The 140654-nt window shown below is 36.3% G+C and overlaps 16 protein-coding genes and 1 pseudogene across 23 annotated transcripts; 9 read left to right on the forward strand and 8 right to left on the reverse strand.

The window, feature by feature from the left end:
- Positions 1-2561: 2561 nt before the first annotated feature.
- On the forward strand, positions 2562-5598 carry LOC103945155 (annotated as a pseudogene).
- Positions 5599-9131: 3533 nt separating this feature from the next.
- LOC103945152 (heavy metal-associated isoprenylated plant protein 47) lies at positions 9132-10964 on the forward strand. Its single transcript, XM_018646917.2, has 3 exons — positions 9132-9265; positions 9424-9499; positions 10621-10964. Exons 1-3 carry the CDS (start codon positions 9164-9166, stop codon positions 10758-10760), a joined length of 318 nt encoding a protein of 105 aa, XP_018502433.2. The 5' UTR covers positions 9132-9163; the 3' UTR covers positions 10761-10964.
- An 893-nt stretch (positions 10965-11857) lies between these two features.
- On the forward strand, positions 11858-14308 carry LOC103965085 (glutathionyl-hydroquinone reductase YqjG). The gene is given in 8 exon segments (XM_009378103.3): positions 11858-11983; positions 12685-12923; positions 13027-13054; positions 13057-13202; positions 13290-13514; positions 13634-13762; positions 13892-13959; positions 13961-14308. Coding segments are annotated over 7 exon segments (972 nt in total). The 5' UTR covers positions 11858-11983; positions 12685-12710; the 3' UTR covers positions 14124-14308.
- Positions 14309-16205: 1897 nt separating this feature from the next.
- On the forward strand, positions 16206-18875 carry LOC103965083 (glutathionyl-hydroquinone reductase YqjG). The gene is made up of 6 exons (XM_009378101.3): positions 16206-16360; positions 17253-17491; positions 17595-17771; positions 17858-18082; positions 18203-18331; positions 18460-18875. Exons 2-6 carry the CDS (start codon positions 17279-17281, stop codon positions 18691-18693), a joined length of 978 nt encoding a protein of 325 aa, XP_009376376.2. The 5' UTR covers positions 16206-16360; positions 17253-17278; the 3' UTR covers positions 18694-18875.
- Positions 18876-22658: 3783 nt separating this feature from the next.
- On the forward strand, positions 22659-28407 carry LOC103965087 (protein NARROW LEAF 1). Of its 2 annotated transcripts, none has more exons than XM_009378106.3 (7): positions 22659-22817; positions 22921-23114; positions 24039-24551; positions 24857-25000; positions 25976-26216; positions 26738-27238; positions 27420-28407. In XM_009378106.3, the coding sequence occupies exons 3-7, from the start codon at positions 24051-24053 to the stop codon at positions 27851-27853; spliced, it is 1821 nt and encodes a 606-aa protein (XP_009376381.2). In that variant the 5' UTR covers positions 22659-22817; positions 22921-23114; positions 24039-24050; the 3' UTR covers positions 27854-28407. The 2 variants fall into 2 exon arrangements, with proteins under 2 accessions (XP_009376381.2, XP_009376380.2); XM_009378105.3 differs by having other exon boundaries at positions 22921-23093.
- A 2203-nt stretch (positions 28408-30610) lies between these two features.
- On the forward strand, positions 30611-35926 carry LOC103965091. Of its 2 annotated transcripts, none has more exons than XR_007254303.1 (3): positions 30611-31581; positions 31758-31922; positions 32082-35926. XR_007254303.1 is itself a non-coding variant. In XM_009378111.3 (3 exons), exons 1-3 carry the CDS (start codon positions 31549-31551, stop codon positions 32341-32343), a joined length of 438 nt encoding a protein of 145 aa, XP_009376386.3. In that variant the 5' UTR covers positions 30611-31548; the 3' UTR covers positions 32344-35926. The 2 variants fall into 2 exon arrangements, 1 of the variants encoding a protein (XP_009376386.3); XM_009378111.3 differs by having other exon boundaries at positions 32104-35926.
- A 7171-nt stretch (positions 35927-43097) lies between these two features.
- LOC103945146 (cytochrome c6, chloroplastic-like) lies at positions 43098-45799 on the reverse strand. Its single transcript, XM_009355673.3, is given in 6 exon segments — positions 43098-43505; positions 43598-43661; positions 43995-44026; positions 44099-44196; positions 44588-44714; positions 44794-45799. Coding segments are annotated over 6 exon segments (528 nt in total). The 5' UTR covers positions 44851-45799; the 3' UTR covers positions 43098-43355.
- Positions 45800-46034: 235 nt separating this feature from the next.
- LOC103945147 (lecithin-cholesterol acyltransferase-like 4) lies at positions 46035-50647 on the forward strand. Its single transcript, XM_009355674.3, has 11 exons — positions 46035-46450; positions 47009-47100; positions 47554-47672; positions 47841-47976; positions 48207-48258; positions 48516-48616; positions 48967-49149; positions 49386-49543; positions 49698-49752; positions 49848-49901; positions 50012-50647. The coding sequence occupies exons 1-11, from the start codon at positions 46210-46212 to the stop codon at positions 50423-50425; spliced, it is 1605 nt and encodes a 534-aa protein (XP_009353949.1). The 5' UTR covers positions 46035-46209; the 3' UTR covers positions 50426-50647.
- Positions 50648-51537: 890 nt separating this feature from the next.
- Positions 51538-52592, reverse strand: LOC103965088 (protein CYSTEINE-RICH TRANSMEMBRANE MODULE 10). Its single transcript, XM_009378107.3, has 3 exons — positions 52426-52592; positions 51957-52308; positions 51538-51851 (listed from the first exon to the last, which is right to left on the reverse strand). Exons 1-3 carry the CDS (start codon positions 52457-52459, stop codon positions 51788-51790), a joined length of 450 nt encoding a protein of 149 aa, XP_009376382.2. The 5' UTR covers positions 52460-52592; the 3' UTR covers positions 51538-51787.
- A 2000-nt stretch (positions 52593-54592) lies between these two features.
- LOC103965092 (phosphatase IMPL1, chloroplastic) lies at positions 54593-58896 on the forward strand. Its single transcript, XM_009378112.3, has 10 exons — positions 54593-55021; positions 55514-55581; positions 55771-55904; positions 56303-56391; positions 56711-56768; positions 56868-56920; positions 57063-57161; positions 57334-57447; positions 58060-58161; positions 58506-58896. Exons 1-10 carry the CDS (start codon positions 54716-54718, stop codon positions 58602-58604), a joined length of 1122 nt encoding a protein of 373 aa, XP_009376387.1. The 5' UTR covers positions 54593-54715; the 3' UTR covers positions 58605-58896.
- A 2955-nt stretch (positions 58897-61851) lies between these two features.
- LOC103965094 (protein PHLOEM PROTEIN 2-LIKE A9) lies at positions 61852-63607 on the reverse strand. 2 transcript variants are annotated; one of them, XM_048574163.1, is made up of 4 exons: positions 63438-63607; positions 63238-63317; positions 62445-62870; positions 61852-62245 (listed from the first exon to the last, which is right to left on the reverse strand). In XM_048574163.1, the coding sequence occupies exons 1-3, from the start codon at positions 63492-63494 to the stop codon at positions 62465-62467; spliced, it is 543 nt and encodes a 180-aa protein (XP_048430120.1). In that variant the 5' UTR covers positions 63495-63607; the 3' UTR covers positions 61852-62245; positions 62445-62464. The 2 variants fall into 2 exon arrangements, with proteins under 2 accessions (XP_048430120.1, XP_009376388.1); XM_009378113.3 differs by lacking the exon at positions 61852-62245 and having other exon boundaries at positions 62342-62870.
- Positions 63608-65302: 1695 nt separating this feature from the next.
- On the reverse strand, positions 65303-67783 carry LOC103945142 (ribonuclease H2 subunit C). Of its 3 annotated transcripts, XR_007254291.1 has the most exons (5): positions 67536-67775; positions 67365-67457; positions 66934-67115; positions 66571-66694; positions 65303-65481 (listed from the first exon to the last, which is right to left on the reverse strand). XR_007254291.1 is itself a non-coding variant. In XM_009355666.3 (4 exons), the coding sequence occupies exons 1-4, from the start codon at positions 67705-67707 to the stop codon at positions 66634-66636; spliced, it is 528 nt and encodes a 175-aa protein (XP_009353941.1). In that variant the 5' UTR covers positions 67708-67783; the 3' UTR covers positions 66393-66633. The 3 variants fall into 3 exon arrangements, 2 of the variants coding, with proteins under 2 accessions (XP_009353941.1, XP_009353944.1); XM_009355666.3 differs by lacking the exon at positions 65303-65481 and having other exon boundaries at positions 66393-66714; positions 67536-67783; XM_009355669.3 differs by lacking the exon at positions 65303-65481 and having other exon boundaries at positions 66393-66694.
- Positions 67784-68805: 1022 nt separating this feature from the next.
- LOC103945141 (probable RNA 3'-terminal phosphate cyclase-like protein) lies at positions 68806-71800 on the reverse strand. Its single transcript, XM_048573720.1, has 6 exons — positions 71504-71800; positions 71220-71369; positions 70549-70727; positions 70280-70452; positions 69908-70124; positions 68806-69311 (listed from the first exon to the last, which is right to left on the reverse strand). The coding sequence occupies exons 1-6, from the start codon at positions 71706-71708 to the stop codon at positions 69102-69104; spliced, it is 1134 nt and encodes a 377-aa protein (XP_048429677.1). The 5' UTR covers positions 71709-71800; the 3' UTR covers positions 68806-69101.
- Positions 71801-72295: 495 nt separating this feature from the next.
- Positions 72296-78347, reverse strand: LOC103945139 (exocyst complex component EXO84C). 3 transcript variants are annotated; one of them, XM_048573718.1, is made up of 8 exons: positions 78096-78347; positions 77211-77271; positions 76936-77030; positions 74630-75659; positions 73457-73981; positions 73114-73302; positions 72810-72946; positions 72296-72723 (listed from the first exon to the last, which is right to left on the reverse strand). In XM_048573718.1, the coding sequence occupies exons 1-8, from the start codon at positions 78317-78319 to the stop codon at positions 72489-72491; spliced, it is 2496 nt and encodes an 831-aa protein (XP_048429675.1). In that variant the 5' UTR covers positions 78320-78347; the 3' UTR covers positions 72296-72488. The 3 variants fall into 3 exon arrangements, with proteins under 3 accessions (XP_048429675.1, XP_048429676.1, XP_009353938.2); XM_048573719.1 differs by having other exon boundaries at positions 77211-77294; positions 78096-78202; XM_009355663.3 differs by lacking the exon at positions 77211-77271 and having other exon boundaries at positions 78096-78287.
- A 2187-nt stretch (positions 78348-80534) lies between these two features.
- On the reverse strand, positions 80535-87163 carry LOC103945138 (zinc finger protein ZPR1). The gene is made up of 16 exons (XM_009355662.3): positions 86788-87163; positions 86656-86700; positions 86527-86567; positions 86357-86438; positions 85930-85974; positions 85098-85154; positions 84402-84461; positions 84192-84319; positions 83701-83938; positions 83532-83598; positions 83197-83267; positions 83035-83124; positions 82318-82426; positions 82037-82128; positions 81611-81716; positions 80535-80942 (listed from the first exon to the last, which is right to left on the reverse strand). Exons 1-16 carry the CDS (start codon positions 86938-86940, stop codon positions 80818-80820), a joined length of 1509 nt encoding a protein of 502 aa, XP_009353937.2. The 5' UTR covers positions 86941-87163; the 3' UTR covers positions 80535-80817.
- Positions 87164-93786: 6623 nt separating this feature from the next.
- LOC103945137 (vesicle-associated membrane protein 721) lies at positions 93787-96532 on the forward strand. Its single transcript, XM_018646940.2, is given in 6 exon segments — positions 93787-94290; positions 94815-94924; positions 94926-94957; positions 95048-95168; positions 95904-95966; positions 96161-96532. Coding segments are annotated over 6 exon segments (666 nt in total). The 5' UTR covers positions 93787-94100; the 3' UTR covers positions 96311-96532.
- Positions 96533-98796: 2264 nt separating this feature from the next.
- Positions 98797-99537, reverse strand: LOC103945229 (transcription initiation factor TFIID subunit 8-like). Its single transcript, XM_009355769.2, has one exon. It carries the CDS (start codon positions 99535-99537, stop codon positions 98797-98799), a length of 741 nt encoding a protein of 246 aa, XP_009354044.2.
- Positions 99538-140654: the final 41117 nt, after the last annotated feature.

The raw sequence follows: 140654 nt of genomic DNA on the forward strand, positions 1-140654 counted from the left end.
TTTTGCCGTCAATTTGCCTACTTTCGATTGAGAATCCGACCGAGCAGCTGTGTCCGCTGTCCACCTCAAGAGCGAATCGTCGCTCATTTAGTTGAAGGTGTGTGGAACTAGGACTTTGAAGGTTAATTGGTGATAATTTTTCAGTTTTGTTTTGGGTATTTTAATGTTGTTTGTCGCCTGCTTCTGATTTTACTTGTTATAATCCCTCACGTAGGCTTGGTTTGCTCCACTAGCCACCTTTGACCTCTAGTGTTTGGCCTTATGTGGAGGATTTTCTTTTTAGGTTGAAATCCTTTCATGTTTTTTCATTTATGTAATATTTCGTATTTGCTGTAGAAGAACCATTACTCATGTTTAGTTAGCGTAAGTGGCGTTTTCTTTCTGTATGCCGGTCCTTTCTAGAGCTATAAAAGTTATAATTCGTCTGTTTGACTTCTTTTTATGAATGCTTCTCTACCATTGACAAAGAAAAACTGTGATTAGGGTTTTGGATAAAGGTGTCACAGGAAAGAAGAAGAAGCAAAATGATGAGGGTCAAAACCAAGTGTAAGACAATGAATGATGGGTGTGGTAGAAAGCAAAGCATGTGATGCCTTTCCATAATTTTCTCCCTTTTCGACTACAGTCTACACCCCTTCCCTTTTCATGATCATTGACCTATCTATGTTCTTCCTTTTTTTTCATTAGTTAATACATCAAATGCATGGAATAGTGCCTTCTTATGAAATTTTCTGACCAAATTGTTTTCTCTCTCAACAAGTTAATTAGTGTAAACCACTAATAATAATTAATAACAGCGAAAAACATTTCAAGAATTAAATTACACATAAAAATATTTCACGTATCAATATATAATAAATGGTGTAATGCAAGTTTTTTTCCTTTCCAAAACAGTATTTTAAGTGTTTTTAACTGTAAAATAGAGTTTTGAAGAGTTGATTTGTGAATATATATATATATATATATATATATAGGTAACTTGAATTGATGGTATTTCATAGTCTAGAGATTGACAATAGGTGGGAGCATAGCACATATTCAACTCTCATCGGCCCTTAAAATTAGGGATTCTTAAGGGCAAAGCTTAAAAGAAGGGAACTATGAGAATTGCTGGCCTGCTACCACCTAATCATCGTAAAGGTCTTCCCTTCCAATTGAGTGTCAAATACCCGAATGCTTTTCAGCTACCCTTCAGAGTGGCACTCTACTGCTAGTACTTCCTAAAGTTCTAAATCCGCTTTTAAATAACTAAAAACACTTGTAACAATTTGTACGTAAAGAGCTTCTTTCAACACTGGTTGAAAAACCTTGAAGACTTTTTTTGTAATAATCACATGTTACGTGTGCTTTCATAGAAAGCAAGCAATTATAATAGAAATGTTTATAAGCAGAATTGACTCATATAGGAGCAGTCTTCACGGACCTTAGAAGTATATTATAAAAATAATTGGATAATAATTTTTTTTATTGTGCTTCTCTAGTAAGTGCTTCTAATAAAAAGCACTCCTATACAAACATCAAAACCTATTTACCATATTAAGGGGAGCAGAAGAAAAATAAGAATCTAGTGCACTACAATCTGAGGCTATATATGTTCATGACAGCATCATAAAGTGCACCCCAAGAGAATAATTGCAATGGATTATGCTTAGTTCTTTTGTCTTTTTCAGTATATCTAGAGATGGTGGTTAGAAGGATATTCGAAGATCTTTATTTTCTTGTAAGTAAGTAATCCTATCACATTACCAATTAACTATGTGATTTAGTTAATGTGTCATTACAATTACTTAAAAAACGATTCATAATTGCTATGAAAATTGCAGTGTACCTTGAAAAATTTGGAAGTTCACATGCAAGTTAAATAATAAAGTTAGGTGTATACTTATAGGAGGCGAGCTTTGGCGCAATGGACATGTTGCTCTTTTGTGACTGAAATGTCACATGTTCGAGTTGTGAAAACAGCTTTTTTGCAAAGTAAGGGTAAGATAGGCATTCCCTCCTAACCCTCGCAACCTTTTTGCAAGACAAGGGTAAGAGACTGTGTACGATAGATGTTCTCCCTAACCCTCGAAAGCAAGGAACCTTGTTAGCTTGGGATCACCCTTAGGTATATACTCAATAATAAAACAAAACCAATATTTTTGTACGTGTGAGTTCAGGTTCTGAATCCAATCACTTCTTTTCTTCCATACGAATTTACTTTATACTTTCACTTTGTATGTATTAATGTCGGACACGGTATGTAGAATGTATTATACTAGAATTAGAATAATTAATGTGATCTGAATGCAGTGAACGTAAATATGCTAATATTTAAGATAAAGTAAGTGTAATGCTTTTGAAATATCAAAAATCAAATTTAAATTTGAAGGCCGTTTCAAATTTGATATCTTTTTGTCTATGTAAGCTTAGTTTTCTTTTCTATATTATCTTTGACATCTCAATTAGAGTAAATGATATCTCATTTGTTATTGTTATAAATTTATTTCATCTATTACCGTTATAAGTCTACGTTAACATTTCGAACGTCATTTGTTACCGTTATAAATCCATACCATTTGTTGCCGTTATAAATCTATCTCAGATGGGCCATGGTTTCTCCGCGAATTCTGATAACCCATGAACTCCAACAGCAACAGAAGCTATTATCCCCTGCTCCAACACCCAGTTATCTATTCTGCACCCTCTTCTCTCTCAGAGCACTCTCTTCCTACACTCACTATGACGCCCCAAACTCCACCGCCGTCGCTTCTTCCCAATCGCAGTCACTGGTCAGTTCAGTCTGCTCATTGGTATTCCAATCGTATTCCCCACAAACCCATCTGAGATCTTCACCACCCAAGCTCAATCTCGACTTAAATCCTGAATCTTTGACCCACGAGCAGGCCATTTCCGTCGTCGCTTCACTGTCTGAGGAGGCAGGTGCCATGGTGGCGCTGCGTTTCTTTTACTGGGCAATTGGGTTTCCCAAGTTTCGATATTTCATGCGGCTTTACATATTCTGCGCAATGTCGATACTTGACGATGGGAATTTGGAGAAAGCTGAAGTGGTCCATTGTATGGTGATGAAATTAGCTGAGATCGAGAGGTTGAAGGAGGCTGCTGATATGGTGTTTGAGATTCAGAATCAGGGTCTTGCCTTGAGCACTCGGACGTTGAATTGCGTTCTCGGGATTGCCTGTGATCTGGGTTTGGGTGAGTATGCAGAGAATCTGTTCGAGGAAATGTGTGAGAGCGGTGTGTCTCCTGATTCCTTGAGCTATAAGTCTATGGTTGTTGGGTTTTGTAGGAGCGGGAGAGTTTCGGAGGCGGATAGGTGGTTAAGTAAGATGCTCGAGGGAGGTTCTGTATTGGATAATTCATCGTTTACTTTGATCATAAACATGTTTTGCGAGAAGGGTCTTGTAGGTCGAGCGTCGTGGTGTTTTGAAAAGATGATTCGGATGGGTGTGAAGCCGAATTTGATTAATTTCACGACGATGATTAATGGGTTGTGCAAGAGGGGTAGCATTAAACAAGCATTTGAAATGCTGGAGGAAATGGTGAGGAAAGGTTGGAAGCCTAATGTGTATACACACACAGCATTGATTGATGGGCTCTGCAAGAAAGGTTGGACTGAAAGGGCGTTTAGACTGTTTCTTAAGCTGGTCCGGAGCGATAATCACAAGCCAAATGTGCATACGTATACTGCTATGATCAGTGGATATTGCCGCGAGGACAAAATGAGCTTCGCAGAGATGTTGTTGAGCAGGATGAAGGAACAAGGATTAGTTCCTAACACCAATACGTATATTACTCTCATTTCGGGGAATTGTAGAGCTGGGAACTTTGAAAAAGCATATGAGCTCATCGATATAATGGCTAAAGAAGGATTCCCTCCTAATGTCTGTACATACAATGCAGTAGTTGACAGTCTCTGTAAAAAGGGGAGGATTGAAGAAGCAAATCAACTGATTAGGAGAGGCTTTCGCCAACAATTGGCAGCTGATGGGATCACGTATACCATTTTCATATCCGAGCACTGCAAACGGACTGATATTAATAGGACCCTGGTGTTTTTTACTAAGATGGTGAAGGTTGGGTTGCAGTCGGATATACATTTGTATACAACTTTGATTGCTGCCTTCTGCAGGCAAAAGAAAATGAAAGAAGTGAAGGTTGGATTGCAGTCGGATATACATTTGTATACAACTTTGATTGCTGCCTTCTGCAGGCAAAAGAAAATGAAAGAAAGTGAGAAACTTTTGAGTTTGCTGTGAGGGCTGGCTTGATTCCCACCGAGGAAACCTATACGTCCATGATTTGGGAGCATTGTCGGGATGGAAACATTGCTTCAGCTGTTACGTATTTCCAAAGGATGGGCGACCATGGTTGTGCACCGGATAGTATTACTTACGGTGCTCTGATGAGCGGGCCTTGCAATGATGAGAAATTGGAAGAGGCTCGTAGGTTATATGATACCATGATGGACAAAGGGCTGTCGCCTTGTGAAGTCTCTAGGTTGACATTAGCGTACAAGTACTGCATGAAAGATGACTCTGCCGCTGCCATTGTTATGTTGGAAAGGCTAGAAAAGAAGCTCTGGATCCACACAGTGAATACATTGGTCAGGAAGCTTTGTAGTGAGAAGAAAGTAGGGATAGCAGCATTGTTCTTTCATAAATTAGTGGACAAGGACCAGAACGTGGATCGCGTGACATTGGCAGCATTTATGACCGCATGCTATGAGAGCAACAAGTATGCTCTTGTTTCGGATTTGACTGGGAGGATCACTAAAGGAATTGGGTAGCAGCTGAAATATACGAAAAACTGGCTCGACTTACTGGCTACCAAAATCTGGTGTTCTTCAGAAGTTGAACTGCTGCAGCAGGTCTCCCTTGTAAGAGTAAACAAGTATTCAATATAACCACCAGGAACACAAGGATTGATCAAGTAAATCACAAATCTTGAACTACATAAACAAGAAGCAAATAAGATACAAAACATGTTGATCGAAGCATACCTGCAGACATGTTTGTGGATGTAGAGGCCATATGTAATCCGCATACAACCTTCTTCTCTCTGCAAAGCACAATACTCTCCAACTTATAGGCTATTGGAACAATATGAGCGATACCTTTGTGAGAGCAGGGATTGTGATTTTATACTACAAGTTCCGGACTACCTATGACAATCCTACAAGGAATATGAAACTAAATCCTTGTATAATCATGTGTACTAAACTCATGTCCCAAACAGAGCTCTAATCCAAAACCAAATAGGATTCGCTCTCATAAACATATTGAGACTTCTTTACGTTAATCCACAATAACTTAACCGTGTGAAAACATACTCACATTCCTACATCCCTTTCATCGGTGATGGCACTGTAGCCGTCTCCATTTGTAACTGAAAGGGTCGAAGCGCAACCAGCATGCTAAGCCGATGATTCTTCTTGCTTGTGCTTTGGGAGCTCTGTAACTCAAAACTGCAATTGATATCGACTACTCTTCTCCTAATGACAGAGATAGGTTTTCTACGTTGTTTGTGTACACTGCAGCCTGCAGACCAAACTAGATGTTTATTATACACTTAAATATGATCAATTAAGGCCTTCAATTTTCAAAACAAGTTGTAATTACTTTAGTCTAAAGTAAGGTTTTCAAATGCGCTGTTCAAATGAACAGCGTTCGAATTTTTGTTTGTGCAAATATTTTTGAAGCCCAAGTGATTCAAATTTCAAATTTATGTGTTAATTGATAAGTGTGGGTGTAGACACCCAATATGGCTTTTACATGGTGTTGCTATCTGGTTTTTGACAGAATTATATTGGGGACTGTCCAAATTTTGGTTTAGCTGCAGATTAAGCAAGATCAAAAGGTTATAAATTAGAGGTATAATTTAATTTTTATATGGGAAGCGTTATTGGCACTTCAAAAATCTCATTCTACACTCCTTGTAAGTGTATAATATAGAAAGTTTGGAGTGTAGAATGAGATTTTTGGAGTGCTAATAACAATTCCCTTTTTATATTTGATGCATTGTTAGATTAATGAATATAGTAGGAACATTGACTTGACGTATGTGTTTTCGTTCATTTTTTTAGAATGGAAAACTGAATTTTGTGTGCTTATAAGTGTGTATATACTCAGTACTTATTTTAATTACAATGGAAGTGATTGAAAATTATTGAGAATTAGTACAAGTTTACACACCAAAAGAAATATATCGAAAATAGCATTATTTAGTAGTAAGGAAAATTAGGGCAAACACTAACTCGAGCAGTTGTCGATGTTTGTTTTGTTTTGGTTTTGATCCACATCGATATTTCTGTGATCATAGTTAATGTCACATCCCGGCCCGGGGCGGATCACTTCCCGGGCCCGCTCCACCACCTAGAACGATATTGTCCGCTTTGGGCCCCGACCACGCCCTCACGGTTTTTGTTTTTGGGAACTCACACGAGAACTTCCCGATGGGTCACCCATCCTGGGAATGCTCTCGCACGCTACTCGCTTAACTTCGGAGTTCCCATGGAACTCGAAGCCAGTGAGCTCCCAAAAGGCCTCGTGCTAGGTAGGGATGGGAATATACATATAAGGATCACTCCCCTGGGCGATGTGGGATGTTACAATCCACCCCCCTTAGGGGCCCGACGTCCTCGTCGGCACACCACGGCCAGGGTTAGGCTCTGATACCAAATTGTCACATCCCGGCCCGGGGGGGACCACTTCCCGGGCCCGCTCCACCACCGTAGCACGATATTGTCCGCTTTGGGCCCCGACCACGCCCTCACGGTTTTTGTTTTTTGGGAACTCACACGAGAACTTCCCGATGGGTCACCCATCCTGGGAATGCTCTCGCGCGCTACTCGCTTAACTTCGGAGTTCCCATGAAACTCGAAGCCAGTGAGCTCCCAAAAGGCCTCGTGCTAGGTAGAGATGGGAATATACATATAAGGATCACTCCCCTGGGCGATGTGGGATGTTACAGTTAAGCTACGTCAACATTTTATATTAATTTTTTTATAAAAATAATAAGACAAAAAATAATGAGAATATAAAATATTGACGTAACTTAACCGTGACCACTTTCGCATAATGGGGGTGGCGGCCGATTTGAGCTGCTGGACATGACAAATGTGCAACCAAGGTGCACTGAATTGTCCATGCATTTAGTTTTATAAAATATGACAAGTTGATATACATGTTTTCTCTGTTTTTTGACCTATACGAATGAAATTAAATGTGATTTTGCAAGGTGCTTTGATTGCTGCCAATTTGATTATGAAAAGCAATTTACACCGTTGTCTTGCATATGATCTTAAATGCTAACTTCGTAACTACGAATGTGCTATAATTGCTGTTAACGTGATTCTTAAATCATCTGTGTTAATTGTACAATGTCTTTTCATGTCAGCAAAGTTGAATGTATATAAAAGTTAAGTTGCTTATCTTACCAACTTCATTCACTCATCTATCCCTGTGTTCATTCATGATTGTGTTGAATTTATTTAGGTTGAATATGTCTTATTCATGCGGTTGAGGTTAATACATTCAATTCTCGCAGCAAAGCGTAGACATATTTTCTAGTTAATTAGAAAAGTCATCCAAACTTTTTCGTTAAAAAATTCCTTGCACAATCCAATGTAAGTACTTTTATGGGCCAAACTTATTATCTTATATATCTTTCAAGGTCTTTATAAATCATTTTACAAATGGATAAATTTATAATTAAAAATTTTATTAAAAAGTGCGTGAAGACATGAGATACTGGGGTTAAGAATAGCTCTAATTTAAAATGAGTAACTCAACTTTGAGAGGGCTCCGACTCGAACTCCAACATTACAAACCTCAAAAATACAACTTTCATGACACGAGTACACTATCATGTAATATCTCGTATCAATAAAACAATGATATGTGAACAAAAACTTAAACATGTCTTTATGTTATTAAAACGAAACGCCACCGTGGTGGTTTTAAGCCCATACAATATAGTTATAAAATTATGTTTTCAATTAAGTGTTCTATCCTGTACCACGTCAATGATGAGGTATTGTCTTTTTATTTTGAACGTCGTCTTCATCGCCTCACCTGTACGTGCGTCTAACTGCAATTGAGAGAACATACATATTTGAGTCTCCACTAGTTCGAAACTTGCTTGACTTGTTTGTTATGAGTTTCTGAAAAAAATGCTATCAAAGTGAGGCTTTTTCTGGTTGGTAAACTCAGTTCAGCTTTTTCCGTTTTGGATGAAAATAAGAGCGCTGCAAACCAGCTGAAAACTTCAAACTAAAAGTTACAAACTTAATCTCTTTTTTTTGTTTTTCAAAGCACTACAAACAAATTACCAAACACTCTGTGCTTATTTCATCTTATTCTCAAGCACAGCATAACGATTTTTTCACCTTAGTTGAGCCTAATCAATAGGTTCTTCCCCCCCTGAAAAATAAATACGCTGGTTGGAGCTGAATGAAAAAAGTCAAATATTGTAATAAGAAAAATTGTTGTTAACCATACCATCAAGTCGTCTTGCATAGCATATATGCAATATGGAGATAGCAAAGCGCACAGCCATCGGGCATATTTCTGGTATGTGCATGCCTTGTTGAAACAGTTTGATTAATTTGTGTGAGACTGTCAAGGCTAAAAGGCTAAAGAACAGCCATTATTGGCCTAGAGTGTGTCGCAAAGCTAGCTAGCGTATATAAAATAGATAGTTAATTCGACAAACGTAAGCTTAGGGCTTAGCTTACCATACAAGTTCATTTTCGATGACGCGGTTGTACCTGCACTGCAGGAAATTTTCCAGAAAAAACTAAGTGGGAGTGGGGTAGTCATAAGTCATGACGCGGCGTCAATGAGTCTTTGAGTTGGAGTCTTTGAGTTGGACTCACAACAGTTTCTTTCAACACAAGTTAATCTTCACGGAAAATATCATAGGAATCCTGAAGATTTCGTGATCTATCTGGTCATTGTACATCGTGCGGTCAGAATCATTTCAAAATTTAAAATTTAAAATTAAATATAAATAGTACTTAACGAAAACTTGACCGACGATAGTACAATGAATGGATGAGATCACGAGATTCCTAAAAAAAGGATCCGACGAGAATCTTCTCCAATCTTCACACCAAACTACTGCTGACATCTATTCTATTAATTTATAGCTATAAAAATACATGCATGAACGTAATATTATTGTCTCTGTCAAATTTGGCCTTGGCTCTTGCAGATCGCCGAGTATCGGTGTAAGTCTGGGCAAAGACTCGAGCAAAATGAAGGTCTATAGATTAATCATCACCGTCACTTAATTTAAAGAAGAGTTTCTTCCTATAATATATAAATTACATTTATAGCTATATATATACATAAATTATATCTCAGCGGCCTTCCCTCCCCCAATTACATAACCCAATCGATTTGTTTTTGTTTTTTGCAGAAGATTGTGATGAAGGTATCGATGAATTGCCGGAAATGCCAAACGAAGGCGCTCAAAATTGCTGCTACAGTAGATGGTATTTATGTTTGCTCCGGCAGCTCATCACTTTCATTTACTGATTATATTAATTATATGCGGTTTTACTAAATTAGCTGAAGAACATCCGGTTTCATAGGATATTAAATTGTGAAATTAATTAACTGAGGTTATATTAATTTATGGAGAAATTAGGTTCTCATCCTTCCTTTTGCTATTCCATTAATTAAAATCCTATTTCTTTTCATTTTTTGATCAAGGTCCTTGGGTATTACTAACTTATTATTATTTCAATAATAAAATATTTTTTTATTTCTAATATAATCATTTAATGTTAAAAATGTTGCAATTAGTATATTTATATTTATGACTAAATTTTTCATATTTTTAGTTTTAGTTTGTACCCAGTTTTAATTTGTAATTCTTTTTTAATTTGTACCAATTTTCTTTTCAGTTTTAATTTGTACCCATATATTAATTTATTTTTGTGCCCTATTTTTTAAAGTTTATTAGTATGTACCTATATTTTTTTTTATTTGTACTTTTTATTGCTAAATGTACCCATGCTAATTATATGACCCTTCATGAAAACTTTATTTTGTTATATGTAAAATTTACCCTTTTTTTTTATATAAAATCTATTCAATTTTTTTAATCCATTTTAAAACTTATATGGGTACATTCTTTTTTCTTTGATTTTAAATGTATCCATGTCAAGTTTAATCGAAGAAATTTACTATGTTATTAAGCCTAATATCTTTTATTTTTTTTTATTTTATTTTGAAGAATGTACCCATGTTTTGATACATAATTTTTTGGTTAATTTTGATGAATGTACCCATGTTTATACATATATAAACACACACAATAGTATATTTATATTTTAATATTTTTAATCCCACAAATTAGTTTTTTATTTAAAATCTCATTTATATAACAACTAAAAATTTCTAATTTTTAATTTAAAAATATAGTAACGTACATAGAAATATTATCACATTGATTCAGGGGACCTTGATCAAAAATTAAAAACCAACAAGGTTTCAATCAAAGAATATTCATAGCTAAGAACCGCATCCAAAGTTTTCCTTAATTTATTGTGATTAATAATACTATTATTGACATGGCATGGGATTGATCATGGATACATGCAATATGCAGGTGTGAGTTCTGTGGCGTTGGGAGAGGAAGAAGACAGAGTGGTGGTGATTGGGGAGACAGTGGACGCCTTTAAGTTGGCCAAGAACTTACGGAAGAAATTCAAGGCCGCCGACATTCTCACCGTCGCAGAAGTCAAGTGAATAAGTGATCATCCAAGATTGCCTACCTAGGACGTCCCATCTCGCTGCAAATTAATTAAGCTACCTGATGATGATCAATTAATATCCATATACATTATATATTACTCGTTAATTAATTAAGTACTTTATACATGTGGTATGATACTGAGATGTATTTTATATGCGATCGAGATTCTATATATTAATTAAACATGTTTAACTAGATATCATGATTGAAATATATTTTATATGCGATTGAAAATCTAAGATGTATTTGGCAGTCGGTGTTATTGAATTGAATCTTACAAGAGAGAAGATGATGAGTAGTGAGTACTAGTTTATTATAGAAAGTTGAAAATTCCCTGCCTTGTCCTGTTTTGGAGAATGTTGGGTCTTCTAGTTAAGACTAAAATAATACATAATTCATTTGGTTCAGTCTTCACTTTGTTAAGGAGCTCTTGAATTCAAATATTATGAGCGACAAATGTTAATAAGAAGAATGACTTAACTCGATACAAGTAATTCAAAATTGAAATTTCATAAAAGATAAAAGGTAGTTGGACTGTAACTAAATTTGAACAAGAATATGATCACAACCACAATTACTTTTTGGTAAACGGCTAATTAAGGGCTTATTTATAGGTGCTTTTAAAATTATTGAAAACGTTTTTTATGTAATTAATTTTGGATTCTAAAAGCACATAAGTGATTTTTGAAAGAAACATCAGATATGTTCTTCTGCATGAAGTACTTAATGTAAGATCCCACATGGGAGTGGATCATGTAAGCTTATATGTATATTCTCATCTTTACCTAGCACAAAGCCTTTTAGGAGCTCACTAACTTCAGGTTCATAGAAACTCCGAAGTTAAGTGAGTCCGCGCCAGAGCAATCCCAGGATAGGTGAAAGTTCTTGTGTGAAGTCGAGCCAAGCTTGTGGTGGAGGCTTGGGCCGAGATGTGACACTTAAAGTGTTTTTTCAAGATCCACTTAAATTTTTACTAATGATTCGTTTTAAAAACATTTTTATCAAAACCGTTTTCAGTCATTTTAGAAGCACTTTCAAATAAATCGTGATCTCGATCACTCTTCATCCAAACAAGATGACGTAACTGATGATGATCTTTTCCTCGTTTTCAAGCTCACCAACAGCACTACACCAACTCTCTCTCTCTCTCTCTCTTTCTCGCTTTCTCGCTCTCTCTCTCCGAGTCTCTCCCACAGATCCCCTTCAAGCCTTCAAGGTAATAATTTAATCTAAGTTTTCATTTAGTTTGCTCTGTTTTCAATTTTCGCATACAAAGCTGCTGAATTTTCCTTTAAAAGTTTTAATTTTGTTATTCTGCTGCCTTTGCAATTCATATTTCCTTTTGCTTCTGCTGGATTAATTCATATTGTCTTCGTTTTAATTGCTAGTTTGATGATTGATTATTACTCTTAAGTTTTCTTGTTCTTCTCTTAATTTGATGCATTGGTGGTTGTGAATTTTTGAATCACACTGCAGTGGAAAACAATGAATTGGGGTGGTTGGGGAAAACAGTCTAGAGAACTTTCCAAAAACAGTAATCCATTTAGTAAGAATCTAAAAAATGTCGAATTGATTAGTTAACTACCCAGAAAAAAGATTGTCCATTTAGTTTCATCCAACTAACTGCCCATTACTCAGATTTAGCAAAAAATTTCGTGTCAGTTGTAATCAAGGGTTTGATATTTCTAGGTGTATCTGGTTCTAGCTGAATTGCAGATAATGATGTAAAGTTTCTTTGAACAGAAATCTTTTCAATCCATTCAGGTTTCCTTTGATTTCGAATCCAATCCCGCGGGTTTGTTTGCGTGTGGCTGTATGAAGCTTTAATATTTGCATTATCATCTTAATGTACACAACGTTTCTTAGATGTGCTACTTCAACAATTGGATAAAATCTTAGATGTGCCAATTTCTGCAGGTATTCATTCTTCAGCACGCAATCAAATGGCTCGATCTGCACTAGACGAGACCTCACTATCAGGTGCATTTGTGAGAACTGCTTCTGTATTTCGTAACTTCATTTCGCAGGACCCGAATTCGCAATTTCCGGCAGAAGCTGGAAGATATCATCTGTATGTATCGTATGCTTGCCCTTGGGCTTCCAGGTGCCTTGCATACTTGAACATAAAAGGACTCGATAAAGCCATCAGCTTTACGGTATAGTACTGTATATTAAATCGTTACTTACTAGATTCACTTTCTAAGTGCCAAATTAATCTTATCTGTTTGTTTGATTGTTTGCTTGTTTTGCGTCACTTAGTCAGTCAAACCGATATGGGAAAGGACAAAAAAAGTGATGAACATATAGGGTGGGTTTTTCCTGCTTCTGAAACAGAGCTAGCTGGAGCTGAACCTGACCCTTTGAATGGAGCAAAAAGCATTAGAGAACTTTACGAGCTTGCAAGCACACAGTATACTGGAAAGTACACAGTTCCAGTGTGTTCACTCATATTAAGTGGCCTTTTCCTTTTTTTTTTCGTTGACTATCTGATACCAAATGACTGATCATTTTACTTTTGATAGGTTCTATGGGATAAAAAACTCAAAACAATTGTGAGTAATGAGAGCGGGGAGATTATTCGCATGTTCAATACTGAATTCAACGATATAGCTGAAAATGCATCCTTGGACTTATATCCTCCTCACTTGCAATCCCAAATTGATCAGACAAATGAGTGGATATATGACAAGATAAACAACGGTGTCTATAAATGCGGGTTTGCAAGGAAGCAAGAGCCTTATGATGAGATATGTTTTTGAAGCTGTAATTAGTTTCGACTGTGTAGGTTCTGGAGTTTACGTTCTCTTTAAGGACCATTTGTGCTATCTCAAACACATTGGTTAATCTTTCTCTTCCACTTTCTCAGGCTGTGAAACAATTGTACGAAGCTTTGGATAAATGTGAGGAGATCCTTGGCAAGCAACGATACCTGTGCGGGAACACATTGTCTGAAGCAGATATTCGGTTGTTTGTCACTCTTATAAGATTCGACGAGGTACTGTTTTTTGACTCCTCAAGCAAGATTTGTTTTTTGTCAGAAAATTCCGCCTATTTAATGTTTTTCGATCTATAATATGAAGAGAACCAAGAGCCATGCTAGTTTTTTTTTTGTCATTGATGACAGGTTTACGTAGTCCACTTCAAGTGCAACAAGAAAGTACTACGAGAATACCCGAATTTGTTCAACTACACCAGACATTTTCCAGGTTCCGGGGAGGAGCAGCACAGTCAACATGGATCACATAAAGCGGCACTACTACGGAAGCCATCCGTCTATCAATCCATTCGGAATAATTCCTAGCGGGCCAGATTTCGACTACTCTTCTCCTCGTGACAGAAACAGGTTTTCGACGTAGGTTTTACACACTACCGATCATAAATCGAACGACGTATAATTTGCGAATTGAGTTTGTGCGTCTTTGTTGTGTCTGTAAAGCTCATTTATCAGACCGTCTATCGTCGTCGTGTGACATGTTATGTTGTTAAACTATTACTCAGATCTTTGAGATCAGCTGGTGCTTTGAAAGAGTGTTATTTATCATGCGATGGCCACGAGTGATAAGTCCATGTAATCACTTAGTTAATAATCCTCTCCTAAGTTAATGACGTCAGCGTTTCAAACCGATCAAAAGTTAAGGTTTGGAATACTATCACCTTAAATGTTTCCCTTTCGTATAATTCTTCTGGTATTATTGACTTCTCTGATTTATGACTTATCTCGTTTTAAGTAAAAAAAATAAGACGAGACTGGTAGCAAAAATATGTTGATTGTATCGTCATTAGTAAAGTTCGATGTGAAGAACGTCTTCCTTCAAAACGGCGCACACAAAAAAAAAGCTTAATCCCAGAAAATTACATATTTTCTCTTTTTCTAATTAGCATTCTAATTACAAACCAATAATTAATTAAACATTATTGTATTGATCAACGTTTGAGCTGAGGCGGTGTTGGTGCGATGAGAGGCAGACCGAGAGCGACAGCTGAGCCTCCTGGCACTGACTCCGCTTCAGCCCTGTTCCGCCACTCCCGCACAGGCTCCGAACCGCTTCCCACTCGTCCTGGCACGCCACCGACACGAAGCTCTCCTCAAATCCCCTGTTCAGGTGTCAGCACGCCGCCTCCCGACCCCGACCCGGCCCGATCCGCTTGTGGAAATCCGATAACGCGCTCTGCAGCCCATCGCACTCGCCCAATTTCGCCGTCGTTGTCGGCAGCTGCGGTTCTGACATCGTTCGTTAAATTCGTTTTTCGCTCGTCCTCTCCCCTTATGCCTCCTGCGTTTTGAGCTGAGCCTACGGAAAATCATGCCACGTCAGCAATTCGAATGGTGAATTTGGCCCGGTGGGCTGTTTGTTTTAATCTCTTCCAAGTTGTGCTTGGGCCAAACTGGAAACAAAACCCAATTTACAAACAGAATTATTAGCAACCTTTCGTACTAAACTTTGCATTTGGACTTTTTTATTTTTTCTTAAACAATACGTGTTATTTTCTTACATTTTTCCTTAGTAATTCTTAACCAAAAACATTAAACGTTTTGTTTTATAATAAAAAATGATAGGTGTCATTTTTTTAATTAATGATATTATTTACATTAATAGAGTGAAGGAGTAGTTAGCTACAATTTGAACTCTTTTTACGATAATCAAATTTAAAATCTCTCACTTACAAATGAAGTAGAATACCCATATAGTTTATATGCGATTGAGATTCTATATATTAATTAAACATGTTTAACTATATATCATGATTGAAATGTATTTTATATGCGATTGAGAATCTAAGATGTATTTGGGCTGACGTTTTTACTGAATTGAACCTTAGAAGTGAGAAGATGATAAATGGTGAGTACTAGTTTATTATAGAAAGTTGAAAATTCCCTGCCTTGTCCCTGTTTTTGATAATGTGGGGTCTTCTAGTAAAACTAAAATAATACATAATTCATTTGGTTCAGCTGCATTCAGTCTTTGTTAAGGAGGTCTTGAATTCAAATATTATGAGTGACAATTGTTAATAAGAAGAATCACTTAACTCGATACAAGTAACTCAAAACTGAAATTTCATAAAAGACAAAAGGTATTCAGATCGGACTATAACTAAATTTGAACAAGAATATGATCCACAACCACAATTACTTTTGGATAAACTGCTAATTAATGGCTCGTTTGGAGATACTTTTAAAATGATTGAAAACGTTTTTAATGTAATTGATTTTGGTTTCTAAAAGCACTTAAGTGCTTTTTGAAATAAGCATCAGATATGTTCTTCTTGCATAAAGTACTTAAAATGTTTTTTCAAGATCCATTTAGATTTTTACTAAGGATTGATTTTAAAAACATTTTTACTAAAACCGTTTTCAGTCATTTTAGAAACACTTTCAAACGATGCATAATACCCCACACGATCACTATTCATCCAAACAAGATGACGTAACTGATGATGATCTTTTCCTCGTTTTCAGACTTTTCTTTTTCTATTTGTTTATTGTTACCATTCAGATCTGGTTGGTCGGACGCAGAGATCACCTCTCTCTCTCTCTCTCTCTCTGGCTCTCTCTCTCCGATTCTCTCCCTCAGATCCCCTTCAAGCCTTCAAGGTAACAATTTAATTTAAGTTTTCATTTAGTTTGCTCTGTTTTCAATTTTCGCATACAAAGCTGCTGAATTTTCCTTTAAAAGTTTTAATTTTGTTGTTCTGCTGCCTTTGCAATTCATATTTCCTTTTGCTTCTGCTGGATTAATTCATATTATCTTCGTTTTAATTGCTAGTTTGATGATTGATTATTACTCTTACTCTTAAGTTGTCTTGTTCTTCTCTTAATTCGATGCATTTGGTGGTTGTGAATTTTTGAATAACACTGCAGTGGAAAACAATGAATTGGGTAGTTAGTTGGAGAACTTTTCAAAAACTGTCCGGAGAATTTAAAAAAAAAAAAAAAAAAAAAGTAATCCATTTGGTAAGAATCTAAAAAATGTCGAATCGATTATCGGTTAACTACCCAGAAAAAAAGAGGGGTGTGCTATCCACACACCCTTTTTTACTTTTCACACACCTCTTATTAATTTATGTCCTTTGATCTTATTCAATTCATCCGATCCAACTGCCGAAAATTAAAAAGGTGTGTGAGAAGTAAAAAAGGGTGTGTGAATATCACACCCCAAAAAAGATCGTCCATTTAGTTTCATCCAACTAACTGCCCATTACTCAGATTTTAGCGAAAATTTTCGTGTCAGTTGTAATCAAGGGTTTGATATTTCTAGGTGTATCTGGTTCTAGCTGAATTGCAGATAATGATGCAAAGTTTCTTTGAACAGAAATCATTTCAATCAATTCAGGTTTCCTTTGATTTCGAATCCAATCCCGCGGGTTTGTTTGCGTGTGGCTGTATGAAGCTTCAATATTTACATTATCATCTTAATATACTCAAGGTTTCTTAGATGTGCTACTTCAACAATTGGATAAAATCATAGATGTGCTAATTTCTGCAGGTATTCATTCTTCAGCACACAATAAAATGGCTCGATCTGCACTAGACGAGACCTCACTATCAGGTGCATTTGTGAGGACTGCTTCTGTATTTCGTAACTTCATTTCGCGGGACCCGAATTCTCAATTTCCGGCAGAAGCTGGAAGATATCATCTGTATGTATCATATGCTTGCCCTTGGGCTTCCAGGTGCCTTGCATACTTGAACATAAAAGGACTCGATAAAGCCATCAGCTTTACGGTATAGTACTGTATATTAGATCTTTACTTACTAGATTCACTTTCTAAGTGCCAAATTAATCTTATCTGTTTGTTTGATTGTTTGATTGTTTTGCGTCACTTAGTCAGTCAAACCGATATGGGAAAGGACAAAAGAAAGTGATGAACATATGGGGTGGGTTTTTCCTGCTTCCGAAACAGAGCTAGCGGGAGCTGAACCTGACCCTTTGAATGGAGCAAAAAGCATTAGAGAACTTTACGAGCTTGCAAGCACACAGTATACTGGAAAGTACACAGTTCCGGTATGTTCACTCATATTAAGTGGCCTTTTCATTTTTCTTTCGTTGACTATCTGATACCAAATGACTGATCATTTTACTTTTGATAGGTTCTATGGGATAAAAAACTCAAAACAATTGTGAGTAATGAGAGCGGGGAGATTATTCGCATGTTCAATACTGAATTCAACGATATAGCTGAAAATGCGTCTTTGGACTTATATCCTCCTCACTTGCAATCCCAAATTGATCAGACAAATGAGTGGATATATGACAAGATAAACAACGGTGTCTATAAATGCGGGTTTGCGAGGAAGCAAGAGCCTTATGATGAGGTATGTTTTTGAAGCTGTAATTAGTTTTGACTGTGTAGGTTCTGGAGTTTACGTTCTCTTTAAGGACCATTTGTGCTATCTCAAACACATTGGTTAATCTTTCTCTTCGCACTTTCTCAGGCTGTGAAACAATTGTACGAAGCTTTGGATAAATGTGAGGAGATACTTAGCAAGCAACGATACCTGTGCGGGAACACATTATCTGAAGCAGATATTCGGTTGTTTGTCACTCTTATAAGATTCGACGAGGTACTGTTTTTTGACTCCTCAAGCAAGATTTGTTTTTTTGTCAGAAAATTCCGCCAATTTAATGGTTTTCGATCTATAATATGAAGAGAACCAAGAACCATGCTAGTTTTTTTTATCGTTGATGACAGGTTTACGTAGTCCACTTCAAGTGCAACAAGAAAGTAGTACGAGAATACCCGAATTTGTTCAACTACACCAAAGACATTTTCCAGGTTCCGGGGATGAGCAGCACAGTCAACATGGATCACATAAAGCGGCACTACTACGGAAGCCATCCGTCTATCAATCCATTCGGAATAATTCCTAGCGGGCCAGATATCGACTACTCTTCTCCTCATGACAGAAACAGGTTTTCGACTTAGGTTTTACACACTACCGATCATAAATCAAACGACGTATAATTTGCGAATTGAGTTTGTGCGTCTTTGTTGTGTCTGTAAACCTCGGTTATCAGATCATCTATTGTCGTGTGACATGTTATGTTGTTAAACTATTACTCAGATCTTTGAGATCAGCTGGTACTTTGAAAGAGTGTTGTTTATCATGCGATGGCCACGAGTGGTAAGTCCATGTAATCACTTAGTTAATAATTCTCTCCAAAGTTAATGACGTTGGCGTTTCAAACTGATCATGCAACATTAAAAAGCTAAGAACACGTAGTGAGGTATGATAGGTTTGGAATACTATCACTTTACATGTTTCCCGTTCTATAATTCTTCTCGTATTATTGATTTATCTGATTTATGATTTTTCTCGTTTTAAGTAAAAAAAAAAAAAAAAAAAAAAAAAGACGAGACTGGTAGCAAAAAATATATTGATTGTATAATCATTACAAAAGTTTGATGTGAAGAACGTCTTCCGCTTAATCCAACAAAATTACATATTTTCTCTTTTTCTAATTAGCATTCTAATTACAAACGAATAATTAATTAAACATTATTCATTGATCAGCATTTGAGTTGAGGCGGTGTTGGTGCGATGAGAGGCAGATCAAGAGCAACAGCTGAGCCTCCTGGCACTGACTCCGCTTCAACCCCGTTCCGCCACTCCCGCACAGGCTTCGAACCGCTTCCCACTCGTCCGGGCACGCCACCGACACCAAGCACTCCGCCAATCCCCGGTTCAGGTGTCGGCACGCCGCCTCCCGACCCCGAGCCGGGCTGATCCGCTTGTGGCAATCCGTTAGCGCGCTCTGCAGCCGATTGCACTCGCCCAAATTTGCCATCGTTGTCGGCAGCTGCGGTTCTGACATCGTTCGTTAAATTCGTTTTTCGGTCGTCTTCTCCCCTTTCTGCCTCCTGCGTTTTGAGCTGAGCTTACGGAAGTTGTGCCACGTCAGCGATTCGAATGTTGAATTTGGCCCAGTGGGCTGTTTGTTTTAATCTCTTCCAAGTTGTGTTTGGGCCAAACTGGAAACAAAACCCAAATTACAAATAGAATTATTAGCAACCTTTACACTAAACTTTGTATTTCGATTTTTTTATTTTTTCTTAAACGATACGTGTTATTTTCTTATATTTTTCATTATTAATTCTTAACCAAAAACATTAAACGTTTTTTTTTTATAATAAAAAATGACACTTGTCATTTTTTAAATTAATGATATTATTTACACTAAAAGAGTGGAGTAGTAGATTAGTTATAATTTGAACTTTTTTTACGATAATCAAATCTAAAACCTCTCATTTACAAGTAAAGTAGAATATCGTTATATTACAATACTAAGCGGCGGCACGCATCACTTAATAGGGTAAGAAGGACCAAAAACAAAATTTAATGCGAATGTTTCAAGAAATAATATGCAAAAATGGAGATAATTTAGATTTAGCATGTAAAATGGAGGATGGTAGAGAAAATTCAACCTTGTGGGACTTAGAGCTTCACCAAAAGGGTGAATATTGGGTGGGCCACCGCATTAAGAAAACTTTTTCATGGGGTGTGACAAAATTCAAAAAAGTCCACGATTTTGTGCGGTTGACCTCATCATTGACCAAAATTTTTTCTCCATTATATACTATAATAACATTAAGGAGACTCTCTCACGTCACCGTTTAACATTAAGCTATGTGCCAATATTATAACATAATGAACAAAAAAACATAAAGAGTTTCACTTTTGAGAAAGTTTTCTTAGCATTTCTCTATAAACTATTATTATTCACATTTACAATACAACTTTAGTGAAATTTACAGTATCGTTCTTCATATTTTGTACTTTTCACCTATTTTTGTACCAATAAAATAAAAGTTTGTTTAACTTTTTACTTCGGGATATCGGATATGAGGAAGGTATTCTCACAATATGCCCCATGTAAGGGCCCCCAAGACTAATGAGAATGAAAGGGGTTACAAATTGTGAGAGGACCTTTTTTCTTGCGGGTTTCGTAGGGAATAATGCTTCTTCAATCCACTCATAAGTCTCACAGACCAAATTTGAACCTCCAACCTTTTCTTTAGATGGAAAATATATCACATTTGTAAGTGACAATGCAATATTCTAAACTGCTCTAATTTACGAGAATTTAAAAAGGTATTTATCAGCTTTGATTATCTCTCGACAAATGGTTGCGCTTTTGAACCAGAAGATTGGCATATTATGCAACAAAACAAAAGACAATAAATGGGAGAGAGAAGAAAAATTGTGTAAAAGAACAAGATCATTGTGGTGGAGTGCTCCTACAATTAACAAAATCAAAACTCCTTTTTTAAAATAGAACAAGATCATTGTGGTGGGGTCCATATTTATGGACAGTGATCAAATAATTGCATTGCAGAAATTTTTTTCCTGAGGATGATGACACCATATTGGAGTCTTTTGATCTCTCTCTCTCTCTCGCTCTCTCTCTCTCAAGCTTGGGAAGGATTGAGGTATCTGAGTAAATTGCAAATTTAAATCATTGTCAAATGTAGAATACAAATATATACAAGACACAAAAGATTACATATCCAAAGTTGCAATCTTCCATATTGGAGTCTTTTGATCCCTCTCTCTCTCTCTCTCTCTCTCTCTCTCAAGCTTGGGAAGGATTGAGGTATCTGGGTAAATTGCAAATTTTAAATCATTGTCAAATGTAGAATACAAATATATACATGACAAAAAAGATTACATATCCAAAGTTGCAATCTTCCAACTTCAAAGGGTCCCAAGCAATAGACTTTGCAGGCTAAAAGTGATTGCTGGCCTTGTTTGCTTGCTTTCTGTTATCTATATCTCATATAACACACACACACACACACACACACACACATATATACCTATATATATATGTATGACTTTCAATTATGTGTGATGTAGTATTATTTAGCATGAGCAATCTCAATCTGTGTTTGATAATTTAGTCAGAATAGAGTGATTAAGATTATCATTATTTCATGATTCATAATTGGATGATGAGTGCAGAAGATAATGTGGTGTGGTGTAGGAGAAAAGTTGGAAGATAATGCAGTAAAGGCATTTCTGAGTGGATGCAGGGAGAGAGAGAGAATTAGGGTTCTAGTCTTCTAGAAAGACAGTGTGAAACAACTTAGCTCTTTTAAGGTCAAGAAATAGTTTCTCTTCAAAATACATCATGACCTATTAACAGAATTCTATGTTTATGACTGGAACCGTTCATATTATAAATTACCCTTAAAAAATTATCCATGCAAAAAATAAATTAAAACTAAGAACGTTTAATCAATTAGTTGTAGCAAATAGAAAGACAGTTCATCATGCTTTTACCGAATCCTTCCATCTACTTTTATACAGTTTGATGACTAAACGATCTTTGTTTTAATTGATTTTTGCAAAGATGATCGTTACATAATACAAAATATTTGGAGTGGAGGGGGAGGGGGGGGGTTTATAGAAATTTCACTATTGAGATAAAACCAAAGAATAGAAGTGATAATTAAATTAGAGGGACATAAGGGTTTGCCTCCAACTCTCTCTCCCACATGCCCCCACATGTAATCATTCCCTATTCTTTGACTAATTATCTATCAACCCTTAATTAGCCATAGCTTAAAAAAATTAAACACATTGAAACCCTAATGAATTAAGCAAACAAAAGGAGCTTAATGTGAATTACAATTGCTAAAGAGAATGCAAAGAACATGGAAAAATGAAAAATTGATCACTCTTCCCCCAAACCCTAGATGAGAATTGAATTGAATTGAATTATTAGGGTGAAGAATGTGCTACTTTTGGGGAGCAAATATGGATGGGGCCTTATTCCCCACTACCAAATTAAATATCAATGGGATCCAAGAAAATGAATTTCCCTTTCTCTGCCCATCTCTCCTCCATTAAAACACCCCACCAAGAAAATGTGATGAGGTGCGAAAAGGAGAAAGGAAAAAGAAAGAAAATAAAGATAAAAGGGTGCCATAAACAAATACTCAACAAATTGGTTCTTTGTATTATTTATAAAACAAATACCAGATACTAGATATCTCCTCTCTCTCTCTCTCTCTCTCTCTCTCCTCTCTACAAAGTCCAAACCAAAGTATGGAAAGTATAAACCTTCTCATTCTCCTAAGCTTTAAAGCTCCTCTTTCTAAATATAGCTGCTCTTTTTTCTCACTCTATCACTTTTTCTCTCTCTGCAGAAATACAATTTGATCCTTTTTGCTGGATGGTAATTAGATTGTTTGATGGAGTTATTGTGGCACACAATCTTGATGTTTTAGATGATGGGTGTGGGGGGAAATTTTCACTAGGGCATGAAAGTCTTCAAAGGGCTTTGCTTTGAGGCCCTCCACAGCTCCACCATTGTTGTTCAGTGAGCTCTCTCTCTTTCTAAGTATGGATTTTAAATTTGCTTTTGTTTTTGGTTTTGATAAATTCTATCTGGGTTCAGTCTCTTCTTCTCTCATTATGAACAATATGAACAATCTAGGTCCCATTTTCTCAGTTTATTTCAACCTTTTTCATGAAATGTTATGTGGGTTTTGCTCTCTCTCTCTCTCTCTCTCTCTATATATATATATAGGATATATATATATATATATGTATGTATGTATATGTATTTTTCTTCTGCTTGTAGCAAGCCATCCCGCCGTTTATCCCTCTTTTGCTTTAATTTTGCTTGTTATTTCTGCATAAGAAAGGGGTGTTTTTCTTGTCATGTATATGCATTTATTAATTTTCTTAAAGTTCCAATCTTTATCATGGGATTAATTTCCTCAGATGCATTTTGAAGAGTTTGTGAGCCCTTTTGAAACAGAGAGAGTTGCTGATATGCGTTTAATGTCTGTAATTTTTTAGTTTTCTGGACGAATTTTTGTATGTAGTGTTATGCTTGAGATGATTAAACGTATGTAAAATTGTCAGTTTAGATAAATGACAGCTTAAATGTGTACTCTGTATCAAAAGAGCTTCTGCCATTGTCCCCTTGTTTCAACATTTACTTCTTGGATTTCTTTTCAGATTAGATTGATTTCATCAGTCTTTATGAACTCGCATGGTTAGTTGGCATGCTAATAATTTTCTTTGTTTTATCGAGCTATCTCATAGTAGTCTCTTATCTTTTCTTTATTTCTTTCTCCCCTTCTTGTGTGCTTTTTTTTCCGGGGGTCTCTGTTGACGAAGGGATCAAAATTCTTTTGTGATTGAGTGCTTCTTTTCTTTTGAATCTAAGCATCATTAAAGGCAGGTTATCTTTATAGACTTTGTGCTTGTGAACCATGAATATGGATCTCCTGAGAGATGTCTTTATGTGATGTAGGAGAGCGGGAACATGGACAGGACCAGATTAGATTTAAGATTTCATCATTACTCTGGATCAACACAGTCTGGGGAGTCTGCTTTAGACTTGGAAAGGAATTACTGCGGTCATCATCCTAATCTACCTTCAGTTAGTCCATCGGCCCTCCAGCCTTTTGCATCTAGTGGTCAGCACTCTGAGAGCAATGCTGCCTACTTCTCATGGCCTACATTGGGTCAATTAAGTGATGCAGCAGAAGATAGAGCAAACTATTTTGGAAATCTTCAGAAGGAAGATCTTCCAGAAACTTTGGGCAGGTTGCCATCAGGGCAGCAGGCTACAACCTTACTTGAGCTGATGACCATCAGGGCATTCCATAGCAAGATATTGCGGCTTTTTAGTCTTGGCACAGCAATTGGGTTTCGGATTCGAAGGGGTGTCTTAACAGACATTCCGGCCATTCTTGTCTTTGTTGCCCGTAAAGCTCACAGGGAATGGCTCAATCATGTGCAGTGTCTACCCGCTGCCCTTGAGGTGGAATTTTGGTGTCCTTTTTCTATGTTTTGGTTTTCAGATTAGATTATGTTGTCAATGACATTTTACTTTGAGGTTAGCTGCATCATATTTGTTTAGTCACAGTTAAGTTAATTTCCTTATTTCACATCAATCATGATACTGGTCTGAATGATATGCTTGTGTATTTTTCTATTGATTGAAACGATGCGGGTCAGAAAGATAAGCTTGTCAGGGTATTGATTTTTTTTAAGTGCTAATTCGTTGTTTTGATCCTTGACTAGGTTCTTGTTTTGTTTGGTTTCTACATTTAAAAAATGGTGCAGGGGCCAGGAGGTGTATGGTGTGATGTGGATGTTGTCGAATTTTCCTATTATGGTTCCCCAGTTTCAACTCCTAAAGAGCAGCTGTACACAGAGCTCGCAGATGGCTTGAGGGGAAGCGATCCATGGATTGGTTCTGGTTCCCAGGTATTCATACAAATATATATGTTAATATTTAGTACTTTTCTTAATTTTAATGTGATATAAAGATTTTTTTTTTTTTTTTTTTGAATAATGCGTAAAACTTCCTTTTGGAGGGCAACAATAGGTGTGCTCATAGACTGAGTATCCAAGGTGGAATTGACCTGAAGAGAGGGTTACACAAGTTAGCTAGTTGATAAGGTAATAATCTTATGAGTGGCTGGTCTAAGAAGATTATTACTTCTATCAAAACTGAAAAAATACCTGAGTGCTATTTAGGCCTTTACAGCTCCATGAAAATACTATTCAAGGATGACATAATGAATCGGTGAGGTAGTTTGCAATATATAATAGAGTTACCGTTGCTTCACTTGGCTTGCTTGAGTTCAAGTAAATGGTTTCCAGGGATGATGCATGTCATGTAATTGGTTTGGTTCATATCCTTAAACACTTATCGTATGAGTTTCTTTACGGCTGGATGGTAGTAACAATACAAGCTAAAATCATGCATTGGTATATGCTGGATGTCATCTAAAACATAATCAGTACATAAGATTTGGTTGGGTTTTGTTTGGCCAGTAATTTGCTCATTACTCTCAAAATTACAGGATTTGTGGTTCGCTTTATTTCTAATTCAAGGAACTGAAAGTATTGTGAATGGTGGTAAACTGAAGAAACTTATCAGAGTATTAAAGCGGGTGATCTTGAGTTCATATCCCTGCCACTGCAACCTCTCTATGTTGAGTTTTATGTGTTGGTTCCACTAGTGCTAGGGGGAAGCCCAACATGAGGGAGAGTATTAGAATATTGGCCTGCACCCCAAGATTTCCAACCGTTTAAGCTTTCAGGAATAGTCATGAACTTACAAAACTTCCCATTCCCTAGTTGTCAAATTTATTTATTGATCAGAGATCTGTATATACATTGAGCTCATTGTGTCTCAACTATTTAAGTTTACCTAATTGCTTTTTTCTTCTTTAGGTTGCTAGCCAGGAGACGTATGGAACTCTGGGTGCTATTGTTAAAAGCCGAACGGGAAATCGACAGGTTGGTTTTCTCACAAATCGGCATGTGGCAGTTGATTTGGACTATCCAAACCAGAAAATGTTTCATCCATTGCCACCAAGCCTTGGACCTGGGGTGTATCTTGGCGCTGTGGAGAGGGCAACATCTTTTATCACAGATGATCTTTGGTACGGTATATTTGCTGGAACAAACCCAGGTAACAACAACCAAGCCTTATCCCATAAGCGAAGTTTATGTGCATCTTCCGTTGCAAATAGTCAGCAGCTGTTATTTATGAGCTTGAAGGTGTGTCTAGAACATAGGGGAAAATTAGATAAGGACACTAGGGGCTATCGTCGCTTAGTTGAGGAAACCAGTTTGTGTATCCACAAATGGGGATTGATTGATTTGTAAGTTTATGTACCTTGCGCCTTGTCCTAGCCCAATATGTTTACATCATAATACTTTAAATTCTGTCTACATGGTCTAAGAAACAAAAGCGTTCAACCAATCAGTATTTGGAAGGCACAACTTGGTTTGAAGGATTTAAGGCACAAACATACAGTTGAATTTCTTGTTATAAGGTTGAGTTTGATCTGCCACTAATTTATTTGAGTAGCACTCTGGAGCAAGATAATTTGTAGTTTCTCAATTTTCTGCAACTTATCACTTTTGCTATTGGGTTCTCATCGTGTTCTGACTCCAGCCTGTGCCTATTACGATTTGGTGCCCCTGCAGAAACATTTGTGCGAGCTGATGGTGCCTTCATTCCTTTTGCCGAAGATTTCAACTTGAACAATGTAATTACAACTGTAAGAGGCATAGGTGAGATTGGTGATGTCTACACCATAGACTTGCAGTCTCCAATCAACAGTCTTATCGGAAGGCAAGTGATGAAAGTTGGGATAAGTTCAGGCTTGACGACTGGGACCATCATGGCGTATGCCCTAGAATACAATGATGAAAAAGGGATATGTTTCTTTACTGATTTTCTTGTTGTCGGAGAGAATCAGCAGAGTTTTGATCTTGAAGGCGATAGTGGAAGCCTCATTCTATTGACTGGTCAGAATGGGGAGAAGCCACGACCGGTTGGGATCATTTGGGGTGGGACAGCTAACCGTGGTCGCTTGAAACTAAAAATTGGCCAACCACCTGAAAATTGGACAAGTGGAGTCGATCTTGGACGGCTTCTTCAGCTCCTTGAACTTGACCTGATAACAACCAAGGAAGGGTTTCAAGGTTTGTGCGTCTAAACCAGCCAATTGTTGTTTTTCCATTTCCCCTTTTTTGGGTTCTGCTGTTCTTAGTCTAACACCGTCTGCAAACTCTTAAAATACGAATGGAGTTCTATGTTTTTGCTGACTCTTGGCTTTGTTGAGCATATTTTCCTGACTCCTGTTCTGCTTTGTTGTGAACATAGCTGCTATCCAAGAGCAACGAAATGCTTCAGCTGCGGGGATTGGTTCCACAGTTGGGGAGTCATCCCCAGCTGTTCGGCCCTCATGTAAAGATAAGCTAGAAGATGACTATGGACCTTTGGGTTTCAATCTTCAGAAAATTCCAATTGAAGGTGAGTCCTGTCAGGGACTGATTCGACCATTCATGCGTGGTGACTTTCACATAGAAAATTGTGTTGAAACTGCTCCAAATATAGAACACCAATTCATTCCCAGTGCCACCAGCAGATCTCCAGGAAATCAAAACAAGCAAGAGGGAAATCAGGTACCAAAAAACCTTTTGCCATTGCAGAGTAGCTTGGATGAAGAGGTATCTGTTTCGTTGCAGTTAGGTGAGCCTGAACCGAAGAGAAGAAAAAACTGCAACTCTCTCTTTAGCAGTAAAGGACCCGTATGAAGTAGGAATGAGTAAACTGTATTTCTTCTTGGAGTAACTGTCATGCGAGGGGTTGCTTCAAAGCGAGGACTTTAAATTCTCAGTTCACTTTATTCCAGATTGCAACTGCAGTGAACTTCATTCATCAGTTGCCTATATTCCTCCTGGGAATATTTTGGTAAGGGCAAAAAGTATAGGTCATATATGTGGAGCATACAATGTTTTAGAGAGATGTTTAGGCATTACCTGTGCTCGATTTTACTTTTGATTTGTACCACTTTAGTGAATATCCTTGTTCCTTATAGCATTAGCACCCCGAAGTGGGAATATAAGCAGCTCTTGTAATCCGAACGACATAATGTAAAATGTTGCGTTCGGGTAGCGAGATTAGTTTGTTCAGAGCCGAATTGATCGAAGGTCTCTTTTTGATGGTTGAAAGAGGAGGGAGCATGGTGGACTACACCATTTGTATCTTCATAAGTGATAAGTCTAGTAGTAGCCTATAAGGGAACTCACATTGTGGCTATATTTGTAAATGCGGCTTCAATGGAGACATTGTCTTCTTCATTATCTTATTTGTTTGGCATGTCCTTTTCGTTCAAGTTCTTTAGATGCCATGGAAATTTAGAATCCTTTTGGTGTTGAATCCTTTTGATGTTGAATCTTGCACTGGCATATATATGCACTTACATCATCGTTTTCAAATTGTATTTATTTTTCCTTTTAAAAATAACCAGTTAACGTCATTTAGTACTACGGTTTAGTGGTATTCCTCTTCACTTGTAAGTGAGAGGTCTTAGGTTCAATTTTCGTCAAAAAATTTGAACCAAATTATTACTAGCTCATTGTAAGACTAAGTCCATCTCTTCCTCTTAATGTAGATATTATCGTTTGTCCAAAAACCAGTTAACAAATTGAGGTGAAATGGAAATAAGATGATCCTTGTCACTGTAAGAAATCATTTTATCATGCCTAGTATGTGCTGAAACGACATTCTTTTGGACCAAATAAGGTTGAAGGGAATGCTCATGCGGTGGAAATTGTTCGTGATGGACTAGATTTGTGCTTGGAAGTTCAGTTTCTTGATATATGGAGTGAATGTTTCAGCACTACTACTCTTCCACAAGGAGTGTTCTTGGACTAGAGAAAAGTTTTGGGTTTTTAGTTGGAATCGCTATTTAGCTAATTGGGGAATGCTATTAACACCCATTTTTTTACGTCGCACACACATTTTTTAATTTTTGTCCATTGATATTCTTCAATTCATTCGATCTGGTGGCGGAAAATTGAGAGGGGTATGTAAGAGGTAACAATGAGCCACCCTAGCTGATAATGTAGAAGCTGCCCTCATGTTTTTCTTTTAGAAGACTTCATGACACACAGATGGAGTAAAAAGATGGTCATTCCCTTGGAGTTTTTAAAGGATGACCCATCCTGGAAGAATGAAACTCGTCATGCGAGAGTTGATGGTCATGAACTACAGTTGCATCAGGGTGCGAAAAATCTTCTTGTGTATGATCTGAAAGAACATACGATTACGAAGGTCGCACATAATTATAGAGAGCCCTGGAAGAAATTCTTTGTTAGCTACAGTTTCACTTGCATGCATGGGTTCTGTTTGACACGGTTACCTTTTGTGATCTATTAGGCATTTGATTAATCTGTTAAACTTAGTCCTGTGGAAATACGAAAAATCTCAGTGAGTGTTAGTGTAATTAATATTCTATTATCTTTTACGAACGCTTTAATTTTGTCTCTGAGAACGTCGATCGGATGGTTTGAAGTGATAAGAAAATTATAATTTCACACCGGGAAATTTGTTCTACTAGAAAATAAAAAATAAAAAAAAGTAATCCAAAAGATTTCTGGAAATTAGCCTTCTGAGATGTATGCTAGGGTAGCTAAAAGATCATCAATATTTCTTATTAAGCACTGCAAATCCAAATGCTCACCAAAGAACTTGCGTAACCCAGAACCTAAACCCTAGAAATGAAAATATGAGAATACTAGAACCGAAAGAAGTTGAAGAACTTTATCGGGGTTTTCACTCCTAACCCTTTTTCATTGAAGAAAGCAAGAAGAAGAATAAAAAAAAGTTGACATGGATGGGGTGGCAAGGTTTTATTCCATTTCCAGGAACACAGTGTACAGGGGCGAAGCTACATAGGTGAAAGGAGGGGCGGTCGCCCCTCTTCTCGCCGGAAATGATGCCCAGCAGCAATTTGCTGCCCCCTTTAGATCGTCGAAAAACCTGCAAACCATTCCTTTTCCTTCCTGCTGCTGCGCTGCGGGCGTCTGTTGTTTTGGACCTGGGTTTATGAAAAAGAAACCTTAAGCAGAACGACATCGTTTCGGCGTACTAAACAAATACTAAGAAGCTAAAAACGGCGCCGTGTGATCATTGAAAGTTAAAAAGATAAGGGGACCACCTTCCATTCGTCCGTGTCCCTTTCCATTCCAGCTTCAAGCCTTCAAGCCTTAGCCAGCGGCTTCCACCTTCCATTCCAAGGAGCCTCGAAGCCTTGAAGCCAACATCTTCCAAGCCAACTTCCATAGCCACTTTTAATGTAAATATCTAATGTTTTTTTTTTTTTAAATTTAATTATCCCTAATTGATAGTTTAATATAAAGTTTTGTTTAATTGATATAGAATAATTGATATGAATTGTATCGTTATTGATGAATGAATTGTTGATTATTGATGAATTTAACTGTTGATTATTGATTAATTGAATTTTTGATTCTTGATTAAATTAATTGTTAATTATTAATAAATTTATATAATTATTAATATTAATTAATTGAATTATTGGTCTAATTAGTTATTACTCGTGATAGACTCTACTCTAGGATTAAGTGACTTTTTTTTCTTTCCATTATACATTTAGGTAATGGAATGATACTATAAGTTATGGGGAAGGACAATCGATGTTTTATCACCCGTTAGTTTGATAATTTTGAGTGATTGAAGTATAGTATAGCAAAAGATGTAGCATTTTGTCGTTATTGCTACTTTTCAAATGTGATTTTGATAAAGTGAGAAATGATGGAAGTGATGTCTTCACTGAGAAACGGTTTACTAATTGGAGGTAAGGATTCGAAAATTTTCGCCCCTCCACCCAACAATTCCTAGCTTCGCCACTGACAGTGTAGCAAGTTTTTACCGTTTTTAGAAGTCAACAGCAGTCCATTTCTTGATGCATGGTCCAAGGAAAAGAACTCCAGAAAAGGTGAAAGAGAAAAAGAAATGGCAGTGCAAATTTGGCAAAATAACATGTTACATACACAGAAGGATTAACGAGTCCTTGGAGCCTCTCCATTATTACCGTGCAGTTTAGGGGAAGCTAGCTTAATTGTTTAAAATTGTTCGATCTCTTTCACTAATAAATGAGTCCCCATATGCAAGTGCTTTGAAGAACTCATTGTGTTCGACCAAAAAAAAGGAACTTATTTTGTATGTGTGTGAGAGAGAGAGAGAGGGGTCACAAGTGTTGGTTAAGGTACATTTTGCACTGCGAGGAACTAGGTACGATGCCAAGGACTCGCCGGCTCATTCTGTATGTTTCGGTGGAGAGTCTTGATGGAGTCACTAAGCTTGAGCCGGAAGGTGGCTGGGAGATCCCTTCCCCCGTTACCACATCCGAGTTGATTGCAAGAAATGTAACGGAGAGATTTTGGAAATTGGTCATCTTCCATTGTATTTGTGTGCAGGTGTGATGGAAGATGCTCAATACCATAGAGCCTTAACTGTAAGTTCTAGCTAGAAAGTTTAGTCCTTAAGTTTTATTTGTCTCTCACATATAACTTTTTCTGATATTGCTTAGCAAAATGCATGTGTGACAATCAGTCACATGACACAACGTATGAACTAACACACACACACACATATATATTAATGTGTGTATGTTTTTATGTATATGTGCAGTGCCCAAAGCGTATGGGGAACGGTGGTTTGAGGGTTCTGAGAAGGGGAGGGAAACCAATCACTGTTGAAGGAGAAGAAGTGGCAGTAGTAGAGATAGAGGTTGTTGGCCCTTTTCATGTGCACAAGAAGATCAAACTGTTCTACTTTTGGTGGATATGCAGAAAGGTAGAATACATAAAAAACTCCACAAGTTCTTTCTTTGTTAGTTTCTTTTCTTAGTTAATGCGCCAATTTAGGGTATTACAGAAATAATCTTCATTTCGTATACGTGTCTGCAATTTGTTCGAATCCCCCAACAACTTGTTCTAATGTAAATTAGAGTAGTGTAAGTACCAGTTTGTCACAGGATGATGGCAGTGGAGAACTTGTGGGGCCTTTTTCTGTGGAAAAAGATGGAGACTCTGCCTTTAGGGTTTCAGGCGACGAATCTGATGATGAAGGTGAACTTTTGGAAACCAAAGGGATCAAAGGATGGTTCCAGGTCACACCATGGGAAGAAGAGGTGGAGGGACTCGGGATCAAGGAGGCTTCCAGGTCTTCCCAGGCTTCCGATTCTGATTCGAGTTCAGAGGATTCAGATGATTAATTCAGGTGCATTGGTGCATGCTTTAGGGAGGCTAATATATATACATATATATCTATCCATCTATCTTCCAACTATTAATTATATTTTCTGTGTAAGACTGATATCTTAGTTTAGTTTTGCTGGATAGGATGTGGAGGAGTTTGTTTGAACTTTCTGGTATTTCTTAACTAGCTAGTTTTCATGTACTTCAATAACTCATTATTTGGTGTTAAGTTGAAAACTTTTGAGTTTCTATATATGTATGCAGTTGCTCTGGTAAAGCAGATAAGCATAGGTTTGCACTTGACTGGTAGAGGGTAAAATGTTCATCTTTCTTTATTATACAATTAATTTAGCAAGCTTTTTAGTACATGTCATTTCAATTCATAGCATGTGGTGGTTTAGAACAAAGACCTTGATTTGTCCATTCATAACTGAAGTAGATAGATATGTTGATTAATGTATACCTAAATGATGTGGACTTTTAACTCATAATTTGAAAATCCCATCTCCAAAAGTAATTTGGGACAAAGAAATTAAGTTATAAATTATAAATTAACAATAAATGCATATGTGTGAGCTGGCTTGGTCATTATGCTTGTGCTTTGACACACAGTTCGAATCTCCTTCTTTATAAACTAGACCAGTTTAGAATATCGCTTTCCAGAAAGGAAAAAAAACACATTAAGCCCCAAAGCTTTAGCTGTTGATGTTTAAGTTGGACCTTGTAATGTTGTTTAATGGTTAAATTAATAGTATAAGTGAACTCTGTAAATGCCTTTCTGATTGGTGGTTGAAACATTAGCCATCCATGTTTATGTCATGAAAACTAAATATACTACTGATGTGGAAATAACAACGAAATTACAATCATTGCATATTAATTAATTTTAGCAGAACCATATATCTCTAAGAACTTGTTTCCTGAGACTCTTGAGTCACCATTTATAATATAAATCATATAAGCTGTTGTGTTTGTGTAGCTTGGACGCCGGACATCCGATAAATTTGGAATTATACGAACATTGTAGTTTCACACTGGTATGCAATCATAGAAAAAATGACTTTCACGCACTCCTTTTTTCTTTTGGATGACCCTCGTATTTACTCATGTCATTTGATTGTTTTTCAATTTGTTTAATTCAAAGGTTAGAAATAAATAAAATTGTGCATAAGAAGAAAAATGATGTGCGGAAATTACTTCTTTTTCTACCTTCATATTTTATGGGTTACAAAATAACTCTGCAACTATAAAATATATAATATGCCACAATTAAAGAACTTGTTTTGATGAGAACCTGAATCACCATATCACTTCATATCATCAAATAAGCCACTGTGTTTTGTAGCATTTGATTTTTATATGCCAAGGGATGTAACCCTGCACCAAAATAAAGAGAGAAAAAGAGAAACCAATAATCCTAGTACCACTAGTGTTTTGCCACTTTGCAAGGCTAATATACAAATGGAAAAAAGGGAAAGAGATCCTCTCCGGATCTCTTCCATCAAGGTCACCGGATCAAGTGATCTGGGCCTTTAAAATTTCATCCAACGGCAAAAAATTATTATAGCTCTTAAGAGATCAAAACAGATGGGCCGTTAGATGAAATTTCAAAGGTCCAGATCACTTGATCCAGTGACCTTTGTGAAAGAGATCCGGAAAGGATCTCTTTCCGAAAGAAAGGCCTTTGATAGAGACTTCTATTGAAGTAATTAAGCTTTTACTATAAGATTAATGAACAAAAGTTTTTCACAATCTTGTGAAGATAGTCCAGTGAAAGATAGATTTGGATGAAGAAAGTTGAGGTTCCACAATAAAATCAATTGGCAATATGGAGTGAAACTGATTATTTTTAAGCACATGTAAGGTTCCTCATATTCCGACGTGAGATTGATACTCTCAACATGGCCCCTCATGTGTGGGGATTTTCAAGTCTAGCGCGTGGACAACACAAATCGGGTGATGTGGAGCATGTGTGGCCGTTAGGCTTCATGCACGGAGCAACCTGCTCTAGTGCTATGAAGAAAGTTGAGATTCTATCAATCAATTGATAATATGGAGGATAACTCAATTACTTATAAGCACATATAAGATCTCTCATTTCTCGATGTGGAATTAATTCTCTCAACTTAGTGCCGGGAATTAACCAGGGACATAATATGATTTCCACTTAATCGTTTTGGGCGAAGATGCACGTTCAGTGGTCTCAAATAAATAAACAGCAGGTATACCTTTAGAGATGGGACTTAAATTATAATTGAATTATGAAGATAAGATGCACAATAATCAACAACTACTGTTTTCAACACCTTAGGAGCTTCGGATGATAGCTAGAACTCATAGAAGTGGTGCACTACAAACTCATTGTGGGGAAATGAAATTTCAGTACTGATCAATTGTCTCAGGCTAAAAAAACAAGTACTGACTTTTGTCACTAACTCAAACACAAAATGAACAAATTAAAAAACATATAATCATTAGTCTGCTACTATTCTTCCGTTGACAGATAAACACAATATATATGTGTGTGTGTGTATTCTACATGCATAAACTTACTCAAAACACAAAATGAAAAAAAAAAAAAAAAAATACAAAAAATTTGTAACTCAGTTGGTTAAGAACATTCACCTTACATCTGAGATCTTGAGTTCATTCCCTCGCTTATATGAAAGAAAAATGAGCAATTGGATTTTTGTAATTGTATATCTGGCTTATGGGATTAGGTACTTCTATATAATCTCTACATTACAATCACAAAATCTAACTAATGAATGGTAAAATTTGAATATTGTAGTTCCAATATCAGATTAATTAGTGATCCATTTGAAAATAAGATGAACTATACTGGTGCTCTAATTAAATGACCAAAAGCATGCATCTTTTATATATTAGTTTTCTTGAAGAACACCAGTTGGTGATCTGATCTGATGAAAGTACATTCAGATTACCCCCCACCAAAAAAACAAATTCAGTATACACTTAAAATTCCTTGCTTAACTTTTATGTCTTAAAATATAAAATTTGTTTTGCATATGCTAATTCTACGAGTTATTATATTGGCAGCCTCCAAGACAACATGCAGCATGCATAACACACAGAAAGAGGGAGGGAGGGAGAAATAAATACCTCAAACAAAGCTGTCCTTGGGATGACAGTAATCACTTCTCCACAAGAGACCTTTTGTATTCTTAGTTCAGAAACATTTTCTATTGTTGATGAGTGAGTGATTGAAGCTGCAAGATGATCTGGTTGAACAACCTATATATACATATATATATATATTATATCTAGTTAATTGAAAATATGAATGCAAGATTTTGTTTTCCAAAAACAGGCTTCTGATCAATCTGTATAATTTTTAATTGAAACAGAAAAGGAAAAAAATTGTAATCAGCAGGATATATGCCAATTACTCTCTTGGTTAATTGACTAAAAAATAAAAACCCTTTTCTCCAAAAACATGAAATAATCAAGATCTATATATAATTAAATGAGATCTAAAATACATATATATGGGGAATACTATGTATATATGATAGCTATGGTTATGTATATCAGATCATGCTGGCAGCTTCAAGCTCTCAAACCAACAAACCAGACAAGGGAAGAAAGATGAACCAAGAAGCTGCATAAAGGTTTGGCCTTCGTTGGAAAATAAGCACTTTTTAAGGAAACAGCTGAAGCAGAATTTCACTCTCAGCTTAGCCTAGATATAGAGAGATTTGCTGAAAGAGGCACACACGAGGAATGCATGTTCTAGGTAAGAGAAAGAGGGAGAAGCCTCGTGACAATCCTCCTAGCTTTCTCTCTCTCTAGATTTATTCTAGCTAGCTAGCTTCGCTCATCTCTATATACATGACAGCTTTATGCACCTCTAGCCATCACCCTTTCTCTACATCTTTCATCCTTTATAGCAACATACATGGCATGCCAAGTACGTTGATCATGTCCTCATTGTAACATTTGGTGCTAATAAAACCATAACATGTAGAAAGAATTTTACACATAACATTTTATTATTGACACAAGACATTATGATAACAATGTACATGTACTTTATGAGTCTCGCTTCCAATGTATATTTACTGTAGCATTACGATGTAGAGTATTTAATTCTTAGGTTTTTTGGAACTCCTTACAACTATTGACCTGACCCCTCTCTCTCTCTCTCTCTCTCTCTCTCTCTCTCTCTCGACACTTGTTTACATAACATGTCTATACAAATCCCTATAATGAATAGATTTAAAGACGAAAAAAGGGACGGATTTGGATCCTCTCCTGAGTCCAAAGTGAGGATCCTTCTGATCAAGGAGTATGAGTTGTTGGATGAAAATCCAACGGCTACAAACTGAAAAATCTCTTTAAAGTTATAATCATTATAGTCGTTAGATTTTCATTTAACGGCTCACACTCCTTGATCAAGAAGATCACAACTTGAGCTTAGAAGAGGATCCAAATCCAAAGGGGACCACCACGTTCTGTTCGCAAGAGTAATATTAAAACCCTATCTTCTTATACTTTTCTTGTTTTCCCAGATGATTTTTTAAAATTGATTCATTGTGTAGTCAAAACTTGTGACCTATGGGGCAATATTAATTTTTCTAGTTAAGGGATCAAATTTTTCCAATCAGTTGACTTGAATTACCAAATTCTAAAGGAAAGAAGTATTTCTGTAGTGACCTAATTATTCATGATGACTCTACAGTCTCTGGCTCGATTGAGAAATGTTTTTTAATGTCTGAAAATGCTTTTTAGAAAAAAAATATTTGTGAAATCAATCTTCAATAAAAATGCATGTTAATCTTGAAAAGAATTTTAAGTGTTTTTTGTAAGAAAGCACTTTAAGTGTTTTCTAACAAAACATTTCAAGTGTTTTTAAAATTCAAAACTATGTTCTCTAAAAACATTTTCAATCATTTAAAACTACTTCATAAACGAACCATATATCGTGTGTGTGTGTGTGTAATGCAGCTGCAGGGAGCCAGTTATAGATGTTATAATATCATATGGGTAACATTAGGAAGACTGAATATGTAAACTAAATAACATGAAAGTTAATAATTAAATTATTACTTAAATATTAATTAACGTATTTATTTCTTATTGGTGACATATTATTTAATTTATAAATTTAGTTCACAAATTTAATCGACTTAACATTACTCCTCTCAGTCTATTTGAGCAAAAAGAGAAGCTTGAAAAGTTGATCAGCGTGCTTTTCTATATTGGTCTGAAAAGTTAACGAGCAAGCATGCTTGATTTGTTACATTATAGGCGTGTCTTTTACTCAAAGCATGGTGTAGGGTTTCTCCATCCATAACTACTAGGATGGTGACAATTAATAGACCTTACTCTTCTCAATAGATTTATAATCACTACCAAATTTGTAGTATGTCCGAGAAACCCTTTCTAGGCCATTTGAACGTGGGATAACAAATATAAGGATTTAGATAAATATATTATAAGGCTAAATTGTTTGTTTAGACTATTACAATTCCTAAATCGCAAATTTGAGTGAGAAGAAAAGGCAGACAAGAAATGAAATTCAAAGAATGCTAGCAAATTAACATTTTCATTTGAATTTTCTCAGTCTCCATCATAATTTGTAATGTCACACAATGATCTGAACCGTCTATTTTTTTGATCGACTTAAAGATCAACTTTCCTAGAAATCAACCAAATATGAAATCGTTTAGTTATCTAATAAGTAATCCAATAAATATATAAAATAACCATGTTATTTAGTTAAAATTGAATTTTTTTACAACTTTGATCGAACATTTCAACGATTTTTTATATGATTGACTTTTGTAGAGTTAATCTTTAAGGGATGAATCACAAAAAAGATGACATTGATCATTGTGCAACGTTGCAAGATGAGAAGAAGAACAAAATAGATAGAACGAGAAGGTTTAACTAAGAATATCCTCTTATTTCAACTAACGCATTGCATGCATATAGTTATTTCAATTCATGTGACGTCTAAATGCTTAATTTTTTTTTTTTCTGAGTAGCAAATTTAGCATTGTTCTGAAATCCCGGTCCTTTCTTTCAACTCCTCCAATTGGCCATCACAATAATTAAGACTTAAATAACTAATGGGATTAATTACTCCATCAGTTTTAGCAGCTAGCTAGTAAGAGGAAATGTGTGACCATGCATGTGACTATAGCGGCCGCTTGGTCCCTACAACAATACAACTTGAATATCTTGTGTTCTATATATAAAGTTAGATGATGGGAAGGAATTGGTCTGGTTGGTGGAATCAGTTGATCGATAGAGTGCCCTCCTTTTGTCTTTAGCTTTGGGTGTTTCCTCTGTCCTTGGTCGACAACTACAATGACATGCAGACAGACAAGTCCTAATGGGGAGATAGGACCACATCTTTTTAATTAGGGTTTATAAATTTAGGCTCCAAGTTGGTATTTATGCTTCATTTCATTAAGGTTCAGACCCCAAAAAAATCATTAAGGTAGGTCTAGCGGTGGTTGTAAAATATAAAAGGAAAATTAATGAAAATGATTTAAAATTTTTGAGTTTTAACGATAATGACAAAATAAAAGGTAAAGTGAATAGTATCTGGATTGACTTTTTAGTATAAAAATGTGGTTTTTGGTTAAAGTGAACAGTAACGAGAGTTTTTCGTTAAAGTTTCCAAAGCAATATATTCCAATATTAGGGTTTTATTTGCAAATTATGTCGCCATTTTCATGCAGAGAATGATTCTCTCCCCATCAAATTTTCCTTCTTTTCAATTTCTTCATATTTGAACGGTCACAATTAAACCACGTTAATATCTTATATTGACTTCTTTATAAAATGAAAAAAGTGAGAGAAAATCCTACTCATTTCATGACGGAGTAGTTGTTGCATGCAGATGCAGATGGGTTTTGTTTGTTCCCTCTTCTATATTATTATAAGTTTCTCTCTCATATTTGTTAATTAAGAGTGGTGGAGAATCATTTTGTAGATTACATTATCTCTAGCTAATCAAACTTTTGTGATAACTGATCTTATATGATACTTGAAGGTGAGAATGCTTCACAAATTGGTATATAAGAAGACCCATTTCTTTGGTTGTCATATACTTAAGATATTGCATGTTTTCCCATTAAATCTTGCCTTCCATCCTCAAGCCTTTTATCTAATGTGTCCTCTTTTAAGTTTTCCATAGAAAACTAGATAAACCTTTGAAGTATGTCAAAGACTTCATTTAATGCAACTACATTACTAAATTTAAGTATAATTCATAGTCATGCACAGAGTAATTAAAATTTTAAATTAACCCATAACTCTAAACCTTGACTGCCCTGTACTGTTATAGAATTTATCGCATCTCCATGAAGAACCTCTAGAACAATTAACCGATTTATGGACCGGAACTTGGTCTCCAACAATCTAACTACACATAAAAACGAACAAAATTCCTTAACTACCTCACAGTATAGTCCTTCAAATCACTTATAGATTTTAAAGTTCGGAGAAAACAAAAGATCATGAAATTGAAGGTGAAATGGCATAAACGAGGAGTTATACTTCATCTTATAATTAAATTTCATTTTTTCCTAGTTGAAATTTAGAATGTAGACCATAAACTTTCCGTGCCAAGGACATTAAGTGGCACCATATGTTGAACAAATATTGGGGATGACACGCCTCACATATGACAGGTTGTGCAACCAATATTATACTTCTTTCGTTTATCTTCCCATTGACATTTCTGTCCCACTTAATATTCATTGAAAAATGGATCTATAGGTTGTCTTATCCGCTGAGCATCATTCATGGAAAGCTTTCTCCCTTAATTTCTTGTATTAAAAAGTAACAACAACTAAAAGAGGGTTAGCGTGACTTGTTAACTGCATTACAGTGACCTCTATGACTTGATCAGTCATTGCTATTTTATATAAGAAGACTCTCTCAAAAGTGAGACTCTCCAAACTTTCTGTCGTGTCATGTTTTGGACACAATGTTTTATAATGTTGGTATGAGAACTAACGTTAAACTGTAAAATGAAAGATATTTCATGAAGAGTTCCACTTTAAAAAAATCTCCTTACCATTTCTCATTACTTATATAACCAAGATTGATTAGTGAGAGGGAGAGCTTAACTACCCCATATATGTAGGAATTAGAACTTAATTAAAATCTCAAAGCTCTTGAGATTGATAGTGTTGTTCTGTTAGACTTCATGGTCCAAGAGAAATGGTGATCACTCACCACTTAATCTTAATTCAACGGTAGGTAATCATTTAACTTTTGTTGTTATACTTTTTCTTCTATTGTTAAATTAAAACCAAACGTAAGTGACCACCATTTTTTTGAACTATAAAGTCTAGGAAAACGGGACTTTGAGATTTAAGTACCTCATTTTTTTTTTTTGCTTAATCCCCTTGGAACTTGGTAATTAGTTTTTCAACCTTACTTTTTTTTTTCTTCTTAATTTGAGCTGGTGCAACTACTAAATTAATAATCTTCAGTCTAACATACTACTAATTGTCGTAAAAATAATGTGCAGAGGACCATTTTAAGTCACTTTCCCACCATAAAACCATCACAGCGAAGACAATCTAATCATCTTGTATCATGTACTGAACATCTATTTTTCTTTGTTTACAAAATTATTAAGTTTAGTAAAAATGACTTTCTGCCACCTTATATTTTTGGTATAATATTTTATAATGTTTGTAAGAAAATTACCGTTAAATATGAGATGATAGAAAGTCTATGAAGAGTCCCACTTTGATAGAGTATCCTTAGCATTTTTCTTCTACAAATTCTAGTTTTCTCACTTAACAGTTCATGACTGCTTATACCGTTATGATTGTATCAGAAAGTGATAATTAAGAGTCAAATAGCGATGTGTGATGATCTTTTCTAACATTAAAAAGAAAAGTCTCACTAAACTGAGAGCTATTATTTTAGATAGCCGGAACTATCTAGTAATTTGCTTTCTTGCATAAGAGTCTTTTGATCACACTCAAAGTTTTATTAATTTAATTTTGTTTGGTTAAATTAATCAGACATGGCCATTAGTTGGTGACATTCCACGTGGTGGGGGGCATGTATATTGTGATCATGTTTCCATGTTTGCTATGCTAAACATATCATTAATTTTTTTTTTAAGAGATCAGGCTAGTGAACTCGTCACAATAGTTCATCATTTTCGAAGTTAAGAAGACTTACAAAGGCATTAAGTCTTCTTCTGGCCACCGTTGTGTAGTTCACAATCGAACCCGTGATGTGCCGTGAAGTATACAAGCTGGAATTCGTCTTCAATTACTAATTCACTTCGTAATGATATTAGATAATGATGGTTTTGTGAGTATAACCACCATGGCAAACACGTTTAGTTCATACCAATGTATGAGGTAATTATTATTAAGTGCATAAATCAAAGTGACATGATATGAATTATTTAGTTGTACCGTCATCTAGGACTCGTGTCAAAACCATATGCATGTTGCTGCTGCAAACTTTAACTTAGTTGGGCACATTCCATATTCTCATTCATTCATTCCACTAGCTACATAGCCAACATTTTCAATTAGCTTCCTTCTTTTTCACATTTATTTATTTATAATATTACTTTTGAGGTTTTCCTTCTTATTGAATTAGCATTTCTCAACCTTGACAAGTCCCAGTTATTTTCATGTTAGTAGCTCTTATGAGTACAATATATATGGCACGAGTACGCTATTATCACGATATATTTTTGTTAATAATACAATATTATGTAAAGAGAAATTTACACATATTATTGTATTATTGACAAGATAAGTTGTAGTTGCATTGAAGTCCTCATCTCTTACAGGAGAAAACTTAACACGTTCCTTATCCTCTTGTCTACTCTTCAGGTGATATGTGAGATAATAATGAGTCGAGATTGATAAATTGGAAAATGATAACCACATTCTCTCCCTACACATCTTTATTTAATTTTACTTGGAAAATGATAACCACATTCTCTCCCTACACATCTTTATTTAATTTTATTTGTTGTTTCTATTTGATTTATTTAATCCATATCTAAAAACAAAACAAAAAAAATGTGTAAGAAAATAACAATGATGCGTGGTTATTGTTTTCTTGATAAATATTTTGTCTTCTAGGGTTGGGACTTTTTCCATCTTGCATAAAATTGGGGCACAAAAGTTGAATTGGGGTTGGATTATCCTCCCACAACTCAAACCAACCACTTCATGTGCATATGACTACAAAAGACAAAACCCAACCCAGTCATTTGCCCTCTCTTTGCCTGTCCTCTCCCTCAGGAACAAAATCATAAGCCCACCCCAACAGAAATTCTTGCTAATCCTCTTAGCCCAACCCATATAAGCAACCCGCGATTGACTTAAATATCCAACATGACATCTCAAGTCAAGGCATGAGCAGGCTTAGATACCGCTAGCGCAGTACTCCAGGTGTAAGGAAGTCGTTTTCCATGAGCTAGTGCCCAAATTAAATCATCTTCTACTTCAATGGAAGATGTTGGAAGCAGAAGCTGCTCTTGCAACCTTTTCCATGGTCTAATTGGAACCAGAGGTTCCAACAGATGATCTTCTTTATGCATTCACTACATACATGTTCTAAGTATGTAGTGATCGAGTGAGATCGTAAAATCAATGTCTCTCCTCACTCCTCAGACTTCACACGTGTCATTACAGGACTGAATCAAAACAGTGCTCGATCTACATATCAGTAGAATTTCCATTAAGATCATGAAACATTGAAGTATAAGGTGTACAAATTACAATCTTAAGAAATATGAATATATGAAACCAAGCTACATGAACGTGCAGGAAATTACAGAAAAGGCCTAAGGGCAGAAACAGGAATATTATCTTCCTTGCATGTAATCCAGCATTACGTCGATCAGTGTTCATTTTTGAGAAGTGAACATGGCGTAGGAGGATTGCAGGCTGAAACCAAGAGTGTAAGAACACTAGCTACACTGAATCATAAACCAACATAGATTCATGCCCAGAATTAACGTGCCGATTGAATATATGCAAATAAACAAAGAAGCACTTTACCGAAAACTTGAGTCAGCAATTACAATGTTCGGCCAGTTTTGATCAGCCTGTAACTTCACAAACTTAGCCAAAATCTTTATCTCTTCATCCTGCAAACGGGCTTCAAACGTGCACTGGCCCCTCGGTGCGCATTTCTCAACAAAACCCTAAAAATTCCCACAACATACACTGTCTTCAATTGGATGCAAACAGGATGGTTTGAAGGAAAAGTTTTCAAATTAGAATTGGAAAAACTTACCGGCATTCTTCCCTTGTCAAAGTAAGTAACACGGTATATCTCCTCTTCTGTGTCAATTCCGTTTCTACAGAAAAAAATGTTCTAGTTCTTTTTATCATTTAGTTAATTTAATGGCAACTAAAATCATGGCATACTATTACACTCATTCAATATCAAGTAGTTCAAAAAGCTGAAACCGGTCCAAATTATGAAAACATGGCCTTGTTTCTTCTTCCTTAATCGTGATGGAAGGACTAAATTACATAGCACATACATGGCTGAAAGCAACATCGTACTAAAAAATTCTCCAATATCGATCATTCAATTCCATTACCGAAGGGTTTTCAATTGTTATCTGTTTGCCTTGTTAAGATGCATGTTTCTAACTAAACAATTGATGGAAGTTGCGCCCCATTACCTTTGTAGATCTTTAGTAAAGAGTGTTGCGCCCTAGAAAGAAGAGGAAACAACGGGATAAGAACAAACAAATATTTTGAGCAATAAACATGTGAGATCTGTTACTGGTTGTATTATGTTACCACCTGCAGCGTGGCATCCAATGCAAGTTTTGCGAAATAATGCAGCGCCTTTTTGAACATCTACGGCTCGTGCATGTGAGACTGCACAACAGCAACAACAACAACCAAATTTGATAACATATTTGTGTCAATCTATATCCTTTTACCTGCAACGGGGTATTGTGTTCGAATCCCCCCTCGACCACATAGAGACTATCTAGATTCGAAACTAAACCGACTACAACTGCTATCAGTAAGCACAGAACTACATGGTTTTAACTGATTAACCTATTACCTGTAGAGCAGCAGAGCCAAAACATCATAAACAAAGTTTGCAAACATGCCCAACGCCAAAGCATCACTGCATAAAAAACAATGGCAGTGTTGGAAATTCGAGGGAAATGCAGGAGGAATGATTAAACTATCCACCGGAGGATAAACCCTGAGGAATTTGTGACAAGTGTGTGGTTGGTTACTTAACACTAGTAATTACCAGGAGTGATGGAGAGTGGAGATAAGGTCAGAACTACAGCCATTAGAGGGGGAGCCAAGCTCTTGAGAAACTATCATTCTTCTTGCTTTTGGGAAATTGGGTTGTGTCCTCCTTGCTTCACTGCACCCTTTGAGAACACACACTCAACTTTCTCAAACTTCAGAAACTTTCATCTGCCAATTAAAAGAGAGGGAGAGAGATATTACCTTAGGTAAGCAACAAGTACCATTACTGCTAGTAGATATCAGAGATGTAAGCTGCATCTCTCTCTCTCTCTCTCTCTCTCTCTGTGGACGACACAGTGAAAATGTGCTTGAAACTTGCAGGCCCAAATGCAAAATAACACATATGCTCACTATTTTTTGGAGTAGGATTTTCTCCCCTATTTTTTCCCTTCCCTTATTCCCCTCTTATTTGAACGGTCACGGTTAAACCACATCAACATTTTATATTAATTTATATAAAAAAAGAAAGACAAAATAGAGAATGTAAGAGAATGGGAGGGAATGAGATGGAAAAGGAGGGAAGAGAATCCTAGTCTTTATTTTTTGGTTTTTGGTTTTCTCCTTTCCTATTAACAACTCTTTTTTTTTTTTTTTTTTTTTTTAATTTGATGAAATTTCCATCTTTTTATTTGTTGTTGGACTTCATAGAGGAAAAAGGGTTTACACCACCAAAATGATAAATTTCTTCAAAATAAAAACTAATGTGTCAATATTATTTGTAAATTTTAACAAGAAAATACCAAAATCATGAATGTGGTGTTACTCGCAAATACGTGAATTATATATGTATTAAACTTCAAAAGTACATAATATGTGAATAATAGTAATTTTGATTTAAAAAACTGCATACTTTGTTGTATCATTTTTCATGGGCGAATTTTTTTTTTTTTTTTGTATCATTGAAAATTGAAAAGTTATGAACTTAACATTCTCCTACTCATCACTTCTCATTCTCAAGACTACATTTACTGCCATGACTTCATAACATATACGTTTTAGATAACTTCTTTTCGCCAAGGTTGATTGGTAATTTTAATCTAAAATTATAAATTTAAGCACATCCCTTATTGTACGTAATATCGTTTGTTCAAAAAAGAAAAAAAGTTGTCAAGACCCAAATTAATGATATTCATACTATATTTTTATACCACATTTTCATACCATCTTAGATGATATTTGATGTGGACAGCCACTTTATTTGAATTAATCAACTTTTTAAATTTAGTTTATTATTTAATAAACTAATAATTAAGAAAAATTAGTTAATTAAATGATGATTGTGGTATACGAAGAATTTTCCTCTTTATTTTCTTGGGTTTTGTAAATTTTTCAAATGATAGTGACTGACGTGATATAAAAATATAACCTTAGACGCCGTGTGACCGTATATAGAACCCGTCCAATAATTCCGCCGATTTGTCGTTTTGCGAGTTGCATCTCTCTATATCTCGTCATCGTCTCCCATACTTAACGTGGAATTGCATACCTTCCTTCACGGCTCAGGAGCCCTAATTTCCCCAACCTCCATCAAATTCCTTCAAATTTCAGGCTCCATTTGCAACATTCGACATCTGTTCAAGTCGAAATTCGTAATTGAGGGTTTTGATTGGGGGCGAAATGGCGATGCTGTTGGAGGATATTTTGAAGTCGGTGGAGCTCTGGTTGAAGCTGATCAAGAAGCCCCAGCCCTACGTGGACCCTCATCTCGACCCGGTTCTGCTGGTTCCGGGTATCGCCGGTTCGGTCTTGAACGCCGTCGATGAAGAGAGTGGTGCGGAGGAGCGCGTCTGGGTTCGGATCCTTGGTGCGGACTACACGTTTCGGACCAAGCTTTGGTCTCGTTTCGATCCTTCAACAGGTAATTTCGTTGATAAGTTTGAAATTCCTGGGAAGAAAATTTGGCTGCTTTGTGTTTGGTTGCTGAGAAAATTGTAGAATTTAGATAGAGAAAATTCTGCTGGTTCTAATTGCACGATGAAGTTTCTTGTGTATACGAGTTGCCATAGTTCAATTTTGTTTCTGAAGCTGAAATTGTGTAACATACAACTTTTTCATATGAAGGGAATGCTTCATGATACAAATGTGATAACAAAGTATCGTCTTTTTTCGATTTACATATACATAATTTGAAAGCCAGCTCCGACAATTTGCTGGTTAACTTTTAAGAGTTTGTTACTTCAATTCATGTGTGTGGCACATGTGCCCTACCTGCAATGGTGTATGGCAGGGCACGAAAACATATCAGCTCTAGCTTGAATTGTTTGGAAAGCTTTCTAATGCATTGGTCAATATCCTTCACTCCCTCACATGCATATAGGAAAAACGGTTTCCCGATTCGAACTATATGAATGCATTTGGTATAAATATGTCGGTGCTTCTATGGAGCAATAGAAATAATGATCTATTTGTTAAACAGGTAAAACTGAGTCTATAGATCCAAAAGCAAGGATAGTGGTCCCTGAAGGTAGATATGGACTTCAGGCAATTGACGCCTTGGACCCTGACATGGTATGTTACTATGTTGTGTGTTCTAAACTTACATTGCACATGTATAACATAATTACTTTGGAAGATAAATTTGATTTTTTATGGTTCTTTTCATGCATGCCAAACTGAAATTGTATATTGGCACCTATTGCTTCTTTCCTTGCTAATTCCCACACCAATTGAAACTTCTTTTCTTCCCAACTACAATCTAGAACTCTCAAATAACCCTTTTATTTGCTTTCTATAAATTGTGCAAGCGGTTGTTTTTGGCTATTTATTTGTTATAAACTTATAACTTACAAGTGGATGATTCATTACATGCCAAACTGATATAGCAATGTTATTTTGGTGAAAACTTATAATAATAATTTAACTTGTTATAGGAAATCTTATCTCATGATTTCTTGAGTGGTTTTCTGGAAGTAATGAGGTTGAACCAATGATAAAATTCTATTGACGGTTTGTCCCATGCAGGTCTTTGGACAGGAATGTGTATATTATTTCCATGACATGATTGTTGAATTGACCAAGTGGGGTTTCCAAGAGGGGAAAACACTTTTTGGGTTTGGATATGATTTCCGCCAAAGCAACAGGTATCTGCTTTATTTCAATGCCACTTAAAAGTTCAAAAGATTTATTTGAAGTTTATAATTGGTTTTCGCCCTTTCTCCAACTCAACATAGAATTGTGAAGGATTTGCTTTGTTTAGGTATTCACCATGGTCAAGGTTTTCAATAGGGTTATGCTTTGTTTTCGTTTAGGCTGCAGGAGACATTGGATCGCTTAGCTGCAAAATTAGAGGCAGTGTATGAGGCTTCTGGAGGGAAAAAGATAACCATCATAACTCATTCTATGGGGGGCCTTCTTGTGAAATGTTTCATGTGCTTGCATAGTGATGTAAGGCGTTCACTCTTACCTCTTGAGTAATAATATTCTTGTTCTTTTTCTTCTTTTGCTAAGGCCACCCCCCACCCACCCACCCACCCACCCACCACCCCACTCCCCCCCCCCCCCCCCTCCTCTCCTCCTCCTCCTTTTCCTTCATTGAATCAAATGCAGCTTGATAATATGGTCTAATTTGTGTCTTACAAATTATATCCTATAATTTGATGCCATGTGTTTCACAGGTTTTTGAGAAATATGTGAACAAGTGGATTGCAGTTGCTGCACCATTCCAGGGTAAGTGTTCATGTACAATTATTATTTGTATAACAAAATGTAAACTGAAGTTTAGTTTGAAGTCAACCTCTAATAGCTTGTATAATCTCACTTTGAAGTGTATAACAAAATGTAAACTGAAGTTTAGTTTGAAGTCAACCTCTAATAGCTTGTATAATCTCAGTTTTTGTGCTGCTCCTAGATTCATTTCTAAAGCTTTAACTATTCAGGTGAAAGATCAAACAAAAGCTAATTTGTGGCTTTTCATTGTTGTGCAGGTGCACCTGGATATATTACATCTACCTTTTTAAATGGAATGTCATTTGTTGATGGGTGGGAACAGAATTTTTTTATATCAAAATGGAGCATGCACCAACTGGTATGAGTCCATTAATACGGGCAGTTAACATTCTAGACCTTAAGCAGTTACACCCCATTTGTGGAATTTGAAACAAAATCGTCATCTTTTTATGGGGTGAAGAAACTTATTGGTTAGAAGAGAATATTTTTAAACTAAAACAAAAGAGAACATAAGATGGTAGACGTATTTGATAGTATAGCATTTGACAAAAAATTTCTTCGTGAATTAGTTGGATTGTTAAAGGAAGATCCTTATTGGTGCATAGACACACGCATGTATTATATTCTAAATCTGTGCATTTCACAAACAGTTATTTCTTCTTTGCATCCATTTTTTTTTTCTTACTGAGGATTGTTGCAATGTTCCAGCTTATTGAGTGCCCATCAATATATGAGTTGATGGCTTGTCTTGATTTTCAATGGGAACATCCTCCGCTTCTGGAAATGTGGAGAGGTAGGCCTGATGGTGATGGGAAATCTCAAATTATGCTAGAGTCTTACCCCCTGGTAGAGAGCGTACAGATTTTTAAGGAAGCTCTTGCAAATAATACGGTATGCGCAACCATATATTATTTGGTGTTCCTTTGAAATGTAATTTAAAGTTAAAGAGTTTACTTGCATGATCCCTTCTCTCCTATGAGATGAGGTTGCTTGGTCTCTTCTCTCCTCTAGATATTTTTTTGTTCTTCTCTTTAAAGTTATAATAATATGTTTATAAATTGGTTTTCCTTTTATTATACACTTGTATCGCTTATTTAAACTTACACTGCATGTTTTCATAATTTCAGGTCAATTATAACGGTCAAGATATTCCCCTACCATTTAATATGGAAATCTTGAAATGGGCTAATGAAACACGCAAGATTATATCTCAGGCGAAACTTCCTCCTCAAGTTAAATTCTACAATATATATGGGATGAATCTCGACACACCTCATAGTGTTTGGTAGTACCTCCATGAAATGTTTTAAAATCTTTCTGCTGCTTGCCTGCTATTTTAGATAATTCTAGTATAAAAGTTTCAAGTCATAATAAAACGCTTCCAGATATGAATTTCTTTTGTCATCGCTTAATTTAATATCTAAGTCACTACTCTGCAGCTATGGAAATGAACAAACACCTGTCACAGATCTACAACAGCTACGATATGTCCAGGTTACTATCTTTTCATGGTGATGTTATGATGTGTTTGTATGATTTTTCAAGGAGATTACAATTATAAAACCTAACCCAATTTTGGATTTGATCAGCCTAATTATGTATGCGTTGATGGTGATGGGACAGTCCCAGTGGAATCAGCTAAGGTTCGTCAACTCATCTGTCCATACTTTTAACTGGATTTTCACTCATTCAAATCTGTTTTGGTCATATGAATTGCCAATATTAATAAGCTTCCATCTTTTGTGAATTCCAGGCAGATGGGCTTAATGCTGTCGCAAGGGTTGGAGTCCCTGGTGAGCACCGAGGAATTCTCTGTGAGCACCATGTATTCCGGATACTGAAGCACTGGTTGAAGGCAGACCATGACCCGTACTACAACCCTGTAAATGATTATGTGATTCTACCCACTGCGTTTGAAATGGAGAAGCACAAAGAGAAAGGTCTAGAAGTAACTTCTCTAAAAGAGGAGTGGGAAATCATCTCAGAATGTCAAGACGCTGATCACAAGAATTCTCCTTCAGCCGCTGCTGATGAAAAGCCTGTGGTGAGTTCCATATCCGTTTCTGAAGTGGGAGCTGAGGCCTGCGCAACTCTTACTGTTCACCCTCATAGCGAGGGAAAGCAGCATGTGGAGCTGAATGCTATAAGTGTGTCAGTCGATGCCTGAATATAAGTAACGGATCCTCGGTTGTATTTCATGAAACAATGCTCTTCTGTATATATCCATTCATGTGCTCGGATTCGCTTGTGTGATTGTAACGTGTAAATAGGAGCTGCTCGTGAAAACAGAGCTGCATTCTTTCGTGAATGTTGGATATGCAGGTGCCTTTTTATATATAACAAGATCTTCAACTCATTGGCAGATTATACAATGAGTTGTTCGAACTGATATCAAATGACACTTTTGTGCCTTATTTCTTCTCCCTCCGTTTATTGTTCACGTGCGATAGGGTCTTGTATGCGGGTTTAAGTAGTTACTATTTAACGATCAATGTTTTAAAAGGCTCGCCTCAGGGCGCGCGTAGGCGCCCTGTGAGGTTGGGTTTGAGGGTAGACGCCTTTGTTTTGAGGGAGTGGGCGGAAAGTGTCGCCGAAGCTGTCTAGGCACACCTTAGGAGATTTTTTTTTTTTTTTTTTTTTTTTTAATACTTCCAAACCCAAATTTTGGGTAGGGTTGTAACTACCTCATACCTCTTCCTTGCACTATCATCTCTCTACCTTGTTTTCTGATTTTTATTTTTATATAAAGGATGTGTGTGCCGTCTACGTGCATTGTTATATGTGTGCTCATTGTGCTTTTCATCATCTATTTATATATATATATATATATATATATAATATGTATATATATGTGTGTATATGTATTTATAATATATGTGTGCTCAAGGTGATTATTGATTAATAATCTTTTTTTTTAATATAATATATGTGTATGCTCAGTGTATATATTAAAAAATTTAGGTCTCGTGAGGCTTCGCCTCACACCTAACGCCTAGGCTAGGCTATCCCTTGGACGCCTCGCCCACGCCTCACTCTTTTAATACATTGATAACGATGAAATGATTTGTCCTAAAATTTCGATGTTATCTTATTTAGACGAGAATGGTGAAGCACTTGGATCATCTTCTTTCAAGGTCATACAATTCGACGACCAATAAATAAATTGCGCATTCTAATTGAACTATTGTGAATCGAATGGAAAACTTGCTTAATGGATTTCTCTATGCATAGAATGAATCAAGAACTTCAAACTGAATAAAGTTAAGTGTGCTAGAAATCTATAAAAATTGCGGTTGAAATCGTTGAATTATATTACGAAGTACACAAAATGTGTGTCAAAAATCGTGTACCATTATATATTACAAAACTTTACACGTAGGAGAATGAATCTTCACTGTATGGAAACCAGCTCGCATAGGCAGAATTAAGGAAAGATTATTGAGATTTGAGAGACCGGCCGGTCGGTGCACGCACGAACCAGATACAAATCAAATTTATAGTTACAAACAACAGATGATCTTCCAAAAGATTAAAAGACTGAGCAGGGCAAGCAGCATAAATCACAGAGGCAGCAGCAAAACATGGCAGAACAACTGCAATATATAGACATAAGAAATAGTTAGTTGATTTTGATTACATATTTTACAGAAATTAATTAATTAAGTAGGAGGATATATTAAGAGAGAATGTTTAATTACCATCCGGCCCAAAATCCACCACCTCTGTGATGGCGATGAGAGTTTGGTGGCTGCTGCTTCTGATAGGGAGCTGGCTGCTGCTGCTGATAGGGAGGTGGCTGTTGCTGCTGCTGATAGGGAGGTGGCTGTTGCTGCTGCTGATAGGGAGCTGGCTGTTGGGGGTATCCAGCTCCAGGACCCTCACTTTTCATAGGGTAAGCAACTGGTGGTGCAACAACATATGGACCGCCTTGAGTACTAGTATTGTATCCTTGATGAACTTGTGGTGGTGGTGGATACGACGGAGGCGGATACCCTTGGTATGCGCCGGCAGGCGGCGGAGGGTATGAGGTGGGGGGTGGTGGATATACCGCTGCAATTCGGTACGTCAAATCAAATTATTATTTTGTTGAAGATAATCACAAGTGCTAATTAATATTACTACAACCACTTAAAAACAATTTCGTAATTATGTATGGAAGATTTTTACCTGGAGCCTGATGATGATGGTTGTAGTGATTCATGCTTCAGATTTTTACAGAAAAAATGAATTTAATTAGGAGAATGCGGATTTAGGGTTTTGAGAGAGAGTATTTGTATCTCTGCTCAATGAAAAATCTTTTCAGGATTAATTAGCTTACAGCATATGGTTTTATGTATATATAATTGTATAGTCCTTCAATATAATTTTTCAGACTTGGCGGCCCCAAACGCGTGAATATATGAAGTTTCGTTGCATTTGTAGCAGAAATCTGAAATTCTGAAATAATCAATCGCCTCCATTTCTCCCTCTCTCTCTCTTACATAAAACTCATGCAGACCTATCAGTGTTTGACACGTGGCATACTGACCTGCTCCTCCTTCCTGTCTGCTTGTTTGTTTGTTGGGCAGTTGATGATGCTTTCAAAGTCAAAGGAGAAGCTTCTCTGCTTTATTTCCAAGTTCAAACTGTGAAGTCTTGAAGACGATGGAGAGAATATTTCCAAGTTCAGACTGTCAAGTCTTGAAGATGATGGAGAGAATAAACACAATAGGGGCTCGTTTGTAGCACCGCATTATGCGGGAGTAGAATAGCTAGGATCAGTAGGCCCATGCTTGGCATATGCCAAGGATTAACTTAGAGTTTTAACAAAACACTTCCAGTATCGTTCACTTTTAATGAAAAATCACATTTATACATTTCCCTGGTACTATTTATTATACCTTTAAAAAGAGTTTTTCATTAAAGGAGAAGTTTTTTTTTACTTTTCGTTAGTTTTCCTTTAACTTAAATAGTATTAAATTGAAGTCAGTTCGACAACTGCTCTCACTAAGGCTTCATTATTAATCCCGACCGAAAACTTGGTGTTAGACGGGACTAGAAAGAAAAGGAGGCTTCCGATCGCACCCCACCCCATCCGCGCTTCACTTAAAAAACTTGCTCTTCTAGATGGACAACAAGAACAGTCTGTTTAAATCCTTACATATACCTTACTCCTAAAACTTTCGATCGAGGCTACGAAGTAGAAGTGAAGAAGTCCATCAGATTACAATTAGGCGGATAAAGACCCCGGTTATGAAAGAACGGTAGTTTGCCGAGAAATGGCTTGCTCGCTCAAAAGCCCCGGGTCGATCGTGGGTAAGGTACGGCTGGATTGAAGAGGCCTTTCTAGCCATGGAAATACCTGTTGGAGTATAAGCCCCAACCCTTCCGTTTGGTATAAATTTACTTCTTAGATAAGCATTGGTAAAAAGGAGTTTTCCGTATACACATCCAACCATCTATTACTTCGATGTTTGTCATAATACTAGAGCACAAAATAGAACTTCCCTGATATGTAACATCAATTAAATCTCCCAACTTAACACCATATCTAAATACAAAATTGGATGTAGTTACATGCCAAATTAACTAAGTCATTAGCAAACATGTTAGCTTCTTTGGAAATGTGTGTGTGTGTGTGTGTATATATATTATATAATGGTTAAAATTGCTATCTGCTCAATTAAGGACGTGTTTACGTATCCATAATCAAAATGAGAATGTGGAATTGAATTCCGATTGCGGAGTACTTCGGTGTTTACTAAACATAGAGGAATAAAAAAAAACAGTGGGGCCCACACAAATTTTGGAATTTAATTCCTTGTGTTGGTGGAATTGGATTCCCTAGATATAGGTGGTAATCCAATTCCTGATTGTTTGGGCAATCGGAATGACATTTTTGTTCATTTTATGTCCTCACTTACTTTTTTTTTATTTCCAAAACTATTATTTACAAACCCATTAAAGTATATAAAATATTTGATTTGGGACAAGGGCATTTTAGTAATCATACTAGTTTATTCCAATTCTGCTGAATTAGTAAACAGCTTTATAGAATTCTATTCTGATTTCAGAACATTTAAGTAAACAGCTTCAACAGGAATCCGATTCTGACTTCTCCTCATTCCAACTCCTCATCAATTCAATTCCTCATCAATTCAATTCCTTATATTTTCATTACCGTTACGTAAACGCACAATAAATGATAGAAACCGATGGTAGCAAAGAAAGAAAACAAAAAGCAGCAGCCAAATTTACAGTGAGTGAAAACATTAGAGAGGTTTTTTTTTTTTTTTTTTTTTTTTTGGGGTGGGGGGTGGGAAGGGGGGAGGAGAGAACAAGTGTCCGAAGTGTGTGGAATACAAAAAGATGCTTCCACCTTCATCACCTGATACCCTTGAGCAAACTTCGTGGCAGAAACACACTGCAAGTTAATACTGAGGAAAATTAGCAACACCTTAATCTTCATTCAGTTCAAATGGGCAGGTCCCTGGTTTTCTCCCCAAACGTTCCTCTGAGAATATCTCAAATACCCAGATCAATTTTACCGCCCAATCGACCTAACCACTCACTTTTACTGAACTCAAAGCAAAAATTGCAATATGGGTTTCAAAGATTTGGACTTTCAATTGCCAAACCGGCGAGAAGTCTCTGCACAAAGGCTGTGTTGTCTGAAATTCCGAACCAGGAGCTGTATGTGAAAGTTGGCGCCAATTCAACTGGACCAATTCCAATTGGTCAGCTCGTTGGAGTGGTAGAGAAGGCTGCTAAGACTGGCGCTGAGGTTTTCTCTTTAGCACTCTGCTTTTGTGATTCTTTGAATGTGCCAGCATTTTGTAAATTCTGTAATTTGAAGAAGAACCCAGATGGAATTTGCATTTGTTTCTTCTGGGGAATGCTTGAATTTTATTGTTTTTAATCCTGTTGGGTATGTTAATTTGATTTTGGAAGCATTGTTGCCTTTTGATAATGCCTTTGTTTGCTCTGAGAGTGTGTTAATTTACTTCGATAACGCCTTTTGCCCGTTAAATATATGTTTAGGGAATGAAAGTTGTTAAATTTCATCCTGATAGGAGTTAGCAACTGCACGTAGTTAAATTATTTCCACTAAAAAGCGGTATTAAAGGAGAAACGTTGCCGTTGTGATATATGATAGTATTGTTTTGTTGCTAGAAAGTATGTTGATTCACGCGTTATCTGTAGTACTTGCCGTTTTGTCCATTATTGAATCATCATGAACTTCTTATAGCTTATGGTATTTGCGTCTTTTTTTCAGGTTGTGATGGAGGCTGTTAATAAGCCTCGAAATATTACCTATAAAGGATTAACAGACTTAGTCACTGAGTAAGAACTAAATCGACATGCTTTCACTAGCAGCGTATGCTTTCATCCTTAATTGACTTGTAATGATAACACCTTAGAATATAGAGTAGAAGTTTAAGGTTGAACCTTTTACTTACAAGTAAGATTCACTAATCATGAAGGGAAATTCACTTATCAGGAATTTTCGTGTGATATGACAACAATTTGCAGGACAGATAAAAAGAGTGAAGCAGCAATTTTAGAAGTTGTGAGAAAGAACTTCAAAGATCACCTTATTCTTGGAGAGGAGGGTGGAATAACTGGAGATACATCATCTGATTATATGTGGTGCATTGATCCTTTAGGTTAGTATGTTCTAAGGTGCAGTATAGCTATGCTTGTGCATATTGGGGTTTTCAAGACTCTATCAAGTATGATATGGTTTCTGATATTGGTGTTTCGGAACATGATTTACTATAAATCAGTTACCAGGTTGTTGCAGCCTTCATAATTCTTGCTTCAATACTTTTGACCGTTACTTTTTCCGTAACTAATAGTAGCTGTAAACCTTATGTTTATATAGATAGCCAAAAGTTCATATGAGTGAAAGTGTAGAGTTGGACTTTCTAATGGCAAAAATAAAATTGGAAAGAGATTTTAGGGTGGTAGCTGGTTATGTCCAGATACCCGTTATTTAACTAATAGTAGCAGTAACTTGAAAATTCTTTAGTTTTGTCTTATCTAACATCTGATATCTTTGTAGACGGAACAACAAATTTTGCACATGGTTATCCGAGTTTTGCAGTTTCTGTGGGAGTTCTATTTCGAGGAAAACCTGCCGCTGCTGCCGTGGTACTGATCGCATATAGTAGATTTTATTTGACATGTTGCTTTTATGATTGCATAATGTGTTAAGATGTCTATTTTATTTTCTAGTACTCCCCCTTCACATATGGGCCTCACTATTAGAGTCAAAAGTGTTATTTTGCAAGGTTGCAATGCGATGATTTGAACTCAGGATCTCTTACTCTGTTACCATGACAAATGTTATTGATTTATCATTATTCTCAAAAGATGAAACTGTTTTGTGGACCAAGAATTATGTTATACTATAATGTCTATGATTGACATAGTGGGGAAATAACATGTTGGTTTTCTGTTATATTTTCAGGTAGAGTTCGTTGGGGGGCCTATGTGTTGGAATACTCGCATTTTTTCTGCTAGTGCTGGTATGAAAGTTCTGTCTACATAGTTGTCTCTGCTTTATTTGATTTTCTAAGTATACTGTGGAGATTCAATTGATGACCTGTGTTATGAACTTATGATAGGTGGGGGAGCATTTTGTAATGGCCAAAAAATTCACGTGAGCCAAACAGATGAGGTCAGTTATTGATTTTATTAGAAGGAAGAAAGTGTTGAAATTTGTAAGAGAGAATGATGAGCTATCTCATGTGTCAAGGCGTACTCTGTAAAGGTGAAACCATTTCATATTTCATTGAGGCTCATACTTTTCCATACTTCAGGTGGGACGATCACTTCTTGTTACTGGATTTGGTTATGAACATGATGATGCATGGATCACCAACATAGAGTTATTTAAAGAGTTTACCGACATCAGCAGGGTATATATTCACCTTTTTTTCAGTATCAAGCTCTTTTTATTTGAGCTTTAGGATTAATTAACTTCCTAGTTCTCTCTCTCTCTCTCTCTCTCTCTCTCTCTCTCTCTCTCTCTCTCTCTATGAGTTTAACTCTTTGTTCGCCTTGCTTTTATCCCCATATTGTAATGTTCAGGGTGTTAGAAGGCTCGGTGCAGCTGCAGTAGACATGTGCCATGTAGCTCTTGGGATTGTAGAAGCATACTGGGAATATCGACTAAAGCCATGGGATATGGCAGCTGGTGTTTTGGTATTGTGTTTTCTCACACATGCATCTGTCAGGGTTTACAGCATAATAATTTTAATTCACAAGCGGTCAAATGAATGCTTATGTGGAAGTATTCATTGTTATAGCACACTCAACAGAACACCTTCATGTTTTCATTTTGTTAAAACATAATAGTTGCCGTAGCATTTTCTTTTTTATCTCTTAATTTTAGTTTTATTGTTTTTCTAGCAATTTGGGCCGATTTAACTAGCATAATTCTACAGCAATTTGGTCCTATTTAACTAGCATAATATGTTCTCTATTTAATTGTCTGGTTGTACTTAATACTTGGAAAAAGTTGTGAATACTCAAAGTTTTCATCAGGAATCAAACACGTAACGAAATAATATGTCAATGAATAGTTTATTCATGATGAATATACAAATAGTAAACTTTCTGTCATTTACATATCCTTTACATTTTTATGGCAAGTATTTGGAAGGGTCGTGTAGGAGTAGGGCAATCTAAATCTCATGTGACAAGATGCTTAAACTGATGCATGAAGATTTAGTCCCCCTTTCCCTCAGCAGATATTTTGGTGACCAGATGTGTGATTTCAATTATTCATAGAATATGTAATGCAATTTTGAGCAGATAGTTGAAGAGGCCGGAGGAAAGGTTACGTGCATGGATGGTGGAAAATTTTCTGTATTTGATAGATCTGTCTTGGTATCCAATGGTGTGCTGCATGGCAAGGTTAGTCTTATCTTCCTCTTTATCCATAATCTGTTTACAAAACCTTATGTGTTGAGATCTAACCACGTTTATATAATGCATGATCTTAATTTTCATTGCCTTTCCGTTACTACCACTAATCTCATGAAGAGATAAGTTTTCCTTTCCCTTTTCCTTTTTTGTCCTCCAATTTTTGGGTTAGGGTAGGTCGGGGGGAGTGAGTAGAGCAGATGGTTACTGTAACTGTAACAAAGCTCTGACTAGTGCTTTATTTACCTTTGAAAGACGTCGTAGATTGTAATCGTATTAAATGCACTAGTGGTTTTAAAGAAATAATTCAAGAATTTATTTATTGTACAATGCAGCTTTTGGAGAGGATTGCACCTGCAACAGAGAAATTGAAGGGCAAAGGAATCGATTTCTCATTGTGGTACAAGCCGGAAGATTACACAACAGACGTTTGATGCACCTGTCAGTTCGTTTTTCTTTGTTTTTGCCAGTCGTGCTGAGAACTTACCTTCAACAGGAAGGTGGTCTCTCATTGTTTCATTAGGGACGTTCACTGTAAATTACATGTCAAGCGCAAATGATATATAGACAAGTAGCCGGAATGGGTTTTAATTGTTCTAATTCAGAAATAATCGTCGTTAATGATCATGGACCATCTTTGTCGTCGATCCTATGTGAAATCATTTTACTCGCTTTACTGAAGAAGTAAGAAAGAAAAATGTGAAGTTTGGGGAGTTGTTAAGAGTGTATCATTGTTTTATTATTCTGTTCCGATCATTTCTTACATATGCACTTCTCTCATTTCTGCTTTAATAAAAGGGCCCAGAACGTTATTTCTGTGCTCATCAGCGAAGTTGTTGAGTACTCTGCAAGGACGAATGACGAGGTCCTTGACGATCACAAGCCCTTTCTTCCATTTCCCACCTCGCTGCTCGATAAGTTGCTTAAGTTTTGATCATTTGGAGCTGACTTGGTAAGGATCTTTCACTATGGCTTCATAGTTATGTGGGAGCTGCTGCTGCTGCCGCCGCCTCACTTGCTGTGCTGCTGTCGTTTTCTCTACTTCCTTAACTTCTTTCTCTGCCGCGGCTTCCTGGTTGCTATCCACCGGGAGTTTGGCCTGATGATCAGCAGCTGTTCTCTCTACTGCTGTGGGTTTAGAGACAGTCGGCTTTGCTTCTGCTCCTTTCTCCGCTTCTACCGTATTGTTAGTCGGTTGCTCACTAGGCTGAGAGTCTGAGACTCTGAGTGTGAGGCCTCATCTTGTGACCAACTGGTCCCCATCTCCTCATGCAGTTCTTCAATTCAGTGATGTTTTTACTTTATATAGACAGCAAGACAGGGCTAAACTAGTCGTTTCTACGAGTGAGGACTGGAGTTGTTGCTTGAAACCCAAGAAGATCCCTTGCGAACCTTTTATTCTTTGGTTTCGGTCTCTCAGAATGTTGATATCAAGCATGATTAGCAAGGAATGGCTCGGAAACTTTGAAATTTTGACCATGTGGGAAAGCATTAGATTGGGAAGTACTTTCGGAAAAGCCTTTATTCCATGTGGTAAAATTTTTGTTTGTTTATCATGTATGTATTCCATTATGCAGGAAAAAACTTCATTCTCAAATCAGGTATCTGGCATCGCATTTGATATATTATTCTCGTTTATAACGTAATCATTGTTTTTGCAAGTGATCATGAGTGGGGGAACATAAAATATCACGATGAACAGGAACACACCACATTTACAACTTATCAAATATGACTTCTTCATCCTTGAAGGAATACACAAATCATTAGTAAAATCTTAACGGACAACTAACAAGTTACATTCTTTACAAAGGTCCTAGAAGCCCACAATCAACATGCGCCTCAGAGCCCAATTCATCGCAAACTGTCGAAGTTGATCGCCGTTCGACCTGTGAAGATTCTCTGAAGCATATTGATGAGTCGATATTTTACTATATATTTTACCTTATTCTTAGTATTAATTTATTTGTTATTTTGGTAGAATTTTGATACTTTGATTTATATTCTTAATGTAGGAGATTCGACTTCCTTTGGAGCAAAAAGTGATCAAACAGATGAATTTTGGAGTGATTCCAATTGGAGGATGTTCGTGTGCCTTTCAAGATGATTCCAGATTTTTCTACCAAGCCGTTTGACCGTGGTGATGAAATTAAGGCCCAGCGCGCAACTTTCCCAAATTGACGTTTCTAGACGTATTGGGTATTTTGGAGGTGCATATTTTGAGGAAGATTCATTCTGAGGATTTGTAGGGGACATCTTCAGCTTTCGAAAGAGACCTTTTGGGACCAAATCAAAGTTGATTTGGTCGGTCAAAAGTGTGATTTTTTGAGAAGTTGGAATTTTAGTTCAAATAGGAAACCTTTTATTTTTTGTTTTATTATTTTATTATGTTTCCTAGTTTTATTTTAAGACCTTTTAGGGTTTTATTTTGTAGTATATAAATAAGATATTTAGCCATTAGGGTTAAAAAAGGGGAAGGGAGGAGGAGACGCACAAACTTTTGACAATTCAAGTTTATGTTCTAGGTGTTTTCTATCCTTATTCTCAATAATATTTTGTTTTATGATTGTTCGTAGCTAATTTCTTTTGCTAAGGCGAGGCTTTGAACCTTAGCAAGAATATGTAATTTCTTTTCAATTTACTTATGATATTATGCATGCATGTTTTGAATTATTAATCACTGAAACTATCTAATTGTTTTGATGATTGGCCACCATTAGGATATTTAGAAAAGTAATTTGATGCAATTTTGGTCGAAATGTTCCCTGAAATTGGCGCTGGCTTCTTGTAATTAATAATTGTAATTTCACTTAGAATGAACCCCACTTCGAAGGCTCGTCTAGGGCCCCCAAATTCTCAAGGCCGGCCCTGATCACACATATAGTGTGACGCTAGCAAAGGACAAAGTAATACCGTTAGGATTTCACACGGTTCACTCGTATAAGGGTGATCACGTGCACCGCATGGGTAAACTTAAAAACACCATTCACTAATACACGTGACTAACTCCACATCGTTTAATTGTTCTAATCTAGGCCGTTCATTCCATTTGAATATAACCTTCATACATTCAAAGAAAGAACATTTGCTTCAATTTCGAGCTGCACTGTGATGTACTCCAACGCTTTGATCTTCATCACTCATCAGCAACATCCTTATGCTGCAACAAACTTGTCACTAAATTCTTGTTTAGTTAGTGACTCACAGTGGAACGAAAGGGTTGGGTAACTTGGGTTAATCACGCTAGCTAACTCGTGAACCCGAGTTCCAAATGTTGCAAATTGAGTTTGTTTAGTTCTACGAACTAAATAATAATGATTTGTCGTATATAAACAGTCAGTTTTGTTCAGCACCAAGAAGATGATAAACGTCCTTTGTTTGTCCTGATTAACGAATAATGTTACGCAGAAATTGGGAATTAATTGCAGCATCAGCACATCTAGCTATCTGTGAGTGTAGTTGATGCAAGACGGAAATAAGGGTATCGAGAAGAGAGGAATAGATAACTTGGGATTCGCTCAACCAAGGGCAACGGAGCTTGCTCACGTCGCTAATCATGGATTCGCTGACACGACCAAGCCAAATGCTTGATTTTAGAAGGAGAAATCACTCTCTTCAAATGCACAAGGCAAATACAATTTTAATTCATTCAAGTCTTCCATTGAAGACTTTCTACTACAATATTTATAAGGGTTTACAAATTAATTGACCTCAAGTTTCTATAACACCCTTACAACTTTCAAAATAACTTAACAAATTCCCAAATAATTAAAATACAAAACCTTTGTTATTCCAAAGCATATTAATGGTTTCAACTTGTTTTCTTCAAGGCCTGCTTCCTGCATCAGTAGTTCCGGTAACCTATATATGAGTCCGCTATATGTTTAAATTCCGCGAGCAGGGATTGGTTGTCTTGATGGAAATTCGGCCTTCTGAGTTCTGAGTGTTTTAGTTCCCCTTCCTCCAATTCTTGCTGAGTTGCTGGTGTGGTGCATCCATTGAAAATTTGGAGCTAAAACCGCGCATATATATACTTGGTGTACGTATACACATACATGTATTTCTGTAACTGGCTCTGAATATATAAGAAATAATTTATTCATGTGACTGTGAGATACAAATACATGCTACAATAGCAAATACTTCATCCTAGCTAGTATATGATCTCAAATAACCGTATATAAGGTAAGTTCTCATTATTAAATAGTCACATATATAAAACCCAACGAAGAAAATATTTCAATACGTGCGCGTATTGTATGTATAGAAAATACCATGTGAACTGCGGATTAATTTAAGCTAAGGTCGAAGTTACTTCTGTCACATTTGCTTGATGAATTTTCAAGCCCCCCTTCCATTTTTCACTCCAGACTTCATACAGACCAAAGTGAAGCATGTTATCGACACTAGCGGGCAGAACTTCAATTCTCAATGGCGGGCTGGTTTTGTCAGGAATTGTGAATCTGCCTACATTTGGATCCTGCACTACTTTAACTTTGGTCCATTTGTACTTGCCCCTTTTCCCTACCTTGGCCATCAAGAAAGCTTGTATGTCTCTCCAACCAAATGCACAAGGTGTCAGTTCCACGTCAAAGCTGATTTGGTACGTCTTCGTAGGTATTAAACTAACTGAGCCGGTTACTTCTAGCCAAGAAACCTGTTTCAGCTCCGCAGGGTCATTAGAGTCACCTTTGGATAGCCTGAAAAATGTATAGTATGTAGCCAATTATTCACATAGGAGAAGCCGAAACAAAAGGGCTTGGTGATATTAGAAGTGGGAACTCCCATATATAAATTGCATATTATTTTTTGTCATATGCCCGATGTGGAATCCTATTCTTCAACAATATTTAAACGTTAACGAGTGCAGAATAACGAACTGGAACTGTGTCTAAACATTACATTTACCAAACACAGACCTCAGAACGCGGGAGAAGCACACATAAGTGGAGTAGATGCGTAGTTCCCATACTTGTGAGAAATGATATTAGCATTTTCCTATTATCTGATGTATATAACCAATTACATTTAAGATTTTGTCGTAGTTCCAGATAATTTATTCCTTACTTCTTAGGTAATTTCCAGTAGTGTTCAACATTGCCCCATACAATGCTAAGTCCCCGTGGTTTGAGGATGTAACTATCACCCTGTAAACACGAAAATACAATTAATCTCTTTTTAACAGAAACGGATTAGATATATGCGAAAGATTGTTTTCCGATGTTAACAAGATTTAGCAATGAATTAAGAAATTTGTGAGGCCTTACCTGTTTTGTTATTTCATCTTCCTCTGCTTGGAAATGAGGCTTAGTACTCAGAGACATTTCGAAACCTAACTCGGTTTTCTGCTTCTTCTTCTTTCTTCTGCTGCTGCAGTTATGTTTTCTTCTTTTTTTCTGGCTCTATTTTTATTTTTGCCGATGTTTTGATGCTTAGAACCTCTAGTCTACCTCCTTTATATAAACCCTTGATCCATTGGGAAGAAGAGAATCTGATGCTTCCAGAAAACAAAACGAAAATGTGAAACCAAAACAAATTAATAATGAAATTGAATTATGTACAGAGAATCAAGTGATTGCTTTCGACTTGTTATAAGGTTTTTTTTGTCGAAGGGATTCCTTAGCTTTTTAAAAGAAGAATAAATATATGAGAGTTTTAACGAAAAGCTTGTGGTACTGTTCACTTTAACGAAAAACCATATTTTACATTAAAAAGTCAATCATGATACTATTTACTTTACCCTTTATTTTGTCCTTATCATTAAAACTCAAAGTTTTCAAGCTATTTTCATTAGTTTTCCTTAAATATATATATATATATATATATATGTATATGTATATGTATATGTATATATATGTATATGTATATGTATATGTAGTTGGATTGCTAGTAAACGGTATTGATTAAATGTTCCAACGTGTGATATGTTCTTAAAAGTTTGTCAACCTACTTTCTTCGGCTGCTATGTAAAATATGAATTTGTATTAGAATTAAGCCAAACTTTATAAATAAATAAAACAAATTTAACAATATCAATTGCTGGGCGAGAACAGAAGTACAACTAGCTAGACCACGAGCAAGTTTGTTTTGTAATACAAATGTTAAATGTGTCAAATTCTATATCCCAAGTTCTTTCTTGAATTGAAGAGTTAAAACGAAAACCTTTTCACCCTATAAATCCAAAGCACAAATAATTAAGTTAATAATTTCTAGGTTAAGTAGATGGATAGATTATGATCTAAGATTTCTACTACTAATATTTTTCAACGGACGAAACTAGCCACTTATAAAAGGTTTGGCTTTGCATGCATGCATGCATGCATACTACGTACCATGCAAGCTGGCTTTGCCAACCAAATCCATGCACACTGACAAGCGACATTTATGGAGCTTTTCTGGATCAACTTGATCTCAGTTTTCAATGGTGGCCGCCACTTCATCAAGAAGCTGGCATCCATTACAGGTACGAGAATCAATATTAAGAATATATATATTGTTTCTTAATTTTCATTGCCTTTTCGCTTTTCGGGAGGCTAATCATATATAAGTTTACCACCAAACACGTAATCGTGACAGAAGAGAAACTGTTAGATGCATGAATCCCCTACGGCTGCAGTTGCCCATTGGTTTCTTTTCCAAGGGTATATTATATATTTTGCAACTCATACTTTTGTGACGCAAAGCATTTCGATATATGGATCCCCTCGAATATCACTATCTAGGTGCCAAACGCATCCTGAGTTAATGGGATAGGACTATCACTAGATCCCAATTGTAAACTGGTAAACCAAAACAAGTTGACAAAATACACCTTTTCAATTTCGCATATCAACTAAAGTAACGGGAAAGTTCATGCATGCGTTAGTGACATTCCATAAAGGTCCATTTGGTCAAATTGGAATCCAATATGCAATTTGGGTTTCACTCTCTGTGGATGTATCTACACGCCCACCTAGAAGGGGATCATATTCCCTTATGATTTTTCTAAATTCGCAGAGTAAGATGTTAAATATTGACGTTTACAGAACCACAGCAGGTATGAAGGAAGAAAACGAGCAGTTTGTTTTTTAATTTTATTTTTTAGAGTTCTTTTTTAACACTTAACCTTACTAAAAATTCAAGTCTGCAAAACTGAGATATAAGTAAATTCATTTCTTACAACCTCAATGAATATTACAAAGGTTCCAATTAAAAAACATTTAATGTACACAAGTGTTGTCAAAGCAGCTACTAAAACATCTAATGTCTTCCAAAATCATCAAAAGTTCCTCAAATACATCCAAAACATGTCAACTTCTCAGCCAAGCTGATCTGAAAGGGAAGGGTAAAAGAGTGAGCTATAAATAAAGCCTAGTAAGGAACGATATCTGAAGCGCAATGATTCGAATGCACAATCAAAGGATTTGGATGCAAGAGCGGCAACACAATGAACACAAGAACTCAATGAATCAATAACAAGACAAATAGCTTATGTAATTCCTCACTGGTAAATCCAATGAGAACTTATTCCCAGGTGGTCACATGTGTCTTTATACCAACTGATCGTCACAGAGAAGGCACAAACACTATGATTCGGACGAACTGAATCAACATGTTCAGATGCTATTTGATGTTCGATTACAAACACTTTGAGCAATGAAACAAGGCAATGGTATCTGAATCAATCATCAAAACGAGGTTCAAATATCAGAGGCAACTGAACTGAATCCAAGGTCAATATCAATGTAGCTCAGAGATTTAGAAACATAGAAACAAAGCAAACAAAACCATCAACACTCAGATTCTTCCAGCTTCACTAAGCTTGAAACCATGAAATCAAACAGCTGAATTCCTAAGCTTCAACAAATCTCTCACAAACTCTAACCTCTTAGTTTTGGTTCTAAAATAAGCAAAATGGGCTAAGAGAAGCAAAAGCTGTCACTAAAAAGGAGATAGCTTTCTTTAGGCAGGTGGTAGAACTAGAAGGTTACTTTAGTTATGGTTTGCTTGTCAAGAGGTGGCAGCTTACTTCAAGTGAAGATTTGCTTTAAGTAAGGTGACAACTTAACCTTATAGATGGTGCTCAAATCTATCATTTGTCACCCAAATGTTTGACAAAATAGAGCCTCAAACGAGCTGGGCTGTTACAAAAATAGCAAAGTTCTGATCTTTTTAGACCTTGCATCCCAAACTGCAGAAGAACAAAGCTGTTCATGAAGCCTTGGTACTCAACTCAAATGAGGTTTGTTCAGACCCAAAAAAGGAACTCCCAAGTGTTCCCAAATTGGTATTTTTTCTAAATTAGATTCTATGGCCAGTATAATACAAGTCTATATGTTAATGTTACAACCTTACAAGCATTCAAAGTACAAAAATGCTAATTTCTACCAAAGAGTTATTAAGTACTTTGACATTCCTCACTTTTTTAGTACAAGGAAAACGCAGGGGAAGAGATACAATGCTTCCTGCATTTCTTTAATCAGTTCATCTTTTCCAATGCAGCTGATGCAGAAACCAAATCTCCGGGTGTTGCTGGTTTGTGCATCTGCAGCCATAAACAAATATCTGGTGTAAAGTGGCAGGAAGATTTCAGTTTCCTAAAAAGCAAGGACTTCATGGAACGTAAATATTGGAAGCTAATCATAACTGTTCCAGATTAACTATGTACTGACAGATGATAAAGAAACAATAATACACGAAACCGAAACCAACAGACAACACACATGGCCATAGAGTAATGTAACAAAGATTCATGAACCACCATATTGTGGACAACAAACTTACAGATTTTGCTACGGAAAGCCAGTGAAAACAACGCAAGAATGCATCATCCTGTGAAGGAAGGCTGTCGTGATTCCAATATGAGATGCTTTTGTATTTCGCATTCATCTCCCAACAGTTTGAGCTCCCATCTGAACTATCGGAAGCTTTTCTCTTGCCAAGACTCTTCTTCCCTAGAACAAATCCTGCAAAGAAAATATTACCAAAGAGGGTAAGTTTACAATTTAAAACAAGTTAGCTTATTTGACTAACTCAGACCCAAAGTTAGAGTCTTTACTTGCCACCATAAAAGTCCCAACTCTAAACATCAATACAGAAGCACCGAGGTCTAAATAAGCCGAAAAATGATGGAAGAAATCGAGGTCATAGCAACCACAACTCATACACGACAATAAAAAGGTACTGAATTTACTGACTGAACTACATTGAAATACCAGAATACCCATCTGGAATCGGAATCGAGGCTCCTTGCAACTTCCTTCCTCTGAAATAAGCTTCCTGCGTCCTTAAACCCTCCGATTCGATTCCTTCAGCCCCAAGAAAAAACCCATTACTCAATTATGCCGTGTAAATTGTATGTAAGTAAAAGAGGGAAGATTCTTTACCAGTTGATTTGGGTTTGAAGTATTGGGAAACGGAGGAAGGGCCATTGAATTTGATGGAGCAGGGGAGGAGGTGCACCTGACCACTCAAGTCCACCACTCTTTCTTCTTCCCCCTGTGACTCTCCGTTTCCATTTCTTCTCAGAACTATGCTGCCTTGGGTGCCCTGCTCCATTCGATTTACCCCCAATTTGTTCAGATAAAAACCCTAATTTCTGTATCAGTGTTTGAGTCTCACTCTAGTTTTGCTTTCTTCATAATTTGGCCACATATGGGCCACCTTTCCCGCGCTTTTTCAATCTTGGGTTACCATTTGGTCCGAAGTGATTATATTTAGGCCCAGTGCAACCCCATATCTTAGGCTTTTATACAGAGAGGTTTAATAAAACATTTTCGGTACTGTTCATTTTTAATAAAAAAACCACATTTATACCTTTCTCTGGTACTATTCACTATACTTTTAAAAAGGGCTTTTCATTAAAAGGTAAGTTTTTTTGGATTTTTTGTTAGTTTTCCTTTTTATATATGTAAGTCTTTTTTTTTTTTTTTTTTTTTTAACAAACGATATTATTTATACTAAGAAAATGGGGGAGTAGACTAAGTCTTACAATGGGCTAGCAAATAATTTGGTTTAAATTCGTCTTTGGCGAGAATCGAACCTAAGATCTCTCACTTACTAGTGAAGAGAATACTACTAGACCGTAGTACTAAGCGACATATAATGTAGGGATATTAAGTCATTTTTTTTAAAAGTAGAAATTCTTCTTTTTTATATTTTATTTTGTTATGTAAGCAATAATGGAACGGAGGGAGAATTTAACATAAGACTTTAAATACGGAGATAAATGCTCTTGAGTCTTGACTTGAGCTAAACCCTAATAATTTTTATTCAAGTGATATTCTAATTTAATCCTAGCTCCATCTTAACTCTGCAAAGCTAAGATTAATGCTATAAACATTGGATTATAATTATGCGTGATGCTATAAACTCAACTTAGTGGGTTCAATAAAACAGGTTTATCAAAGAAACTTAACCCATTGAGAGAGGCGTCCTTGAGTTTGTTCACTATCAATATATTCATTAAATTATCACGTAATCAACCACGCGTCCATCTTTTTAAGGGTAATTATTGTCAAACCAACTCCTTCAATTAACAAAGATGTTGATAAATTTTTCACGAAATGACCAAAATAATTTACGATAAACAAACTAGGAGACCACTTCTGTCAATTTGCATTGTCAAGCACCAAAGTGAAGAGTTGTGCCAGACTATTTTGGCTAAAAGGCCTTTATATTAGCACATCAAAAGAAAATGTTCCCATTTGTATCACAATGAACTGCAAGCATAGATATTGGTGATCGAAAAGAAAAAAAAAACTCGTTTACAACATCAAAATCTGAGTACATGGTCAAAAATTTCCAAAACTTCTTAGTGCAAATCCATTAGATTATATTCCTCCTCCACGGTGTGGATCCCTGAAATGCCTCCCGGAGTCCCTACTGCTATTTGCCATCCAAAGAAACATTCACCAATACTTTAGAAATACGTACTCCTCGTATTGTGACAATCATGAGATCCTTCTCGATAGGTTCCTTAACCCAGAGCCAACGCATTTAAGTATAACAGTCCCTGTGGATGGGTCGGGCTTAATAACAAATTTAACACCGAGAAAGTCCTTGATGTTTCTGAGTGTTTCTATGCCATAAGGAGAGAGCTTTCCAACACGAACCTTTGAAACATCCTGTGGACATAGTGCACAGAGAAGAAACAACAAGCCCTACAAGCCAAAAGGACAGCAAACTATCAGGGATCGACAGAATTCAAAAGGGAGCATAAAGGGAACCTGCAATCGAATACTGTATGCATTTCTTATAAGGGCCATAAGGCGCACCCTATTTGTTTTAAGAATGCCTTTTAGTACTTTTACCACTGTCATGGAACAAGCTGGAAATAAATCAAAGCGGGAAAGAAGAGTACGACTATCGGAAAAAGCCATCATACTTGCATCATTTGATTTTAGGACTACCTTTAAATCAACATTAAATTGTATTTTGGGGATACTATATGAATCAACATCACAAAATCCATCTATAAACAAGATTTTCCTTTTCCTGCTTTACAGAAAAGAATTCCATGTCAAATTGTGAACAAAAGCAACTTGATTAAAGATCAGAGACAGAGAGGATGAACATCATGATAATCGGTACAGACCCATACACATGTATTGACAGAAAATGTCTTCAATGTAAATTTGATTAAATTTGTACGATATGGCTGAATATTAATGAGCATGCACTAACAATCTAAGATCAATAAAAATGTGAAAGCAAACTCAGCCGGTATGGAAGAAGTACAATACATCAAATCACAAACCTGATGTGTTGAATCTACCACTCCACCCTGCTCAATCTCCCCAAGCAGAACATTAGCCATTTGCACACCAACATCCTCTGGAGGCATAAGATCTTTCTTCTCCTCATCTTCAAGTTCAACTGTTTCTTCCCCTCGAGAGTAAGAAATTGCTGTATCAGCTGAGATACAGCAACCAGAAGTTGTTTCCGCAACCAGTGAAATTCCATAACCAGGTGAACTGCCATAAGATCATTATTGTCTACATGAGCCTAAGTGTTGCTAACACTTAAATATAACCAAACCTCAAAACAAAATAAAGAAATACTTCAAACTTCTAAAATGTATCTTCTATAAAAAAAATATAATGATATTTTGTAAAAAATGAGAACATACAGTCCAGCTTGTGCGCCACTTCTATGGTCAGTAAATATGTGAACATCTGGGAGTAAGAGATTAAAGATTCCACGCGCGGCATACACCATGGTATTTTCAAACTGCGTGGACACTCTTGTTGAGAACGTAACCCCTCTAATCCTCTTAACCATCCCCTCATCAGTCCAGTTTACCTGCCTGTAGAGCAAAACACATAAACAATAACAAATCCAAAACCCGAAAAACTGGTGAAAAACATATATAGTATCTCATAAGTCTCAGAAACTCACAGTTAGACTTTGAACAACCGGGATTGACAAAAACACTTCACCGCCACCTTGAGGAGCAGATCCACGACTCTGTATTTTAAGGTCTAGCCCTTCTGAGGGAACTCCAAAGTGTTTTAACATGGGTAAGGTAGTGGACCGGAACGTATCAACTGATGGGTCCTTGGGATCATTTGTAATTCCTAAAAAAAAATTATGAGACTCACAAAAAATGGCAGAACCTTCTTAAAGCTCAAATTGACACCCACAAAAGATTTATTGTGCTCTATCTACTAGTATGGTCAGGGGAACCCTTTTTCGGTTACTGATTGGGGTCAGGTCATTTGTTCATAAGTAGAAAGGTAAATAGTCAATATACAAAACAGAATAGAAAGAATTTAAAATTATCAGAACTGAGCTTTTCTGTTCCCATATTGGTCTGTGACTCAATATTAAAACAGTACCAAAAACCTCAAGGAATTGTCTTGAAAAATTAGATTACTGGCAGTATCAGGAGATCATTCATAAAAGAAAAACAAGACGTTAGAGCATGAAAATGTTCTAAAATTCATGCTCCTTACTTGGACCAAAACCAGAACCTTGATTGGGGCATTAATTCAACAACACCAATAAAAAAGCTGCACACAAAAGTAAACAAAAACACGGAGAAGATTCGCAACAACGAAAGCGGTTACCTTTAAGCGTAATGGTAAGCGGTTTTTTGGCAAAGAGACCAAGCACAATCAATGGCTCCAAGAAATACCCAATCGCCCGACTGAGCCCGCAGTCGTGCACCAAATTCCTCCCACCCATCACTATCCCCGGCTTGAACTTCAATTTCGTACCTGCCCACAAACCCAAACACAAATTCTCAAAAACCCTAAAACCCTAAACCCCGAAACAAAATTGGAACTTCAACTTTTCGCTAAATTCGAAAAAAAACAAGTGCCTTGTGATTGGAATCAGCTAGTAAGAGTACCAGTCTCGTTGATTTCGACGACGCAGTCATCGGAGACCTTCTCGAGGAGGCGGAGGAAGGAGACCTCGTGGGGGCGGAGGCCGGGCCATGTCTCCTCTGCGCGAATGTCCTCGATAAGAACCGGTGTGGACGCAAGCGCCGCCAGTACGAGCCGCTGTCTTAGGTTTTGGCTTCCGGTTAGCTTCTTGTAGCTTGTTTTCCCCATTTTTGCTTCTCTCTCTGGTCTCTCTGTTTCTCTGCTCTCTGCTTTTGGTGGCGGGGGTGGGGCTTTGCTATCAATTTCTCGTCCTTCTGATTTTTCTCGTTTATACTTATATTGAGGGGTAATATAGGAATATTATGCTGTTCAAGTACAAACAAGGGTAATATAGGAATATTATGCTGTTCAGACTGAACAGCAAACATTAGATTTTCAAATTATAAGTTAAAAAAAATATTATTAGATAGTAATTTTCATGACTTTAATTATTTTATTTTAATTTTTTATTATTTCACACAATAATCTACCATAATATAATATTATCGTTCACAGAAATGCTCTCCTAATGTCCCAAATCCTTTTTCCTAGATTAATCAACTTATTTAATTCATGTTACACTAAAACATAATAATTCTACAAAATAATTAAATTAATAAAAAATTCTTGCATAAAACATTCCATCTCCTTCCCTCTACCGTCTCTCCTCTAGATCCCCTTTCTGTCTTCATCTCTCCCTTGATCGTTCACTCCCCTTCTCAAATACTACAGCTATCCTCGGAGGAACCCAAACAACGGTATTTAGAGACATGAAAAGCAGAAACAAATCTATAAATACAACACTCAGAGAGAGTGACAGATACTTGTGAGTCTCTGTCCTGCTTTTCATAAAACAATACTACAACTTACATAAAAATTTCATAACGCTACGAGAATATTGTCAACATACTTCCTACAAACAAAAACTTTTTTTGTTCTTGTTTCCTTTTGATGGGAGGGCAAAATTTTTCAACCCTCTGAATCGTCGAAATGGTTCGGGCTGTCAAGTTCACCCATACTTGCAGAAGCAAAAGACTCGGAAGAATCTACACTTGAAAGGGAAGAGACAGAATCATCTGAATCCAACACGATGTGATCGTGAAGAGCAATGTTATCTTCATCAATTTCGGACTCTGCTCCTATAAGTAGTTTGCTTATCGCTGACTTTGCAGTTTCCACAAACCACTCGTCCTCAGGTAGTGCACTAATAAAACAGAAGAATTTTAGTTTCGGGTTGTGTTAGGAGGATAAAAAGGGGAAAATATATACGCCCACATGCACACAACTGACCTTTGAACTTCTATGCCTCTAGCAGCAAAAGCCCGGATAGCACGAGCAATTATGGCTGACGCGATCTGGTGCACATGCCTGGATGGGTAACCCGCAAAACGTGCAATTTCAACAGTGAAGTGCATATCGAGAATTAACTGCAATAACAAAGTTGATTATCGGCTAACTGTGAAGCTAAATTGCGAATATACAATAACTTCAAGATAGAAAGATAAATAATCGAAGTTCACCCCACAATTTTAGATTAGTAGCGGGGTGTAACCAGGAAAACTCTAAAATGGACAGTATGGAAGGATATAAGTACCTGCTGCAACCCAGGCGGCTGAAGAGGACCTGTATCATCCTCGAACACACCCCAAAACTCTTGTTCATCGGACAACCACATTACAACTGTCTCTGTTAACCTAGCAAGCAAAATTTTCTGTATTTTCTCTTTTCCAAGTAACACATCTCCAGCCACCGTTGCTAACTGCTGTAGCTTTGCGAATAATGCCTGCAACAATAGGACAATCTCATTACTTGTACCAAAAATGGCACAATAAAGAAATATTTGGATATATAAAAACAATCATATTAAAATAAAAGTAAATAATATGATTACATAGAAACCGTGTATATGGAAAGCATAATAGAGGAAGAAACGAGACCTGAAATGGAAGCGATGGCAAAGGGGCTGAGTCCAAGTACAAATCATCACCATTCTCATTTAAATATATTTGGGCATCCAATCGTGTCTGTCCTTCTCTTGAATAAATGAAGCTCAAGACATATTGCCGACAAAAATGGTCTCTTAGCTTGTCAAATGAATGCTGAAGATGGCGCCTCCAATCCTTTAACTCTGTAGAAGTGCTTGGAATAGGTGTGACATTTTCAGCAAGTCCACTTTTTGGTTCCCCACTTTCACTCTGCAGCTTCCAGAGGGTCATTACGGCATTTGGCAGTAGTTCATCCAAGATGGTAAATGCAACTCCCAAAACGGCAAGCTGTTCTGAATCTGTTTCAGCTCTAAAAGATACAAACTCCTTCAGCTCTGTGAGATTGTCATCATCAGATGGTCCTGGTAGGGCTTTAATTAAAGCATCCATGTATTTATCAAAAAGTTGTCCAATCCTACTCAGTATGTTTCCACCAAAATGAAAAACGGTCAAAGGGGTCAACTGTTCCAATATATCCTGCGAAATTTTTTACCAATATTATGAACTGATAGTTGAGTCATTACTTGCAAATTAGTAATGCATCGATGAATTTGGTATTACTAGTGAACAATACCAATTCAAATGCATATGCACAGACAGACAAAGGAAAGTATACTGCAGAAACAAATTGCATCCTTATAAAAATTCTGTTTACACGCACAAATCAGATGTGCCCACATGCAAGTACAAACAAAAAAGTAGAAGGTACCTGCATACTTAATTACAAAGGAAGTGAGTGTATGATTGTAAAATTTTATTTACTTCAATACTTTATCGCACATCCAAATTCATGAAAGTCCGGCTGAGGGCAAGCAAACCTTTCCCGAAAATAAAAATAATTTGAAGAATTCCAAAATTTTCATCCTCAGAGTAGTTCAGATGAAGGCTTTGTTAAATCACCTAAATATAAAATTAAGCATTCTATAGCATTTCCCTAAATCATAAGAATCTTTTTTTTTTCCATGCGTCATTAGGTCTGAAATTTTTCCACCATCTTAATTCTTCATGTTCAATCCTCAACATAAAACCTAACAAGACCAGCATAAGTTAATATAATGCTTGTATCAGTACAAAGACATGGAAATAAAAATTATATGAAGAAAGATAAGTATGGGACTAACTTACTTCAACAATGCACATAAATCTTATCCCACTATCAGCAAGCAAGCTATGTGATGACGTTGTGAATGCAGACAGCAGAGGTGCAAAGCGAGGTGACAATGACATGCACTCATCAGTTTCTATCAAGTCAAGGACACCTTTTCTTGCTCGTCTAAAGTTCAACTCTAAAACTTCTTCAATAAAAGGCCGCAACAGCACCAAAATCAATTTTGACAGTTTCAGGCCTTGTCGTTCCAGCATCAAGGAGTAGTTCAGACTAGCCTGAACACAAATGCTAGCTCCACGTAAAGCAGACACTGTATCAGAAGATGCATTCTCTTTCACCAACCGTACAAAGTATTCGATTTCCCACTCTGCCCATTGGACTACTCTGTTTGTATAAACAGGATTATCACCAAATATTAAACCAGACTTCGTCGTTGCCAGTGAGATTGTAGAAAAAACAAGCTTAGACAATGTTGCTGGATATGTCCTTGGACAGACAGAAGAAGAAGGAAAGAGAGCTTCAATGCTCTTCTCAAGACGGGACCCATAAAACTTCAGCAGTAACTGGTGTGCCAAAGGCCCTTTTCCAAGCTTGATTAGCCCACTTAAGGCCTTCTTCAACTCAACAAAATTAATAAAAGGTTGTCCAGTAATCTCAACTAGCTGATCTTCAAGCAGTGCTTTTCTTTTCAAGAAAACGGATCTGTATGAGGATCCTTCAGTCGTTGAAGTATCTCCCGAGCTTTTCAGCTCTGGAGAGTTTCTCTCTTCAGCATCTAAAGCCTCTAATGCTTCTTCTACTTTATGTTCAGCTAAGAGAACATCAACTTTCTCCAAAAAAATCTTGTGATGGTCCGTTTCAATTGGCAATGGATCTTGAAGTTCTTGATTATCAGGGTTTGGCTGGACTTCACTACTAGACCGATTCCACTCTTCCAATTGATGGCATACACCAGTCATCAAATCCTGCACAAGAATCCCTTGAGTTGAAATATGCTTTCGGAGCTCAACCAACTCATGCTCCATTTCTACAGCCTCCTCAGATATCCTGCAATTAGCAGTAAGATTAGATCATGCATGCATGGATAAGCAGGATTAATGAACTTATTGAAATTAACTGAAAATCAAAACAGTTTACACCTACTAAGAAAGCAAAACAGCTTTGGGCCATTTTGGGATCATGTTTCAGGGTTCTGGATGGCAAGCCCAAATAGACCTCAAAAGATGTTGTTTTTGATATAGAGATACAGAGAATTTAGAGATAATCAACGAGCCATAGGAGAGATATCAAAGAAGCATAGTTTTGAGAAATGAAAATATAGAGGTTAATAACTTAATATGAATTGTCCATGCCCTTCTGGGGTTCCAAAACAGTGTGTCTCCAAGAAAATTGAGGTGGGAGACTTGATCAGTCCTGTAAAACCCTTCAGGGCTATGTTGGAGAAGCTCTCACACACGGCGTGTGATTATCGGAAGGGAAAAAGGTTGAGATGCATGTTAACTTTTTTTTCAGTTAATAAGCCACACACATGCAAACGCAGACATTGAGACAAATTTCCAGTTAAATTAAACTAGGCTAGCATCCCCCAGCTGAAGAATCAAGCAAAATGGAATAATGGTCAAAAATTGCTCAAAACACAATCTTACCATTATGAGAGAACTTTTTCAATGCCATATGTGTAATAGTTTTCTAGGTTTCAAGTTATAAATCTAACAGTTGAGCTTTCACATCCCCTTCATGACAACCATTACTTCAAGTTGCCAATCTTGTTGGACTAGTTACATAATAATAGAATCATATCAAACTAAGTAGTTTTGCTTCACATAAAAAGTTTTTCTTATATGTAGTTAATATATTTCTATTACTGCTTTAGTGTTTATGAAATCCTCATCATGTCACCTATAAAAAATTTAATACTGGTAAATCTCTCCACATAAGATAAGAGGCCCTTGATGTGATTTGAACCATATATGATCCCGAAATTTTGGAACTTTTTATTTTGTTATAAGATATCCTAAAAATCTGTAACTAGAGTACACTCTTGTATATAGGATCACTGAGCAATGTTCTTGTCGAGTATAATACAAAGAAATATTTATGTGGCAGACTATATTCCTTAAAGCTTTTTCCTATACTCTCTTCCACTGTGCCCCCAAGCTCAAAATAGTAGATCATAAGCATGAACTATTTCAAACTTGTGAACTTCTTGCATGGACAACTTTGTACAGATCTTCCTTTTCCAGTAAAATACTAATCGTAAATACATACTTATATTGCTTTATTGTTTCAACAAAATACAACTGATTCAGTGTTATTGACTTACCTTAAAAAAGCCAAATACTTTGTTCGCATATTCCCACATAAGTTCTCCACTGCATCTTTTAAATCTAACAGCTCACAGCATAGCTTTCTAATTCCCTGCATAAACAACATATACGTATAGGTGATGGGAATGTCATTATTGTCCTTAACACACACACACACACACACACACATACAATTATGACAACAAACTGCTCACTGAAAGAATACAACAGAAGCATCATCAACAAAGCTTATATGAATCTCTACAGTAATGCAATACTTGCAGCTGCTAACCTGAGACAGCAACTCACTGTCCTGATGGTGGCAAAGTCCATAGATCTTTACCGCAAACAAGCTTACAGAAAACAGAATGCATTACTGCGTGTTCCGAAGAAGAGCATAAATTCATCATTTATATCTACATACGATTCGCTTGTAATGAGCATTGTGACTCTCACATCATACATACCACGCAGATGGACAATGCCACTATACTATTACACTTTTTCATAACAGTATATATTCTAAACAAATTGCAGTGAGCCATTCCTATTGCAAGATATTAATACTACCGTAACCAAACTCTAATTGTTAACCACCTTAAACTAAAAAGCCTTAAGGACTCGTAAACTTAAGGCCTACGAGAATGCATTCGGAAAGCAAACACTAAGTACAAATGCACCAACCGATAACAGAAAATCAGCTGGAGTAATCTTTTCAGTAAACTTAGTCATTTTTCTATGCAATTGATAACAATTAGAAGAAAGATGAGCCCTTTCGGTGCTGGATGGTAAAGGAGCAATCCTGAAGTTTCGCTCTTTTACAGCATTAAATAGACAACCCAGATGGAAAATCCAACTGGTCCCTCAAATTGTACTTAAGAAAGTGAAAAGCCAGATAAAAAAGTAACAGATTCAGCTAATAATGTGTGAAAAATCATAATTACATTCAAAATTGATTAATTTGAAACGGACAACTCTCAAACAACTCAGAGAGATAGAAAATGGGGTTCAAATAAATTGATTGACAAAAAAAAAAAAAAAAAAAAAAACCAAAACAAAGGGTGCGAAATCAAATGTTGAAACTTGCATAGAAACAGAGGTGGGAGGGCAAAAAGAGCATTTATTTGTTCATATCGAACAATTTGACATCAGTTGAAGAGGGAAGAAGAAGAAGAACCTTTTCAGTGTGGGATTGGTAAAGAGAGTCGACTTTGGACTGGGAAGTGATGCTCTCGATCGATGGGAAGTCGTCTTCTTCTTCGCTGCTCTCCATTTTCTACTGATCTCTGCTTTTGCCTTTTGCCTTCGCTCTCTACGGAGACGGAGTGGCTTCAGCCTCCGTAATACTGCGACTGTGTTCCTGGAAATAGTAAAACCTTGCCACCCCAACCGTCTCAACATTTTTCTTCTTCTTGCTGACTTCAATGAAAAGGTTGCGTGTGTTTTCAAAAACAAAAAATGAAAGGGTTACGTGTGTGAAAACCCCAATAAAGTCTCGGTTTAGTATTCCACGTAGTTGTGATATCTATACATTTCATTTTATTTCTCACATACTTTTTAAATTTTCGGCCGTTAGATCGAATGAATTGAAAAAGATCAATAGATAGAAATTATCAAGAAATGTGTGAGAAGTAAAATGGTGTGTGTGGATACTGGATAGTACATCTCTTCCACATATTTGGTGGCATATTAGCTTAAAAATGATGTTTGAAATTGGGATTTGAAATAGATAAAAGTAGTGGTTGAGTTTGCCCACTATCAAATATTTTGGTATCTTGTAAAAAATATCCATTAAGCAATAACGTAGCCAGAAATTATTTGGTTGATGGGCTAAGCTAAAATTATTATTACGAAATCAAGTTTTTAATCTTTCGTTGCTTATATAAAGCTATATAAGGAACTATTAGTGGGAAGAGTCTTGCTCTCATAAGTTTCTCGTTTTGAGGACTTGTGAGGACAAATGCATTATTAGTCACAAAATTATATTAGTTTATATCCAAGGGCTAAAAATATTTGGCAACATAATAAAGCAAAACAAGAAACTAAGTTTTCTAATGATTCGAGGATTTTAAGTTGGTTTTGCTTGATTAAGTTGTCAAATATTTTAAGCCATTGGATCTAAAATGATATAATCTTGTGGTTAATATGTATTTGGTCCTCACATGTCCTCAAAATGAGGACCTTAAGAAAGCAAGATTGTAGTGGGAAAGGGATTCTCTTCGGATCCCTTCTACGAAGTCCACCAAGGCTACAAATCTGGACATTTGAAATTTGATCAAACGGCTACAAACAGGGCTCACTTTAAAAATTATAATAACTTTAACAGTTAGATCAAATTTCAAAGATCCGAATTTGTGACCTTGGTGGACTTGGTGGACTTGGTGAAAGGGATCCGGAGAGGATCCCTTTCCCTATTAGTGGTTATTTAGGGAACTTTAACGAAAAGTTTCCGGTACTGTTCACTTTAACGAAAATCCATATTTTTACACTAAAAAATAAATCATGATACTATTCACTTTACCCTTTATTGTATTCTTATTGTTAAAACCCAAAGTTTTCAAACCATTTTCATTAGTTTTCTTTTTAATTTATTATTATTTAATTATAATGTTGGTTGAAGTGATGAGTTTATTTAATACTTATTAACTCTTATTTTCCTTAAATGTAGCCTTAAGAATAAAAATTTCATTTGCTAAGTAGAATGACAATTAAAAATCATAAAATAGCCCAAAAGATTAATATTTTTAGGCTTTTTTAATTTCATTCATTTGATCTTCTTTAATTCATCAGATTCGATGACTGAAAATTAGAAGGGTGTGCGAGAAGTAAAAAAGAATGTGTGGATTTCACACCCCTATTTTTAAACTTAAAATTCAAAACTCTCCGCTATAGCCTAGGGGAGTCTTATACTTGACTCCGCTAGTGTAAATAAGGACTAAAATAACAAAAATACCTTCAATTTAATAAACCATATGCCAAAATGATTTGATAAAAATTGAGACATTTTTTGTCATTTTTTCCTAATTTAAAGGAGATTTTTCATACAAGAACCAAAATGGTTGACAACAGTTTTCTAGTGCTCAATTAGAAACTAGTATATGCCCATACAAAAAATGTGTGTGAAGTTTTTTACTTTTGTTTTTAAAATTGAAGGAGTGAGAAAGAACGTGGGAGTGGGAGAGAGAATGAGAGAGGTTCGTTTTTTTTTTTTTTTTTTAAATTAGAAATTATAAACTTACCCATTGGCGAGGCTTAAACAAAAAATAAAAAAAATTTATTTGTGAAGTTACATTACTATCCTTAACTTTTTTTGTTGTGATAAATGACTAAAATGTTTTTTCACCCTCTTTTGATTAACAACTAGGATTTCATTAATATGTAGTTTAGATATTGATCTTTTTTGCCACCCTAACAACTCAAACTTCCAGCCACTTAGTACTACGGTCTAGTGGTATTCCTTTTCACTTGTAAGTGAGATGTTTTAGGTTCGATACCAAATTAGGTTGCCCATTGTATGGTTTAGCCGAACTCTCCCTTCCCTTAATTTAAAAATATCGTTGTACTAAAAATAAAATAAAAAACAAAAAAAAAAACAAAAAAGCTGAGACTTCCAAAATAGTAAAATTGTACTCGCTGAGATTCACATTTTGCTAAAATTCGGAACATTCGGGTTCTAAAAACATGGTTTGAGTTTGCTTCTAAAAGTCTTTCCACTGCCGACCAAAACATTGGCCCCTAGTAAAGTTCGATCATTTAGTACCATAGAAATGGACGTTTATATTCCATGCAAATTTCACATAGCAGCATGAGCTCATACATAGTAAAGTTACACAAGCTCGAATTAGTACCTAGCATTCCTTTCCCGTCGGAAAAAATGGGAAGAGAAAAGGGTAATAGAATTACACCGCCGACTTCTCTGTTACTGCACTATCTTTCAAATCGTAAGCAGCATCAGCGGAAGAGGTGTCGATGTCATTCAGACCCAATTCTTCGTTTTGCTCCCATGACCTCTCGTAATCCTCAACTGGAGTCAGCCGGCACCACAGAAAATAATGTCAAGCATAAGAAAACAACGACTGGCGTCTTAATCGGGTAAAGGAAATGAACAAGCAGTACAATATAAGGAACTCGGAATGAAAAATTAAAATCAAACGCAAATGAAAAAACTGGTTAGCGTATGAGGTCTGCTTGCCACACAAGCATTTTGCGGAGATATATGACTTGACATCAGTTTTTAGTAATGTTCTCCAAACAAGTTCTACCGTGACTTAATCATTATCGCACTTGAAGATTGTCTGCAAGAAAACTGTAGATCCGCCAGAAATTCATTGGTGGTGAACAAGGGAGCTAAAACTGCTTAAGGTACCAGGTTAGGTTTGTGAGACACCACACAACTTGAGATGCATACAGCGACACACAACCGATATAGTTCTAAGAATCTTTTTGCAAGTATATGTAGTGACAATGTAGAAAAACAACTCGATTACATAGACGTTGCAGAATCTAAATGAACAGACAAAAACCCCTCTCTTGACCCAGCCAAGGAAAAAAATTTCTCTCTCGCATGTCACATATATGATTGTCAGCAACTCAAAATCATCCTCTACTATTGTTAAGTGTTAACTATGACATTTTTTAAGGAGGAACCATGAATTTTTAAAGTACATTTGAGATGGAAGAAAGAAGTCTTACACATCAACTGATGGTCATCTTTTATATCGTCAGTCGCCGGTGCAATAAAAGAATTAGCCAATGCGTCATCAAGAATTAAAGTCCAAGGCTCTTCTAAACACAGAAGCTGCAGCAGAGGGAGAGAAGTTAAGGGAAAAACTGATATTGTCTGTGGAAAAAGTAAAGCCACCATAATTATACATAAAAAGACAACTACAATAAAAGATAGAATAAAGCAAACCAATTTTCTGCAGCCATTACGAAAAAGAACGTATCCATATTTAGAAATTTATGCCATCTTTACAATGTTCGAAGAAATTTCTGGCACGAAAATTTGAGTCCATCTACTATGTTCCATGCATTGATGAAAAAGAATATTACAGAAATTAAAACCTGAGACCGCATATTTCTTTTCTATATATGTTCCAGTGAAAGGCCATCTAGTACCTTTTTCAGGCTTGTGTGAAAATTTAGCCACTTGCTTTTCTTATTCTCATCAATACTGTCTCCAAAACTAAATCCATGCACTCTTTCAAGACCTGCAAAACAAATTATAAAGTCACCCTCTCAAAACCATAACGCAGGTGAGCCATATCAGTTCCAGGTAATTAGAACAGATACCAAAGTTAAATTCCACTCTTTTAAGGTACTCATAAGGAATTAAAAGAATCATAAACTAGAAAGCACAGCATGTCACGGACAGCATAGACAGAAATATCAGCACTTACTTTCACTAATTTTCATTATCAAGCCTTCAATAGTTGTAACAACCCCTCCCAGAGTGCCACTAGCCAGCTCCAACTCAATTTCTGGAATTATTACGCTCGCAGTATCTGACTGAGCCAGCATGATAGTTTGTCAGAAAACGGTTTGCAACTTTATACTAAAAATAAAGGTATTAACATCTCATGGACTCGAAACCAACACACGTGTCGCATCTTAAGTTGATATTGTTATTCTCCACATTCAGAATGCTTGTATGTATGTCTATAACTATATAAACAAACTAATCTGAACAAATGACAAAAATCTTGCAATACACTTTTTGTCACATTCTTATGGTATATATCTGTACATCACTTAGTAGTTAGCACCACAAGCAACGGCAAAACAAAACCTTTATTTTTACAGCATTGATAAACCAATAAAACAGTCCATACTCTCCCATCCTTTCCACAATTTTCTGTCTGATGGAAATCTAAAGTTCCTTATTCCTGTGCAGAAAATGCAGCAAAATTCTCTAAAGATTCAGCCAACAACCACTCTAATCGGACCCATTAGAACTCAACCATGGGAAACCAATGTCAAGTGCTACACGTTACTGGTATACGGGCAAATGGAAGTGCTATATGCACAGATCATAAGATAAAGACAAGATATGATAAGAACATGGTAATAGACATCATAAGATACAGATGAGATATGATAAGCACATGGTAATAGACCTTTATTACATCACGACTAAGATCCTTAACATTCTTCACACGAAGAATAATTTTCTTTCCTTTCTCAGGAACTCGTCCACCAGGCTTCAACTGCACAAGAGAGCTTAATTTAACAACAAAGCATGGAAGAGATTAAAAGAAAATAAGCAGATCAGTACAAACCTCAGAATTGCGGTAACCGCAATTGTCACAAGTGGATGCCATGACAATTACCTCTTGAAAATATGGAATGTCTGTAAATGGTTAAGAAGAAAAAAAATATTGCAAAAAGAAGTTCTAGAGGTATCCTAAATTTCTTTAGCAACCAACTGGATTGTTTTAATCTCTCTTTGGATGTGTTCTTTTCCAGTTATTGTGGGATCTACAGATAGGCCATTGGTTTAAAGCAGAAAATCCATTTTCACAAGACTAAAAACAGTTCCATTTGATCAGCAATAAAAGAGAAGCAACTTATTGACTCAAATATCTGAAGACTGGTAAAAGATGCAAAGGGATACGGGTGACAAACATTCGAGTTTCACACCGAGCAGTACAACCTCCGCATGTTGATGGGAAAGTCATCACCTGTCAAACAGTGGAAATATTCACTAAATATTTCAAAATCTAATCTATAAATGCTGAAAAGATACAGAATTGTACTGCATAGAACACTTAATAAATGTGTACCTCCTCTGGAGCTGTGTATCGAAACAAAGATTCAGCAATTTCAGCACTATTACTCTGAGCAATGGCCCGATGACCAGCTGCTGCTCCAATTGAGCCATGTGGCACTCTTTGTACTTGGTCAGAAGTGCTAACTGCTTCTGTTGATGCTGCATCAACAACATAGCCTAATGTTTTTTGTTGCTCTGGAGTTCGCTCATAAAACCTTATACTCAATGATGGATCGGGGGATGGAGCAAACCTGCACAAATAACATTTTATACCCTCAGTCAGTGACAGGTTCAAACAGAAAGCAACATTTAAGTGTCAAATTATAGCGACAATGAAGAAAAATTCCGAGTCCACCACAAATGCAAGGCACTAATGAGACATTAGCTGCAATCCTTTTAAAAGTGACTCCAACTTAAACTGTAAATTGAATTATTGATAGAACAGACCCCAAGGACCAAAGTAATAACAAAATGGTTCTCTTTTCAAAATTGAGAATCTCTTACAGGTTCTCAACAAAGCTGTTTCCAGCTGGATCATCAAGGATGAAGGTGAACGACAAGTCTGCTGTAGCACAGGCTCTCAACTTTAACAAAAACTGGTCTAATGCTTCAGCAGTCTGAGGATCCACTTTCTGAAAACTCAAAAGACAGCAAGTAAATATTGAGAAAAACTATATTATCTTATAAAACAATAACTGTCAGACATATATGAACCTTGCGCTCGTCTTGAAGTGCTTGTAATTCATCTGCCGCTCGTAACAATATCCCCTCAACCTAAATTATCAGACAAATATAAGATGTTTGAAAAGGGAGAGGTTGGGGTGGGGTGGAATGTAGGTACTTCGGGAAAAAAAAAGATGAGAAAAAAACTGAACTGAAGATACAAATATATGAGAAATTATACACCAAAGACAAAACTACATAATTAAAAAGGTGATACAGGGAGAACCAACCACTTAAGCCTACCCATCCTAAAAGATAATAAATAAAAGGTATTTAATTTTCCTAGTTATCACCCTTGCTCGTATGCCCAAAATATGTGCCAAAGGCTAGAGCCAGTTACAAATAGATTTACTTTCAGTCAGCACCTTTTGCATATAAAAAAATTTAAATCAAACCTTTACTCTTTCAACTATTACAGAAACGGTCCGCAAGTCCCAAAAGGGGATAAAAGAAAATGATTGCCTTGACTGAAGGAAAACAGAAAAGTTAAAGAAATCTGTTAAACTCAAAATGCTACAATGTACAATCTGTTGAATACAGACCACAAGTCATACATGTAAAAAATAAGATATCACTACTGACCACAAAATTACCAAAAAAGAGAAAGGAATCCAGGTGAATGGAGCTAATCCACTAAGCAGCAATTTGTACAACTCTACTAAAGAAGAGGGGGGAGTAAAACAATACCGTTGACAGAGATCCACGCTGAGACTCCGGAGGAATCTCAAAATCCAATTCGGGAATCTGTGGACACAAATGAAAGAGAATGCACAACTCAACACATTTTTGTTACCTTATAGAAATAGATATTATAGACAATCCCACAAGCAATAAGAACAGATAAAATTAATCTTAGTTTGACTAATTTTGTAGCTTTTTATTATCACTCTTCTTGATCATCTAGTAAGAGGAATTATAAAATAATAAATACGAAAATCATTATCATTTCTATTAGTGTCAATTAGCACCACAAAGGGATATATTATAGCAGACTGGAAACTCTAGGTCAAAATTTTTTATCTGCAGCTCTTTTTTAAAAACAACAGAAAAAATCTACAATTTATATTTTTTTATACCACCTGATAACCTAATTAGCTAAGATCTGGAAGTACTTATGTACAGTATATATTCAACTCGATTCATTTATCTCACACAGGAAAAAGCGATGGGCCACTACTGGGATACAACCCCAGTCTCCCCAGCCAGAATGTGAAAACCTTACCACTAAACTGGCTAACTAACCTACATTAAATCAAAGTTACCACTAGAAACTGTAAGTCAGCATTCAACCAATTCAAGATTTAGAACTTTTTTAACAATAATGAATAATGATTATGTTACTCTGAACTAACAAATCCAATAAGCTCTCCAGCTAAACTCGGATAATATGAAGACAACAAAAACAAGTTCTTTTATTAAAGTCAACATAATTGAAGATGTTAAAGAAACTGTACATTACAGAAATGTAAAATGGAAAAGAATTAATGCATTGAACTTCAAGCAGGATATACTCAAGTACCTTAATAGTCGCAGACTCAGACTTCACCACTTGTCGATTAAGCATCTGCACGGATAAAGTTCATCAATTCTGCAATTCTGAAGGAGGGGGAATGTTCAATACACTTCAGCGAAAATATCATGTATCGCATTGTGTAGTATAATTTCAATCTCCATTTCCATTGCCGATCACTTACTTCAATCAAACCAGACTTCTAGAGCACATACTATTAGTTGTGACTTGAGATTATCATAAAAATGCACACACAGACCCAAACACGAAAAGCAAAATAAACATAAAGATAAGGGTTTTGTGATTATAACTTATTAGTGCCTTCAATACAATAAGTACTTCTCGTGAACTTAGCTAAATACCACAAATTTGAGACACAAATGAGAGATAAAATGATCCATATAATGTCAATTAACAAAATTTTGATTAGTCTAACCTTGGGGTCGCCAGAAGGCACCTCCAACTGGTAGCAGCAACCTTTGGGTTGGAGCTCACCAGCAAACTGAACCTCATTATTCCTGCAGCAAAACAAAACATACAAGATCGAAAATTTCAATCAGCAATCAAAAATTGAACAAACTATCATCACATAGTTTGAACTTTTACCTCTCATTGCAATGAGGGCACTCGAAAGCCGAAAGCAAAATCTGCACACCAACAAACACTTCCATTTACACACAGCAACAACAGAAAGAACACGAAATTGGCGAAATTTATCAGAAATTAGATACATACCTTTCTGAAGTGTGGAATCAGAGTCAGTAGAAAACTGGTAGTACCCTGAAATTAACAATAAACTTAACAAATCGGATGATAAAAATCAAAACAGAGAAGCCCTAAGAAGCAATTAAGAGGGAGAGAGAGTACGTTTTCGCCGCAGCGCATGCAGAGGCTTTCGACTCGGTAGAGGGGGGCGTCGGAGTCGTCGGCGGAGACGGCTTCGACCACCGAGCGGACATCCACGATTTGGTTCTGGTCTCTGGCGTTGCTATTGCTATTGCTATTGCTATTGCCTTCCATGATTATCTTTCCCTGCGATTGAATGTGCGGAAGTTTTGAGGTTTTGGGTTGGAGGCAGAGGCAGAGGCAGAGGTGCTGTGGTTGTAAAAAGAAGCAACTCTCAGTGTTGTATATTTGGAAGTGACCTACGCAACGCGCGCAAACAACCGTTGAGAAAGTGCTTAGAACCCTAACACCTCAAATTCACCTCCCATTGTCTTCTCCTAATACATTGGAATTGAAGTTACAATGCATTTTTTTAATACAAACTATATTCTACATAAAAGAAAAGAGGGGAGAGTTTAAACGTAGAACGCTGAGTTGACAATAAAGGTTCTAACCACCAGAACAATCTACCACTTGCAGAAAAAGAAAATAAAAACATTATACAACTGAGGTAAAGTCTACTAGTTCAAACCCACTCAAGCTCAAAGACTACTAGTTTTGTGTGTTATGAATAGGCAAAAGTGAGAGAATCTTTGCTAGAGATCGAAGTGGGACGTGAGTAATGTATCACAATGTTTATTTTTGTAACTGTACTAGACAATGGATGCAGGTAAAGAGAATGGAGGGATATTGATATGATCACTTTCTACTTTTGATCTTGTGTGTTGTTTTGAAGATACAAGCATACCTCTGTATATAGAGATTTTGATCCAACATCTTTTGAAATGTAGAAGAAAACTTTACATATCAAAATAGTAAAATCCAAACGTATACTATTTAAGTTTACAATCTTCACCGATAATATTAACTTTCATTCTTTCATTTTTAGTCAAATTATGTGAGTAGCCACATAGTTTTACAGCATTGTGAACATTTTTCAAGTTGTGACATTTTTACAATAGGTTTTTCAAACCGTGCTAATTTTGGATGTTTCCTCTAAAACTTTTGCTTGGGTTTGGGGTTTGGGGTTTTGGGTTTATTGGCCTCTTTCTCTCAGTCCCTGAAAATCGAAGAAAACGAATAAAAAAAATCCGAAGACTGGTTTCCGCCATGAATTCAATAAGCAGAGCAATACAGTTATGTGTGTATTGTTGGAAACCTGTGTTATGTGGGACTGCCAGTCCCACATCGCCCATACACCCTTTACAACAACTCTTTATAAGTGAGTTCACTCACTTATAGTTTGAATTGAATTGGGCCAAAGCCATGGACCTTGGGCCTTAGACTTTGAGAGTTTGGGTGTATATATTAAATGTCAAAGATATGATTAATTCCATGTTGAACAGTTCTGGTGCACCACATAATTTATGGGGTGAGGCACTCCTTGCTGCAAATACGATTTTGAACCGAATTCCACATAAGAAGACTAATCAATCTCCTTATGAAATCTGGAAAGGTAGGTTACCTACATTTAAAACCTTGAAAGTGTGGGGTTGTCTTGCAAAAGTTCAAGTGCCTCTTCCGAAGAGACAAAAACTTGGACCAAAAACAGTGGACTGTATATTTATTGGCCATGCCAATAATAGTTCGGCATATAGATTTTTGGTTCATAAATCTGAAATTGCAGACATTCATATAAATACTATACTTGAATCTGCAGAAGTTGAGTTCTTTGAGGAAATTTTTCCTCATAAAGATAGGTCATATGTTTTGAACAAAAGAGTACATGAGGTTACTACAAGAAATGATGACGATAATCATGCATCAACTTCAAGAGTTCAAAGCCAAGATTTGGAACCACGAAAGAGTAAAAGAGCAAAAATTGCAAAGGATTTTGGTCCTGATTTCCTCACTTTTGTAACCGAAGAAGAGCCTCAAACTTATAAGGCTGCATTAGAATCGTCTGAAACACCTTATTGGAAAGAAGCTATTCAAAGTGAAATAGAATCCATCATGCAAAATAATACATGGAAATTGGTTAATTTGCCTCCTGGAAATAAACCAATAGGACACAAATGGATTTTCAAGAGGAAATTAAGACCGGATGGTACCATAGACAAGTATAAGGCTCGTTTAGTTGCCAAAGGGTATCGTCAAAAAGAAGGACTTGACTACTTTGACACTTATTCACCAGTAGCTAGAATAACATCTATAAGGTTATTAATAGCTATTGCGTCTGTGTACAATCTTGAGATACATCAAATGGATGTTAAGACTGCATTTCTAAATGGTGAATTAGACGAAGAAATATATATGGATCAACCTGAAGGTTTCATTGTCAAAGGTCAAGAAAAGAAAGTTTGTAAGTTGATTAAGTCATTATATGGACTCAAACAAGCGCCTAAGCAATGGCATGAAAAATTCGATCATAATATGATTACGAATGGATTTGTAATCAATGAAAGTGATAAATGCATTTATGTTAAGAAAACGAAAAATGCTTGTGTTATTGTATGTCTATATGTTGATGACATGCTTATAATGGGAACAAACAAAGATGTGATTAACTCCACAAAGAAAATGCTAAATTCTAGTTTTGATATGAAAGATATGGGATTAGCTGATGTGATTCTTGGAGTTCGAATTCTAAGGAATTCAGATGGATATGTCCTAACTCAATCACATTATGTGGAAAAGGTTCTAAAAAGGTTTGGACATTATGATTGTAAACCTGCGGTAACTCCTTTTGATCTCATTCATAAACTTACTAAAAACGAAGAAGAGAGCGTATCGCAATTGGAGTATACCCAAGTTATAGGTTGTTTGATGTACATTATGAATTGTACAAGACCCGATCTTGCTTATTCAATAAGCCGACTAAGTAGGTATTCAAGTAATCCTGGAAGAGATCATTGGAATGCTTTAATAAGGGTATTGAGATACTTAAAGCATACAATGAACTATGGTTTGCATTACACTCAATATCCCCCAGTACTAGAAGGATATAGTGATGCAAATTGGATTTCAGGGAGCACAGACAGTAAATCCACAAGTGGATATGTATTTACACTTGGTGGAGCAGCTGTGTCATGGAAATCATCTAAGCAAACATGTATAGCACGTTCAACAATGGAATCAGAGTTTATAGCCTTAGATACAGCTGCTGATGAAGCTGAATGGCTTAAACATTTTCTGGAAGATATTCCATTATGGCCCAAGCCTGTGACTGCAATATGTATACATTGTGACAGCATGGCTGCACAATGTCGAGCCAAAAACGCTGAATATAATGGGAAGTCGAGACATATAAGGCGACGACATAAAACCATTAGACAACTACTCAAGAATGGAACTATTTCCATTGATTATATTAAATCTAAGGAGAATATTGCCGATCCTTTGACAAAAGGCCTATCCAAGGATCAAGTGGCATTTACATCGAGGGGAATGGGTTTAAAGCCAACTCAATGAGTTATAACTTGACGGAAACCTAACCTAGCTAATTGGAGATCCCATGGTCCAGGTTCAATAGGCAAACTAGTTGAGGAAAACTCAAAGTAAGAAACACACAATCTTTACTCATTCTTATGATGGAAAACAGTGTGTTGCCTGTAAGACGAAAAGGGTGAATAACTATTCTTAATAATGCTAATATCTTATGATTAAGATGAATAGAACAGGATATTCTTTATTAGCATTACCTATATGAGATTGATGTGGGGTCGCATCTTTGAGAATTGGTATGGCTACAATTCTCTAAAGGTCTCATGAAACCAGGATATGTTCAGGACCAAAATGAACACAACCGTATGAATTGACGTGTGTCAAGATGTGATATGTGTGATACTTATTGTTTCGATTTTACTACTAAAAATGATCAGTTCAAGATAGTAAATTCACTGCTTCATTAGGTAAAACCGGTAAGTACTCACTAGAGAAGGTTCAAGTTCAAAAGACACCTATCCCGATGCGTATCATATCTAACTTCTCTGGAAAGACGTTACTAATTTAGCTAGTATGTTATTTTCTATTCAAATGTGGGGTATTGCTAGAGCTTGAATAGAAAATGTGGGGTATTGTTGGAAACCTGTGTTATGTGGGACTGCCAGTCCCACTTCGCCCATACACCCTTTACAACAACTCTTTATAAGTGAGTTCACTCACTTATAGATTGAATTGAATTGGGCCAAAGCCATGGACCTTGGGCCTTAGACTTGGAGAGTTTGGGTGTATATATTAAATGTCAAAGATGGGCCTTGGGCCTTGGGGCTCGGATGGACGAAAAACCCAAGTATCATTTTTTCGTTTTTGATTTTTTCATTCAGTTTTTTTTTTTCTGAAATGATAAAACCAATCACATGAACGGTTGTAACCGTTCTTAAAGATAAAAATGAACGGTTTCAACTGCTCATTTTATGCCATTATATATGGTTGTCGAAAAACAAAAGAAATTTCAATTTCACACAGAGAAACACCCAACTTCAATCCATTCAGCATATGTATAGCAAATATTTCTGCAAGTTGTTTGTCTAAAAATAAGAGTCTAACCTTGGATTGGTTTGGCCTTTGTTTGTAGTGATACCTGATTTTAATCAACGATAATAAAAAATCGAAACTGTGCCATGAAGATACTTACATTTTGTCTGTTTATAGGCATCTAAAAATAAGGTCTAACCTTGTTAGGTTTTGGTGCATACCCTCAACTTTGTTGAAGAATCTTCACAACTAAATAAAAGTTCTAAAGCTGATACCTCTCACACCGGTAAGTTTGTTCAAGTGATCATCAGCTCCTACTTTGTCACCTTAGTTGGCGTTGTACATTTATTTTCATTTCTGGGGAGGTTTAACCAAAAGAAAACATAGCAAATGACTTGTATGCATACCTTTTGGTAAACCTAGAAATTCAAGAAACATGAGACAACATTTGTCCCCCAGAAAATATGCTAGGAGAGTACAAACATGCAATTGAGATTTACAACACTCAATTAGTGATTACTTTGATTCAAAATATATGGTTTATATCTGTTCAAAACGTTTATGCTGTTCCTTTCATGCTTGGCATGCTCGCAACTTTGTATGATGTTTGTGTGCATTTTTCTTGTACCTTCCTCCATATATTGTTTATGTTTATCGATTTAGAACCATTTGTCGTAGCAGTTGTCAAGGATGATATGGATCAGTCATGGAAGAAAGACACCTTCTCGCATGGAAAGATTTGAAAGAGGTAGCAAATTTTATATGGGTTATTTCATTTGATTTTTCTTTGTTACACACTCGTGTTTTATATAAATGGGGATGTGGATTCTTTATTTAATTTTTTTGTAAATAGTTAATCGTACCTGTTATAATTTGTGCCCAGGATCCAAAAGATGCAGCATTTGAACGGAAGAACAATGCACTATGGAAGGCGGTCATGCACCATGGCTTAACAAGGCACCACACTCGGTTTTGTCAGAACTTGGAAGCGTGGACACTAGTAAACGAGAGTAAAGGTGAGCCTGCACAAATTTATCCCTTAAGTATTCTGTCATCATTTTATGCAACCATTGAAGGGTTATGGATTTTTCTTAACTTTTTCCGGGTTATGGATTTTTCTTAGTTTAGTTTTGACAGTCAAGAGCATAGAGCACTCAAACCAACGGCACAATTCATCGAAAACTGATTCCGCCTATGATCAGTCATTGAAGTCGAAATATGATTCTAGATGACCTCTGGCATCTGAGTAAACTATCGAAATATCGAAGATTAATGAATGTGAACTGTGCTTAAGTTGTATGTTAAGATTCTTTATTTATGGTTAATTAGCTAAAAGAATCCTTGATTGCTTGTAGGAGCAATGTTCTTATGAAAATTATTTAAGCTCCTAATTGGAAAGGCATTGGATGAAATCTGTCTTTTCGTTTATGCTTTTTTCACTTTTAACAACATTTCTACTCCTATTTTGAAACTTGTTTTTCTTTTTGTGATTTGAGTTCATTTTACATACTGTCGTACTGAAATTTGTACAACAGTATGTAAAATTTTTTGTTTATAAAAAAAAAAAAAAATTCAGTACGACAGTATGTAAAATTTTTTCTATTTTCCTTCTTTTAAGCATATGTACTCTATTTTTTGAGATAAATATATTAAAAAAAATCAAAAAACGAAAATAATTATTATATTTCTCTATATCCCTCTCATTTCTTTCTTGTGGGTGTGAGACTGAGACGGTGATTGTGATGGTGAGGTGACGTGTGAGGCAGGCAAATTGATGCTTTACCTCTCTTCATCTTTTTTATTTGTTTACGCTTCTTTTTTTGGATTAAAAACCTGAAATATTTGTTATTCCATACAACGCAGGTTGGAGAGCGGTTCTCAAATGGCCACCTGAACTCTGCCACGTGTACGAGGGCGAATGAAACTTCCTACTCAAATAGGGAATGAAATGCATTTCCGAGCTTATGTTCGGAGCCAAGGATCCACCGCTAAATTTTAATTATACGGCTTCTATTAACCTATTTTATTAGTTCATTTCATAGAATTTAAAAAATTTGAACAGCTTAGATCTCTTTCTCTCTTTCTTGAACTGCATAAATTTTGGAGTTTTTAGACTTCGAGTGAACCTCAATTCCTCAAATAAGATCAACTTGATTACAGTTCACATAATATACATTAAATGATAAAAATGTGCAATAAATTCATTAAATTGAGATAAAGAACATATTGTTAAAGCTAATTTGGTTAAACATATATCTGCATATTTAATTTAATATTTGATACGAACAATTGTCATATTGCGAATCAAAATTAGAAATTTTTAGATAATTTCACTTAATCAACGGCCTTAATTTATACATTAATGATGAAACATATCAACAAATACGCATTAATCATTACAGATCCATTCCTATAATCTCACTTTCATTATGATAATCACCTTGATTAAGAAAAGAAATAAAGAAAGACCTCATGAACCTCTCATGATCCCTACCTCACAGCAACCTTTCCCCAGAAAATCCCTCTCACTCTAGTTTTCCTTTAAAATTAGTACTCCACATTTTAAAAATTTAAACCCCCACATTTCTTCTTCCACACTTCTATCTCTACTTTTTAAAACCTCATTAAAACCCCCTAACCTTCCCTTCTCTCTCTATCTCTTTCTCTCTCTAAAACAAAAACCAGTGTGGGAGGAGAGAATCGAGAGATCATATAGAGCGAGAAACAAAAGGTGCGCTTCTCACATCAAAAACCCAAAAAATCCAACCACTAAATTCGAAACCAAAAAAAAAAAAAAAAAATTACAAAATCGCTGTGCGTCTCTCTGAAACCGAAACGCACAGCAGTAAGCAGAGAGAGCGGAAGGTTCCAGAGAAAAAATGGGGCAGAAGGCGCTGATCTACGCGTTCGTGGCGCGAGGGACTGTGGTTCTCGCGGAGTACACGGAATTCAGCGGCAATTTCAACTCCATTGCCTTCCAGTGCCTCCAGAAGCTTCCTGCTACCAACAACAAGTTCACCTACAACTGCGATGGCCACACCTTCAATTACCTCGTCGACAATGGCTTCAGTAATCTCCTTTCCCTCTCCTTTTATTTTCCGTTTGTTTCCCGAGAAAATGCTGGAAAATCTCCTTTATGCTGCGTTGATTGTTTGATTTGTTCGTTTCGCTTGCTTGTGCTCTGTTTGATGTACCTAATTGTTGCTAGATCTGCGCTTGATCTCGATGCTTTGGTTTTGCTTTGTAAATTTTTACTTTTCGGCGCTGAATTTCGGTTTCTGTGCATTGGAGTTCAAGATCTTGGATCTTAGGCTAATATTTTGAAGTGTGAATTAGTGAATGCAAATCTGCTTCCAATTTTATCCAATTATCAAATGTGATTCCGCTGTAGTTATTGTAGTTGCATCTTATTGCATTTCGAAAATATTTCCAATGCCTTGATTTCGTGGATGCTGAAATTGTTAGGATATTTGAAATCCTATGTATTTAAAATCTTAGAGATGAGTGTTTTTAACTTCTTTTTAGTGTCGATTCGAAAGTTACGGTTACGTTATTTAATTGTTTATACCAACAGAAGTTTCCTCTTGTTGCAGCATACTGTGTGGTTGCGGATGAATCAAGTGGAAGACAAGTACCTATTGCATTTCTGGAGCGTGTCAAGGATGACTTTGTTGCAAAATATGGCAGTGGAAAGGCTGCTACAGGCTGCTGCGAACAGCCTGAACAAGGAATTTGGGTATTATACCCGACCAGATCATGTAAAATGCAGGCTGATGGAATTTTATCTACGTTAAAATTGCTAATTTTGTTCTCCCGTTAATTGCAGGTCAAAATTGAAGGAGCATATGCAATACTGTGTTGATCATCCTGAAGAAATAAGTAAGCTCGCAAAGGTGAAGGCACAGGTTTCAGAAGTTAAAGGTGTTATGATGGAGAATATCGAAAAGGTAGACAGCATTGGTTTATCTGTATCGCTCACTTGGCTTGTATACGATTGTTTGATATGGATGGGATACAATATTATTGATTCTAATTAGTAACTGCCTGAGCTTCGCGCATCCATTTATTTCTTAACTGTTTATGTCTTGTGGCCATTTTATTTATTTCGAATGTGGGAAATAGATAGAATTGAGGGTTTTCGCCCTGACTTTAGGAAAAAATTCTCTTCAGTAATTGTTGAACATTTAGTTGTACACAGATCCGGACACATGTCCATAATTGAGCACGTGCAATCTTGTGTGTGTTGTTAGAACCTAAGCTACTAACAGATCAGGCAATGTGGAACAAGTAATGATAGTTGGGACTTGGGAAGGGGATGTGGCATGAGTCTTGAGGATAGTGGTTCGTTCGAACTTTGTTTCAATGTTAAGCTCCTCTTTTTCCTGGTCACAACTTTTCCGTATTCTTCGTGTATATGAATAAATTCATAATAATAATGTCGGTGGTATCCAATAGCAATGTTTCTGTTGAGGTGTTGTATTTTACATGGGCTATGTTCGATCATTGATTCATTGTTGATTTTGGGTGTATAATATATACATCCATTCTTATAGAGACGTAGAACAAAGGCCATTTGATGGACTTTCGACTTGTTTGCTCGCGGTGTCTTTTTCATACCTTGGATCTCTACACACTGTAGGATAATCTTTCTTCTCATATGTTTGTTTTGCATTTTGATGCAGGTTTTGGATAGGGGGGAAAAGATAGAGCTTTTAGTCGATAAGACTGAGAACCTTCATCAACAGGTCATATCTCGTTCTCTCTCACAATTGCATGCCCTTGGTTAATAAACTGAATAGTTATTTGTAAAAGTGTTTCCCTGTTGGATAGCATGCCACCCGCATAAGTACAATGTGTGGTGTCTCATTCTAAATTGATTCATCTTTTCAAAAATTTGTTTACGTTGAAAGAATCGTTATTCTGTGTTCCCTGCTTACAGGCACAGGACTTTCGGACTGTGGGGACTAAAATGCGGAGGAAGATGTGGCTGCAGAACATGAAGGTGAAGCTGATTGTTTTGGGAATCCTGATTGCCTTAATCCTTATCATAATCATGTCTGTTTGCCACGGTTTCAACTGCGGTAAATGAGTCCGTTGCCGTTCTTAAGAAAATATTCTCGCCTTGTCACCGAACTTTTGCAATTTTATTGTAGCATTATAAGAGAAAGATCATATATCTGTTGCAACTCTGTACTTAGTTAAAAGTAGTGATTTTCCGATGTGGCACGAGTCGGAAGACGTATTTTTTGTGCGAATGGACCTCATATATTGTGTTACTATGTTATAAGAAATGAGTGCGTTGCTTAATGAAGTGATTTTTTCTTTGCGGTGGATGAATAGATAGTCTTTGGTTTCCTGATCCTAGTTCTAATTGCTCACTCATTGCTTGGAACTTGTAACCTACGACCTTTGGACCCCGATGGTTATGAGAGAACAATTCCTATGGCACAAGTTGACCGCCACGGTGGCGTTCTATGTCAATAACACAAGGACATGTGGAAAAAAAAGCTAACAAATGTTCTTGCATTATTGGCACGGGATGTCATGTGGCGGTGAATTCATGCCTTGCACCTTTGGGGCATAAGCACCCTCTTGCTACCCATATGCTAGGCGCCGAAGTCCTATGAGCGGCTATGAATTGCGCTAATTTTGATGGGGATATGTTAGGGAGGCGTGTGAGATAACCTTTATCGAGTATAAATAGCAGATCCCTTTTGACATTGCATGAACTCATATTTATAGACTTGTCAATAGATCGGATTTTAACCCGAATTTAATCCGAATATGATTGAATTAATAGGATATAGGTTGCGACTTTCAATTCGATTATTCAAACAAGATCTGAATTCGATAATTTGATTGTAAATGGATCCAGATCGATCCGATAATAATCCGACCCAACTTAATATATTATTTGATTTTTATATTATTTATACTTTTGTGTGATGGTGGTTTTTTATACAATAAAGTTAAACTTATATCCTATTTGCTTATTGTTCAACATGAAGCTTTTAATTAGAAATAGAAAAATATAATCCTAGAATGAGGTTACTAATGATATTTTAATATTTTCTAAGTCTTCAATTAAATCCGATAAAGGTCCGATTCGATTATCAGAATTCAATGCTAATAGTATTTGAACCAACAAGTCATATCCGATGATCTGAATGAGTATCAAATATGTTAATCTAATTATAAATGAGTACGAATACAATTCAAATCCGTCCCATTTAGAGCAACTCCACCTATAAAGACTTTGCGCCAGCACCCAGCCCATTTATCCACTTCAGTGAACAGTAATAGACCCTAATGAACAGTAATAGGCCAAAGCATCTCCACCCCAAAAAAAATGTGTTGGCACCCAGTCTAAAAATGCGCTGGCACAAACGATCTCCACCCCTACAAAATGCGCTGACGCCCAGTCCATTTAAAATATTAAATAAATTTTTTTATAAAATAATAAAAAAAAATAGTTTTAATTTCGGATAGGATTTTTAATCAATCTCGTCACGCCACGTGTCATTATCCGAACGTACTATTTTTTGAATAGATTTCCGCTAAGATTTTCAACCAATCCCGACAACCCACGTGTCACTTCCTGTTTACAATAATTTAGGCAAGATTTCGATAAGATTTTTAACCAATCTTGTCACGCCACGTGTCATTATCCGAACGTACTATTTTGTAGATAGATTTCTGATAAGATTTTCAACCAATCGGGTCATGAGTAGTGCGAACCCAACATTCACACAACGTAACATCTTCAATGAGCTTCCACGAAGTCATTTTTTTCTCTCAAAGTGTACAAAATATTCAAATGTAGAAAGTGTAGAAAATATTGAAATGTGGTGTAAGGTGGAAGATGAGGGTTAGGTATTTATAGAAAAAAAAAATTAATTTTTTAAAATTTTTCTGTATTTTTTAAAAAAATTTCACAATTTTTAATTAATTTTTAATAAATTTTAATGTTGTAATTAATCTGGACCGTTGGATTTGAAAAATAATCAAATCCAACAGCCAATCAGCTGCCACGTAGCCCTCAGCTGTTCGAAGCCCACTTGCGCTAAAACGCGGGACCCGCCGCCTGCAGCGCTGTCTCCTACTCGAGCCCAGTCGCGAGTGTTGTGCATGCGCCAGCGTTTTAGACCGACTTCTGGATCTGTCCGAAATGGGCTGGCCTGCTGCCTGGCATGGGCTGGGTGCCAGGCTGTTTCACGGGCTAGAGCTTTTGGACAGCAGGCCGGGCTGTTAATTGGACAGGGTGCTGGGCAAAAAAAGCTCTGGTGGAGCTGCTCTTAAAGGTCTAAATATGTATCACTATTTGGACTGACATGATTGAAAGCAGCATTGGGCCACCAACACTTTTTGCAAGCGGCTAGAGTAACGTATTTGATCTAGTTATCAAGGTTCAACTCCAAATCATTTTTCGAGAAAAGGGATTTGAATTTGAATTTCTGTAATTCTAAAAAATAATCCCGTTAAAATTACGAGATTTGAACTCAAGATTTCTTCTATAAACTCGAAGAGAGTCCCACCAAGACCAATAGCCAGTTCATTTACCTTTGTGTACACATCTCACTCCTCAAATCCACATCCGTTCCCTCCTCCTATCCTAAACCTCACTCTCCCCCTCTTACTCTTTACCCCCGATTCCCAGCATATCGCTTTACCATTCCCGCTCCCACTTTCACCGCCATCGCCAACATTTCCGGCCGCCACGTTCTCCCACAGCTCCTCCCCATTCCTCCTCTTCCCAACCGCCTTCTTCACCTCAGGCAACGCCGGCAGCCATCTCGGCACATGCAAACCCCTCCGGGAATCCAATTCCCGCGGAATGGGAATCACAGTCCCACCTTCCTCCGCACCCAATTCCTCTCCCCGCGGAATCGGTCTGGCGAACGGGGTTTCCTGATTCCGCCTCACGAAGCCGGCGAGATCGCTCAAAACACTCGAACCCAGTACGCAGAATCCACTTTCGTGGAGGGCGGAGGCACCCATGAATCCCTGCACTGACTGCAAGTCGTGGAGGGCATTGGCGAAGTCGAAGACATTCGTTTTGGTGCGGTTGGTCATGGCGGCGTAGGAGGCCGAGGCGGAGGCTACGGCGCCGATGTACTTGACGGCGATGTGGGTTAGGGTTTCGAGGGCGGAGGGCTTCGTGGATTTGAATCCCACTGATTGGGTGATCTGAGAAACCGCGATCCTGGCGATGGCGAATTGGAACTCTGGTGGGGTCGGGTTTTGGAATGGGGGTGTTGGGGTTTGTTCTTGTTTTGGGGTTTTGCGTCGTGATTTGGATTTGGATTTTTGGGACATGGTGGCGGTGGTGGCGGTGGTTGATTGGGGAGGTGGATTCTGTGCTTGCAGGCGGTTTAAAGTCCGAATCTTGGTGTTGGTTTTCTTCTGAACCCTAAACTATTGGAAGAAAGTTTGGCTTTTTATTAGTGGGTTTTTATTTTTGTTTTTTTGAGTGGGAAATAATTTGTTTTTCTTTAAGATGATAAGTAATTTTCACACGCGTTTTTATTTTATTTTCAAACAGTTCACGCTTATTGTTTTTGAAAATTAAATAATGTAAGGAGAATTATGGTAATTTAAAATCGAGTTGTGTAAATGCAAAAATTTGATCGCCATTTTTATGTTTTTGAATTTTTTTAAAAAGAAATAATGGTTTGAGTTTTCATTTATAATTCACAGAATATGGTTTGAATTAGGAGGAACAGTGGTGCTCTGCTAAGGGCATTCCATGAATGCTTCTATAATACATCTCATAATAACTAGAAGTGTTTTTAAATTTAGAAGTTTCTGTGAGTTGTAAAAGTACTTTCTAAAGAAGCACACCTTCATAAAGTCCTTTCGAGTGCTTTCAAATTTTTAACAAAAATATTTACATGTAGGCTCGGCCCTGGCCTAGTGCAGACAGTGCAACTGTCAGGGCTCAGAATTTTATGGGGCACCAAAATTTGCTATAAATAAAAATTTGCAGACCCAGAAGTCGCGTCTTCTGAGTCTGACTCTTATCTTCATATTCCTTCTTCGCAACTCGGAAATCGCGTCATGACACGTCACAGATCATAGAGTTTTATTAGGTATTATTCTATATTATATTTTTTTTGGACGAGAGGTATTATTCGATATTATATATTAAGGTTTTCCGACTCTTTTCTTAGTAATTTACTAGCATTTGCCTACACACTTTGTGTGTATAAACATATTTTTTTAGGAAATGAGAAGGAGAGAGGGAGAGAGAGAACCTTGGGGGAGTAGGAGATTTTTGTTTTTGGTTTTTTTTTTTTTGGGAATTGTTATTGACACTAAAAAAATCTCATTCTACACTCCTCACAAGTGTATTTTTCTTTCCTAATATAGAAAGTTTGGAGTGTAGAATGAGATTTTTGGAATGCTAATAACAATTCCTTTTTTTTTTTTTTTTTTAATTTTTAATATTGGAGGTATTTTAACATCACATGTAGATGAGGTTTCAATAAAAAACTATAAAATTTAGACCTGTGAAATTACATTATTACCCATTATTTTTTTTATGTTATAGAAGACTAATTTGTCTTTTCATCATTATTTGGTTGATCAAGAAGATTTTATTAATTAGTAGAGACTAATTTTTACAATGTATGTTTGTTGCAATGATTGCGGTCTGGCCTTTCCTCCGATTTGACCTCTTTCTTTTTAATGGATTTATTTTTTATTGCAGTTTGATAATGGATTTCTGGCTCGATTTGCTACCAAATGTGAGACTGCATTTTGAGACGTCTGCAAAACCCGATTGGCGACTGCAAATTGCAAAACTCCTCTTCTACGAATTTCAGATTGGCATGGTTTGCTAGCTTGGGTCGATAATATTAGGTACTTTTCATAATATATATTAGTAATTTTCTATTATATAGTTGGAATGATATGTGCAATGATAATTGATATGTTAATGATTTTTTTAATAAATATTGGAATGATAGGTTAGTATTTGAAATCTTACTTGCGATCATTATGATTCAAGGTAGGCTAAATAAATTAGCAATTTTATGCATTTGGAGACTTGAATTATGATAATATAATTGATGAATTTACTTCAATAAATGAAGAAGATGATTTCTTAAAGGTTGAAATTTCAAGAGAGTTTTGTTTTGGAGTGGTTGAATATGATTTTGCTTTTGATTGTCTTTTCACCCCTTTTGGTTGTCTTCAAAGTAATATAATATGAGCGTGAGGGTCTAATCTTCAAACTTCGATTAGATTCCAACCCTCTTTAAATATTTATTTTAATATATGTTCTTGTATTAAAAAAAGGCATAGTTTGAGGGTTTGCCCCAGTCACCAAAAAACTCAGGACCGGCTCTATTTACATGCTTATAGTAAAAGCACTTCTACAGAAAACACTTATGATATGAAGTGTTTCCAACAAAACCCAGTTCCGAACCGAGCTTCTTTCTTTCTCTAGGCTGTTGAAATTTTGGACAATTCAAAATTATTGTTTTATGGTTGGACAATTGAAACTTCAGCGCGTTGGAGTTGGGCTAAGCTCATTATTGTGGAGCAAAGGCGTTAAAGTGATGTGTATATTTGGACCCGCCCAACCCAAGATCATCTTGTTTGCCCTATGGGGATCACCATCACTCAAAAGGAGTTGTATGCAATGCAATGACATTGGGAAAATGTGATATTGTCCTTGGACTTCAATGACTGGTTACTCGAAATTCATACCTCTCGGATCGTATTGCGAGATTAGTTTTGGTTAGCTCGATTAAATTATGAAGCAAAGGGGTTTGTAACTTAAGTTGCGAAGAGCAATTCATGCACACCAGATCTTGTGTTCGATTTCTAGTTTCCTCCCTACCTTTGTTGGCTTGTTTAAGAATTGTAATCAGAATTGGATTGAGGATAGTCCAAATTCAAATTTCCATTGAAGCTATTACTCAAATATTTTGGTATTGGAGTAAGAATGATACCAATGTTATATAAGTTGTTTACTAAATCACTTCAATGGACATCAATATGATTACTAAAACGTCATTGTTCTAAATTATAATACATTATTTTATTAGTAAATTGGAAGATAGACCCACCCCATTGTCCTATTTTCCCATCCATATTATAATTTCACCCACTATAAAAATTTTAAAAACTAAAATCCCATTTCCCCACCCAATATTATTCCTAAAATAACCTTATATCACATCACCACCTCTTCAGTGTACTCTTTGCACCCAATCCTTCCCTCGACTTCCTTTAGCAGCAAAATCCGTTAATTGGTAGTCATGGTTGCGAGTCAAGAGAACAAAGTAGGGAAGAAAGAGTAGCCCGTGAAGGACAACTAACCCTCTTCCCCCTTATCATCCCACCCCTCTCCCCCTTTCGCCTCTATTTTCAACCTCGCCAACCTAAAATCCCTATTGAAATGATACAAGGGCAAAATCCCAGACCCACCCCATAGTTGAGATTTAATTGTATCGAAGTATTAGAACATGAAATGAATTTCAGGGAAAAAATGACACAAGGGCAAAGGAAGCCTATAATGAGGCTACAATGAAAGTACTAGACCAATAACAACTTTAGTCATGGCGGTTGAAGCCGAGGAGAGAGATGAAAGGAAAGAGAGAAAACTGGAGACGAAGAGAGAGAGACGGTGAGGGTGAGAAAATGGGTAGGGTTTTATTGGAAGAAGTGCCATAAATCAAGGATTTGCTTTTCCATGTTTTCTGATTTGCTTTTCCATGTTTGCTGCTGCTTTCTTTTCCTTTGTTTTGTTGCTTTTTGCTTTTCCTTGTTTTGCTGCTTTCCTTTTCCTTGTTTTTCGGCTTACGTTTCTTTTCCTTTCTTCCGCTCATTTATATAAGCTTTCTTTCCTTGTACTTTGTTTCACACATACAAAATATAGACATTCAAAATTCAATATGGTATCAGAGCAGTGATCTCTATCGACCTGCTTCTGAGTACCGTCTTCCTGTTTCCCTTTCTTCTCCATCATGGCTGAAGAGAGCTCCGTGCATGACGAAGAAGTAAACTCGCATGCTGCGTCTTCTTCATCTCATCTAGATGTTGATATCAATCCAAATCAACGTCTCAGTTCGGTCCTACTAAATGAGTTCAACTATCTCCCGTGGGAGAGAGTTGTCTCCCTTGCGTTAGGAGGACGATCGAAGCTTGGTTATGTTAATGGCGTGATTCCAGCACCTGATGTGTCCTCATCCGATTACAATGATTGGCTGTGCAAGGACCAGCTGGTCATGTCATGGCTGCTCAACTCTATGGATCGAAAGATTGCAGAAATCTTCAGTTATGTGGAATCTTCATACGTTCTCTGGAAAAATCTCAAAGAGATGTATGGAAATCAGAATAACGCAGCTCGAGTGTTCCAGCTAAAGAAGGATATTGCTAGTCTACAACAGGAAGGGAACTCGTTTGTGCATCATCTTGGCAAGTTGACCACCATGTGGAATGAGTTGAATGTTTATTGGCCACACACCATTGACGCTGCCGTGTTGATCAAGAGAGCTAAGGAAGATAAAATCTTTCAGCTTCTAGCAAGTTTGAGCTCTGAATACGAAGATCTCAGGAGTCATGTTCTCATGAATCCTGAACTTCCTTCATTCTCAAGTGTGTGTGCCACTATCCAAAGGGAAGAAACTCGCAGAAAAATCATGAATGTGGAATTAAAGTCAAATATACCAGAATCTAGGGTATATTTCTCAAATCATAAGGCTAGTGAAGAGAGGAGATATAAAGGAAAGAAACCCACTGTGAAGTGTAGCTATTGTGATAATGGTGGACATACACGAGATCATTGCTGGATTCTCCATCCTGAACTAAGGCCCAAGCATTCGAGGGACAGCAACAAGAGCTTCATTAGAGGAGCACACAACTCATCACCCAAGGCAAATCATACCATGACCTCTCATTCCAAGGAAGCACAGATGTTCACCTCTAATCCGGCCATGCTGATAAATGAATTTGCTGCCTTCCTTCACAAGAAACAAGGTGGTGGGGAGAATGAAGGATCAACCAGTCATGTTGACAACAAACCAGCTGCTCTACTTGGGCAGTTTGCTGGTTTTTTGGCTAGGAAAGAAGGCGTGACACAACAAGATATTCCAGGTATCTTACGATCCTTCTCAACTGCTCTTAAAATAGGTAATATGCATGATTATTGGATTATAGATTCAGGAGCCACTGATCATATGACCAACAAGTCCACAAATCTGTATGATTTTAAAAAACTTTCACGTCCATCCCAAGTGTCAGTTGCTAATGGCAAGGGTGCCATGGTTGTAGGGAAAGGAAAAATACATTTGATCTCTAGTAATGTCGAGTCTGAGGCCCTATATGTTCCTTCATTCCCTTTTCAGCTTTTATCTGTTGGAAAAATCACAAACTCACTAAACTGTACTGCCATCTTCTCTCCAAAAACTGTGATTTTTCAGGATATCACCACCAAGAAGATGATTGGTGAAGGTTTTTTTCTAAACGGCCTTTACTATCTTTTCCAGCATGCTCAAACCCCCAAGGCTTTTCAAGTCACCTCAAGCCTGATTCAGGAACAACAACTTTGGCACCGACGCCTTGCACATCCTTCTGATAAAGTCCTATCCTTTTTGTTTCCAAACCTGTGCAAGGTTACAAGTTCTTGTGATGTGTGTCATTTTTCTAAATTCACTAGATTACCTTTCACCTCCTCTCTATCTAGGGCTAGTAACCCTTTTGAAATCGTGCATTCCGATGTTTGGGGACCAGTTCTAGAGTCCTTTGACGGATACAAATACTTTGTAACCTTTGTGGATGATTTCACAAGGATAACTTGGTTATATCTTTTGAAATTTAAAAATGAAGTGTTGGAAGTTTTTCAAGATTTTCATAGACTTGTAAACACTCAATTTGCTTCAAATATTCATGTCTTACGATCAGATAATGGCTCCGAATATATGTCCCATAATATGTCTCATTATCTAAGCACACATGACATACTACATCAAACCAGTTGTGTTGGAACACCCCAACAAAACGGGGTAGCAGAAAGGAAGAATAGAGACCTACTTGAAAAAACTAGGGCCCTGATGTTTCACTCGAATGTGCCGAAAAAATTCTGGTCTCAAGGTGTTCTTACTGCTGCATATCTTATCAATAGATTGCCCAGTAAGGTTTTGAATTTTAAATCACCCTATGAGATTCTAAAAGGCAGACAAATCGATTTGTCACACTTACGAGTGTTCGGATGTACATGCTTTGTTCACATTCAAGCACAAAAACGTGACAAGCTAGAACCACGGGCTGCCAAATGTGTTTTCTTGGGCTACTCTTCCACTCAAAAGGGTTACAAATGTTACAATCCCGCAACTAGGAAAATGGTTGTTTCAAGAGATGTAAGATTTGAGGAACCAATGCCTTACTTCACTCAACCTCTGGACTACTCTCAAGAGGGGGAGAACATGCTTGACTTGTTTCCAATACCATATCCATGTAAAGAAGACGCAACGGGTGTCATAAGGGACCAAATACTGAATGAGGTCCATTCTCAGTCTCACAACCTGCAGAACACACCACCAGTGGCACCTGATGAACTTATCTTATCTGAACCCTCAAGAAGTCCTTCCAACCAAGAGACTGCTCAACTACCAGTGGTTCAACCTCCCACAGTTCGTCGAAATCCTTCCCGTGAGAGGAGACTCCCATCCAAGTTAAATGATTATGTAACTTACAATGTCAGGCATCCCTTAACTTCTGTTATTGATTACAGCAAAGTGTCACCTTCATTTGCTGCATTCCTCAATACAGTTACTGAGACCTATGAACCTCAAAGCTTTCAAGAAGCTAAATTACATAGCGAATGGAGAGCTGCTATGGCAGAAGAGCTTCAAGCTCTTCACGAAAACAACACCTGGACCATCATGAAGCTTCCTAAAGGAAAGAAGGCTGTAGGAAGTCGTTGGGTGTACAAGATCAAGTTCCATTCAGATGGCACGATTGAAAGACACAAGGCTCGATTGGTTGCTTCTGGATTTACGCAGACTTATGGAGTAGATTACAAAGAGACCTTTGCACCTGTGGCAAAGATGAATACAGTGAAGGTGCTGTTATCTGTTGCCATTAACAATACATGGCCTCTCTTTCAAATGGATGTTAAAAATGCCTTTTTACATGGGGAACTAGAAGAATAAGTTTTCATGAAAATCCCTCCGGGTCATCCTCAATCAAACAATCCAGACCTGGTGTGCAGACTTCATAAAGCCATTTATGGCCTCAAGCAAAGTCCCCGAGCATGGTATGCCAAGCTCAGTCATGTCCTAGAGGGAGTTGGTTTCTCTCGGAGCAATGCTGATTCCTCCCTATTTGTGCGATCGGGCAAATCTGGTAAACTTGTGGTGCTTATTTATGTCGATGACCTAATTGTTACAGGTGATAATGTTTCTGAGATTAGTGCTCTTAAACAATATCTCAGTCACAAATTTGCTATCAAAGATCTCGGCACTCTTAAATATTTCTTAGGAATCGAGGTGGCACATTCCCACAAGGGCTGTTTTATAAATCAGCGCAAGTACATCATTGATCTTCTCCATGAGGCAAACATGACAGATTGTAAACCTGCTCGGACACCTTTGAATAGCAACTTGAAGCTGCAGTCTCATGGTGATCTCATTCCTAATATAGAGTATTATCAGAGATTGGTTGGCAAGCTTATTTACCTAACTATCACTCGTCCTGATATATCATATGCTGTGAGCCTTGTTAGTCAGTTCATGCATGCTCCAAACACAGATCACGTGAAGATTGTTCACCGTGTGCTTCGCTATCTGAAGGGTTCCATTGGTAGAGGGATCCTCATGCGCAATAATGGTCATACTCAGATCTCGGGATATACAGATGCAGATTGGGCAGGGAACTCTCTCGATCGCAAGTCTATCACTGGTTTTTGCACATTCGTAGGGGGTAATCTTGTCACCTGGAAGAGCAAGAAACAAAGTGTGGTTGCACGCTCAAGTGCAGAGGCAGAATATCGTGCTATGGCATCAACGGCATGTGAACTCACTTGGCTCAAAACTCTACTCTCGGATCTAGGGTTTCCTCACCCGCGACCTATGTCCCTTCATTGTGACAATCAAGCAGCAATGCACATCGCATCAAATCCTGTCTTTCATGAGCGAACTAAACACATTGAAGTTGATTGTCATTATGTTCGGAATCAAGTGCAGTCCAAGGTAATTGCTACACACTTCATTCGCAGTCATGATCAGCTAGCAGATATCTTCACCAAAGGACTGGCATTTACTACTTTTCATCATCTCCTATCCAAGCTCGGATCAATTGATCCCTTTGATCCAGCTTGAGGGGGAGTATTGGAAGAAGTGCCATAAATCAAGGATTTGCTTTTCCATGTTTTCTGATTTGCTTTTCCATGTTTGCTGCTGCTTTCTTTTTCTTTGTTTTGTTGCTTTTTGCTTTTCCTTGTTTTGCTGCTTTCCTTTTCCTTGTTTTTCGGCTTCTGTTTCTTTTCCTTTCTTCCGCTCATTTATATGAGCTTTCTTTCCTTGTACTTTGTTTCACACATACAAAATATAGACATTCAAAATTCAATAGGTTTAAAAGTCTTTCTCTAGAAGGATAAACATGTCTCTAATATTTTCATTAAAATGTGGGTGAAGAAATAAGACAATGGGATGGGTTTATCAGCACTCTAAAAATAATGTGAGGGAAAGGGATATTCAAACTTGGAATTTTACTGCTATAGCCCTTGGATACTGATGGAATCATTTTTGCAATTTATTAAACCCTATATTTATGACTTGTGAAGCAAGGCATCATAGTTTGGCGTTACGTTGTCATTTCGACTCACTGCCAAAATGATTCTGGACATTCTACTACTAACACTCTTGCGGTATTGTTCATCTTATAACGTATTGACGAATTATTACTTTGTTTTACATTGTTTGACTCAGTTCTTAAAACGTTCATCAGCCGAATAAATATGCAGGTTGTAACTTGTATGACCTTAAATTGGCGCAGGGAGCATGTTCTTGGTGGGTTGTTAACTAATGTTGGAACTTCAGTCAGTTACTACTTCATTACCTTCCTTTTTATTAGGGTTTCTTACTGAATGATTTGCTTGTTTGGGTCCAAGAGTACATCGGGTTGTTCTACGAGCACAGTAACTGCGTACCATAATTTTAGACCTACATTCCTACAAATGACCAAATTATAGACATTTTGACAAAAAAGGAATTCATATATAGAATGTAGTTTGATTTTTTATTTAAGGTTATAAAAACGCTAGGTTCTAGTCGGGCAGAGAGCAAGGACCTAGTGCTTAGGCGGATTTATGTAAATTTATTATATATCTTGTAAATAAGTGCCTATTTACACATAAAAAAAAAAACTATACTTGTATGGAGAATAAAAGTTCAATATATAAAAGTTCAATATTTAAAAAACAGTAAGCATATAATTATAATGAGGAGGATTCTTGGATGATAGACTAAATTCTTCTTATTCATGATCCTTACATTGGATTGGACATAGACTAAATTATTTAACCTTGTTGTATCTAGTTTATTTCTTTTCTTTGTATGTATCCCTCAAAAATGCTCCAATTCATTTCACTATTGGATGAACTTGTAGTAAATCCATCATTTGCAAATTAGGTACACCATTTCCATAAGTATACCACTATGAAACCAAAAAAGAAAAAAGCACACAATTAATAAAAAATAAAAAAAACCGCCTAGGTGCCAATTAGCTCCAGACCGATTTTTCGAAACAATTTACCCTAAATCGCGATGGATCTTCACCGCCTAGCACCGATTTTTAGAACACTTTCATCGCTTGAGATTGAGGGGGGAGTATAGACAATTTGTTTCTAAACTCTTTTTGCACAAAGAAAAGCAACAAATTAGTCTTAAAAACAACGCATTTGAATCGTGCCCTGACTCAACGTTCTCATTTTTCTGTTATTGCCTTCATATCATACCTTTCCTTCATTTCTTTTATCTCTATCTCTCGCTCGTTCTTCTTCAAGCTTGCTTCACTTTGATTGTTGGATTGACATGTTAACACTTAGATTGTACAACAAGATCAGTTTGGTTAAGCTTCATCGTTAACCTGATGAAGCAAATGATACTTGAAAATCAAGTGGCCAAGAACAATTACCCGTGCTCCTGAGATCCTGTGTTCGATATCATGCTCTCCCACTACCGTTTTGCATGAAAATAAAAAACAATAACTAGATGAAAAGAATTGGGTATATAATCAAAATTTGCTGCTTGTAGGCCTTTCAAGTATGTTCAACTTGGGCTATACTTGAAGTTGAAATTGCTTTAGGCTTAAGCTAGAGTTGAATGTTCCAACTCCAAATGTGAGTTTGGCCCAAATGCTCTTTTGCTAATTTTGTTCTCAACGCTCCCATATCACGCAATCTTCGACCAATATTTTGAAATATCTATATAGGTAAAAATATTGATATGCAAATTTATAGAAAATTGATGGATATATCAATATCGATATCAGTTGCATTTGATGGAAATTATGTAAATCTGCAATGGGGTGGTATATCAACTCACTAAGATTTAGTCAAAACTAGAGAAAAATTTCTAAAAAGAGTTCAAAATTCCCAATGGATTCTAGCAAATGTCATCGATATTCATTGATTTTTCTATATCTCGCCAATATTGGGTGAACTTTGCATTTCACACCCCCCTCCATATCAGTCCTCAATTTTTCGTATATTTCGACGGAAATATCGACAATTTCGTAGATATTTTAACTCAACCAAATTTCGTTTTTCTTCTCACATTTTCTTCATGATTTATACTTGTGGCTGTAATGGCTTCTTCTATTTGGGGTTTGTCCACTCTAGTTGTTACACATCATATTATCACTATCTATTAAATCACCTATAGGACAACCTCACCATCCTTGACCAGGCCATGCTTTTCCTTAATAAATTTTGGAGCAGATCTGGTTAGACCGACTTTATTATTTGATGATACATTACAGCAGTAAGGTCTACCTACCTCAGCATGCTGAAAAGTTGAGATCCCATTTAGAAAATTGCACCATATCCACCCTACGAATTTATTCACATGCTAAGAAAATAGAGAAAAGAGATAAGTCCTGTTGCACATAATTTAACCTAATTTTGGAAGATTTTTGTATGTCTTGACAAAGATTCAAGGTTTTGGATTCCTTTATAGCTACACATGCAATGTTGGGGGTGGCCAACAAAGCGTGATGGTCGACATTACTCTTTCAACTCCTTTTTTTTAAACGTTCATGGTAGTTGTGCTTAAAGTCTTACTATATTTTTTTCTGGCTCAAAATTTAATCGAGTATGTAATATAGGTACTAATTCTACTATTAGTTTAGAAAATTGTTATTAGCATTCCAAAAATCTCATTCTACACTCCAAATTTTCTATATTAGGAAAGAAAAATACACTTGTGAGGAGTGTATAATGAGATTTTTGAAGTGCCAATAACACTTCCCTTAGTTTAGGTTTAGGTCACTTTCTGTGCCATCACCCTTTCTCTTCAACGCTAAACATGCTTCTTTCAAAGAGAGGAAAAGTTGGAAGAACATCTGTTTTCCTCCTCTTCTTCTTTTTTCTCCTTGTTATTTTTTTTAGTCTTTCATCTTTGTTGATTATGACTTTGAAATTACTCTCATAACCACAAACTTTTGTTGCAAATAAACATCTTGAAATTATTCTCTCTCTAATTGTATACATAGGTGTGTGTTTTTTAAAAATAGCCGTTCCATATGGACAACCTTTAACAAGTTCCCATATGTTGTCACCATTATTCGTAATATATTTACAAAACAGTGTTAAGATGATTTTTTAAATTCAACTTCAAAAGGAGTAGGTAGTTGAACCCTAATTTAAAAGAAAAAAAATAAAGTCACTGATGTTTAATTTAAATTGTTAAGTATCACATGAATTATAAATTAATTGTTAATTTGAAAAGAAAAACAAGTTTTATTTATTCACCAATATCTATCAATCTGATTGAGTATAAATTTTACTTGTACAAAGATATAAAATTACAACAACCTAACACCTATCCCTCCACATAGAAAAGCCATATTTTACTTTGTAATCAAGACTTTTAAGTTTAGGGTTTCAAACATAAATCAAATATATATATATATATATTTTTTGGGTGTTATAAAACAAGTAAATAATAGAGAAAATTGAAGATGATGGGGCTGCACTAATTAGATTTGATGTTGCAATCTTAAATAAACCAATGGATGGGATCACGGGATGAAGAGGTTATAGAATTGTAGGCTTTAGCTTATGGGATTTTTGTCGGTGGGATAAGATTATGTGCTTACAACAAGGGCATATATTTTCTAATTCAAGACAAAAAAGCGCAATTAAGGGTTCGTGTTATGCATGTGTGTTGAACAGAATTACGTTCCTGATACTTCAAACTTTACGGGTTCTTGATTCCACCATGGAAAATTAATAAACGCCCATAGATATTATGCCCAACCTTTGCTTCTACTCCACGATCTCTCTTATCCTACCAAATCCATATTCCTAAAGCAAACCAACGGTAGTCCTCAAAATTCCCACATAAAGGATATGCTCCTCTCTCTCTCTCTCTCTCTCTCTCTCTCTCTCTCTCTCTCTCTCTCGTTCGTCAATTGTCATATGAGTGGGGACAATGTTATAAAGGGAAAATGTGTTGTGAGAGAGGAGAGGGAGCAACATCAAATTTTAAGGTGATGATTAAAGCTGATAGCTGGATTGTGCCTCTCACCCAACATTTTACTACACATCATATGTATGGGACCCTAATATTTTTCTTTTCTGGAGATCCATATTTTATGCCATGGCTTTGTCCACTCCATCACTATCAAAATTCCCCACCACCTTTGAGCATGGATTGGAATATGGATATATCTACAAAGTAGACTTGCCATCTTTATGACACCTTTCCATTTCTTTACCTCTTTTCCCTACTGGGTCCAATGCCCTAATCGAGCATTCAAAGACTAAACAGCACGGTAGATAGACATCGAAATTGCATACTGGGATCCTCCAAATTTGGGTCAGCTAAAATTGTGCCCCCACTCCTCACAAAACTATAAAACTAAATGAGTGGGGCTCTGTGTGTGTCCTTTTCTTACTTGTTTGACAATACAGAAGATAAAGGAGGGCCAGTTGAGCATACCATGTGGTATGAACTAAGAAGTTGTCCTCTTTGCCCTCTAGTATTGTTGTCTTTACAATATGGACACATATATATGCTGTCAACACATCGATTCATAGTTTATTTTTCAATTTTTAGAAGGCAGGAAACACATCATCTTATTGTTTGGTGTGGTGGGTTTGTGAAAATTAACTTCAAGTCTCCACCACCTTGAAATGCGACTGATCATCATTGTACATTTTCCAAAGAAATTATTACATAGGCCAAACGTACTCTAGATCTTGCAGGTTATATTTTCGAGAGTTATATTATACAAATAAAGTTTTGAGTTAAAATTTATTTTCTTTATGACTCAACACACAAATGGTAACAAGCAAATCAAAGTCTTAACTCTTAATACAAGCAATTAAGAAGAAGATTAAGATTCTTTGATATAATTATCTTCTCTCATGACGGATATATATATTGTGTTTGTTGGACCAGATCTCCAATTACACGGTTAATCACATCTATAAATTTACAATATGACAGTTGATGAGTTTGCTAATCTAAGCACATACTTATAGTCAATCTTGTATTTAGTTTTTTTTTATTTTTCTCCTAAAATAGTTCCTAGGCTCTTATTTGATTTGTATGGTAATATGATCCGTATACGATCCAGTTTGTGATGTTTATATTTAACAAAAAAATTACAACCAAACATCATAACATTAAGATAAAAGAGAAAAAAAACAGAATTAGATATAATGCATGCATGATTAGGATTCCTCTTTGACCAACCCAGAAAAAGAAAATCAGCTTCATCTTTGTCTATGCTTATTTATTTTCAACTAAATGCAGAGTTTATCTGTGCCATACGTACTACATCGTGCAGTGTTGCACGTTACCTACATTTTATAAATTCTTCGTGCAGAGTTAGTAGAACTCAGTTTTAGAGAAAGGTCTAGGAACCCATATACCTGGCAATGTGAAAAGATATGATTCTGTTACACAAAACAAAACCTTTGATTTGATATTATTTTTAGGTCAAGAACGGCATGGAAATTGGAAAGCAACAAAGTTGGGTTTACTACTTTGTTCGCACTTCATCGATCTCACCCTTATTTTATGAATCGAAGGTGACAGATAAGGTGGTTAGTTTCTCTTAATCACTACATCACACCTAGGAAAGATAACCCTATCAAGTTATCATATTTAATCAAAACCATTAATTTAAGAACACCTCACAAGTCACATACGCCAATAATCTCCACAACTACATTGCATATGACCGTGACAAAGAAGAAGAAAACGTATAAAACGAAAGTGAAATATTCCCACTTATGTACGTACACATATAATATCTTTATATTTGTTCAACCAAAAGATTTAATAAATATTGAGTTTTGATGTAAGGTGGTGGCCATTTTTTTATCTTGGATGCGTGCCGATATTAGATATCACGCACATATAATATTCCTATAATTATATATTTGGGATGACACTGACAAGATGGGATGATGGGTCTTCCATGCCACTACTTTTTTATGTCATCTAGTACATAAACACATGGTCACGGCCAAAAATCCCACGCAACAAATAAAGGCCAAAGATTCATTGCAATTTTGAGTGGTCCGGACCTTGAATGATTATGAGGAATAATAGATGACCAACACATAAACTGAGTGATGCCCTCAAGGAGTTCAAAAAATTTAGTCAATTTTGAAAGAATTAACGGTTAATTTGGCCAACAAGTGGAGCTCTAGAGTTCCAAATCCAATTATATGGGGACACTTTCTAACTTCCAAATGTCTGAAAGTTAGTTGGTTGTTAATGTAGAGGTATTAAGAAATCTACCAAAATAGATGTGGGCTTTGTGAGTTCGAGGTTAGGGTTAGGGTTTTACAGATAAATTAGGGTTTTAAAGTTTAGGATTTATTTGTATATTCAAATAGTTAGAACTGTTATTCAGGGTTCGTTTGTAAGTACTTTTAAAATAGCTGAAAGTACTTTTAGTGAAAATGTTTTTGGAACTTATCTTTAGTAAAAATGCAAGTGATACTTGGAAAAGCACTTGAAGTGCTTCTTACAAGAAACACAACTGGAACCACTTCAAGTGATTTTGTAACCCAAAAACTGTTGACCTGTATTAGGATTCCTATAAGTTGTGGGATTCCTACCATATTTGGTTTCCTAGTTTAGGATGTAATGATTTTTTCCTTTATTATGATAGGATTGTATATGATTGTATATATACCTTTGATAGAGATGAAATACATTATCATTGAAAAGCATTCTTTCTTCTTGGCACCAGAGCCGGGTTAGAAAAAAAAAAAGACAAGGAAAACACTGAACCCTAACTGTTTTTGTATCTGCCGTGTCCCTGATCAATTGCAGCGAGCAACTTAAAGTTGTTGTTGCCCGTATTCCTGATCCATTGTAGCGAGCAACTGAGAAGTTGTTGCTACCCCATTCTATTAGTTCGTCCGTATTGTTCCATATTCCACAACGCTGCCCAATTTTTTTGTCAGTCAATTACCGTGTTCCAAGTTCCCATCAACGCTGTAGGTTTTAGGCTATACCGACAGCAAGAAAGATGGCTGAAGAAAATAGGGTTGGTTCTCAGATTGTTCCAGCAGCTGCTCCAATTATGGTGTAGTCAGAGAATTCAAGCTTTAATATTGGTATGGTTTTGGATGAAAAAAACCTATGATTTATGGGCTCTTCTCATTCAAATCCATATTGCTGGACGGAAGAAGATGGGATAGCTTCGTAGGTCTATCAAGGAACCTAACGAAGACGATCCTAAATATGATGATTGGTTCTTTGAAGATCAAAAAATTAAGAGTTGGCTTTTGTCTTCAATGAAGCCTAAGATTATGAAATGGTACATTCGGTTGTCTACATCGAAGGAAATTTGGGACTCTCTTAAGGCAGCCTACTATGATGAGAATGACGAGGCTCAAATTTATTCTTTGAATAAGAAGGCATCACGTCTTCGTCAGAATGGCCGACCTTTGGCTACCTATTTTGGGGAGCTAACTGAGATTTTCCAATAATTGGATCGCTTTAATAAAGTATCCATGAAGTGTGAAAATGACGTCAAAGTGTTTCAAAAATTCATTGAAAGACAATGAGTCTATGTGTTTCTTGGTGGTCTCGATGATGGGTTTGATCAGGTGCGTGGAGAAGTGCTGCGGAATGATCCCCCGCTTAGCCTTCATGCCTCTTATTCATATGTTCGTCCAAAAGCCGATTGAAAGGGAAGCAATGAAGACGAAGGTTGATAAGAGTGAACCCGCTGCCATGGCAGCAAAGGCCAATGGATCATCTTCTTGGTTAAATCGAGATGGGTCACAAAACCGGCCAGGATAAACTCGTCTTAGCCAGACAAGCCGGGATCATCCCCAAGGTAAGTGCCCACACTATGGCATGACATGACACTCTAAGAGTCGCTGTTTTGAGCTGATTGGATATCTCGAGAATTAAGATAAGACATGTAATACTCAGTGCAACAAATCTCGAGCCTCCGTTGCAAAAACCAAAAATGATTCAGACCAAATAGCAGACAAGGCATCTGCCATGATTGCTGCAGTAGGTAGTGATGGTAAGACACTAAGTACTTCTACTTCTGTTATGAATAATACATGGATAATTGATTATGGGGCTACTGAACATATGACTTGTGATTCTAGACAGGTTCCATCACTAAAAACATCCACACAAACCGTGGTCAATGTTGTTAATGGTAATGCCAACCCTGTTACTAGGGAAGGCACTGTTTCTCTGTCTGATACCATGAAACTTGACACTGTTCTTGTGGTTCCTTCTCTAAATTATAATTTGTTATCCGTTGCCCAAATAACCTTTGCCTTACATTGTTTGGTTATTTTTTGGCCCTATTTTTGTGTATTAGAAGAGGGAAACTTTATTACTTGGAATTGACCACCAGTAGTTCTAGCTTGCTAACTCAAGCTCTTTCCGTTAATGATTCTTAAGGGGATACTAATAAAGTGTCGGATATCTGGATGTGGCACCGGCGCCTTGGGCATGCTACCTTTGGTTATCTGCATAAGTTATTTCCTAGTTTGTTTGTCAGGAATGATGTTTCTCAGTTTAAATGTGATGTTTGTGAAATGGCTAAGAGCCATCAAACTTCCTTTTCTCCCAGTTTAAATAAAAGTACCGTTCATTTTATGATTGTGCATTCTAATGTATGGGGACAATTGAAAATAGCTACCCTTGGTGGTGCTCACTGGTTTGTTACTTTTATTGATGATTGTACCATAATGACTTAGGTTATTTTGTTAAAGTCGAAAAGCGAAGTTAATTCGACCTTTCAAAAGTTCCATAAAATGGTTGTTGTGCAATACAACAGGAATATCTAGGTTCTTAGAAGTGACAATGGTGGTGAATATGTTAATATGGAGCTTTGTTCATTCCTTGAATTGCATGGTATTGTTCATCAGACCACGTGCCCGTATACTACTTAACAGAATGGGGTTGCTGAATGCAAAAATAGACACCTATTAGAAATGGTTCATGCTTTACTCATTGCGGCACATATGCCTCTATATTATTGGGGAGAGGCACTTACGTACGCGGCCTACCTTATCAATCATCTTCCTTCTCGTACTATCAACTTCTATACGCCATTTCAGGCTCTCATATCTCAGACTAGCAGTCCACCGACTTCAAATCTTTCCCCACAGGTCTTGGGGTATGTTGCTTTTGTTCACCTTCATCCCCCTCAACGAAATAATAAACTTGGGCCTCTAGCCATTCGTTGTGTTTTTTTGGGTTATGCCACTACCCATAAAGGATATCGTTGCTGTCATCCTCCGAGTAAGAAAATGTTTATCACTCAGGATGTGATTTTCCATGAGAATGAAATGTTTTTTGGATCATCCGCGTCCTCACTTTAGGGGGAGTACCAAACTAGTAAAGTTCTGACCTGAGATAATAATGAAGTTTTGAGCTTTGATTACTCTCTCGTGGCTAGAACTGAGCTGCATGAAGAGCAGCTATTGCAGTCATCACACCTGGAATCTATGGCATCTGGAGAAGGGTAGCAGCTCACGTGTTTTGGTGATTAGCCCACGACATCTGGAGATGGGCAGCAACACACATGTTTTGGTCATCAGTCGAGGAACAGCAAAAAAATCAGGAGGAAGAGCAGCCCACTGGTCCTACGGGGTTTGAACATGAAAATGAGTTGCAGCCCACTATTTGTAATAAAACCGAGCAACAACTGCAACAACTGTCACGAGATTTTTCTCCCGATGTTATATCAGGTCCAAGTATGAACTCATCTTCTGTGAATTCTCATAACCAATCGTCTCTTACACCGGATGCACCTCCATTCTGTCGCCTTCCGAAGTGTAAACACAAGTATTCCGTGAGTGAGCCAAATTCAGATTCAAGAGTGAGATATCCATTAAACAATTATGTGTTTACCTGTGAGATATCCATTAAACAATTATGTGTCTACCTGTCACCTATCGTAATCAAATAAGTCATTTGTATATCAATTATCTATTGTATCTATTTCTAACAATGTGCAGGAGGCCTTAGCAGATTCCCGCTGGAAAGAGGCAATGAACGAGGAATTGAGATCGTTGAAGAAGAATGCTACCTGGAAAATAATTGACTTGCCAGCTAGAAAGAAATATGTGGGATGCAAATGGAGTTATACAGTGAAATACAAAGCAGATGGAACGGTAGATCGTTTTAAAGCAAGATTGGTGGCAAATGGGTATACACATAAATATGGCATTGACTACACTAATACGTTTACACCAGTGGCAAAGATCAATATAGTTCATGTTCTACTGTCTTTAGTAGCAAATTTAGATTGGCATTTGCAACTGTTCAATGTAAAAAATGCATTCCTCCATGGAGATCTAACTGAGGAGATTTACATGGACCTTCCACCAAGGTGTAATGATCCGAACATACGGAAACAAAAGGTATGTAGGCTCAAGAATCATTGTATGGGTTAAAGTAGTCTCCAAGAGCCTGGTTTGGTAGATTTTCCAAGTCTATGAGAGCATTCGGGTATAGGCAAAGTAATTGGGATCACATTTTATTCCTAAAACGTCGGAACGGAAAGGTTACAGCTCTCATCGTATATGTGGATGATATGGTGGTTACTGGTAATGATCCTGTTATGCAAGCAGCCTTGAAAAAATATTTGTCCACAGAATTAGAAATGAAAGATCTTGATTCTTTAAAATATTTCCTTGGGATTGAAGTGTCCAGATGCAAGTCTAGGATATTTCTATCACAAAGGAAGTATGTTCTTGACCTGTCAGAAGAAACAGGTATAATGGCGTGTAAGCCAGTGTCTACTCCGTTGGTCGAATGAATGAAATTGGGTATCGATCGGAACCAAGTACCAGTTGATAAAGAGAGGTACCAAAGGTTAGTAGGAAGATTAATGTACTTGGCTCACACTAGGCCGGATCTTGCTCATGCCTTAAGTGTAATTAGTCAATATATGCACAATCCAGGATAACAACACATGAGTGCAGTTATGAGAATATTGAGTTACTTGAAAGGAAACCCTGGTAAAGGAATTTTATTTTGGAAAAATGGGCATTTCAGAATTGAGTGTTATACGAATGCTGATTGGGCAGTATCGACGGATGATAGAAGCTTGACATCCGGGTGTTTCACCTTTGTTGGCGGAAATCTAGTAACATGGAGAAGCAAGAAGCAGAATGTTGTATCAAGGTCAAGCGCAAAAGTTGGTATTTATGAAATCTTGTGGCTTAAGTTTCTGTTACAAGATTTGGGGGGTCAAACATGATCAGCCGATGAAGTTATTTTGTGACAATAAAGCTGCTCGTGATATTGCTCATAATCCAGTGCAACATGATAGGACCAAGCATGTAGAGGTTGACATGTTCTTTATTAAAAAGAAGCTAGATAGCAAAGTAATTGAGGTTCCTCCCATAGGAACAGAAGACCAAGTAGCAGATATTCTCACTAAGGCGGTTTCTAGTGACAAGTTCTCGAGGTTTCTAGACTGGGCATGTGCAACATCTATGCACCAACTTGAGGGGGAGTGTTGACTTGTATTAGGATTCCTACAATTGTGGGATTCCTACCATATTTGGTTTCCTAGTTTAGGATGTAATGATTCTTTCCTTTATTCTGATAGGATTGTATAAGATTGTATTACCTTTGATTGAGATGAAATACATTATCATTGAAAAACATTCTTTCTTCTAAAACATTTTCTTCAAAAGCGCTTTTAATCATTATAAAAATGCTTCCAAACGAGTGATTATTCTAGGCAATTTTGTGTGGTTACTTTTCAATAATTAATAATATCTTCCTAAGCCTGGACATGTAAGCTCGATCGTGCCCTGAAGACAAAGCTTGAGTTTTCAATGGGCACTCTATTTTTAATCAAGGATAAAAGTCAATTAGGCTAAACCGATCGATCCAGGCTCTAATTTTATACTTTAAAAGGTTAGATAAGTCGGTTTTTATATTCATAATCTAATGTATGATGGAGATACAAAATATATAAGAAAAATCCTATTGTTGCACGTTTGAAATTAAATAAAATGAAAAGGATGAGTAGCAATATTGAAACGCCAGCCAACATAATCAAATGCTTGTGAATTAATGCAAGGTGAGCTTGTATTCTTTTTCTTTCTTTTGTTTTGGTAAAGTCGATACTCGGATTTCTATTCTTTCCAACAGAACTAAAAAAAAACGTTATATGCGACGGTTAAAATTCGTCGTATAAAACGAAAAAAGAATCGCAATTGGGCTTTGGTAACGGTAATGCCGCTTGTGATAGAGTCCCAACAGAACTGTGTCGAAAAAGTTCTCCAAACTTATTACAACGGATTGTCAACGTCGCAAAGTGATTTTGGACGGCTTTGGGACATGAGACTTCAGTCTGGTTTGGTATTGAGGTGATTCTGAAAAAAGTTGGTATCAAAAAAAGTTGGGAGCTATTTTTGTGTTTGGTAAACATTCAGCTTCAGTTTTTTTTCACAGTTTTGGATGAAAAAAAAGCCAAAAACAAGAAGCTGCAAAACTCAGCTTTGAAAAATCGACTTTTTTTCACATCTGTTTTACATAAAAGTTTACTAAACACTATAATATTGCTTTTTTTTTCAAAAGCACTTTTACAAAAAAAGTTTATCAAACACTCTGCTGTTTTATTTTACAACTGCTTATTCTTACAGCACAGCAGAAGCAGTTTTTTTTCAAAACACAGTTATACCAAACCAGCCCTTCGCGTCGCAACAACCTTGACAGTGGAATTAAGCAAACCATTTAGGACATGTTCAGCGCATTGTAAGTGTATTAATTCCGACGGTTCAGTTTTGTCGTAATAAAAATACGTTAGAATTGAAATTCTTCATGAAACAGTTTGCTTCAATTTTATTTGCGACATTTTAAAGTTAGGCTTCAACTTTTAATCTTATACACAATTATGCTAATAAAAAGAATAAAATAATATATGAAATAAAGAACTGCACTTTTGTAATTGCCATCATTAAAAAAAAACAACATTCATGTACTAAAAGTGTGCCATACAACAGATCAACTAAACATAATACATAATCTGGCTAAAAAATCTAATGTCATATGCAGAAAAAAAAAACTTGTCTCAAAAGTGCCAGAATATATATATATATATTTGGTTTCAAATGCCCTACTTGATTTCCATAGATATAATGCTAAAAACATTATGATCGAGACTCTCCATAATCCTTCCATCCAAGCCTGAAAATAATGATTACACGCACGTCCATGTCCATCAGGTCCCCTAACTTGATGGAATTGATAAGCCTCATCTTGTTCATACTGTTCTCTTTCTGCCAAGTATTGATTGAATTGATTCTACGTAAACATTATCCAATCAGTTCACATGACCAAAAAGATAAAAATGATGCACAACCTCACTAATAAAACGATGTGTATAGTTGAACTACATCATATAATTTGTTTGAGTAAAAAAACAAAGTACTTCATACTTACAATAATGCCGCTACTTTCCTCATCAAAAATATCCTCATCATCATTCTTTGTTTTCTTTGTCCATGTTTTAATAAGCATGCTCAACCGATATGTTTTCTCTCCTTTCTCTATCATCTTAGGAGCACAAGAAATTCAATCATGTTAGCAATGAAGGTTCAAATTAAGATATACTCGCATGGTAAGTTTTGTAAGTGATTTTTACCGTGATGTCTTTCCAAATGTCATCTAATATATGATGAGGCATTGCCTTTTATTACAGGTGTTTACCAACACCAATTACCTTAATTAATCCTTATATCACCCTTATTGCTGTAAATTTCAAACTTCAAAATATTTTCAAGCCCATTCTTATTTACCACAAATAATTCATGTTAAATAAAGTAGTTTTGAATATTGCTTTGTAAAAAAAAAAAATGAGTACATTTCCTTTTTCCCTTTACAACTTGTATCTTTGAATTGGAATTCACTACAAGAAAATTTTCAAATCTTTCGAATCACAATTAGCCAAAGTGGCCCTTTATCATAGTGGTGGAAATGTGTTGAGCCCTTGCATGACGGCTTGGGTTCGAACTTTGCCTGTAACTAATTTAACATCTAATCGAACAAAATTTATCGTTTGACCCAAAATAACAAAAAATCAGAATTAGCCATTTCTTTTGCGCTTTCTTTTCTTCAACAGAAAAAATCAAAACCTAGAACCTCCCAAACATGCCCAACAATTGATTAAGTTATCATTTGAATTGAAATTAACTAGAAGACAATTTGTAGAACTTTCAAATGTAAATGGCCCTTTCGGTTGTAGGCAAGATTACAAACTAGCTAGACACCATAATTATCATAATTTTGTTTTGAAAACAAAGTTTGAATTGCACTTCATCACTTATAAGTCTTTTTTTTTTTTTTTTTTTTTTGGTTTCATTCGTTTATTTTCATATAGATTTTTCATGTCGTGGCAAACTGTAACAATGTCAGAATGAATAATTTGACTATTTTTATGAACCAAAAAAAAAAAAAAAAAATGTGTGTGTGTGTGTGCGTGTGTGTGTATTGTTCAATCATATCGGTAATAATTTCATAACGTTAAGCCGGTGTTTGAAACCAAATTCAAATATGGAATGGTGACTGTTTGGGGTAAGTCTTCATAGTCTAGACTACCTAGTAGTTCGGTTTGATATTAGATTGACAAGTAATACAAAAATAGTATTGTGTCAATTCAATCATAACTGTTAATTTTTTTATTAGTCAATTATCTGGATTATTGAAGAAAAATTGGGGTGTCAGGTTAGGAATATTTCGAAATTAATGTTTTTTTCTGAGGAGGGCAGCTCCGTGGGGGAAGTGAAAGGGAAATGTTTAAGTGGTAGTCCATCTGTCAGCATAGCGTTAAGATCATGCGAATGCGAAGTGTAGCTTATAGGATTGCTTGTTTTGTTTTGTTTTGAAATTGGAGTTATTTGGATGGAGAAAGATCCAATTTGAGGAGAATGACATTGCACGTTTAAAGTCACTAGCATCTTCATCAATTAGTCTCAGTTGCATGTTCCAACTTCCAACTTGAACATTGATGCTATCAAAGCGAAAATTTCATTCGCATGTCATGTCTCAATACATGACGTATTAGAAAACAGAGACCTCATCTATTGCCAATTGTGTTTTACTTTTCTTCACAGATAACCAATTAAGGTTAGGCTGGACACTCCAACTAATTTAATACAAATTTCATCATATCTCCACAAAATCTAGAGTGATTTTCGAGGTGTGTTAATGAAAGTGGATTTCATCTTAAACAAACAAAAAGCTATAATGACTTAATATGAAAACAAGTTAATTAGTTTCTATCACGACAATCAAAGTGCTTGTGACATGATTTTGTATTTGATTATACGAACATGATTAAAAGAATGGTCTCAATAAGTGATAACGAATCCTATCGTGTGACCCATGCAATTTAATTTACATATAGAATTTATGATTAAATTCTGAATTTTTGTTTTATTTAATGAACCGATAGTAAAGAGGGTGAATTGAATCTAGAATTTTGAATACTGATAAATATTCTTCACTACTTGAGCTACAAGTTTCTTAGAATGATTAGTACCATTATATAGCTATGAAATTAAAAACTCATTTTAGGTTAGTTTGAACATTTAGTGTAGCGTTATATCTAATTAATTGATTCTCCTTGAAATTCCAATATGAGCAATATGACCAAGTTCCCATTCTTCAATTTCTTCTTAACAATTTGGACTGAAATTAACATATAGAGGCGACTTGATAACAAATTATTAATTGACATTAGAGATGGTCTTACCAATTAGTTCAACTTTCGCTTTCATTTGTTAGCAAAAGAACACAGAAGAGAATGACAAAGAAAAACCTTCACTTTCTGTAGTTTCATTTCTTGTGAATCTATTTGGCATTGCAAATGTCCTTCATATACGACGCCTTGATTAATGCAAGAGCAACATTTGTGCCTCAATGATTTGAAAAGTACTTAAAACAATCATTTTTTTTCTCTCATTCTTTAGTCTATTTCTCTCAGCAAATCGCAATGAGTTATCTAACTCACATCCATGGAGAATTAAATTAAACGAATAAGTAATTAATAATAACTCATTTTTGAGTCATTGAACCACCGCGGACATCATAACAATATAAAAAATTGGCTACAGTCACCATCCAAGATTCGAAATATGCATATGTTTGGATAAAGACGGCCATATTACATTTAGGTTTTTCAGTCAGTGGGAGGGATGGAGGATGCTTCATTTAGTTTATAAATTATGATAATACCTATCCCGAAGGTTTATGAATAGTATTTTAATTAACTAACTTGTTTTGGTTTTTCAATTAGTCTTATGCTGGTCACGCAGGGACAAAAGATCCCGGGTCAAGGAGGGACAAAAGATCCCAAATAAATGGGTCCAAACCAGTTTTGGCAAAATCCCACAACAAATCTGCGTCATCAAATGTTGCTTTCAAGTCGACCATCCGTTATTTATTTATTAATGATAGCAACTGCAGTACTGCTACAGATACACGTACAAATAGGGTTTACAGTTTAGGATTAACTAAAAAAATACAGGGAATATTATAAGTTATAGGATTCGCAGGTGACTAATATAAAAACCATATGCATGTGATGAATGAATTTATTTGAATTGTAAGTGTGGTGTGGGGGTTGTGTATAACCCCGGTCATTTGCCCAAAAAAAAAAAAAAAAAAAAAAAAAAAAAAACTCAGAGCTTTTACCCCATATATCTTGTGTATCAAGCTGCACTGCTAGTTTATCAGTTGTAGCTGTGACACATCTTGGGTATATTTGTTTTAACAATTGTAGCTTCTATTATGCATGTTGAATTTCCTGCTTGCTACGAAGGGACGACAGAAGCGCTGTTGGGAAAAAAAAAAACTTTTTGTTTGTTATATATCAGTACTGATGCTGTGAAAGCTTACCAATGGGATTGCTCTAGCCCCTTTCTCGCTTAACTTCGGAGTTCCCATGGAACTCGAAGCCAGTGAGCTCTCAAAAGGCCTCGTGCTAGGTAGGGATGAGAATATACATTTAAGGATCACTCCCCTGGGTGATGTGGGATGTTACAATCCACCCCCCTTAGGGGCCCGACGTCCTCGTCGGCACACCACGGCCAGGGTTAGGCTCTGATACCAAATTGTCACATCCCGACCAGGAGCGGATCACTTCCCGGGCCCGCTCCACCACCGTAGCACGATATTGTCCTCTTTGGGCTTACCATTCCCTCACGGTTTTGTTTTTGGGAACTCACGAGCAACTTTCTAGTGGGTCACCCATCATGGGATTGCTCTAGCCCCTTTCTCGCTTAACTTCGGAGTTTCCATGGAACCCGAAGCCAGTGAGCTCCCAAAATGCCTCGTGCTAGGTAGGGATCGGAATATACATTTAAGGATTACTCTCTTGGGCGATGTGGGATGTTACAAACAAAACCAACAACAATTCATTTTTCTCGTTGTTATATATTGTGTTATTGTATATTTCACACATGTTGGATCGAAAGGTCATTTGCTTTGGGGAGACTTTGGATGTGGTCCTTAGTTATGAATATTCTTTGATTGAAACCTTGTTGGTTTTTAATTTTTTATAGAGGTCCCTGAAATTAATGTGATAATTTATTTCTATGTACGTTACTATATTTTTTAAATTAAAAATAGAAATTTTAGTTGTTTATATAAATGAGATTTTAAATAAAAAACCCATAATTTGTGGGATTAAAAATATTAAAATATAAATATACTATTGTGTGTGTTTATATAAACATGGTACATTCTTCAAAATCACAAAAAAAAAAAAAAGAAGATATTAGGCTTAATAACATTAGTAAATTTCTTCGATTAAACTTGACATGGATACATTTTAAAATCAAAGCAAAAAAAATGTACCCATATAAGTTTAAAAATGGATTAGAAAAAAATTGAATAGATTATATATATATATATATATATAGATATAAAAGGGGTACATTTTACATATAACAAATTGGTATATTTAGAATGAGTACATTTTAAGATTAAAAAGTTTTACATGAATGGGTACATATAATTAGCATGGGTACATGTAGCAAAATAAAAAGTACAAATAAAAAAAATATATGGGTACAAATACTAATAAACTTTAAAAAATATGGGTACAAAAAGAAATTAATATATGGGTACAAATTAAAACTTAAAAGAAAATTGGTACAAGTTAAAAAAGAATTACAAATTAAAAATGGGTACAAACTAAAACTAAAAATACATGATAAAAAATTTAGTCAAAAATATAAATATACCAATTGTAACATTTTTAACATTAAATGAATATATTTAGAAATAAAAAAATATATGTTATCATTAAAATAATTAAAGATGTTATTAATACCCAAGAACTTTGATAAAAATTGAAAAGAAATAGGATTTTAATCAATGAAGTAGCAAAAAGAAGGATGAGAACCTAATTTCTCCTTTGCTATGTTGCTCTCAAAAATGAATGGCCCATAGTTGATAAGAGCAATCTTCGAGATATAACTAAAATCTCTCGGAGGACCGAATAAATCAGGACTTAGCAGAAGTGACGGTTCCGCTTGTTTTTACGCTATTTAGTTTATGATACCGGAGTTTTCTGCAAGTGTAGTTGTATCAATGGACTTCTGGGATGTGCCTGCAGACTAATTCGATATCCTCTCAATTTGTCCTAGTGTTGATAGACTTTTTTAGGGATTGTATCTATTCCGGTGCACAATTGCTGTATATACTGTTAAAGCGGATGATATTCATCTGAGGGCTTGCTATATGTGCAGTTGTCCAGAGGGTGAGCTGGCCTAGCTAATACATTGTAGGTGGACTCTATGCCCTAAATATGCTTTTGTATTTTAGGAATTAGAATACAAAATTGCTCTCATTTACAAAGAAAGCGTGAGTCTATCATGTACTAATTTTGTATTATACTTTTATTATAACTTAATTAATACTAACGTACTTGTAGAATTATCATAAAGACAAGCCGAAGGCTCACTTCCAACAACACCGACATTATCCCTAACTTGGTAATTCCCACCTGCACAATTCGTCAGGTGTGAGGTTTTATCACTAAAGGCAGCGATATTAGTTGAAGTGGAGTTAAGATATTTAAATTCTTCTTTGTTTCTTTCTCTAGCCGATGTGGGATTTCAACAGTACTTTCCTGTTTCAACCCTAAGTAATACATTTCTATCTTGCATGAAATGCATTGTATTAACAATTATTTGTTAAGCAAATGAGCAATGGGAATGACCACTTTGACTTGACAATCGGGAATCGATAAGGATTCATTCTTTGAAGTTGATATATCAACTCCAATGGATGAATATCTTTCCACACATATATTATATATACACATATGCATATAAATATATGTACTAATTTCATTTTGATCTTTTTGTCAAGTACTAATAGCTTCCACGTCTTTCTTCATTACCCTCAACTTCAACTTTGCGATGTCCTAAAAACTATTTAACCATAAAAAGATATATAGTACCCTAAAAGACTCAAACCAATAATACAAGTATTTAAATAATTTAATAACGATAGGTTCAATCTCATCGACCTGTTTAATTTGTTGTTTGTTAGCTAGTGATCGATGATTATCATATTGATCCAACCTTTTATTTTTTGTTTATCGTAACTTCCACGAATGCATTTAGATAATGGAGAAAGCACGACGATATACATGGAATCAGAATTAAGCTCCAGATACATATGAGTTAGAAATGGGACACACATATTCTACGCACATTTTAACATATGTTTTTGTGAGATTCATTTCGTAAGGGAATTGTTATTAGCACTCTAAAAATTTTATTCTACATTCCAAACTTTCTATATTAGGAAAGAAAAGTACACTTGTGAGGAGTGTAGAATGAGATTTTTGGTATGCCAATAACACTTCCTTCCGTAATATATCTTCATTATCCAACCGTTTATCTTTTATGTCTTTACTCAAAGATATTGTCTACCAAAATCACTTAAATCCAAAGTCATATGACCATTGGATTAGATTTAGTGTTTCTTTGTAGAACTGTATTCGTCCATGTGTGATCACTACAAATTAATGTCTTAATGATTTTAAATTTATAACATAGCACACCCCACCCCATCAAAAGCCAACATTAAGTTTGTGATTGTAGCATCAAGGCATCATTAAGGAGAAGAGATACCACTTCACCATAAAAGAGTCCGTGATAAAAAGCTTAACTATAGAAGAATTTCTGTATGTAATTAGGTAATGTCTGTCATCTACTTCTCAATAAAATAGACAAAAATGTTATCTTCTTAACTTCTTCTGAGAAAATATCAGTTAAGAAAGACGAGGTTGAATTCATTAGTTTGAATAGTACATATTTTTAAGATAATATATCCCAATGGAGGAATGAACATATCTTATTTCTTATAATTTCTTAATCTTTTTTTCCTTTTCAGTAATATAATTTTTTAATCTTCATTTGTCGATCATTTCTACAAATAGATTATTTAAATTAGAAATTATTTCGGTAAACCAAATGTAATCAATTAAATAAATAGATAGCTCATCATAAATAATTGAAGATTGTTATTTGGTACTCATACCGTCAATTATTTTATACATTTGGATGCATAAACAATCTCTGGTTTGAATGATTTTTTTGTAGGGATGATATTTATATGAATATTAATAAATTGAATGGTTCAAGTTATAAAATTAATGCACTAAATATATGTTATTTGCAAGAAATGAGATATGTGTCTTCCCTTATGAGAAGATGCAAATATTATTTTTCTTTTTTATGTAAACAGAAACAATACACCCAAGCGTTTGTTTGGTTTCAATAAAAAAGTTACAACTTTGCATTGAATTAATTTTTTTACAAGAAACGACATTTTGATATTTCAAGGATCATTCAAAACAAATACAAAGCTGCCAATTGGGTACATTGTTCCAGTGATTAAGGGAAATAATTTGGAGTGAATTTGCTCGAACAGACAACTCAAGTAAAACCCTAAACACAAAAACTACAAACACCACCCATACTAATAAATTATATGTCACAAAATAATACACGCAACAAATATGTATTGGCTACTACAACAAGTCATCACTAAATAACGAGGTCACATAAAATCATTGCAAAAGAGTGAGATCATATAAAGTCATCGTTCATAAACGAGATCACATAACTCATCCCAAGGCGAAAACAATATACATTGAATTGTTACTTTCATCTGAAAGGTAAAAGGAATCAATAATATTCCATGTCGACATGCGATGCCAATGCTCACTTGATCTTTTTTCTTCTTTTCTTTCTTTTTTTTTTTTTAATATTTTTATATCTATACTTTTTTTTAATTTTTTATCCTCCTTTCTTTTATGTTTTATCAAATGAATCTTTACTAATATACGGATCAAGAATGCACATATGATAGGCATATAACATGTAACTAAGAGGTCACCAGCTAAATGAAAAATACAACTTAAGTTACTTAACAATTATAAATTCATCAGAAATAGGTATAACATTGAGGACTAAAACCTTACAAGTCATATAAATATCGCAAAGACACCATGAGAAAAAAAAATGCACCGTTAAAGGAAGCAAAATAGTGAACGATCTGATTATGATATGATTTGGAGTAATTGTACATAGTATATCTCATCTGGTCGAACCAACTTCCTATGAGCAAGCCTGTCATATGACCTCAAATGAATTGTAGCATTTTATAAGAATCAAGCTCATAAAGACAACCACACCTCGAGTGTGGTTCGCTTGCCTTTTGGCCAACGTCGCATTGAATGCAAATGCGTCTTCAAGATCAAATACCATTTCGACAACACCATCGAATAGTACAAAGCCCGTCTCGTTGTAAAAGAGTTCGCTCAACGTGAGGGTATCGATTACAAAGAAATATTTGCCTTGATTTCTAAAATTAATTAGTGTTTATTGTCTCTTGACTATTGTCGTTGCTTGAAATTGACATTTGCACTAGATGGATGTGAAAAATGCACTTCTTCATTGTGAACTCCATGAGGACGATCATACATATGTTACCTTTGATTGGGGAGAACATAGTTTTCCAACTCTACAAGTCTTTATATGGACTCAAATAGGCCTGTAACAATTGGTTCCAGCAATTCTCCTCTGTCATTCAAGAAATTGGTTTTCAACAGTATTGTGCTGATTAGTTTGTGTTTACTCAAGTTCATGGAAATTCTATTACCATGGTGTTGCTTTACGTTGAGACATGATCATTACAGGGAATCATGAGGAAGAAATTAGTAATCTCTAGAAGTTTCTCAGTGGTTGTTTTCGAATTAAAGATCTTGAACCATTGAAATACTTCCTTGGTGTAAAAGTTGCACGTTGCAAAGTTGGGATTTTCATATGTCAACAAAAATATACATTGATATATTGGAGGAAGCCGATTTACTTGGAGTAAAACCCGCAAAAGTACCTATAGGACGTGATTTGGTATTGACAACAACGGGAAACATTGCTCTTTAGGACCCAACTTGATATCGAAAATTGATTGGGAAATTGATCTATCTTACAATCACCATGCTAGAGATTACATATGCATTGAACATCCATAACCAATTCATGCAAGAACACAAGCAACATCATCTTAAGATACCACACCGTTTTCTCTAATACCTCAAGAAATCACCATGACAAGTCTATTGTTTTCTTCACAAAATCAACTCAATTTGGTTGGTTATTATGATACAGATTGGGCTAGATGTCCAATCATACATCTTTAATGACATGCTATTGCATTTTTCTTGGTAAGTCACTTGTATCATGAAGAAGTGAAAAGAAAGTCACTGTCTCAAGCTTTTCAGTAGAAGCTGGATATCGCTCCATGGCTGCAACCACTCTTAAACTTACTTGGATGAGGTACTTTTTGAAAGATTTACGTGTACATCATCATGGGCCATCGAGATTTTTTTTGCGACAATCAAGTTGCCTTACACATTGCAGCAAACCTTGTGTATCATGAGCAGACCAAATACATTGACTTAGATTGCGATACGGTCCTTGAAAGGATTCAAAAGGGAGAAGTCAAGACCACTCATGTGCAAATTGGGAATCAGATAGTTGACATGTTTACAAAGCCATTAAGAGCACCCGTTATTCACTCGCATCTTAATGAGTTGGGTGTCATTGACATCCACACTCCAACTTGAGGGGGAGTGTTAAAAGGAAGCAAAATAATAATGATATGATTTGGAATAATTGTAGGATTAAATAGTCAATGATCCATCTTGGAGTGATTGTAGGAATGCATTGTAACTAGCATAGAGTTAGCTTCAATTTAGCTAGAATAAGTTCACAACTTTTGTAATGAGGATGTTGACAGAGTGGGCATGGGCTCACTCACTTCACCAGCAACTATTCCAGAAGATTGGAACCTGGACCCAGACAATTTGGGCCCACAACTATGTCTACTAAATTTGATTACTTCTCAAGAGCAATCCGATGATCCAGTTAACACAAGCACAACTTTGATTACATTTATTGATCTTGATACAGGTTGGATCATTGATTTCGGAGCCATTGATCATATGACTTATGATCGTAATTTATTTAATTCTATAACACCACCACCACGGGATAGTATTGTCACTGCCAATGGAGGTATTGCCCCGGTTACAGGGGAAGGTTCGATAACACTCACTCCTACTATCTCATTACATAACTGTTTACTTGTTCCATACTCTCTAGCCATTTGTTATCAGTGGGACAGGTCACGGAGCAATTAGACTGCGTTGTGCTAATGTTTCCGTCTTTCTGTTTACTTCAAGATATTAAAACTCAGGCAATCATTAGGCATGGTACTAAAAGGAAGGGGTTGTACTATGTTGACGATGTTGCACAAGGCCGTGTTCATCAAGTTCAAGGTCGTAATAGTGGGAAGTTGAAGACTGTTTAGTTGTGGCATCGTCGTCTTGTTCATGATTCCTTTGGTTATTTATGGAAATTAATTCCATCATTGTTTCGTAATATTCCGAATTCTTCACTACAATGTAATGTTTGCACTTTAGCTAAAAGTCATCTTGCTTTATATTCTCCAAGTTTTACTACACGAACAGTTCCTTTTGAGTTAGTTCATTCTAATGTGTGGGGACCATCTCCGGTTACCACTCAGCATGAAGTGCGTTGGTTTGTAACATTTGTTGATGACTGCACCAGGATGACTTTGTTGTATCTCATGAAAAATAAGAGTGATGTGGGTGACATCTTCAAAATATTTTATCACATGATTTACACTCAATATTCGCTCTCAGTTAAAGTACTTCGGTCTAGCAAAGGTGGTGAATATCTTAATCAAGATCTGTCTCAGTTTTGTAAAGAAAAGGGTATTCTCCACAAAACTACTTGCCCCCAGACCCCACAACAAAATAGAGTTGCTGAACGGAAAAATTGACACATACTTGAAATTACATGTGCCCTCCTCATTGGTGCAAGTGCACCTAAGACTTATTGGGCCAACGCGGTAACTTATGCCATTTATCTCATGAACCGAATGCCATTGCGTGTTCTCTCTTTTCAAACTCCCTTAGCTATGCTTGCTGATCATGTCTCTCTTCCTTCCACCCTTCATCTCAAGCCGCGAGTTTTTGGGTGTGTGGCTTATGTCCATATTCATAAAAATATACGGAGTAAGCTTAATCCATGTGCAGTGCGATATGTTTTTATTGGCTTTAATCCTCAACATAAGGGGTATAGATGTTATCATCCCCCTACTCGACATGTATACGTAACTATAAACGTGACATTCTCCGAAGATAAACCATTTTTTCCTCCCAACCATTCTCTTCAGGGGAAGATGACTGGAATAGAAGATTATGAATGGGTGGATGTCCCTGGCTCTGCTGTATTTGGGCCCACATAAGGTAGCCCAAACAATGGCAACAACATAGTAAGCCATGGTGATTATGCTACAGGTGGCAGCAGCCCACGTGATCGAGACCCTGCATGTGGTAGCACCGAAAGAAGAATAATTGTTGATGAAGAAAGCCCAAGTGGGCACGGTAACCAACAAGCCCCCAATGGGCATGGCAATGTAGTATGCTGCTGAATTGGACAACAGCCCACAAAGCCCAAATAGGCATGGTAATGAAGTAAATGCTGCTGAAATAGATAGCAGCTCACAAAGCCCAAATGAGCATGATGTTTTTGGATGTTGCACCGAGAACAACCAGGCCAAGACAATAAGTAGGCATGCTGCTATCTCATGGTTGAGTGAAGTCCAAGGCTTGGGTGTGAATTCTTGTGAGCATAACAACAACTTCTCTCTAACTTCTCGAGTACATACCCTTGGTCATATGGATATCCCTCTTGAGGTAAGTATTGATTCAAAATCCAATAAACAAATTTATGTGTTGCCTCTTAGACAAAATCGAGGAAAACCATCAAACAAGTACTCTCCAGAAGGGAAGGTGCGATATTCAATCACTAACCATGTTTCTACTCACCGACTCTCACCAAAGTACTGTGCGCTAAATGGAAACTATTAAAATACCTACCAAAGTAGAGGAAGCCTTGAGAGACCCAAAGTGGACAGAGGCAATACAAGTTGAAATGGAGGCATTACAGAAGAATCAGACTTGGCGTGTGGTTACACTTCCCAAGGAAAAAAAACCGGTGGGGTGCAAATGGGTGTTCACCATCAAACATAAGGTGGATGGAATGATAGACAGATACAAGGCAAGGTTAGTAGCTAAAGGGTATGCTCAGACCTTTGGTGTTGATTATCAAGAAACTTTTGCTCCGGTGGCTAAGATGAATACCATTAGAGTTCTATTATCTCTTGCTGCTAATCTTGATTGGCCTCTTAGACAGTTTGATGTAAAAAATGCGTTTTTGCATGGGGATTTAGAGGAAGAGGTATACATGGATTTTCCACCAGGCTATGGCATTGAAAACTTCAGCGGAAGGGTATGTAGACTTCAGAAGGCATTATATGGTTTGAAATAGTCACCAAGAGTGTGGTTTGGGTGATTTACTCAGGCTCTGAAAAAGTGTGGATATCGTCAAGGGAACTCAGATCATACCTTATTCATCAAGCGTAAAGGTGGTAAGGTGACTTTGCTCATTACTTATGTGGATGATATGATTGTCACAGGTGATGATACAATAGAGATTGAACAATTGCAGGTGTACTTGTCCTCTGAGTTCGAGATGAAAGATCTAGGAGGTCTTAAGTATTTTTTGGGAATAGAAGTTGCCTGGTCTTAAGAAGGCATATACTTGTCACAACATAAGTATGTGTTGGATTTATCGTCAGAAACTAGTATGTTGGCATGCAAACCAATGGACACTCCAATTGTGCAAAATCATCACCTAGCAATTTATCAAGATCAAGTTCCAACGAATAAAGAGAGGTATCAAAGGTTAGTTGGGAGACTGATTTACTTATCACTTACAAGACTTGATATTGCATATGCGGTAAGTGTGGTAAGTCAGTTCATGCATGCACCAAGTGAGGATCACATGACGACAGTAATATGGATACTTAGTTATTTGAAAGGGGCTCCTGGAAAAGGTTTGATGTTCGAAAAGCATGGGCACATGGGGGTAAAAGGGTATACTGATGCTGATTGGGCCTGAAATATTACTGATAGGCGATCTACGTCAGGTTATTTCACGTTTGTTGCTGGTAATCTTGTGACCTGGAGAAGTAAAAAAACAGAATATCGTGGTGAGGTCATCAATAGAGGCAGAATACAGGGGAATGGCTCACGATATTTGTGAGCTTTTATGGCTTCGGATTTTACTCACTGAGATAGGATTCAAGCCCAAGGAATCTATGATATTTTATTGTGATAATCAAGCGGCACGAAAGATAGCTAAGCCCAAGGAATATATGATATTTTATTGTGATAATCAAGCGGCACGAGAGATAGCTAACAATCCAGTACAACATGATAGAACGAAGCATGTTGAGGTGGATAGGCACTTCATAAAGGGGAAGTTAGATGTTAAGCTCGTCGATATTCCATTTGTCAGAACGGAAGAACAGTTAGCAGATGCGGTCTCTGTTGGGAGGTTTTAGGACTCACTTGACAAGTTGGGGCTAGCACCAACTTGAGGGGGAGTGTTGACTTGAGTCCCTATTCAAATAGGAAGGTGAATATAAATATAATTGTTTGATTGTGTTTCCTAGTTAGTCTAGGATTCATTTACTTTCCTTGTGCTGCAAGATGTGCGGCGTATGTATTTATATGTTTCCTCCGAGAGTGAGAAGAAATAGAATGGAGATTAAATCCTAAACATAACTTTTATCGACTAATTCATTTCTTTTAAATCCTAAACATAACTTTTATCTACTACTTCATTTCTTAATATTAAAAGTAGTAAATCTAACACGTGCAACTCTTGATTTTTACGGAAGAACAGTTAGCAGATGCGGTCTCTGTTGGGAGGTTTTAGGACTCACTTGACAAGTTGGGGCTAGCACCAACTTGAGGGGGAGTGTTGACTTGAGTCCCTATTCAAATAGGAAGGTGAATATAAATATAATTGTTTGATTGTGTTTCCTAGTTAGTCTAGGATTCATTTACTTTCCTTGTGCTGCAAGATGTGCGGCGTATGTATTTATATGTTTCCTCCGAGAGTGAGAAGAAATAGAATGGAGATTAAATCCTAAACATAACTTTTATCGACTAATTCATTTCTTTTAAATCCTAAACATAACTTTTATCTACTACTCATTTCTTAATATTAAAAGTAGTAAATCTAACACGTGCAACTCTTGATTTTTCCGTTGGTTTCTTTAATTTTAAAGAGGTGTCATAAGAAGAATCATCAACTTAACCACCTGCTCAATCCGTCAGGTGTGGAGTTTTATCACAAAATGTCTCGATATTAGTTAGAGTAGGGTAATCATATTTAAACCCCTTTGATTTTCTTGCACCCACCAATGTGGGACTTTAACACTGACGTGCCTCACACCTAAAGCCAATAAATCTAAAGTGCGTACGTGAAAGAGCCATCAGCATTATCTCAAGACTCAAACTACCCAATATTGGTAATTACTGTAATATATGCATGAAGCTGTATTAGTCCCAAATAATTCATAATTTCTCATTTTTAATATCTTCTTAACAAGGTTCTCCAATTGTGATTACACAAGTGATTACCAATGATGCGTCACCGTAATGGGTTCATGTCAGATATATAGAAAGAACAAAATTGCATACTTTTCTGAGGTTTTTCTATGCATGCGTTCCAGAATGTAGTTGGAAGTTGAATTATACGGGATAATGCTATGTTTTGGCTTTATATAGCAAATGCATGGGGTCTCATTAGGCACATTCGTTTAAACAAGAAAAGCTTGTCATAACAAGTTAAGGCTTTCTTAGTCAAAGAAACAGACATTTTTAGATTGAGGTTTTTATTTGAAATAATAATATATACATATATAAAATAACTTACAAAACAAATTAGGGTTACATTTTTCTTGCGGTTTCCATTTGGAAAAGACAGAGAGATACATCAATTTTTTTGACTAGACCCAAAAGATAGAATCACCTAATTCAAAAAGGAATATAACCCTATTATATAATCATATCATTGAAAGACTGAAAGCAAAATATTGGCCGACAATTGCAGGGAGTAGCATAATTTTGATAAAGTACGTGACTAGTGACCACACTATGGCCCCTATCATATGCACAAATTTTCTCTATCAATCCATGTTTTGTCCTGCAGCCTCCAATAGAGAAATTCCAAGAAAGTGACATGCCCACGTCTCAATCGATCGGTTTGGTTTCAATTTGGTGTTTGTTTGTGTTGTCAAGAAGTTTACAGTTTTTACTTAGCAAGCATTTGTTTGTCAATTATACACACACAAATCAAATAATGGAATGGTGTGGAGGCCTACGGTTCACGTAGTTGCGGCCAAGAATAATACTAACCCTAATATGCCAAATAGTCGATTAGTCTCTCGGAGGAAAAGAAAGGATGGCAAAATATGGACTGCAAATGTCTCTGTCTTCATACTTCGTCTTGTGAAGGGAACATGGATGAGTGGGAGATTTCAATTGTTTCTTTGACAAAATATTATGACGCGTCTAAAGTTGGGAATCAAATTTGTTCAATGCAATGATTTTTCAACTATATATATATATATATATTTTTTTTTTTCTTTATTTCTTTCTTGAATTCTAAGCTGATCAATTCAAAGATATCATCATTGAAGGAATCATGATTAAAATTTTTATTCAAATCTAAACAATTTAAATAATGGGTCCAATTAGTTATTATTTTCAACAGCGCTGAAGGTTCGTTTAGGTGAGCAACACAGGAATCTTCATCCTGACTTTTTTCATATTTTTTCTTAAAAATTAAAATAATAATTCGTAATCAACGAAAATTGCAGATCAAAATAATTTAAAAGTGCGTGCTGTACTGGCCATGCAATGTGCATAATTTGCCTACTCCATAACATGTGAAACAAATGATTATTAAATTGAGCCAAGTTAATTAGGAAAAGTTTCACGCTAAAACATAAATTAACAATTGAGGCGGCGGCACTAATGAACACGAGATGGTGGTGTCGAATCATCTGATCTCAATGAGTGACCTAATTTACACTAATTGGGTTTGTTTCTTTTTCAATTAGGTCGATAATCACATGATTTAAATAAGCGAATGTCCTCAAGTTGCGGATCTCTGGACTTTTGAGGGACACTTTCGAGGGACCAAGTGCTCCTTTTTTGCTTTAGTATAAAAGCATGATAACTTTATCATGACTTCCCAGATTTGATCATTTAGCTACCCACTTGAGAAGAGCTCCCCAATCCTACATTCCTACTTCATCTCTTCTTTCACAAGATTATATTGCTTAATTAAGGTAATTGCGTTTTTATTGGCAGTGCTAACACGTCATATTGTCAATTTACCAATCCATACATACGACCTTTTTACCTCCAATTCTATAACTAATAGTTCAAAATTCATCATTTATCGCCAACTAACATAGCATATCAAATTGTATAACCACAACATAGTGAAATAAAAGCGTAATTGTTTTACTAAAGATTCATAATTACAGTCTGAAAGATTTTAGCTTTTCGAACGATATATATAATCCAAGTGGAGTACTAATCATAGCGCTTATAAGATCAAACAAGGAGATATGCTTCTTGGTTATCAGAACCACACTATATACATATGGAGATGCTTTCGCATCATGATGTTTTTTCGCTATTAGTGTGGTTCCCACATTTGAAAAACTTTTTAGAATCGTCATGGGATCCTCCGAGTGGTTTTAGCATGTAAAACCGACCTCTCCAGATATAAAAGGAGAAAATAAAGTGCCGGCATGGCTGGGTAGTGGCCATTGATGCTTGAAACACTAGATGTGAAAAGGGAGAGAGAATTCTAGGAACGTCCTTGGAAACTTCTAAAAGAAATCTAATTGTAAGCAGCTCTCTCTAACAAATAAGGGGAAATAAATAGTGCAGTTACGGTCACCATTTCGACTCCACGTAGATATCGTAATAATGCAAGAAAAACAAACGCAACGTTAGAATATGCCATTGTGCTCCATATTTTTAGAAACTAAAATGTCCACTAGTTTTTTCTGTCATGTGCTTGGACGGGTAATTATTTTACAAATCGAAGACAAATCTGCTAATATATCCCATAGCTTTATTTTGTTTCCTGCCCTTTTTCACATATTCCAATCCCATATATTTTTGAGATATTTTATTTAGACCCATGTATCATTTCTACACCCAGCTTAATCATTTTTTATTTTTGAAATTCCGAATCTACCACAACAATTCTCTTGCTACACCAACTGATGTGAAGATGGTGGTGTATATGTTACGTGTTGGGGCACAAATTGTAGCATATGTCTGAACGGGTGCAATGAACCAGCAAAGTTGTATAAAACCCTCAAAGAGTTTAATAGGCACCATTGTGGTGCCGGCGAAGAACCCTGCGATGATTAAGTCATAGAGCGTATAATTCTCCATGACATTCGGGTAGGGGTGGGTTCGGTTCTCATCGGTTCGGTTTTTTCTCAAAACCGAAACCGAACCGAAATTTCGGTTCGGTTCGGTTCGGTTCGGTTCAATTTTTTTCGGTTTTTTTTCGGTTCGGTTTTTTTCGGTTTTTTTTTTTTTTTTTTTTTTTTTTTTTTTTCCTCCTCCAAAATTATTAAAAAAAAAAAATGAAAATATGAAAGTTCACATTCAAAGCCACTTCTTCAAAGTCATCCACATGAAAACCTACAAGTATGAAATCAATTTTATACATCTACATTTCATCATTTCATGTCTTGGGACAAATAAAATCTTCCAAGTCCTCAAGCTCAATGCTTAGGCGGCCTAGGCGGCAACATAGCACCTTTGTTTGAGTTTCTACTTGCCATTTCTACATACAAATAAAAAATGAAACATGTCAACATGATGTAAAGCAAGCATGTAATTAAAATAGTCTAAGTTCTAACAAAACCAAATGGAATAAGTAAAATTACCTTTCTCAACTTCTTCACAAAATTCAATCTCCTCAATGGTTGGCTCATGATGTAATGCTACATGAATTGACCTAAGCCAATTTTGTGTACAAATCAAAGCTTCCACCATTTTTGGACTCAAAGAACTACGATATGGATCAATTATTCGTCCACTTGTGCTAAAGGAGGATTCCGAAGCAATGGTTGATACGGGAATAGCTAAAATCTCTTTTGCAACTCGTGCCAAAATAGGATACTTAGAAAGCCCATTCACCCTCCACCAATTCAAGATATCAAAGTTTGCCTCTTCTTCCCCTTCAAATGGATCCGAAAGATACCTATCCAAATCATTGTGCACAATACGGGCTCTCTTTGCTTTTCTCATTTCACTTTTCTCTTTCAACTTTCTTTCAATCTCTGTCATGCTTGATAAAGGATCTCCACTTGTAATTGCCGATTGAGAACTACCAACACTACTTGTGCTTTGTTGTGTATCAAAAGACAACTCTTCATGAATCTTGTAAAGATCAAACAACAAATTTTTCACTGCATTGGTTGCAATTTCAACTTTTTCCTCATCCTCGCCATATAGTATCTCATAATAATCAACCACCTTCTCCAATTTATGACGAGGATCAAGCACAAGTGCAATAAAAACATATTGATTCATATCATCAATTGAACCCCAATATTTGTCATATTTTTCTTGCATCAACATGGAGATCATAGACAAGAATTCATTATCTTTGTTTTCAAGGAGAAGACTTTTGATTTTAAACAAATCACCAAAAGTAGTATGAATTGTTGGAGTATTAGAACAACACACTTTTAAAGTGACTTCATAGAAAGGTCTCAAAAAGGATGCAAATATTCCCGCCTCACTCCAATCATAAGTCGAAGGTGGCCCCTCCCTTATATTACCATGATTTTCTTTAGTAAAGTAAGGAAGGTAATGACCATCATCTACTTTCAACCTATCAAAAGCCATCTTGAACTTCAAAGCTGATTCTAACATTAAAAATGTGGAATTCCACCTAGTAGGCACATCTAAAATCACAAGCCCTTTGCTTTCTATTCTCACCTTCTCAACACACCTTTTAAAGCTCTCCAACCTTTGAGGGGAAGATCTTACATACCTAACCGCATTACGAATGCTTTGTATGGCGGTATTCAACATCTTTATCCCATCATTCACCACCAAATTAAGGATATGAGCAACACACCTCATGTGCAAATACTTTCCATCATGCAAAAGTGCATTAGGAATCCCCCACCCACTTATTCGGTGCACCAAATCCC

Source organism: the organism of the source record quoted next, unplaced genomic scaffold, assembly GCF_019419815.1.
Source record: "Pyrus x bretschneideri cultivar Hongxiangsu unplaced genomic scaffold, Pyrus_bretschneideri_v1 Contig7, whole genome shotgun sequence".
In the NCBI taxonomy this organism is placed as follows: Eukaryota; Viridiplantae; Streptophyta; class Magnoliopsida; order Rosales; family Rosaceae; genus Pyrus; species Pyrus x bretschneideri.

What these genes read in the sequence shown, in the direction of transcription:
- LOC103945139 (XM_048573718.1), bottom strand. Translation starts at nt 78,319, where the DNA reads ATGTTGAGACGGTTGGGGTGGCAAGGTTTTACTATTTCCAGGAACACA. An exon ending in GATTTATGTGCATTGTTGAA is followed by an intron (nt 73,982 to 74,629) that starts GTAAGTTAGTCC and finishes AAAATTTCGCAG; the next exon opens with GATATATTGGAACAGTTGAC. An exon ending in TGCCATCGCTTCCATTTCAG is followed by an intron (nt 73,303 to 73,456) that starts GTCTCGTTTCTT and finishes CTATTGTTGCAG; the next exon opens with GCATTATTCGCAAAGCTACA.
- LOC103945141 (XM_048573720.1), bottom strand. Translation starts at nt 71,708, where the DNA reads ATGGGGAAAACAAGCTACAAGAAGCTAACCGGAAGCCAAAACCTAAGA. An exon ending in GCTTACCATTACGCTTAAAG is followed by an intron (nt 70,728 to 71,219) that starts GTAACCGCTTTC and finishes ATTTTTTTTTAG; the next exon opens with GAATTACAAATGATCCCAAG. An exon ending in AGTGGCGCACAAGCTGGACT is followed by an intron (nt 70,125 to 70,279) that starts GTATGTTCTCAT and finishes ATCTTATGGCAG; the next exon opens with TTCACCTGGTTATGGAATTT.
- LOC103945142 (XM_009355666.3), bottom strand. Translation starts at nt 67,707, where the DNA reads ATGGAGCAGGGCACCCAAGGCAGCATAGTTCTGAGAAGAAATGGAAAC. An exon ending in CTTCAAACCCAAATCAACTG is followed by an intron (nt 67,458 to 67,535) that starts GTAAAGAATCTT and finishes TTGGGGCTGAAG; the next exon opens with GAATCGAATCGGAGGGTTTA. An exon ending in GGCTTTCCGTAGCAAAATCT is followed by an intron (nt 66,715 to 66,933) that starts GTAAGTTTGTTG and finishes ACTTTACACCAG; the next exon opens with ATATTTGTTTATGGCTGCAG.
- LOC103945138 (XM_009355662.3), bottom strand. Translation starts at nt 86,940, where the DNA reads ATGGAAGGCAATAGCAATAGCAATAGCAATAGCAACGCCAGAGACCAG. An exon ending in TGATTCCACACTTCAGAAAG is followed by an intron (nt 86,568 to 86,655) that starts GTATGTATCTAA and finishes GTTGGTGTGCAG; the next exon opens with ATTTTGCTTTCGGCTTTCGA. An exon ending in CACTTCAAGACGAGCGCAAG is followed by an intron (nt 84,320 to 84,401) that starts GTTCATATATGT and finishes TTGAGTTTTCAG; the next exon opens with AAAGTGGATCCTCAGACTGC.
- LOC103945229 (XM_009355769.2), bottom strand. Translation starts at nt 99,537, where the DNA reads ATGTCCCAAAAATCCAAATCCAAATCACGACGCAAAACCCCAAAACAA.
- LOC103945152 (XM_018646917.2), top strand. Translation starts at nt 9,164, where the DNA reads ATGCATGAACGTAATATTATTGTCTCTGTCAAATTTGGCCTTGGCTCT. An exon ending in AAGACTCGAGCAAAATGAAG is followed by an intron (nt 9,266 to 9,423) that starts GTCTATAGATTA and finishes TGTTTTTTGCAG; the next exon opens with AAGATTGTGATGAAGGTATC. An exon ending in AATTGCTGCTACAGTAGATG is followed by an intron (nt 9,500 to 10,620) that starts GTATTTATGTTT and finishes TGCAATATGCAG; the next exon opens with GTGTGAGTTCTGTGGCGTTG.
- LOC103965083 (XM_009378101.3), top strand. Translation starts at nt 17,279, where the DNA reads ATGGCTCGATCTGCACTAGACGAGACCTCACTATCAGGTGCATTTGTG. An exon ending in AGCAAGAGCCTTATGATGAG is followed by an intron (nt 18,083 to 18,202) that starts GTATGTTTTTGA and finishes GCACTTTCTCAG; the next exon opens with GCTGTGAAACAATTGTACGA. An exon ending in CTCTTATAAGATTCGACGAG is followed by an intron (nt 18,332 to 18,459) that starts GTACTGTTTTTT and finishes CGTTGATGACAG; the next exon opens with GTTTACGTAGTCCACTTCAA.
- LOC103945147 (XM_009355674.3), top strand. Translation starts at nt 46,210, where the DNA reads ATGGCGATGCTGTTGGAGGATATTTTGAAGTCGGTGGAGCTCTGGTTG. An exon ending in AGTTGCTGCACCATTCCAGG is followed by an intron (nt 48,259 to 48,515) that starts GTAAGTGTTCAT and finishes ATTGTTGTGCAG; the next exon opens with GTGCACCTGGATATATTACA. An exon ending in AACAGCTACGATATGTCCAG is followed by an intron (nt 49,753 to 49,847) that starts GTTACTATCTTT and finishes GGATTTGATCAG; the next exon opens with CCTAATTATGTATGCGTTGA.
- LOC103965091 (XM_009378111.3), top strand. Translation starts at nt 31,549, where the DNA reads ATGGAAGATGCTCAATACCATAGAGCCTTAACT. An exon ending in AATACCATAGAGCCTTAACT is followed by an intron (nt 31,582 to 31,757) that starts GTAAGTTCTAGC and finishes GTATATGTGCAG; the next exon opens with TGCCCAAAGCGTATGGGGAA. An exon ending in TTTGGTGGATATGCAGAAAG is followed by an intron (nt 31,923 to 32,103) that starts GTAGAATACATA and finishes AGTTTGTCACAG; the next exon opens with GATGATGGCAGTGGAGAACT.
- LOC103965092 (XM_009378112.3), top strand. Translation starts at nt 54,716, where the DNA reads ATGGGCAGGTCCCTGGTTTTCTCCCCAAACGTTCCTCTGAGAATATCT. An exon ending in CATTTTTTCTGCTAGTGCTG is followed by an intron (nt 56,769 to 56,867) that starts GTATGAAAGTTC and finishes AACTTATGATAG; the next exon opens with GTGGGGGAGCATTTTGTAAT. An exon ending in ATGGTGTGCTGCATGGCAAG is followed by an intron (nt 58,162 to 58,505) that starts GTTAGTCTTATC and finishes TGTACAATGCAG; the next exon opens with CTTTTGGAGAGGATTGCACC.
- LOC103965087 (XM_009378106.3), top strand. Translation starts at nt 24,051, where the DNA reads ATGGACAGGACCAGATTAGATTTAAGATTTCATCATTACTCTGGATCA. An exon ending in GTCTACCCGCTGCCCTTGAG is followed by an intron (nt 24,552 to 24,856) that starts GTGGAATTTTGG and finishes AAAATGGTGCAG; the next exon opens with GGGCCAGGAGGTGTATGGTG. An exon ending in ATTTGCTGGAACAAACCCAG is followed by an intron (nt 26,217 to 26,737) that starts GTAACAACAACC and finishes GTGCCCCTGCAG; the next exon opens with AAACATTTGTGCGAGCTGAT.
- LOC103965088 (XM_009378107.3), bottom strand. Translation starts at nt 52,459, where the DNA reads ATGAATCACTACAACCATCATCATCAGGCTCCAG. An exon ending in CCATCATCATCAGGCTCCAG is followed by an intron (nt 52,309 to 52,425) that starts GTAAAAATCTTC and finishes ACCGAATTGCAG; the next exon opens with CGGTATATCCACCACCCCCC. An exon ending in GGTGGATTTTGGGCCGGATG is followed by an intron (nt 51,852 to 51,956) that starts GTAATTAAACAT and finishes TATATATTGCAG; the next exon opens with TTGTTCTGCCATGTTTTGCT.
- LOC103965094 (XM_048574163.1), bottom strand. Translation starts at nt 63,494, where the DNA reads ATGTCTCTGAGTACTAAGCCTCATTTCCAAGCAGAGGAAGATGAAATA. An exon ending in AAGATGAAATAACAAAACAG is followed by an intron (nt 63,318 to 63,437) that starts GTAAGGCCTCAC and finishes TCGTGTTTACAG; the next exon opens with GGTGATAGTTACATCCTCAA. An exon ending in TACTGGAAATTACCTAAGAA is followed by an intron (nt 62,871 to 63,237) that starts GTAAGGAATAAA and finishes TACATTTTTCAG; the next exon opens with GCTATCCAAAGGTGACTCTA.